The sequence below is a fragment of the Pungitius pungitius genome, chromosome 15 (assembly GCF_949316345.1).
Source record: "Pungitius pungitius chromosome 15, fPunPun2.1, whole genome shotgun sequence".
NCBI lineage: Eukaryota > Metazoa > Chordata > Actinopteri > Perciformes > Gasterosteidae > Pungitius > Pungitius pungitius.
In genome coordinates, this window is record NC_084914.1 from 14,512,389 (window position 1) to 14,632,666 (window position 120,278).

A 120,278-nucleotide genomic window follows, 5' to 3' on the forward strand; every position below is an offset into this window, starting at 1 on the left:
ACACAAAGGATCGCATGAGAACATCAGCATGGGGAAACGACTTCTCCCCAATTGGAGTCCATCAGCTCGGCTTAATTTCATAATGTAAAGGGCATAACATCCTTCTGCTGTCTTTGACAAGTCGGCCGAGGACGAGTAATTGCATTTGGGGTTTTCGAGCTATTCATATTGAGATGTGTGAAGCACTCATCTTCATTTATTGTCAAGTTGAGCTCATTTTAGCTGAAGATCAAAGATGCAAATTGATTGATTTTTAAAATCGTAAACACACCCATTTAAAGCCAACGCGCTTCTTAACTTCTTACTGAGAGTTAGACGGTCAACATTTACTCTCAAGTCTTCCAAATATGAGGCTACGGCCAGCCGACTGTTGCGCTTGCTGTTTTTCTGCTAAGCTCAGCTAACTTTCAGTTCACTAATGAACTTGTTATATATTGTTTAATGAAATGTTTTAAATCCTAAAAAGAAAAGCTACAAATGTTCAAACAATAAATTGCTGTTTCATGGCCTGTTTGCCAGACTTTTTCTTGGCACTGTCCTCCAGTCTTCATTTTCATTAAAGTACTTGTACTTGAAATGTGCAATAAATTGATGTCTAAGACCACCACACATGCACCACGGTAAAAAAATAGTCATCCTTCATTCGTTCATTTAATTGGATAAAACATCCAATTCACTTGAAGTGAATGGGGGTCATGTTACCATGATAAATACATGAGGCACTCTCTGACCTTGGCGTGGTCATCTTATTGACGGCTATAAATTGCACCTCGTGACATCCCCCAGACGGCACCGCGGCACTTCCTGGTGACAGAGTTTCCTTTGGGGAGGAGCAGGCAGCTTTGGCGTCGATACCGTCTTGGTGGCTAATGAGAGCACTTATCTTCGTCATCGGTCTGCGCTGTGATCCTCTCGCACAGTGCAAGGCACCGGGGCGCTCTGATGTCCTGATGAGTGTTAATTACGTCTGCAGATTAGTGAAAGCTAAGAATATAAGTCACGCGCGGCGGGCCCATCGAGAGAATCCTTCACGTTCACTGAGCCCCTCGCTTGTCCGCGGGCTCCTTTTGAAGAGACACAATGAGATCAGCCAGCGAAGAAGAGCGGAGAGCGGAATGGGCTGTAAGTGAGAGGGCAAACTAATATGCAAGGGCATTCGGGGGATGGTCATTGGACGGAGTGGACTTCTCGCCATCTAGATGAGAATTTTGGAGCGGTATTGATTGTTTGAGTGTGACAGCAAGAGCAAATCCTCATCCCTTAATGGCTCACAGGGGATGTCGGGTCATTTACTGTCATTGAACACGTTTTGAATCCCACATGGAGGGTCTGTTTAATAAAAAGTAATATGAATACTGTTAAAACAAGCACTAGTTGATTAGCAGTCATTAAATGAGCCTCTGACCATGCAGCATGACGGATTCTCTGTTCCCCTCAGCAACCTGGGCCACTCTTCAGAACAGAAGGATTTTTTCACCGTCAATTGCACGTAGGTGTGGTGGTTAGCACTGTTGCCTTACAGCACGAAGGTCCTAGGTTCAACTCCACCCAGCGGCCTCTCTGTGTGGAGTCTGCGTGTTCTCATTGTGTCTGCGTGGGTTCTCTCTGGTTCTCCGGTTTCCTCCCACAGTCCAAAGACCTGCTCTGGGGATTAGGTTGATTGGGAACTCTAAATTACCCGTGGATGTGAGTGTGAATTGTTGTTGATTGGCTGGTGACCGATCCAGGGTGTACCCTGTCTCTCGCCCGAAGTTGGCTGGGATGGACTCTGTGTGCGACCATGTGTGCAGGATAAGCGGCTTGAAGATGGATGGAATTGCACGTAGTTTATTGGTGTCCGATTGGACCAAAGAAGCTAGTCTAGGACAAAATGGGATTTCACGTGTTATGGGAAGCTGATTTTATTTCTCACATATTTGGATATGATCCTGTGCGCCGGTTTTATCGGTTCTCAAGAAAAATTGAACCATTGTATTTTCCACTGAGCGTGCCAGTTATTTTCAACACAGTATTAGAGGAGGGTCATCTTTGCAGCTAATGGCCACAAAACATCAGTTCCCGTCATCATTCATTGGTTTCCATTTGGCCTTTATTAGACAGACAGAAAATAAGAGGAGAGAGGGAAATTGAGATGAGCAGGGGTGTCAAACTCATTTCAGGTTCGGGCCAGATACTGCCCACTTTGACCAAACGCGGGCCACTGACGATCGGTACGGCTGACGGTTCGCTGACTGACGGTTCTCCCTCCCCCCACCACCATCCCCAGACATCCCCAGACCCCCAGACGTACGCACTCCGACGGGCAGTATGTTTGACATATGTGTACTAGAGTCAAATCAGTGAAGAGATGTTTATCTTCTGATGGATGATTATTTGAGTATTTCTATAAACCTATGGCACTGGCTCATTTGAAATTGAGGGGCGATGCACCTCAATGCCCTTTACTTCATTTAAGGGACTTACGAAAAAAGAAAGAATGGTCAAAATGTGCACATATATCTTAGGTTGACCCCCCATAATGAAACTCATTCATGTTTCTGCTCAATAAAACCCAATCTGATATAGACTGAACTGATAATATCATCAGGTTTATTTTTCTGTTGTTTCCCTGACTTCAGCTCTCCCACTAGACATTACATGACCGCTTTGTGAAAGGGATTAGAAGTCCTCTCATCACGAGTAAACTCAGTGGGCTGCTCTTTTAAATCCCAATGGAATCTCTTCCCGGTCAATTCGGGTAATGGGACCAGAATAAGAAAAATAACCAATGGTTATCCAGAAGCTACATTTCTCTGGCGCCACCTGGCGGCCGCGTCCCCCACAACGACAAAGAAAGGTGAACCTCCGGTCCAACCTGAAAACGGGAAAAGCCGTGTCCGGTGAGAGGCTTGACCCTTAGGAAGATCCCTCTCACTGAGGGAAGACCCTTCCCCCCCCATACATACAACAGATGAAGGGAGGGAGGGTGAGCGAGGGGGGGAGAGAGGGAGAGGGATGCAGGTATTAACTGGAGGTGGGGAGGGGAGCCCAGTGGCTGTTGGCACGCCGAGGTGACAGGAGGGGGAGCGCCGTGCCGCTTCACACAAGAACTCGCCTCTCATTCCGTCCGGAGACGCAGGTGTAGCCTCTTTTTCCCGCTCCTCCGGCCGCAGACTTCCACCCTCTGCTTTCCGGTCACCACGGGCGGATTTTGCACGCAAGGGAGTGGGAAGAATAACACGATGTTGAACGAGCCGTGGCGCGTCTCTCGCGTGCGCCGCCTGTCACCGCCGCTGTGAACGCGATGCCGGCTCCGCGCGCGGCGCAGACGAGCTGAGGCGGTTTTTAACGACATCACCTGTTCCACAAAGAGAAGACTTTTTGACAACCATGGCGGACCAGGTAAGGCAAAGCCTCCCTCCCCCCACCACCATCCCCAGCTCGTGCGCTCTGCACAATAGCCTAGACTGCACGCGCACGCACCAGGTGGGGGCACGGACACACGCTCTAGTGCGTCTTAGAGGATAACACGATATATACTTATTGATGATTTATCCAGCACGCTCTGTGCCGGACACAACAAGTCTGTACGTCGGAAGTCACTTTGCAATTTTTTGCATTTTTTCCTTTGCTTTACCGGCATTATTTTAGAGACTCCCGGCTTGTCTGTGCTACTCAGTAGCGACTTTAACGTTATCTTCATGGTATTTTCGCGCTCTATGTATTTTTAATAACAATGTGAATTATAACGAGCCTTACAAACATTGGCTTCTTTGGAAGAATCGAACTACACCAGAAATAACCCTGGGTTTCAGCGGGAAAACAAGAAGCAGCCGACAGCGTAATTGGGCTGTAACGACGGGAAGGATGAAAACATTGCCAGTAGTATTCCTCTAGTATCGCACTGTTGTTTGCCCCAGTTTCTCCACAGGCTGGAGAGAGAAGGAGATTAACCCCTGACACGCTGCCTTAGCCCGCAGACACAGTCCCCCGAGCCCCGCTAACCACAAAGCCCATGCTTAATTGATTGACTCGTTCAATTACCTTAATTGAGCTACGCAAGCATGCGTGCGTGTGTCTGCGTGTGTGTGTGTGTGTGTGTGTGTAAGAGCACGTGACTTTCACAGGTAGCTGCACCCCAACTGCACGTAGACACATTCATTGCTCTACTGTTCTGTAGTAAAACTACACTGAAACCATACTATTATGCAGTGGACTTTTTGTATTATCCTGTATTAAACTTAACTTCGGTATTGATTGTACACCACTATATTACATAATACATTACTGTACTACATACTTTACTATACTATTCTACACAATATCATTTCTCATACTGCACTATACTACAGCTTTTTATTCTGTACTGTAGATAAATCAAACAATACACAACACCATATTGCATATTACATTTCTACAACCCGTCAGTTGAGGGGGGACACAGTGTCAGAGACACGTCTTCAATCAGGCTAGTTATATTTGGGAGAATTTCCCTGTGGTCGTGCTGAATTGGTTTGCATTTACCCTGGTAAGCTCCTGTCACTGTGTCAATACCCTTTAATTAAGTGCCAATACTGTACTGAGCGTTGCCACAGGCAGGCAGTATTGCGTGAAAGCCCATGAGCGCTGGAGCTAGATTAATTGCTGATTAATATGGATGAGGGTTGTCTTACGGTTGACCTGCTGTTGCTGCAAACACACACTCTTATGCACATGCACGTGGACACTTTTCTCAGCCAAACTGTTGTCCCAGAGAAAAGCCCAGACACCTTCCCCTTTTTTTTTCGTGGAGACCAAAACGTTGCCGATGTGTCGGACCCATTTCTGTGTGAAGTAACGCAGGTCACTATAGGGAGGGTCACTATATACACCCTTTAGAGTCACCTTACAGCTATGGCCTCTTCCCCTCCGTCCCTGTCCCGTCCCTCTCTCTCTTTGTCCTCCTCCGCCTTCTCGCTCTCTGTGAGGGCTTTTTCAACTTGCTGTCCTTTAGGATCTTCTTATCTTCTGTCAGTCTTTCAGTAGCTCGTCCTGCCCTCCCTCTCTCCCTCCCTCTCTCCTGCCCCACCCCATCTTCCTCCTCTTCTCGTAGGTTCCCTTTACCACACTCTGCCTCTTCTTCTTCTGCCTCTCACACTGCCACTTGTCTGACTCACCTCCAGAGGTATCACCTCCCTCCTCTTTACCCACATAGGCTAAAACAGTGGCAATACCTTACCCTCGGTGAGAACATTTACCAGAAAAGTCAGCCTTACTGCAAATGTACTATTTGTAAGAAATGTCCTAAACTTACACAACTGTCTTTTGGTTTTCTGTCTCAATGTGATCCTAGTACAGTATGTTTCTCACCACGGCGCCCCCCCTGCGGCGGGGAAGCACGCCCCTGCCTCTCAAACACCAGCTGCGCAGGGAAGAGGCCGTATCAGAGGACTGTGATTGGATCCCGGGCATGCAGGAGCCGGCCACGTTGCCTATCAGTGGCACAGGTGTGTCTCGGGATGAATCCGGCGGCCAATCGGCAGCCGCCCAGTCGGCTTACCACAGCCACGGCGGAGCTTTGAAGATAGTGCTACTGGGACAGAACGGCGTGGGCAAGTCGTCGCTAGCCTTATCTCTGGCCGGGCAATCGGACAGATCCCTCTCTATAGACTCTGAGACGCAAGCATGTGGTAAAGACTTGGATGGGGATTGATGGATTTTGTTTCTGTGTGTGCACACCTAGCAAACCTATTTAAATCTATCCAAAGGATTACTTAGAAAAGCTTCACTCAGACACTGTTAGCTTAAGCAAAAACGGTGACAATTCCATGTCAAAAGTGAGGTGAACAGATTGATACCAATCTGATGACTTCAGGCTAGACATGATCAGGGCCGGGTCTAGACAGGAATGTATGAGGGGGCAGCCACAAATCTTGAGGGGGCATTGTGCTCTAGCACCTAGCTCCAGCACCTAGTTTGAGGGGGCACAACATTTATTTGAGGGGGCCAGGCCCCCTCTTGCCCCTGCCTAGACCCGGCCCTGGACATGATCCTGGAGGTAATTGGCTAGCCTAGCTTAGCATAAAGACTGGACTGGCTAATCGAACAAAAAATAGATATTCTACCGAGGGTTTATGTGATGGCTACTGGTTGCAGAGCTGGGATCAGCTGATTCCGCCCTTTTTACAGTCTTTATGCTAAGCTAATATAACAAGCTGCTAGCTGTTTCCCTTTGAGTAGTATTTACCGTTGAAGCTTCTAAAAACAGACAATGTTAGCTACGATGTCCGTCTGTTATAAATCTCAGTGCAGAGAGTAATCGTCCCTGGTCCTCAACCTGCCTAACGGTGAGTCAGTGTCACTGAGAGACAACCCCCCCTCATGCATAAACCTGACTTGGCCGTGACTCACGACATACAGTATTCATTACTACCCATGTTGTACACTTGGGCTCATTCATCATGAATGGATAGGAAAACTACTTCCTTCCAAGAAACTTGTGCATTGCAAAAAAAATTAAAAAGTGCTAAATTATTCTATAAACTACACGTCAAAATTGCAAAGTGTAAAACATGAAATTTAACTAAAAATAAACTAATCAACACGTATTTAATTACTGCTTTTATAACGGTTTTCACCAGATGCTCTAGCAGCCCCGTGAGTGGGTTAACACCTCACTAATCAATACGTGTCCTCACAAAGTAATTACTGGTAAAATATAGCGAGACCTTATTAACACCAAGGGATTTGCTGTGTTGTATCTATTTCCAGCTGTTATGGGTTTCTTTGTATTTTAGAAGCTCCACTGCAATTATAGGTAGTTTATTTTTATAGGTAGTTCATTTTACATTTATCAATTGAATCAAATGGTCAACAATCATTTTTAAGGTTTTACCTTTTCTACTTTGTAATGAGAGATTCTCTTTGCAGAAACAATACTAATGTATGCCTTTGTACGTCTAAATGGTTGCTATTGTCAACAAATCCCATGAAAAGCCACAACTAATGACCAACTGATCCTATTCACCAGCATTGTGTGTGTAATCAAAGATAAAACATCCCGAGACACGTCATTAACAGCTGTTCATTAATAAGATTGCAGATGCCATAGATGACTCTGAGAGTTAATCCCACATACACTGAAAGCACAATATTTCACTAAATGTATGTTAAAGTAGTTGAGCAGCAACTATTTACATATGCATGAGTGACCATTAAAGGTTAGGGACATCTGAAAGGGTCGACGAATAGAACCATGTTGATTTCCGTGAAACTCTAGTTTAGAAATGAATGTCCTTAATAAGATAGGGAGCAGATGTCTGAATTTGGTTGCAGTTCCACATTCCACACATGGCTGCTTAAACCCATTTAAACATTAAACTGCTTCTAGGTGTCTTAGATAGGACCCAGGTTTCAGGCAGCAGGTGAACCTTTTCTATTTAATCAATATCACAAAAGATTTAAACTCCACAATCCTTGATATCATATTTTAGAATTTTATTATATACATATATTGTACCCCCCTATTTAACGGCAGTGTTATGTTTGCCGTCACTCTCTGTGTGCTGATGTGTGTGACATGGCTATTTGCTTGCAGGTGAGGGCTATGAGTGCTCAGTGACCATCGACGACGAGGACAGCAAACTCATTATTTTTGACAACTGGAAACAGGTGAGTTACTGACCCTCAGCTTCACACCTCAGTCCCTCTGTCTTCTTATTGTAGGAAAATTTAGTCTCATTTTACACTCGGTGTACCTTCTCTGCAAGCTACCAATAACTGCTTCTGGTTCGACATTCGTTGGTCGTTGGAAAGGGCCAAGGTTCGATTTCTCTCATGGGCAAATGATTGTGTGTATTCGAGTGTAAAGTCAGCGTGCGTGTAATCTGTAGCTTTTATGTGTGTGTTTGTGCTGCAGGGAATCCTACAGTAGCAGCTGTGCCCACTGTACTTAAGTTCACCCATTTGGAAAAGTGGAAATCACTCTCACAATAACCCTGCTTGTTTCAGTTCCAAACTATGGTTAACCAGAACATGTTGGCCTGAGCTTAAATTGCTCCATCCACTGACCGTAGCCGTGTGAGTGAGTAAATACCACCCTGTGGCCCTGTGGCTTTGGAGCCACAAAGATTTGGATTTGCAGCAGGCAGAGAACATAATAATAACCAGAAAGCTCCTTGTCACACTGAGAGAAATCAAAAAGCATGCACTCATTAAAACCTATTAATAAAGTGATGATACGGTTGAGCACTAATTAGAGGGTAGGGTTGATCGTGGACTCCGCTGAAAGCCACATCATTTCTTTGCTTCCTCGCGTTTCTGTAAGCCCTCTGCACCCGTTCTCGCCCCAGTTTTGTTGCACTTCCTTCTCACAGCTGTCAACAACTGCTAATCTCACTGCCCATTCACTCTGTCCCTTTTTTATCCATTTTATTTTTTGTAGCGCTTGCTCGCCTCTCTGCACCGGCTCTTTTCTGTGCTGAATAAATCTTGAGTTAATTACGTGTAGTATTCTGAGTGTGTTAATACGAGGCAGAGCATTGAGGTTGAAGCAACAGACCCGGGCCAGGAGGAAGCTTGGAATGACTCCAAGGCCGTCAGGAATAGGGCGAGCCGGAGAGGACTGGACTGCGTCCCAAATCATTTGGCAAATCATGCCTATGTTACTCTGCTTTTTTTTGTGGCGATGCCCATTGAAAAAAGCCGCACATATACACATACCGACCTAGAGGTTTGCACCTGCAGAGTGGAATGTGCAGACAGATGTTGTCCAGCTGCCCACCACACGTTGTGGCCAGAAACTGGCACTAGCCGCTAGTCCCATGAGGCTGGGCTGCAAGTGTTCTCCATGGGGTATCACAACCTACACCCGAGTGATCCACACACACATACCACAAGCACATAGACAACTGAACTCATCCCTCATCCAAGCATAAGGCTGCTAAACGCTAGAACAGTGAGCATCTGCTGAACGCGCCTGGTCATCGCCTTGCAATACAAACTGCAAAAATAAGATGGAAAAACTTTTATTAGTACACATTGATTGCCCTTCTATTGTTCACGTGGCGTGATGCACAGCTGATTGATACGGGACGTATCAACCTGGTGGTGAAGTCTTCCTCGCTGCAGTGCACAACAGCAGCGGTCTGCAACAAATCAAAAGAAGAGCTCGCCGCGAGTACAGGAGCATATAGCACACGGACTCTGCTGACAGACACACGTGTGTTTGTGCATGGTCAAGTGTGTGAAACGCACCAGCCTGCAGACGCACAGAAGGCTGAGAGTCTGCTCAGCCAGACGCTGGGATGTTGTGAGTGTTGTCGACGTCACGTGGGGTTGGATGGTTTAAATAAGTCATCCGGGTGCCCGAAATAGAAACACTGGCATACTTGGCCTTGACCTAACCGGCGCATGCTGCCGTTCACCTTTAGACTGACGTTGGATGTGTAATGTTTTTCTCAAGCTGCCAACTGGTGTCTGTATGTCGGGGAAGCCAGTGGGATATGGAGTCCCGCTCACCCTTTTTGACTCAAATATGTGTTTATATGCCTCAGTGTCTGCATGTGTGAACAGTTATTCTGCCTAGGAATAAAAAAAAAACATATCAAAGACAAGCAGGAGGTGCAGCCTGTAGAAATGTATGTGTCTGTGTGTTTACGTCAGTGTGCAGTGAGGATAATTTGCTGCTGCCCCCTGAAGACAGAATTGTTTATTATGTTAAAGCAGGAAGTAATTTGGAAGAGGATAATTGCTGCTTGACCACATTCCTTGGCTCGATTAGGAAGGAAGAAAAACATTGTTCCACCATCTAGTTCTTGGCACACAGACAGATTTGGGTGTTGTCTCCAGGGGTTTCTCTTCAAAGCCAGTTATGAAAGTCATTCTGGACTATTCACAGTTTCTTCTTTCTTGTCCTAATCCCCATAAGCTATTATACCTTTTTTTGTTTTGGTCTCTGCTGGGAGCTACTGTGCTCCATTTGTCCGTGCGGAATACTGTGAAAAGAAATACAGACATTTAAAGGCTGTGAAACTAGTGGAAAGCTTTAATTGATTTAAGACAGACGGTACATGTTTGAGTTGACAATTCAGCTAGGTCTTAATTTAATCAATAATACCAAGGAGCTACTGAGGTCTGAATCCATCCTTTTGTGTCTACTGTAATTTTCCTAAGAAGAGTTCATTGAGATATGATGTGATGATAAACTGACCCTTTACTTGCAAGCTAGTTTACCTGCTACTTTTTGTATTTAAATTGCCCTGACGGTACCCCCAAAGTAGCCACTTTGCACTTTTCACAGACTACTAATAATTGCATGACTTCTTTCCCACAAACATTTTTGACTCAATTCTCCTCGATAAAACTGTCACTCACATGTACTGTCAAAGAGCGGCGAGCCAACAGATAAACAACAATCCTCTTTTTGGTGTTGGTTGGTAGAAAGAACCTGAGAGCAATAGGTGAATTTACTTTGTTTAAAATGATATTGGCGGTACTTGTGTCCAGGAAGGAAATCTTAGAGTCAAAGGTCAAGTACAAAACCCAGTAGGGATTTAGGGATTTGCTAATGACCACTTTAGCAGGCTGCAGGCTCCACATGCTGTCATATTAAAGCTTGAATCTGGGTCATGCAGGGACCCACACTACCCTCCTGTGTGTGTGTGTGTACGTGCGTCTGTATGTTGGGTGCTGTGTGCTCATGGCATGCCACACTCGTCACATGGTTCCCTTAATGGTCATTGGGGCTTTCCTTACGCAGTCGTCATGCACGTCTGTGTGCATGCATGTGTGTTTGGCCTCGGCAGTGCAGGCCAGATGGCTTCTGTATTAAACTCCCATAGGGACGCGTTGGCTCTATGCAGAAGAAAGTAAGCGAGAGAAAAAATAACAAACCCAATAACTTGGCATTCTATCTGCAATAAGCTTCCTCCTCCTATTGTCTGATTTTGACTTAGCGATTTGAGCGAGGTGGTCTTCCATCTCATCCTCCTCCTCCTCCTTCCTTTGCCCCGTCTCCCTTTTCCTCTGTTCATTCATCACCCCTGCCTCTTTGTTGGTCCGCCCAGCTCTTTTATTTGGGCCTGTCATGCAGTGAGACAGATGGAACACAAGCCAAAGAAACCTGTCCACACAAGTATATATTTGCTTTTGTTAAAGTAAAATGGTTGAATTAGCATCCCATATTTATCTGTGCATGTGTGTACGCTCTGTGATGTTTGCGCAAGCAGGTGGTGATGTGTTTGACCTTTTTTTCTCATGTTAAGCACCTTAAGCTGCTTTGCTCATGTATCTTGTTCTGCAAAGCAAATTGCTTGGGAGCCAATGGATTGCAAAGGTTCAGGTTCTGTGTCCCAGCCAGTGGGGGGCATGTTGTATAATGAGGGATGAACACCCACATGTGCTCGTGTACTCACTCAAAATGTGGCCAAATGGTGTGTTTTCTGCCCTGTTTCCCAGCTGATAGAAATAATAGTTAGAGTGCTGGCACAGCCACAGCGTGTTATGCAAATGACGCCTGATATGTGATTCGTTTTCCTCACTGTTACTGATGTGAGGTCCGGTTGTAGCACCGTGTGTGAGTGTGTTTATGAGTGCATGCTAATGCTGCGTGTGTAATGTGTGTTGTCTCCGTAAAAAGCTTGTGAAACATAAAAAATGACAGTTTATTGTTATGATCAAGGCTGTTTTCCCCCCACAACTCAGTTGATAGCTTCGAGAATCTCTGCTGTAGCTTCTCACTGCACACGTCATAATAGATCTCTATAAGACATGCTTTACTTATCAAAATATGTGGCAGATAGACAGAACAGGACATTGTTGAAAAAGTCCTCCTAGAAAGCTTGGTTGCGTGACCCTTTTTTGTGCTGGAACAGAGAGGCCCTTCTCTGTTAATATTGGTGTTTGAAGGCATTACTGACTGTCCTAGTGGACGGTGTTTAACAGAATGACAGCTAACAGCAGGGTCTGAATGTTATATGATCTGCCCAAAACAGAACATTGCATATAAATCTCTATTGGAGACGATCTTTCAGAGGATAAGTAACATTAAGTGCTGTATAGATGGGGCTAATATACCCACGTCGAACCAGTGACCAGAGGCAAAGCATCACAGAAAAAACTCACTTGTGTAAAATAGCCCCAAAACCATTTTGCACTGTGACTGAAAACTTGTGTTTACGTGAGATCCTGATGATTATGTTCCCAGGGCTTTTAAGATTACCTTCCCTTAATTAGAACCAAAGAGAATGTTGCCCCGATACGTGTCCACTTTATTTTGGCCTGATAGTGTAGCAAGCTGGTGATTGTAAAAGAGGATGCCAATCAAGTGACACCTCACAAAGCAGACCTATTTCAGGTGAAATGAGTCTGCCCGATGAGTTCTGTTTATACATCGATTTCAGTTAGATTTTCCTGAATGTTCTGATCTGTGTGTATTTGCATTTGAATATTACTCCATGGGCCTTGTTTTTGTCTTTGTGTGTTCGTCCATGTGTGTGTGTGCTGGGGGGGGGTAGGTATTGACAGATGGCCTGCTCTCTGTGAACACAGAGGAGCTGCTTAATCGAGAGAAAGAAAAAGGGGGAGATGGAGGGGGGGAGTTGGCACTGTCCTGAGTTGTTCTGCCTCCATTTGATAAAGAGGTGCATTTACTTGGTCTCATTTTCTCTTCTGAAGTGTTCCATCACACTCCTGGTCGATGTCCTCTCTCTGATGTACTCCTATATTTACTAGGATTAGTGTCTTTCTCTCTCTGTCTCGCTTGTTGTTTCCATTCTCCATCCTCATCCCTAAATCAGACAGTGACAGGTGGCCTTCCACGCCGATGGCTCTGTGCCCTCCTCCTTTCTCCGCTCCCTGTCTCTTCCTGTGCTCCGTCAAACAGACCGAGTGCCAAGGCGCTCCCCTTGAGTTTCCTGCTCCGGGGTCTGATCCCATACTACTTGGCCCCTTGAGGCCATGTGAATTCTTCCGGCGTTTGAAACCCTCTGGAGAGCAGGGATTTTCCTTTTTGGGCTGTGGATGTAGGGCACGGGTTCCGCACACTCGCACATACACAGACCAAGCGCAGTGCAACACCAGCGGGCCCATTGGGTTATCTACTGGAAATAACCTGTTTTCATATCGATTATGTCAGCAGCTTTAGAGGCATATTTCCAGTTGTGGTACAACTTGATTGTGTTTGCAGTTCTAAAGGTCAGCGATTTGCAGTTTTCAAAAATAACACAATTGGAAAGTTATGGATTAAAAGCTCTAATAGAATTTGAACAACCCTCTGGCTGTGTTTCAAGTTAAGTTAAGAAAAAATCTTCTGAGCTCAAGACTGTTATATAAACTTTTTTCTTTGTATTTCCCTATAAACAGTGAATAGAAATACTTTGTTGAAACATTTGCATTTTATACAGTCTGTGCTTCATTACAAAGATTGAAAGTCATTGTTTTTCAAACGGAATCAGAACTGTCACGATCGAGGTTACGTTTGTGCATAGTAATGTGGGCCATTATATGCAACGTTTTAGACACAGTGGAATCACTTGGACTCAAGCTGATGGAAATGTGATGTTCAACCGCTGTGGGAACATATTTGAGTGACTTTGAGAAGTTTTGTATATTCTTTAATCATGTGTCAATGTTGCCGATTCACACATACAGCAAACGACCGTTTATTTAAGACCATTTATTTGGGGTCATGGATTCTCCCGACCTGTTCAATGTTGGTTCAATATTCAATAAAATGGGATTGAGGGTACAATTTTCAGTGGGTTAGTCCCCTCGAGCGACGCCTTTAGTATTGACTACACATTTAACCTGTTGTTTTACTAATGGTCTTTAAGGGGAATGGGTGGGACCACAAAGTAATACTCGTTGGCCATTTTCTGAACAAAAACAGTAAATCATTTCAAATCTTTGTCATGATCTTAAATCTAAAATGGGATTGAATTATACTCAACATTTCACTGAAGCTTATAAGAGGAACCCGGACCAGGTTTTTCAAAGCTGCTGGTGCAACAGCCACTGGGACTAATTGAGCCTGTGTGGTAAAAAGCCCTGATGGGATGTCGTTACGGTCACTGTTTAGGAGATTCAAAGTGTAGCATGACTTGTGTACAGTTGGGAAAAGCAGTCTCTGCATCCTTTTATTGGACAGCGATATAAAAGCCTTCCTGGCCTTCCTGGCACAGATGAGCTTTCAGCTCCAGGAGATCAACCAAATGGGGACACATGGAGAAATCAGTTTGAACATTTAGTCAGAGGACAAACTGTTATTTATTGATGGCCTCAGAAAGGATTTTGCATAACCTGAGGTCCCACACCTGTTGAGCTGTCATCGGAGCTCTCTGTGTATCATTAATGTGTGTGTGTGTGTGTGTGTGTGTGTGTGTGTGTGTGTGTGTGTGTGTTTGTGTCCACAGGAGCTCTCCACACTACAGTGTGATGTGTGCATCCTGGTCTTCTCAGTGACTGACAGGCGAAGTTTCCACCGCACTGCCCAGCTCCGCCTCCTCCTCAGGGAGTCGCAGCCACACATGCCAATCATCCTGGTGGGCAACAAGAGCGACCTTGTCCGCTCGCGTGAAATCAGCTCAGAAGGTAAGGGAAGTGTGCATGCAACTGGCCATTTGTCTGATAAGAACAGGGATTGTCCAATCATTGCTTAGCAACCAAAGCTATGGACTCGTCCTAGCGCTGAGAGGCCCAGAATGGTGGGCGGGTTTATTACACAGCATTGCCATCATATTATATCATACTATTGATGTTTTTATAATGATTTTCAGTTTCAAAAATAATTTAATAGTAGAAAGGTTTCATGAAAGATTGTCTGAAAATAACATTGCATCATAAAATGCAAGAAGCAGATTAGCAGTTAAAAAAAAACATTTTAGAATTAACAACGAGCTTTGAAACAACGAAGAGACACATCGGTGGATTGAAAATATCAGCCGACACTACTTGACGTGAAAAAAGTAAGTAAAAAAACTCACAGTAAAAATTTTCACGAAAAATAAGTAGTTGTTTCGAAGTTAGTGATAGTGAAAAAAAGTCATAGGATGGTTTCTCCACAAAAATTATACCATAGAACGTCAGAAAATTCTATTTAAAGGTAATTGTGTTACTGAAAAGTAATGTAAATGTAGTACATTTTCAGGAAATATTTTTACTATTATGCTATACGTATGGTCAAACACATGCTGTAAGTACCGCTAGTGGCTGTAAGTCAAAAAAGTGAAATTAGATTGTAGAAAAAAGTGAAATCAAATGTATGTCAGAAGATTAACGGTATAAAGCTTACGTTACTATTTACTTTCTTTCTTTCAATTATCATTGGCACATAATAAGTCATAGTATAGTACATCATCATATAGAATTTGATTTCATTAAAAGGGATAGTATAGTACGTCGTAAAAAAGATCCAAGTTGAGTTTGCTGTAACCTTCGAATCATCACAGTTAAGTAATAATTAGGAGCCTTTGTGAGTATGGAAAAACATTTTTAATTCACATGAACGTATTCAACTTCAAACTACTTTGTTTTATGCACATCCATAAAAATCACCAAGGCTGAGCCTAACGCAGCGCCTCAATGCATGAAGGGAAATGGTTTAGTTGAAGACAATTCAATTAGACAATTTTATTCAACCATTTTCCAAAAAGTGCTAACTAGCTGCAGCTAATGCAACCTGCCAATTTACAGTGTTTAATAATATAGCCGGATGAATAATGCAAAAGAGGAAAAACACAAGAAATATTTGAAATGAATATTTAATCTTCTTCTGATAGACTTCTTTTTACGTCCTTGTCTTGCCTTGTCATGTGTATGTATGAGTGTATATCTGAGTGGCACATGAACGCATACAGACACATTCTCCTCTTTTTGTCCTGATTTCTTTCTTTTCTCTGCCTCCACTCATCTGTCTGTCTGCCCCGGTATTTTACCACAAATGATCCTCCAGGCCCACATCAATCTTCATTCAAAAGACTCATGGGGTATCTATCTTTTATCTGCAAAATCAATTTCTGCACTGTATAATATATCCACGGATGAATGCTCAGTGCTTAAACTCCTTATGGGAAGAAAGCTTTTATTTCAAAGTGGTGAAAATAAAGCCTGGCTTTTTGACAATGATGCCGCAAACCTCTACATGCGGGGCTCTTATGACGGAGCCAAATCATGCAGTAGTCCTGATGAATTAAGTTTCATCTGTAATGCAAGTGTATGAGATCATGTCAGGTTAAATACACCTGTATTTTTAAGGATAAACTGTAGATTTTTATGTAAAACTGACAGACATGAGATACGCATTACCAGCTATGTCGAGTTATGCAAAGTGGATACACAGTTACCCACATTTAGTTTACTAAAGGCTGTAACTGCTGCCAAAGTTGGCTGCTTTAAGAAGGTGATGAATAATGAATTAAGTTGACTATTTTGTTTTTACATTTTTAATTTTAGTACATTATTGTTAGTATTTTTTAAAGAAATCCTAAAACCAGCCATTCTGATTTAATGTAACAAAAAAGAAAAATTAAACTTGGCAAATTTGTTGGATGTTGCAATAAACAATGCAAACTGCAATATATATGAAAATTAGTTTGAGCAGCGAGCTCTTCGGCTTCATTTATTTTGGCATGCAACAATAAAGCCTGGTTTTGGCAAAACAGATGAACTGAAGAAGAAACAGACGGTGTTGTACTGATTCTAGTTAGTGATGCTTATGAAACGAGATCTGACTAAAGGCACGTTAGACTTTTGCGTGCTGTTCGTGTAGCAGCCCATCCTAGTTTCATTCTGCCTTTACATGCACAGTGGGATGAAACGATGACAGCACATTTTGACCTTGTTCCCAAAGTATAAGGCTTTAACAACTCAACCTCAGTCATTGCATCAGTTAGTGCATGCTTGCATTATACATTTTGTTTGCAAAAAAATATATAAAGACAAATATTTTGCTGCAGTTGCAAACATCCCCCTATCTGTCCCCATCTAATCCTCTGGAGGAGCTCCATCTGTGTCCCTTTGGTGCTTGGCACACAGCACATCCCTGCTAGGATTATCTTCCTCTTCCAGGACGCCGCTGCTCTTACTATCTTTATGTTGGTTTGTACTCGCCATCCGATCACAACCGCCTGTACACACATAGGCAGGGCGAACGCCTTGGTGTCGCTCCATCAGTCTGATGACAGCGAGGACTGTGAAAAGAGGGACGACAAGAGGAGAGACAGAGGGAAGACCTAATGTGTGAGATTGGTAAATGGGAACGGGAGTCTCGGTTCAGAAGGGATCGCGAGGTGTCGGTGTGTGTGTGTGTAGGTGTGTGTGCAAAGAATGCACTGTTTTTTCTGTCTTCACGAGTACCACTTTCAGTTTTTAGAGGATATTTTTTATAAAAGAGATGGGGTTATAGACCTATTTGCATCTTTTTGGAATATCTTTCTTTGAGTATTCAGAATTTTCTAACTTTCTAACCTCCCTAAACCACTTGTGCCCAACCTGTGGCTTTAAAGGTGTATCGTCTCATCTGTAATCTGCAGAAATGACCAGTGACCAGAAGTGAACTCAGCCTTTTGAATCATTAGATAAAATGAAAACTCCTCACAGAAAATTAATGTTAGTCTTCACTTTACTTATTTAGCATTCAAGCCTTTTGATGATACCACTAAAGTGATACCACTCAAGTGACTCCCTGCAATGCAAACCGATTTCTAGTCAATGAAACACGAAAACCCTTTCGCAGGATTATTCCCAAATAATAATTCTTACGGATGGACTGATCCGCATAATTAAGTTCACTGAATATGGCGCTAGAAACTACCCACGGTAATAGTCGGAACCTTGGCGAGGCCGCCCCAGATCTCAAAATGGCTTAGGTGTCGCTTGGAGTGTGTCCTAGCGTACCTCAGTGTACAAGTAAGTCTATATGTGCGTGTCTGTTAGTAAAACAATAAGGGATAGAGGAAAGGGGCAAAGCAAAGTAGATCTTAGCAGTTGGACACAGAAACTCTTACTCTTCCACACTGAGACATGATGGTGAATGCTGCGCTTTTAACAGATAAACTTCCAGCTAACGGAATCCCTGTGACCGCAGCAGAGTGGAACACGATTCCAATTACAGATTACGGAGATCAGTCTCCCTTTGTGCAAATCCTCAGGGGCGACCTCCTCCTTTGTCGCGACTTTTGTCCTCCGCAGGTATGAGATCTTGCAAATTTTTTCCTGCCCTCTTAGAAACAAGCGTACAAACCAAATTGCGTGTGTTGAAGAGGCGTCTTCCCCCTTTGCTGCTGGTCTGAGGGCCGGAGGAGATCAAGCTTCATGGGCCTAGTTCTTGGAAGCAGCAACGACATGGTTCCCTCTTACACCGCCGCGCTAACTCGGACATAAGACAATTTGGTGGAGGCGAGTGGGGTTTAGTGCCCTCTGCTGGCCAAACTCTCAATGAGCAGATCCCTACAGCACTTTATCCAAAAGAATACCACATGATTGGTGCTTTACGAGGTCAAGTGGCACATGGTCAACAATAACAACCTAATAATCTTATATAAATATAAATATGATAAGTACTGTAAAAAAAAATCTGAATTTGTATTGTTTTAACCTGTTGGTATTTTGTTGCAATCCGACAATCTCTTTTGGGATTGTTTGGGATTAATATCCTGCATGTTATGGCGAGGGTTGAGACTAACAGAAATCCAAAAACCGTCACCAAGATGTTCTCACATAAGAGTGTACAAGAATAGAAAAGTATCGGGAAGTCAACAGCCCTGAGGTCAATTCTTGTTTAGTTTGGCTTGGTTGTTCAAGTTAAACCGAGTGTAAAAATGCGTGCACTTTGTTGTAGACTCACGTTGGGCCCCGTCTTTCGGGGTATTTTTAATGACACGAGTGGGGGAAGAAGGAAGGTGAAGAATGAGTAATGAGGAATGCCCTTACTCAGCATATTCTCTCTTAAAAAAAATCAAAAAGCCCAGAGGCAGCAATGGGGTCAGCAATATGGAAATGCTCTGTCCCTGCTCCCAGGGCGCCTGATGGACAGGTCACATGTACTCCTTGTGATATGTGAGCCTGACGCTTTCCCTGCTCTGGGCCTGGCCGCCAAAGCCTTATTGTCTATTTATGGCCTATTGTGACACTTTTATCTGCTATCTCTCAACTGCCCCCCGCTCGCTACAAATAACCAGCCTTAATGCACACAAACACTGTCACGCTGCCAATGTATCTATCATTTGTTGAGTACGTGGTGTGTCCTTTTGCTTAATATGCACTCTGGCTTGAATTGCTTGGTTAGCATTCTTTCTGTCTTCCTCTCTCTCTCTTCCTGTCTCCTTCCTCTCCTCCTGCTGCTTGTTCATCTGCCATGTTGCCTGTCCTCCCCTTTCGGTGTCACCTTCAACAGTCATTGTGACTCACATGTTTCATTCTGTTCGCCCTCGTCTCCTTTTCTTGCCTTGTTTCCTGCCCTCTTCTCCTTGTGTCCTCTCTTCATCGCAGTAACTTTATTGCCCCTCTGGGGGGAACTTTCCCCGTTTACTTCCTGTAGGCCCTTTCTGTTGACACTTCTTTCCTCCTTTCTTGTCCTCGTGTTTCCTAGACTTCACTCTCCTTTTGTTTCTCTTTATTTCTTCTCCACTCCTCCCCTATTTTCTGTTTGTCCTCTCATTTGATCTTGTCTCCTTTCCTTTCCCAGTTTATTTTCCTTGGACTCTCTTTTCTCCTTATTTAATCTCCCCTGCTCTCTTCGTCTTCCCTCTTCCTTCTGATCTTTTCCTCTCCTTGTCTCCTCTGTTCACCTTTCCTCTCTTCGCTTAGTTCCCTCTTCTTTCCAATTCAATTTCCCAAACATTCTTTTAAGAAGTTATAAATATCTGGTGCAATTTAATCATCTGTCGTAAGTATTAGAATAAGCCCTGTTGATCTGGTTTGGGATTTGTCTTTTCCTCTTACTTACCTCACCCACTATTAGATGACATTGCTACTGGTGAACAGCTGCTCTGTGGCTGGATTGTTACACCCGGGGCACGGGCGCTTTCAATTTTTTGCTGTACCTGTGTAACACTGGAACATTTAATGCATATTTTTAGTAAATGACTTTCAGGCACAGCTTGAGCTTCTTACTGTCGTTTTGTGGGCTGCAGTGTGCTCTTCGTACCCATTCAACATATCTATCTCCACGACAACTGAGCAAACTCCATTGACAAACCAAGATTTGCAAGTGAAACGTGTCTAAAGCAAGAACATTGTGATGAACATCTTGAACATCTTGCTGCAGTCATTTTGAGTTCATGCCATATAACTTTGATCGCAAATAGAAATAATAAACCGTAAAAGCAATTTTCTGCACACAGCTGCTCAAGAGCACTCAAATACTGGATATGAGAGGGTATTGCAGAGGCAATAAAAGAAATCAGAAATATAGTTTGAAAATAATGTCATTGGAGCCGACAGTGAAGCCCATTTGCTGCAGAATGATCTGCCAGCTTTCCTTATCGCCCAAGTGCATTCGACGAGGGACGAAGAGGACTTTTTTGATGAGATACTGTGCCTTGTGAACAACATAATTACCGTATTTTCGCGACTATAAGGCGCACTGGATTATAAGACGCACCTTCAATGAATCGCCTATTTTAGAACTATTTTCCTATAAAGGGCGCACCGGATTATAAGGCGCATAGAATAGAAGATACTGCAGTAAAACGTTTGACTGGGGTTGCGTTATGCATCCACTAGATCGGGCTGTGCTAAATCAAACGTTATTAAGCGTTCACTCCCATGGTAACGTTGTTCCAACGTTAATGTGGATATTAACAATATCTCTGAACCCTTTCGTTCTTGATTAATGAAAACATTCTTGGCAAATGCTTTCGTCCATCTTGCACCGAGAGGCAGCGCTGGGACAGACGGTGGCGCCTCGCAGCGGACCGTCAGCTCGATCCATATATACAGCGCTCCGGATTATAAGGCGCACTGTCGATTCCGATAGAAACAGGATTTTTTTCTCATGAGATTTGAGTTTATGCACCTCAAGTCTCTGAATTTATTTAAGTTTATCATTTACAGCATGATGTATCTCTGGTGCCTAGGTCAGGCCTAGGTTATTAATAATCACTAAGACAATTAATAAAATAAATAAATAACAGGTGCCACCCTAAAACGACACTAATAATCAGTCAGTCATCTTCTGTACGACGTATTCTTAAAGGGTCGCGGGGGGGAGTTAATCCCATCCAACGTGGGGCGAGAGGCGGGGTTCACCCTGGATTCGCAGATACACACAACCATTAACACTCACACCCACACACCTACCAATCAGTCTAATCCCCAGAGCATGTCTTTGGACTGCGGCAGCCGGAGAGAACCCACGCAGACACGGGGAGAACCTGCAGCCTCAACGCGGAGAGGCAACAGTACGAACCACCACACCCCCGTGCCGTGGAGGGGGACGAGTGGGTGTGGGTCTGTGTCTGTGTTTTTCCTCGAGTCTACGTTAACTCGACGTCCACGCCGTCCTTTAATACAGGGATTCATCTGGGATCTTTCAAACTGTTGGGTTTCTTGGGGACGCAACAGTTTTTCATCCTCTAACATGCAAGCCGGATCAAGAGGGTTTTGCTTTTGCTTTTGTTTTTTGTTGAGCTGCTCAGACCGAGCAGCTAGAAGGTGGACCTCCCAGACGAGAGCTGGTTTGGAAAGTGTGGGGGTGGAGAGGCCTTAACAGCTGGAAGCTGGAGAGCCTGAATCCTTAATCTTATCCTGATAGATTTTTGTATTAACTGAACATTGACGTAGCAGTGCTCTTTGCTGAGGGACCTTTCAACTACAGTGGTCATTGTCCGAAAACAGGCCATCTGGATTACAACAATCCCAACCTCAAGGTTAATTTACTAGCTTTTTTGTGGGCAACAAAAAACGTTAATTGCATCATTTGACTGGAGACGTTTCGATAGCTTACTGGTTACTTGGTTATTTTGCTCTATACCTTGAAAGGTATCCAATACTGTTCCCTACCCCTACATTATTATTTATAGGATCATAGTGCGCAAATGATAACAAGCAAGAGCATGAAATATGAACCTCTCTCTCTCTCTCTCTCTCACCAGAGGCCCAATCCAGCAGCATGATGTTCGACTGCGTCTACATGGAGCTCTCAGCCTCACTGGACCATGGTACCAACGAGTTGTTGGAGGCTGCAGTTCGAACTGCAAGGGGTGACTGCGTGGGCCCCGGCTGGGCCGACGGAGAGTCCGGGGCTGGCCGCAGGGAGAGCCTAACCAGCCGGGCCAAGCGCTTCCTGTCGGGCTTGGTACCGCGCTCGTACGGTAGAGACCGGGACCGGGATCGAGGCCGCTACAGGGAGATGAGCCGCCACCGGGGCAGCAAGATCCTCCGCCAGAAGTCCCGCTCCTGCCACGACCTCAGTGCACTGTGATAAACACACACACACACACACACACACACACACACACATACACATAGGGCATAGGCATACACACACCAGATTGAGACGGGAGACGTTTAACCAGAAAGATCTTAAAATGGAAGATGGTAGGGCCTGTAGAGGATTAGGCGTAGCAACGAGGAAGGGAATGGAGGAGACTTCGAGGGGTGGAAGGACAGAAGGGAGTGGCAGTAAAGGTGGATGGATCAGCCAGGATCACAGCGCCGAACCTTTGGGTTCTCCCTATCAGTGAAACAAATGTTAAGAGAGAAAGAGACCGGGTTTGTTGCTTCCAGCTCGGGTGAATCAGCAAGCCTTCATCAACTGATGAGCACAGGAGGGAAAATTAGAGAGTGTCACATCAAAATGCTGATTGAATGCTAACTGTGGCGAAATGGCAGCGTGGAGGAGTCACAAATTAACACACATCCAAGTAGCACGCACTGAATATGTAGAGACTGATAGCAATCTAATGTGTACCTATTGTGAACCCTGTTTTATAGCATGCAGAGTAGACGATCTAAGACGAGACCCCGTAGGTTTACAGTTACATGATACTGGGTTGACTGCACCTCAGTGGCCAATAGCTAATGCACAATCCAGCTAGTGTCTTTAGCAATGCCATCTTAAAGGCAAGACCCTTTATTTACTTAAACTCAAATGCCCCTTTGGGCATTGTTTCTTTTGGACCCATTCACACTGCATCCCCTGATTATGTTCCGTGCTGGTTTTGAAGTGTTTGATGACACCACCAATGGCACATGTTCATGTTCATCTGTGATTTTTTTTACACGGCTAAAACCCATCAGCTCCCAAGCCATATTTCCGCTGAATGCACCGTGAGCGCTCAGCATGAGGAACCCTTTATGTGGAGCGAAAGCAAAAAGGTCAAAGTGGCTCAGAGGAATTGACCGGACTGAACTTTTCGTCAACAGAAACTGAGTCACAGAACACCGGCATGTTTGGAGGCAAGAAAAAAAAAACCTAATCTACCTGTGGCTGTTTGATGTTTTTTCTTTCTCTTTTTACCCTCTGCCATCATCATGTGTTGAGAAGGAATTCTGTGGCTGACCACAAAAGGGACCCAGGGGAGAACATTCTGGAAAACGTTGGATACCTCGTCAAGCTTTACTGATAAATGCTCCCTCTTTGGTCACGGTCTACCAAGCACTCTCATCTTTCCACTGAGAATAAATTCTTTTGTTTGACATCCTGAATGAGTGTTTTGTCTTTTTGTATATATATATATAAATATACAAAACAATGTTATGAACTCAATGCCTCGGTGCAGCCGTTATCAGTTGCAGGGACGGCCTGATGGGTCATCACATGACTCTCGGGTCCTTGAGGCCAGATGTTCTATTTGGGGCCGGGCGGTAAAACGATGCAATGTCAGCGCGGTGCGGCTGTAACAGGATCTCGGGTTGAAAATAGATTGTATCATTGGAGAACATGAAGATATACTGTGCACATATTCCTTCGTCGGAGATCTGTCACCTGTGTAAAGATGAGAATGTAAAAAAACGGCAGGCTCTCTTCTAAGGTCCTCCGAGGCAGTGATTCCCAACTCATTCTGTCTGGCAAACCCTCACACCCCCTTAAAGATGAACCGACAGAAATGATGAGAAAAGATCTAGTGGCAGTCGCAGGACTGTAATAAGCCCTTCCAATTGTATTCATCCCAAGACAATGATTGGACGCGCTACCTTCGTCTATCCATCTGCCTGTGCACTCATTGTTCGTCAGACTAAAAGCTTGGCGTATTAACAATAGCCTTGTTTGCTCTTCACGTTCATTATGATATTTCTAGGGGAGGCTTGAAAGGACAGGCTGTCGGTGTTGTCAAATAGGTAAAGATTTAGCAACTTTCTTGTGCTGCTCACACACGCTATCTGGCAATTCTATCAATCCTGAGCTGCTCAGTTTAATCTACTCTTAATACTTTTCTCCAGATGACTAACCTTTTACATTTAAATAAATGTCTGATGTCACTATCTATTGCCTCATGACGTTACACAAAGGAGATTGAAGTGATGAAAGCGCTTGCATTTGTGGTATTATGAATCGAGTGTTGTCAAAATTACCGGCAATGTTTGTTTCCCTCAGAAGCTGATAGAAAACCAAACTTAAAGAGAGTCAATATTGGGTTTCCATTCAACTGCTGGCTATGAACACAACTCCAAATGAGGGATAGTTTTGCTTTCTGCATCGACAAAAAACCCTTTTAAATGAAGTGGATAAAGAAATTGGATACAGATACAGTACTGTGTTGTGTAAGTCAAAGTGGTGTATAATATGTGAGTGATGAATACAACTGGTGATGATCTATTAGGAATTTGGGTTCCAAATGGGTAGCAGTTGATTGGCCTTTTCTTCTTTACACAATGAACCAAATAAGCATTTCTAAAAAAAAAAAGACGTGGCGCAAATGAACAGACCTCTGTCAGCTTGCCCTCCGTCTGCTCCACCCTAGTTCTAGCAGGTGTGAATATGTGCCTCGGGAGAAGAAGCAGGAACACGGTTCCCTGCAGGCAATCACATGTGATCGCATCAGAAGGCTGTGGCTTTCAGCTTGTGCTGCTGGTACAGTAACTATCTGGAGTGGATAAATGGGAGGTTTCTTGAGAGGACGGCAAAGAGGCAGAGGGGTTGAGGAGAGAGACAGAGGGAGAAAGAGATGGGTTGGAGAAATGCTTTGAGGAGCAATGGTTGCTGGGAGACTGTTGTCAAGGATACGAGGAGTCCTAGAGTCCTTTGGCATCTCAAATGTCCTACATTTATGTTGGTTTTCCAACATAATGTTTTTACTCCCCCCCCCCCCCCCCCCCCCCTGCAGTTGAATGAGAGATAAGGATGACAATAAACTGAACAGTTCAGACTAGCTCGGTTTTACGCAGGATTGCAGGACAGAAAATGACCCATGAAGGATTTCACCACCCTTAAACAGATGATAGCATACATTTGACGGCTGGAATCAGAGACGGGAACGGGGACAATATGATACCATTTCTTTTTGTGACACCCTATTAGTACCTCAAATCGTGACAAGAAATCCTCCCTCTCCCACTGTCTCTCCGCGGCTGACTCACTCCGTCTGCATTTACTGGGGGGTTTCGAGCTAAAGAATACTTGTTGTGAGCAGCGAAGACAGAGGGAGCTCAAGTGACAGTGAAAGCCTGTCGAACTTACGAAGAAATACTATTTTCAGAGAGCACTGTGCATTACTAATGAGATGCAAATTTCCCCGAGGTGTGGGTGTAGGCACGTTCTTAGCTTATATTGGAAATGGTCTGTATATGTGGGGAGAAAGCAGGCAGGATAGAGAGGGGAGGCCAGACGTTAGGCGGCAATTAAGGCTGAATTCCCTGGGGATTTTACGTGATTTGTTTTCTAGGGCCGATGGTCTCATTGAAACCCAGAGGTCATTGTTCTTGGGCTTTGTCTCCCGAGAGCGCAGACTTACCATGCACGGAGCTATAATAACCCAACAACAAAAGGGAGCGGGAGTGAGGGAAAGATAAGGCCAAGTGGTTGCTATAGCAGGTGGGGATAAGGGCACAAATCTAGCTTATTATGGGCTGCTGAACGCCTCATGCAATGTGCCCCTTGTCTCCGGTAATGTAGATTAATAGCAGGTCAAAAGGAGAGAGCAAACCGTGTCTTTGCAAAATATGGCAAAGTATAACCAGATGCGGCACGAGATTAGTAGGGAAAGAAAAGGGAGGGAGGGAAAACAGCGAGTCTAGCTCTGTACGAAGGTTAACAAAATCTCTTAATCTCAATAATTAATAACGACAGATAAAGATGATTATTATTATCATATAGTGTCACATATAGGGGCCTGAGGTTTGGCAGCCAACATGTACACCACTTTCTGCCAACGATCCCAACATGACTCATGGTAAATCCTAGATATGTAACAATGCAACATGCCTCATGGTAAATCCTAGATATGTAACAATGCAACATGCCTCATGGTAAATCCTAGATGTGTAACAATGCAACATGCCTCATGGTAAATCCTAGATATGTGTAACAATGCAACATGCCTCATGGTAAATCCTAGATGTGTAACAATGCAACATGCCTCATGGTAAATCCTAGATATGTGTAACAATGCAACATGCCTCATGGTAAATCCTAGATATGTAACAATGCAACATGCCTCATGGTAAATCCTAGATGTGTAACAATGCAACATGCCTCATGGTAAATCCTAGATGTGTAACAATGCAACATGCCTCATGGTAAATCCTAGATGTGTAACAATGCAACATGCCTCATGGTAAATCCTAGATGTGTAACAATGCAACATGCCTCATGGTAAATCCTAGATATGTGTAACAATGCAACATGCCTCATGGTAAATCCTAGATGTGTAACAATGCAACATGCCTCATGGTAAATCCTAGAGATGTGTAACAATGCAACATGCCTCATGGTAAATCCTAGAGATGTGTAACAATGCAACATGCCTCATGGTAAATCCTAGATATGCGTAACAATGCAACATGCCTCATGGTAAATCCTAGATATGTAACAATGCAACATGCCTCATGGTAAATCCTAGAGATGTGTAACAATGCAACATGCCTCATGGTAAATCCTAGATGTGTAACAATGCAACATGCCTCATGGTAAATCCTAGAGATGTGTAACAATGCAACATGCCTCATGGTAAATCCTAGATATGTGTAACAATGCAACATGCCTCATGGTAAATCCTAGATATGTGTAACAATGCAACATGCCTCATGGTAAATCCTAGATGTGTAACAATGCAACATGCCTCATGGTAAATCCTAGATATGTGTAACAATGCAACATGCCTCATGGTAAATCCTAGATGTGTAACAATGCAACATGCCTCATGGTAAATCCTAGATGTGTAACAATGCAACATGCCTCATGGTAAATCCTAGATATGTGTAACAATGCAACATGCCTCATGGTAAATCCTAGATGTGTAACAATGCAACATGCCTCATGGTAAATCCTAGATATGTGTAACAATGCAACATGCCTCATGGTAAATCCTAGAGATATGTAACAATGCAACATGCCTCACGGTAAATCCTAGATGTGTAACAATGCAACATGCCTCATGGTAAATCCTAGATATGTGTAACAATGCAACATACCTCATGGTAAATTCTAGATATGTAACAATGCAACATGCCTCATGGTAAATCCTAGATGTGTAACAATGCAACATACCTCATGGTAAATCCTAGATATGTAACAATGCAACATGCCTCATGGTAAATCCTAGATATGTGTAACAATGCAACATGCCTCATGGTAAATCCTAGAGATATGTAACAATGCAACATGCCTCATGGTAAATCCTAGATATGTAACAATGCAACATGCCTCATGGTAAATCCTAGATATGTGTAACAATGCAACATGCCTCATGGTAAATCCTAGATATGTAACAATGCAACATGCCTCATGGTAAATCCTAGATGTGTAACAATGCAACATGCCTCATGGTAAATCCTAGAGATGTGTAACAATGCAACATACCTCATGGTAAATCCTAGATATGTAACAATGCAACATGCCTCATGGTAAATCCTAGAGATATGTAACAATGCAACATGCCTCATGGTAAATCCTAGATGTGTAACAATGCAACATGCCTCATGGTAAATCCTAGATATGTGTAACAATGCAACATGCCTCATGGTAAATCCTAGATGTGTAACAATGCAACATGCCTCATGGTAAATCCTAGATGTGTAACAATGCAACATGCCTCATGGTAAATCCTAGATATGTGTAACAATGCAACATGCCTCATGGTAAATCCTAGATGTGTAACAATGCAACATACCTCATGGTAAATCCTAGATATGTAACAATGCAACATGCCTCATGGTAAATCCTAGATATGTGTAACAATGCAACATGCCTCATGGTAAATCCTAGAGATATGTAACAATGCAACATGCCTCATGGTAAATCCTAGATATGTAACAATGCAACATGCCTCATGGTAAATCCTAGATATGTGTAACAATGCAACATGCCTCATGGTAAATCCTAGATATGTAACAATGCAACATGCCTCATGGTAAATCCTAGATGTGTAACAATGCAACATGCCTCATGGTAAATCCTAGAGATGTGTAACAATGCAACATACCTCATGGTAAATCCTAGATATGTAACAATGCAACATGCCTCATGGTAAATCCTAGAGATATGTAACAATGCAACATGCCTCATGGTAAATCCTAGATGTGTAACAATGCAACATGCCTCATGGTAAATCCTAGATATGTGTAACAATGCAACATGCCTCATGGTAAATCCTAGATGTGTAACAATGCAACATGCCTCATGGTAAATCCTAGATGTGTAACAATGCAACATGCCTCATGGTAAATCCTAGATATGTGTAACAATGCAACATGCCTCATGGTAAATCCTAGATATGTGTAACAATCCAATGAAGCATCAAGAGAATGAAAATGTTGACACGCCTTTTGAAAACCACTGAGTGTCTGTTACATTAGAGTAGAAGTGATTGAGTGACCACTGGATGAACTTAGGTTAAAGATCATGGTGACCAGCTGAAATTGAATCTGGCTTATATCCCATGGTGCATCACTCAAGATGATTTAATGCATTATGTATCGTACATTCTCCTAATAAGTCTAGATGAGTTCATGTGATTAAAGCATCCCCAAATTAAACACATCTAGCAGATGCCAGCTGAACAGATGAGGGGGAACACGGACTGAGGTGTTTATGGATACATCAACCATTTACATTGTGATGATGTGTGAGAGAAAAGAAATGTTGATTAACGCTCTGCCAGAAATTTGATCGTGACTTTAAAAGCCTTCATGTTTATGAGAAGGGCCACTTTTCACTGTTAATATAATTAAAAATATAATTAAAGCTCTAATTACATAAACTCAGATTTTCTGGAGCGTTTGTTAATGGTGATTGACAGGAGGCCTTATTAATGCATTAATAAGCACGTTATTTGAATCCATCACCAACACTATTCGTCAATGGTGGGCAGGAAACAATTTATTTTCTATTTAAGGAAAGTCATCTTTACAATTTTAAGGCAAATCCTAAGTCAATGGCTCTCCGGCTTCTGTCGTGCTTGTGCAGTGAGCTTGTATATTACTATTCATTCTGACTAGACTGACGGGAGCATTTTGTGATCCAATCCAGAGCCTCCGATTAACATGGTAACTTTCCTTTGCCAAAATGTCTCCTTTCATTCAAAAGGAAAAATTCATCAGTACTCATTGTCGGACTACTGTGCTGGATTTAAGTACAATAGAATGGATTCGACTTTGCTTACAATCTTACAAAGGGAGTAAATATTGATGTTTATTTCTTAAAATAGATCTAAATAATGTAAAGAAACCCCTCTACAATTGGACCACTGGTTGTGTTCTATAACGTTGTTATTAGTACGAGCAGTATGGAGCACTGCACGCCGTGTGCATGGTCAGAACTGAATAAATGAGTATTTATTACCCTGGGGAATGTTGGGTTTGTGGATAAAACCGCCTGACAGCGCAGTTTGTTGCGCCTCGTGCTTCTTCTCCACTGAGAAGCATCAGCCAAGACGAGATGCCTTCCCTTTTCTAATCAATATACACTCAATGTCACCCTCTGTGACTAAGCTAATGCTTCTCACACAGGCCTGCAGATAAAGGCTCATGCTTTATCTTTAAGATCCTAAGAACCACAATGAATTTGTGTCATGGAATTATGAGGTAGCTCAAGGCTCAGGGGAACGGAAGATTTTTTACAAATGTTTAGTATTTGCATGTACTAAAAAACAAATAGATTCTTAAAAGGATACTGTATCAGCTTTGTTATTGTCAGTAATGTCCAGCGGCTTTGCTTTTGGGTCAGTGTTTTCTGAAGTGACTTTGGGTTCACATATTTGAGCTGGTGTTGCTCTAGTTGTTTTAAAGTAGGGCAAACTAGACTCAGTGGATAAATATTACAATGGCACCCCCTAGTGGCCATGCTGTTCCTTACCCCAACAGAACAACTACATCCTTGTACCAAAGAACATATACAGTACATATCATCTAATGATATCTGAAAGCTGCGTGATAAATATCACTACAATTCTGATTCCTATAATTGCAAATATTTAAACCCCCATTTACAACTCTTTATCAATTAGTAAAATAATTATCTTGACATATTTGAAATGCTAAAGTTAAAATACTAAAATAATGATATTCTTAATAATAACGAGGATCCGTGCTCTCTGAGAAAGTAAAAATTTGACACAATTATATATATTTCTTTCAAATCCATGCCGTTTTTATTTTTATCCGATTACATAGCAAAATAATATAAAATATCATAAAAGATTACGCAAGAATGTCACTAAAGAGCTTCCGCTTTTTGGACTCGCCGGCTTGTATTTCCTGCCAGTGGGCTCTTCGGTGGGTGAAGTGGGAGAGGGCAAATTTGGACCACACATGGCGAGCAAACTGATGTGACCTCAGCTGGCTTTCACTCAGCACTGGAAAGGGAGACGGGAAGGGAAGTCATTGACAGCGATGTGAACAATGCAAGAACCGGCTTATTCATCCATACTGTACACGCATGTGGGACGGCTTGTATTACCTAGTTCCTGTGCGATGCCTTGCCTGTGACTGACTGAAGCACTGTTCCATATGGCTTCCAACACACGACTCCCCAACCTGGAGCAGGCCATGGCAGCATACTGGCCCTGAGAGGAGAGAGAGTGATGATCTGTGTCTGATGTTCCACTTCAAACTGTTGAGTTCACAAAAATGTTTTACTTTGACACCAAGATGTCAGCCCCAAAAATATGAAATAATGTAGTTTTGGAAACACCACCAGCCCAAACTGATGATTCAAGGCCAGATGCATCAATGATTCCTTGCTGCAAACCGAACATTTTGCCCCTACATCTCAATGCTTTCTTCATTTTGGAGACCATTGAAAGCTTCCAATTGATATTGTGTGCTGAGAGGAGGGCTGTGTTATCTTCTGCACGTTGTTTAGAAATGTTCTTTTGCGTTGCTTGGTCATAACTAGGGTTGGGTACCAAAAACCGGTTTCCCTACCAGTATATTAGGGCAGCAGATCAGAGCATCAGAGATATTGATGACAAGAAGAAACTGCGGATGCCCGATAGACAAAACCTTTCATCCTCGGGCTGCGAGACTTCTAAATCCATCCTCAAAAAGCGGTTCCAGGTCCACCATGCACCAAATAGATTTGCTTTGTTCTTCTTCATGTGCAGTACAATTGGACAACAAAAGTGCAACCCCCCGTTGGGCTGCACAATGATAATAAACTGAGCATGTAACCCGTCTGGCAGTTCTCTCTCGTCAACCTGTGCCAACATCTGGGCATTATCGTCCCAATGGACAGCTGCTCTGGAGTTTCCAACATACTCGAGTCCGTCTGGCATTAACAAGCAGGCTATTTTCAAAGTCACTAATATGCTTAGGAAGTCATGTCTATTGAGTTTAATTTAATGTTGTAGCTGTTAAATAAACCAAACCCCAAAAGGCAGCCGTGAGGCCTACCACATATTAATGCATTTTCTTGATTGTTTTTTTGTTATTTTCCCATATAAAAAAAGAAATAGAAACAGCTGTACTACACTAAACCTCAGTAGCAGTACATAACAAAGCAACAGGCACTGCCAATAGCTATGATGCTAAATGAATAACATTCTTATAATGCAGTAGTACCTCCAGTCTCTTGAGGATCTTCCCCCTCCCTTTGTCACTCGACGTGGTGATTAGTGCCTGCAGAACATGGCTGCCCGACGGGTCCGAAGCCAGCGTCAGAAGGTCAGCAGGGGTCAGAGTGCGCAGGCTGCTGAGGAGGAGCGAGCGCTCCTTGAACTTGGCGAGTGCCTGGACCAGCCGGGAGCCGTGGTAACAGATGGAGGACAGCGGCACCTACAAATGATCAAGAACACCAGAGCTGTTATGTATCTATTCAACTACATCAATATGCTGCCGGGTGCACTCCGGTTTTAAAGTTTGCTGCAGTTCTGCGCTGAATTTTAAATGATTTGATTCCTCTCTGCGGTTTACCTCCGTCTGTGTGTCCCCCTCCGCTGTGTCAGAGTGGTAGTACACCTCGAAGGTGAGCAGGGACATGAAGAGAGGGAGGCAGCTGACATGTCGCGAGCCGGGCTCAGCACAGTGGAACGCCTGCGAGGAAATACATCAACAAGTTTATCGCCACCCACAAATCAGATGAGAGATAAAGTTAACAAGGGTATTGTCATATTGATTGATTGATTTAGGACCCATGTGGGCCGTAACGCCTCAATTACTGACACTTACACGGAGGAGGCACTGCATCAGGTCTGTCTGTTTCTCTCCGCTTTCTGCACAGCTCTCGGCCAGTTGGACAATCACACCCATGTGACCTGCGGCCAAGATGGATTCAATACCTTGGATCAGCTCATCAAACAACGTCAGGAACTGCAGCGAAAGAGGGAGAGAAAGAAAATGCTCATTGCTTTTGTAAAATCCTGACTTAATCCCAGCAGCGCGTGAAACGGTGACATCATAACCAACCATTTTGTGTTTGGCCGAGGCCGCCGTTAGCCTCTGTATGGGGAAGTTGGCGATGGAATGGAGAGCTAAGTCCACCATCTGACCCTTGAGGTGGTTCTTGTAGAGGTCCCGGAGAAGCGACTTGTCGGATAGCTGTATGATCGTCTCAACGAGGCGACTGGAGGCCGGGTCTTTGAGAAAGACCAGAAGGGGACTGAATGGACCGAAAAGACCAAACCAGCAGTTACATAAGGTGTCAGGGCCAGCCGTCACAGGACGAAAGGGAAAGTGCAGGTGTCTGACCTCACTCCCGGGGCGGCGCTGCGACTCGTCAGGTACTCCGTGGTGCGCCTGAGGAGCTGCTTGCAGAGTTTAGGCCGCTTTCTGTGACACACGGTCAACATGGTCTGGAACACGGCACTGGCCACAGAATCCACCACACTTACTACGGAGGAAAGAGACAAATGGTTAGTTGTTGTTGGCTTTAGTTATTTTATATATTTTATTCGTATGGGTATCCTTCTCTCTAAAAAGAAAAACATTTGCAATTTCACTTTTTGAATGTTTTAAATTCATGGTCACAGCTAAGAGGGAGAATGTGTATATGTGTAATGTATAATGTATAATGTAAACATAAGTAACACTATTTCAGTGTTATGGTAATGCGCCACTAATTTATGTTTTATTTATGTACTGTTATGGAGAGTTCCAGATAATACAATTGAGTATGTAGTAAGAATGGATGCAGATAGTATCTGACTCACAATTAACGTTATCCATCAAAGCCTCGGTCAGGCTTTTCAGCTCGTACCAGAATGACGTGGGAACCTCAAAGTCTGTCAGCTGAGGAACAATGTTGTGTACCTTAGGACCTGCGAATAAAGAATAACACAAGACCACATGATTGCAAATGACAGGCAACAAGCCCCTGAGTGGAAAACAACTCTAAACATCTCGCACAGGGATTATCTCTCAAATAGAGGTAAGGCAAACAATAATTAAGATGGGAGTGGTACAACATCTGGGATGTGGCCCATTGAATTTGTGCATGTGTACCTGGACGAGACTCAGTGCGAGGGGGTCCGATGCAGCCAGCCAACACATGTAAAAGTGTGCGGACCACGTGTGAGCCATGGACATGTTTGATGAACTCTGCAATGTTGTCTCTCACCACCCGACTTAAAGACAACACCTGGGCCTCCAATGCATCACAACCGTCCTTTTCGTCGTCGTCTTCCGTTGTCCCGGGCGTCTCCTTTTGTGACGATTCTAAAACAAATGAAGACAAACTGTCTTTTTAGTCATTCACTCCAAATCATTTTGTTCAACGATGAGCGGTCTACCACTAAGGAATGGCGCATGCAAAACTTACCACTCCACCTGGATATCTGTCTGATGGCACTCTCCACCACGTGGCCGCCGCATTTATCGCATGAAACATTCTTCAATTCGGACCCCGCTGGATCGCCAAGCTCAGCCAGCACCTCCGCCACCTGCTCAGGGCTGCACAGCGGGAGCAGCCGCTGCAGGGTGATACTTCCCGTCTGGTCCTTTGCCACAACCACTGCTTTGCCTTTAACCTCTGTGAGGACATTCGCTACGAACATCTCTACGGAGCAAACAGAAAAAGAGTCATATACATATAAATGTTTGGGTGAAATTATGGAATAAACAGAATGTGACAGTATTGTCACTTATATGAAACAGTGTGTTTATATATATATCTAAGTAAACAGTATAAAGCCACTTCAGATGAATGTCCCATGCTTGTTACTGTATTAGTAACAGAAATGAAAAGGTTGTGTTCATTATTGATTACTCTGCCAGTTCCACTACCAATTTATTTGTTCACATTAGAATATACTGAATGTTAAAACTTGTTGTTTTGTCTTACCGATGAATCAAATATGTTGTTTTGTCTTACCGATGAATCAAATATGTCTAAATAGCGTGATAATACAGATCTGAGTTTCAGGGTTATAAGGGTTACAAACCTCAACAATACACGTTGGTAGAGGATTTTCTTCTACACTCGATGATTGTGTGATGCACATTCACAGCTTTAGTCAGCTTCCAGGGGTGTAGAAAAATCATTCTCACCTCTCTCCTCCTTTTCGTCAAAGCCTTCGCCGAGTCTCTCCCCGACTCGGCGGAAATAGCCCACACTCAGGGCGTCCAGGCGCTTCCTGGCCCCGTCTCCCTGAGAGCCTTCGCCTTCTTCCCCTGCCCTCTTCTTCCTGTCTCCTCCTTCTCCATCGTCACCAGGGTGTCTCCTCTTCTTTCCTTCGCCTTTCTGTCGCTTCCTTTCCTCCGTTTTGGCCAACATGGCATGGACGTAGTGGAAGGCAAAGTGGACCGGATCTTGTCAGAGGATGCTGAATTTGTTCAAACAAAGTCGAAGGATTTTCTGATCAAGTCCACATTCTTCAGATTCACCTAATAGTGTTCACCACTATTACAAATACAAGTATTTTTGGCAACTAGTGCAGTACCCGAACATGCCTGTTCAGAACAAGCCGAACTTCACTGCACCCCTGGTTTCTGACCCGTTTTGCTCTCAATGTTGTTTTCTATATTTCACGGTCTACTGGTGTAACGGAAGTCTAAAAATTAGAAATCATATACAAATACAAAGCGAAATATTTGTGTAACAGCGAGGTGTTCATAACTAACCAATCACGTGTGATTCTTAAGCCAGTGGCTTACCTCGAACATGTTTTGAGCCATGGCATTAACAAGCAGGCTAGGAGGTCATATATTTTGTGAAATATTGTTTATTACCGAAATATTGTATAATTTATAAGACAGTAGCCGCGGAGTCTTGCGAAAGAGATGAACTCGCTCTATATTTTTCGAGTGGACATCTTTGGCAAATTGTTGATTAAAAATATGAATTCATTTTAATTCGTGAAAAATATCAAACGATGAAAACTGAATTTGTGGATCACAACACAATGTATTTTCACTCACGTGTGGGATGTCTGGACCTGCCAGAGACTGCGAGCAAAGGCGCGTATTGATGACGTAGAGTCGCGACTCTTTTTCTTCTTCGACTTGTTTAAAGGGGGTGGACGACTACGGTTAGAGGTGTATTAACGCCCCCTAACATACTGGAGTCTAAGCCAACATTCCCTTTTTATTTAGAAACTAAGAGATAAAATGATCTCGGTGTATTTTTTTCTACATTAATGAGGAATTGAAATGCAATATTCCAACCGACAGTTATTTCTGTGGCTTTACTCTATGAACTTGTGTAACATGGATATACGATATAGAAATGTGCGGATGTTCACTGGACCGGTGCACAGTTCTGAGCTACCTCCAGTAGAACAGGTTAGGGCTAGGCTAGTTAGTTTTAATAGTCCAACCAGTATATTAGGATTTAATTGTTCTGCAGGCCAACACTTCAAATGAAGTATTAGAGACCCTGTTGCTTACAGAGGAGCAAGAGGAGGACCCTCATTCCTGTCTGTCTCATCCCTGGTCCTGTCTGGCAGGATTCTTCCTGGGTCTTTGTCCTTCCTCGAGCCTCTGAGAGTGGATGACAACCAGAGCTCACAAAGCTAGCATCACACAACCGATGAGGTGTGAGGAGGCCCCAGCAATCCACTCAACACACCGAATCGCCTTCAGCTCCAAAATCTCTACACGGGGCCGCTTTCATGTTGTCTTCAGTTATATAATTAAAAAAAAGAATCTATGTGTAAAAGGCTCCTGTGCTATGCCCCACACTTTATCCTCTCTGATGTTGGTTTAACATGCATCTTCAGTAGTTAATTTGCTAAAGGCCAAATAAGCGGATAAACTCCTTCCAGCAAGCAGGTGTGCATTTGTTTAACACTTTTTATTGTAGGACATGCAAACTCCACACACAAACGCCGCTGGGTGGTTTTGAACCTATTTGCTGTGAGTTGACTGGCTACCTAGTGGAAATAGGAAGACTTGGGTTGTGTACTCTTACATCTATCTCACAGATTAATATGATCAATTTTACATTACAAAAAGCCTTAAGATACTGATAAGTCTTCACTGCAAAGATTGTCAGAATTCTTCAAAGTGGAAGTGAAGTGGCTTGGTGTATTTGGATGGTAAAAAAAGTTACTGTCCCTATACTTTAAATTTACATTAAATCACTTCAGTGATCTAAAATCCGACCAGCAGAGGGCAGCATGGTGTCTTTTCTGGTAAAAGGGTCCAATGGCAACCCTCACCCCAAAACCACTTGAGGTCAAACGTGTGGACTTGAGCGAAGGGCTGCCTGAGACTCAATCAAAAAGGAGCAGCGTTGGACGGGTCCTCGCTACTCCTTGCACCTCGGGGCACTGGTTGGCCGTCGGACTAAGTGTTCGCAAGTCGGTGGTTGTTAACCGTATGGAGCACTGCCATCAATGCCGCTTTGCAAACTTTATCTTTGACATTATCATGGTCTTAGGCCTTTTATGTCAACATATGACCAGGAGCTTCTGATGTACCATTAAAAATTAAAGCCTTTCAGAATAGCATACAAGAGCCAATTTCCTTCAATATTTCAATCAGCAGACTACATTTTGTCATTTTCAGATTAGGTTTAAAAGGAAACAATCAATACTTTCATGACCATTCCACTTCAGGTTGATAGTACACATCCCCAAGGTGACACACATGGATAACCAGGACTGATGTTCCATCCCAAAATATCGAAATCTTTTAAAAGGTGTTTTTTTTTAATTGCTCCCTACGCACATAGTTTAATATTTCTTCCGGCAAAATGCAATTTTTAGAGCGCACACTGCGTGGATTTGAAAAGAATCAGGTTTAATCCCTGGGAGGAGTTTGGTCTTTTACAACTCTAATTGAAAATGGCGGAAAATCTAGTTAGGCGCATTTGTATACCATACTTTACCTTTTTGTAGAGCATGTCCAAGAGCACCTGTGTGCCAAATTTCAAGTTGATCAGACATCAGGGGGGGAAACTGGCCTAGTGTGGTCTTTTTTAAATTTCTACTGGGCGCTATAGAGACATTTCTTCATACACAAATGTGAGACCCAACAATTATCACATTTTTTAACAGTCCAGATATCCATGCCAAATTTACCAACTTTTTGAATATGATAAAGGCCCCAGAAAGGCCCTTAGTTTGTGAGAATAATAATAATAATTCCTTGAAATACAATAGGTTCCTCTACGACTAGTCGTAGCGAGGACCCTAATGATGGTCCGTTGCTATTTAAATCCTAAAACCTTAGATTAGGTCAAGAGGGCAAAAAAATCTTAGGTTCCATGACTTCATTTGAGTTGTGAAATAATGACACGTCAGCCCTTTCTGTGGAAGTAACAGGCATTACCCTTCCGCTGGAAAGTGACACACCTTTTCCAACAGTCTATTATTGTGCGTGAAGTTAAAACAATCACAAGTTGATGGAAAGTATTTTATAGTTTAATATTTAACAATTTTCACAAATAAGACTAAACTGTGACTATAACCATTCACTGAGACTACCATTTTATACCATTGCCATTGAATTTACTAGAGATATTCGCATTCCGTCTGGATGAATAACTTGAATTGATACCCTAAACCAAAAACAGATAAAAAAAATTTAAAAAATCAGAAATCCTTTTTTTTCTGACTAAATTTATGAGATTGCATCAGCATTGCCTGTACTTTTGGGTTAGCGACTTACAAATTCAAGTTTAAATCTTTTTAAGACTGTGCAAGTATGAAAATGATGAGGCTTCGCGACGACAATGCATATTGAGGGGGCAAAAGGCTGGTGGGATTAGAAAAACTCTACAACGCCATCATGAATGATTGGATTTGGGTCTGCTCTGTGTAAATTATTCAACGCATTTCACAAGGAAACAAATTTCCTGTCCAAAATGTGAACTTTAATAGGTCACACAGAGGAGGAAGTGAGCACCAGATGCTCAGAGGTTTCGTTTCAAACGGCGAGAGCAGTGCGCTCCACAGAGGGGGGCCACAGATGAGAAATCGCCTTTTTTCAAAAGCGGAGCTTCTGTCAGCTTTGTCTGTTTGAGGGCATCTCCAGAAATACTGCAGCCCCCTGCCCAGCAAGCTTTGAATGAACACGGCAACCGCATTTCATCACACCACCCTGACACACATGGAAAGGGTTGACGTCACAGGGCATGAGCGGTGCTGAATCACAGCACTCAGAGCCCCGGCAGCTGGTCCCGTTGGGAAATATTCCACTCGTGGTTATTGTAGGAGAAAGCGAAAGGTCAAACCATTCCTTGAATTCAATATGAACATTCAATATGTCTTCATTCAACGTATGCTTATGGATCTATTTCTCTTATGTTTGTTGGGGTCTCGTTGAGTGATTGTTTTGCCTGAGCCTTCTTGATCCGCCTAAGTTCAGAAAAGGTCAGAGGAAATTGGGCATTATTTAACAGAGACGCGTCGATACAGCACATGGCGAAAATATTCTGACTGGCACTCCTTAACTGAGGAGCAAAGCTGGTGTACTCTATGTTTGTAGAACAGGGTGCTCAGACATTGTCCACACTGTAATGGTCCGGACATTGTCACATTAAGTAACAGCCATTTATTTTCAGAAAGAATTTACCAAGCATAAAAACAATTTCTCCCACAAGCTTCCTGTGGTCTGCTGCGTTCCCACGTACAGTTATAGAGCCAGGACCCGATCCCATCTGTTATGCTCAGACACTCAGGGAACCCGGGTCACTTTTGTTTCCTCTCACGCCCACTACTCTGCAAACCCCACTAATGTTGTCCATGTCATTTATCACACCCCGGTCAAGCCAACAAGATGAACAATGAGACTGGAAGATGGTCTGCATTTTTCAAAATAAAAATTCCCATAGCAAAATGTAATGCATGCGAAATGCTACAATTCAGCTTTATTATAAGATTGTAAGAAATCTATGAAAAAATCCTTAAGGCTATCACATGAATTATTTTTCTTCTTCGTAAAGGTTTTCTTTTAAATTTAATTGCAGACACTATAGCAGAAAACGTTTTGTGTACTAACAATAAAGCTAAACAATATAAACAACACACCTATCTATTAACAAACCTGAAAACTGCTCTTTGGATATGACTCATCAGCCGACAATTTCAAATGAAAGGACTATTAGGAAACATAATTATATGTGTCTGAGCTTAAATGTTAACAGTAAAACTCCTCTGTAATACATTACAAGTCCATGCAATTCATGCATTACCGACCAATGATGACAGGAGCCACACGTGGAGGGCCAGATGCCCACCAGTGACTAACACCCACACCACGCACGCTCTTTGGTCACAGCTACAGCACCAATGTTACGGAACGAGTGTGTATACAGTAGTAATAGTCAAAGGTTTGGACGCACCTTTTTACTGGTAACCATCACCGCGTACTGTATGACGTCATTGTGGTCTCATGCCAAACTGCAAAGCTCTGCAGTCATTGGTTGTTGGGACTACAACGTGGAATTAATATTTCATCACGATTCTTAAGATAATGAAACAAAATAAAGTAGGTAGTAACACATATTTAATTATGTTCTTATGATATTGAATCGGACTTTTTGAGTTTGAGTTGAAATGCTGGGAATTTAGGATTTGCGGGATTTCTCTGCAAACAGAACCGCGAAGGACCTCCTAAAGAGGGTCTTCAACCTGAACTGAAGAGCCGTGGCAGAACTACCGCTTGATTTGGCAACTCACCACCCACATGAAGACATTATTCCGTCGAATAAGACTTCTCTTTGCGTCACACACTTTCTTTCTCTCGTGTGTGTCACCCTGCACAACGGGACCTCCTGGGAACTTCAGTCCGTGCGGGGCGGGGCGGGGCGGGGGGCGTGTCCGCGTGTCACTTTAAAAAGTCTCTACATTTCGGGACAGACATTATTAAGGTTTCGGATTAAAGAAACGTGTCCAAAAGTTCTTCCGCTGAGACGATCCGTGTAATCGGGACGAAGAGGAGGATTCACCGCGGATCCGCAGCAGAACACGAAAGATCAAGTAAGATTTCCCCCAAGGGGCAGGGGGGGGGGATTTCTCACGCGCACGACGTAACGGATTCCTATTTTAGACAGATAGCGTTTCTATTACACTGGAGCCTTTGAGGATGATCCTGTAGGCAGAAGGAGGAACGTTCCTCCCATGCAGGCAATCAGGGAAATTTAAGCAACAAGGGAAAAAAAATCTGGTTTTCTCAGTTTATAATTACGACCTGTTTCTCTTGAACATTCTTGGTATTTCTCATATTTCAACTCTAAATGTGATGTTTAGTCATGAACTTGGTGAACTTCAGTTGCCACAAAACTCACGCCATCATACCCCTGATCGGTTTCCAGCTGTTTATGAGAAGACCACTTTCCATCCTCCCGATCTCCAGGAAGTTGCTTTGCTGTCATCCTTAGATCAACACAAAGGAAGCACTATGACAGTCAATTAGTGAAGGTATTTTAATGCCCTAAAGGCTGTTGGCTGCTGTCAACCAGCTACAGCTTTGTGTTTTTTGTCTTAGAGACTTGCAGGCCGTGCCCTGCATGGAAGTTAGACCATTTCTTCTTCATTTTTCTGCATACGATGACTTTTAGTATTCCGCAACATCTAAAGACTTTTAAAAAAACTCAATTTGTTAATTTCATACATCACCAGACAAATTCTTGCCCAGCCAAATGCAGCGTTGTTATTTGGAAACAGTGTCTGTAATTCAAAGTGCTTATCTCTGGGGGCCAGTCAGCATACCAGAGGGGCCAGCATGCCAACACAAACCGACTGAGGAGAAGTGCAGAGCTGCAGAGACAGAGGGCACGGCATAATAGAGCAGGAAGTGGTACGTGATAGGCAGGGGACAAAAGATGAAGAAGAAACACTTGTTTTTTAAGCTTGGCTGGCGGCTGTATTATGAATCCATGTAAATTGTGTGCATTAAAGTGTGAGGGGAGCGTAGCCAGAAATTAGGCTGGTGGAATGGCTGTTTGGGGTTTTAGGGGGTTGAGTGGATGGTTCTAATTGGGCCATTATAAACCCTCCTAACCTGCAGTTGTGAGATAACTTGTCTTTATTAAAGTGTGCAGAGACACATCAAACCAGTCTGAAGAAGCTTTTGTTTAGTTGTTTCATTTGAAAATAACCCAAAACTGCAGTACTATTTGGCCAATTACATTTGTAGCAACTCAAACAGTTCACCAAAGTGCCTGAGTGTGTAGGGAGAATCGTTGGGAACCAAACTGTTCAGAATTCTGGCAAACATTTCACTTCATTTCAATGCATGAGGGTCTCTTTTCTCTCACACTTGAGACGCAGCGAAGGCAGCCCAGAATGGTTCAGTGAGCGAGACTTCAGCTTTGTGTGGAGGTCATGTGTCGCAATACATACAGCTGACCCAACCCATTGTTTATGCCACAATTATGATGATGTTTTTTGACAAATATTTTGAGGATGTTGAAACAGCTGAAGGGAGGGGGATGTTGACAGGCAGATGAACTCTGGGAGGTCAAAGAGTTGAAAAATCAGAGGCGGCCCCAATATCACGCAAAGATCAACACACCCACAACCATTCACACACATTCTACACTTTCACTCTGAGGATCCGATACTTTGAGGCATCCATCCTCTCAGCTGTTTAGGCTTTAAACTGCATCACATAATTTAACAGCATTGTCCCCCCCCCCCCCAAACCAGTTGTCGGAACCTGTTTGATCTGCCTGTCCCTTACCAGTATTTAACTATGCGATCAATAGACAACAGAGCTTTAACAAAGAATGTGCTTCTTATCTTATCAAACAGCCTAGCGTAACCTAGGTCACATGACACTTTGTCACCCTTCAGAATGCTAAACACAGAGCTGTGGATGTACAATTGACCATTTGGTAAAACCTCCACGCCAACTGTAGGAGCCACGAAGGTGATTATTATATATGTTCTGTCTAATATAAAATGATAGTGGATATGAGTTTAATGGTGTATATTTGGGACACTTGGGTTGTTATATTTGTTGGGTTTGTTAATTGCATATGACCGTAATTGGGGGCGGTAACTTTTGGACTGATTATAATAGCAGGCACAGACGGAAGTAGCGAGGGAGGAAAGAGAGGGTGAGTGACGGGGACGCCGTATTTTTGTTGATCGCTATCGCTATCGCTAACGCTTGTTGAACGCTATTGACATTGTTGCTTGCTGCTGCTGCGCCGCTGTTTGCTACGCTGCTACAGTTGTGATTTTTCTTTTACGTTGAGCACGTTATGCATATGTTGGACTAATACTTCAATAAACCTGTCAAAACGCATCATTGGATCGGAGCGGAATTTTTCTTTGGTACAGCGCGTCACAATCCGCTACACCCATCACTTAGCCTCTCAGCGACTGTTTATTTGAAGACAGGTCGCTACATTTTGTCAACAAAAATACGGCGTCCCCGTCACTCACCCTCTCTTTCCTCCCTCGCTACTTCCGTCTGTGCCTGCTATTATAATCAGTCCAAAAGTTACCGCCCCCAATTACGGTCATATGCAATTAACAAACCCAACAGATATAACAACCCAAGTGTCCCAAATATACACCATTAAACTCATATCCACTATCATTTTATATTAGACAGAACATATATAATAATCACCTTCGTGGCTCCTACACACCAGCCCCTAATTATTAAACTACTATTTAATAATTACACACAATAGGAGTCATGAAATAATTAAAATAAACAGAATACATAGCTCCATTACATTCTTCTTCTTTTTCTTCTTCCGGTCTTCCTTATTTTGTGAGAGGTCAGTCATTAGGGCCAGAGGTTGCCAGCACATAGCCCTGTGATCTGTGTTCACCACAGTCACTATTAGTCAAACGTCAAAGTAAAGTCATAGGTCTATTCAGAAGTCTAGGCCTTGTCATCTGCCTCACCTCGAGGATCGGCCTCCTGCAGCAGGCATACCTTGGTTATAGGCCGGATCAGGCTGCTACTCTTAGTCTTGACACGCACCTGACGCACAAAGCCCCTTCGGTCCGGAAAGGTTTGTAGGACTCGTCCTACAACCCAGGAGTTACGAGGTACTGCACTGTCCACTACAAGCACCAGATCCCCAGGAACAAGGTTTCGCTTCGCTCCTGACCATCTCTGCCGCTCCTGCAACTGAGGTAAGTACTCCTTAACCCATCTCTTCCAGAACAAGTCTGACATGTACTGGACCTGCTTCCACCTCCTGCGTGCATACATGTCTGCTTCCTGGAAGATTCCTGGTGGCAAAGATGGTAATGCCTTCAAAAGCAGCAGGTGATTAGGTGTCAACGCTTCCAGGTCATGAGGATCCATGGAAGCTTTCGTTATCGGTCGACCATTGATAATAGCTTCCGCCTCACAGAGAACTGTGTGAAGTCCTTCTTCATCCAAATTTTGCACATTCAAGGTGGAGTTGAGGACTTTACGCACTGAGCGAATCAACCTCTTGAATATTTCCATATCCCTCTCTGATGAGCGTCGTTGCTGTTCTTCATCCAATCCTGAGTTTGCAAGAACCACATTCAACTGTTTCCTCTTCTGACAGAAAGATAAGAGCAAAGTTTTGAATCTCAAGATCCAGGCTACAGACTTTCTCAGACGGATCCATGAGCTGGAGTGGTGGATCATGCAAGACACTGCATCATAGTCAAAACCAATCCTGATCTTCCTTTTCGTAGGATGGTAAACCCTGTGATGCGGGATGTACCAAACCCTTCCATTACGTTCCAAATCCTCTTCAAGCACGCTTTCTGCATAACCTTTGACGAGCAGATCTTCCATGCGGGTTTTATAGTCCGCATGAAATGAGGAATCCTTCTGAAGCCTCTTCTTCAGATATAAGGCACGCTGTTCAATGATCGTTCTATTCTTTGGCATACCAACGTCCTTATTCCTCAATGGCAGGTTGATCTGATAATGGCCCTTGACCGGTTTTGCTGAACTTGTAATAAGCTCCATGAACTTTTGTGCCTCTCTCGACATGGCAGGCTGTTCCTCCACGCTGCACTCAGGGAAGTCTGTCTTAAACTGCTGCTGTTCATCTAAAGTCACAACTGACACTCTGTTCACGGTAAACTCTGGCTGCTCACTGCCACAGTCTTCATCCAGAGGCCCATTCACTGTCCAGCCCAGCATTGTCCTGATTGCATAGGGTCCATCTCCTACACTGCCAATCACTTCCAAGGGTTCCAAGGCTTTGGAGACATTTGTCCCAATCAACAGCTCAATTCCAGCATTAATTTCAGGCAAGTGAACAGGTTTCAAATAAGACCATTTCTGGATGTCACTTTGTTTTGGTATGTTTCTTTTGTGAACAGGCAGGTGTGTTTGAGTGTAAGCCTTGGGCAGCTCACAGAAATGCTCCCCAGTCAAGCCGGCAACTTCAAGTCCTGGCACAATGTAACTGCTCACCACTTTCTCTTGGCCCATCGTCCGTAGGAGAATACGGACCCTCTTTCCTGGAACATTAAGTTTTTCCCTTAGTGCTTCTGTGCAGAACACGGCCGTACTTCCTGGGTCCAAGAAAGCATAGGTGGTGACAATCGTATTGCCCTTCTTGGACTTAACTTGCACTGGAACTATTGGAAGTTTGCAATCGTGATCACCAGCCCCTGTAAGCCCACTTGACATCAGGGCGCTGTCGACGGACACCTCTGCTTTTCTCTCAGCTTCGTCCGGATCCTTGTCTTTTTGTGGAATGTGAAGAACAGTTGGGTGTTTAAGACCACATCTTCCACAGGAAATCCGCTTTCTGCAAACTCTGCTCATGTGTCCAACGCACAAACAGCCAAAACAGACACCCTTCTCTCTTAAGAAGCCTATCTTCTCTTTGTGTGCCTTCTTCCCCAACTGCGGACACAAATCCAAAGCATGTCCTTTTCCACAGCAGATGCATGTGCTCCTCGCAAACTCCACACACTCCTTTCGGCTAGTTTCTGGCTGAGTCTTGGCTATCACAGGAGCTACAGTGGTGGCAAAGCTGGTTCCCTTTATTCCAGAACGAGTTTGTGAATTTAGCTTGTTCACTCCTCTATTAGTTGTCAGTGATGGAGCGTCCTGTATGCTTCCAAACACTGGGTCAGTTAGAATCCGCACTTGTTTCTCTATGAAAATGGTGAGGTCAATGAATGTGGCTCTCTGGCTGCGTCTATCCTGTAGTTCACAGGCTGTAGAACGCCATTTGTCTCGAAATTTGTAAGGCAACTTTTTTATGATGGTTAGCATGTTAGCAGGTATGTCCAGTTCATGCATATATTGCACCTCTTCCATAACGTTACAGCAACCTCTGAGAAAAAGGCTATAATCGCAAAGAGCCTTTGCATCTTCATTCTTGATTGGCGGCCATGAAAGAGCCTTTTCCATGTATGCGTATGAAATTCTCTGCTCATTTCCAAACTGCTTCTTTAACAATGCTTTTGCTTTAGCATATCCTCTCTCCGGCTCCATATGCTGGCAACTCCTGATCAGTTCTCTAGGGTGACCCCTTGTGTGCTGTTCCAAGAAATACAGTCTGTCACTGTGATTTGTAGTGTTCCTCTCAACACTGTTCTCGAAAGCCTTCACAAATGCATGATATTTTAATGGATCACCATCAAAGATTGGTATCTCCCTCTTAGGCATAGATGAAAGGCACTGCTGTTGCACCAACAGTGATGTTATTTCATTTTGTTTCCTCATAATGTCAAACATATTGTTTTGATCTTCATTTGGACCAGTGTTTAAAGCATTTCCATCTTGCATCCCTTCTAGAGTACTGTGATTCACTGCATGTAGATTGGGTCCATGTGAATTAATTACCTGAGATGGATTTCTCTCATTAGGTCTTGTTCTTGCATCCAGGTAAGCATAGTTGATTTCATCTGACCTTTGTGGTACAAATGGCGTTGCTTTAGCATTGAGGATCAGTTTTTGTTCTCTTACCAGATAGGAGTTCATTCCATCAGAGCGCTTCGATATTGAGGTTCTCTCACTCAAGATGCTCCCAGACTTTAGCACATCCAGTCTTGCCATGTTTGCTGCAATTTCTTCATCCAACTTAAGTTGTTCCTTCCTTTTACGTAGCCGCTCCTCCTCCTCTTCCAATTCATGTTTATTTTTTAATAATCTTTGTCTTGTCCTTAAAGCTGCCAAATCAGCCTCTGTTTTGAGACGTGCAGAAGAAATCCTGGAATCAACAGACTCTCTTCCTGTGGCAGAACTTTGTGATTTGGACACTCTGCTTCCCACATTTGACACACTGTCATTTGGTTTTACATAATCTTGCAGCTCGTCTGCATCAACAATCAAGGCAGCCAGTTGCTGAGTTTCATCAGGTTTTGGAGGCAACTCCTGTTCCTTCATTTCACCATAATCAGTTTGCTCATGTAACTCAAGCAATTCATCTGGCTCAATCAACCATTGGTTAACACGTTTTTGAAATGTGTTGTTATAGGTCACGATGTCCGAAAACCATTCACTTTGGATCTTCTGTTGCTCTTCAGGGAGTAAAGGAATCAGCAGGTCATGTGACTTGGTGGCCTTTCCACACTGATCAATTACACTCTCCAACAGAGATTGTACTTGTGAAACATTTTCCTTATTTTTCAGGAATGTTTTAATTTGTTGTATGAACCCTTTAATTTTATCCACACTCTTTCTCCTTTCATTTTGAAGCGTTTCGATTTTGTTTGCCAAAGCCTTTGCTGTGGGCTTAGATTGCCTTTTCTCCTTCTCCATTTCAGAACTAGAACCAACCTTTTGACTCATTTTATTTTTCAGTTACTTCTCAATAAATGTGCATCCACTTCAACATTCAAACATGTACAAACACGTCATGTACAATAGCAGAGCAACAGCAATCTCAAAGAGCCAAAGCGGGGTTTCAGTGTAGCATTGAGGTCGGCTACAGTGCATCCAAACACTTCCACAGATCCGGAAACGTCACGCACATTAGCATAGCAGCGGCAATTTCCAAAGAGATGAAGCGGAGATTCATCATCTGACCGTATGGAGATATACAGCACCGAATCCGCACAATCAATGCCAGCAATCGGTACGACCAACTCAAACGGTGTTCAATCCAATAACGTCCCCAATAGACGAACAACAGCATATGCGCCGCATACCTTCCAATATATACAGCTTAACGCACATGAACACACATGAGTGCTTCCTCCGGATTGAAAGTTAGTGCCGTCCTTTATCTCCGATGGTCCTTTCAACGTCCGCAATTGCTTCCTAATGCCGTGTAGTTTTTGTTGACAAAATGTAGCGACCTGTCTTCAAATAAACAGTCGCTGAGAGGCTAAGTGATGGGTGTAGCGGATTGTGACGCGCTGTACCAAAGAAAAATTCCGCTCCGATCCAATGATGCGTTTTGACAGGTTTATTGAAGTATTAGTCCAACATATGCATAACGTGCTCAACGTAAAAGAAAAATCACAACTGTAGCAGCGTAGCAAACAGCGGCGCAGCAGCAGCAAGCAACAATGTCAATAGCGTTCAACAAGCGTTAGCGATAGCGATAGCGATCAACAAAAATACGGCGTCCCCGTCACTCACCCTCTCTTTCCTCCCTCGCTACTTCCGTCTGTGCCTGCTATTATAATCAGTCCAAAAGTTACCGCCCCCAATTACGGTCATATGCAATTAACAAACCCAACAAATATAACAACCCAAGTGTCCCAAATATACACCATTAAACTCATATCCACTATCATTTTATATTAGACAGAACATATATAATAATCACCTTCGTGGCTCCTACACCAACTGTGATTGTCTAGTTATATCCGTACGCATGTTTGCCTGCCCAGCTCTAATTGCACTCAATAGTAGCCCAGTCTTACTTCTAAAGCCAAGAGGCTTCCTACTTTGCTATTCACGGTTACACTTTGTTTTAAAGAATCATTGTACGGGACTGGAACTGAACAGAATGTCCCACGTTGGTTCGATTAAGCTGCAGTCTCTTAGCGTGATGTCATGCGAGTAGCCATCAAGCATGTATTTAAGACACTTTTGGACAAGTCTCATTTTTAAATTAGCCGCAAACCTTAAAGAAGTCAACCAAAGTTAGCTTTGATTTGCTATCTGGCTAGCTAGTGGGCCGGGTGAGTCCAATCCATTATTTCATTTGGTTGGATGGTAAAAGTGATTATGGCTAAAGACAGAGATCCTGTTACTGTTTGTGCCACTCGTGAAAATGCACACTCTTTTTCCTAACCAACCCAGGAGCAAGGGTACTTACAAATAAGGGGCATTATAGGGTTGGTCATGACCTCGTCCTACTAGGATTAAATAATGGGACTGGGAAAGGGGGCTATAAACCCAACATCTTTAATTCACGTCTACATAGGACTATGTACATTACTGCAAATCATTGCAGTTTATGAGTGTTTCACAAGAGCTCATAAAACGCCTAAGATGCTCTAATGTTACTGCAGCGCCTCAGCTCTGTGTGGCTATTATGTTACGGTGGGGAAGTTACAGATGAAGAGAAAATGGAAGGAAATTATGGTATAAGATGGAAAGTCCACTGTCCCCTCCTCCTTTTGTTCGCGTGAACACATTTCGTTTTCACTTTCGTGATGTTGACATTAGGTGAATGTGCAGCCGTACACCCAAAGTCTGAGGATGTGCAGGAAGGACCGACTTATCGTCAATGTAACAAATGATCTAATTCCGTTGCGATTATTGGTGCGCCGTATAAGGGTGGGGATGTGACAGTGTGATAAATGTTCATATAATGCACAGTGCTGGACATCTGCAGTGCATGTGCAAACACAGAGATACACACACAAACTACATTATTTCGTAAAACAGCTGAGGTGCGGTTGATGGAATCCAGCTGCTTACAGGAGGTCTGTTTGTTGAGAGCGTAGCTGACAAGGACGAAAGACCCGACGGCCCCCGAGTTGCTTTGAAAAAGCTTGACGGTCGCGGAGAGTGCAAGACCGGAATGTGGTAATTGTGGGGAAAAAGTAAGAGCAGAGAGTGCATTTGCTGTTTTTGTGATGGGGAAATAAAAGCAGAACAAAACCTTGGTGGAATGAAAAGTTCTGCAGCACACTGCCAATGACCTCTACAGTACCAACCATATGTCTTTCAGTCTGGGGTCTAATGCTGTTGAGCTTGGGGGCTCTGGGGATTTGGATTTGACAATCCTTGAGATACATGTGAGATATTTGCTTTCAACACAATGCAATCAAATCAACGTAATTTGGCTTATAACGCTGACAATTTATAGCTTGGTCTTGAAATAATTCAGAGGCAAACATTCCAAAACGTGGTCAAATAAAACCCAAAGTATCTGCATTGATGGAAATCACTAGTGCAGGCCCAATCGATCCCAAAGGAGATCTGGCTATACAAAAATTACTCTCACAAAATGTCCATTTAGATGTTCTAAATTTTACTTTAACGCTTCACTTCAGGAGGTCTTTTCATTTGTGTACCCTAACAATGTGTTGACTTTTTATTATTATAACAATCTGCAATTTTATTCCTGAAGTTGAAATCGTTTTTCTTTTCTGAAATGTCCCCCAGAATGCCAGGAGAGCGGTTGTCCGTAAGAAGCACTCGGGAGGTTGGGCGTTTCCCCGGAGCAGCCCCACCCGTCAGGGTGGAGCTCACCATTCAGAAACAGGAGGAGAAGAAACAGGAGGGCGGCTGTCGCCAGTGGTTCAGGAAGACGTGTTTGTGTTGCTGTAAGCGCCAGAACAGCAACACCTATGATCTTACAGATAAGGTGGAATTTGTCAAACCACCGGCCCCGGAGCCCACGAAGCCGAAGCCTGAAAATGGAGATGCAAAGGAAATGGGAGGTAATGCCACAGACATTAAGTGTACGTTGTGGTAATAAAGCTGAAGGGCTCGGTTAAGTTAAACGTGACTATTTTTGAATGTTGCACAAATCATTTTGACGCTTCAGTCGTAGTCACTTTAGTTTCATGTTTAACCTTCCTCTCTCAGGAAAAAAACTTTTGGTGAGTTCGGTGGACCTGTTGAGCTCAAAGACGGGCCTGAACAGACAGGAGCACCACACCGACTTGTATCAGGGGGACGAGCTGATCATCCGCAGAGGACAGACATTCCAGATAGAGATGGAGCTCGACAGGCCCTTCAACGCTGAAGATGACAATTTGCATCTGGAGCTCAAAACAGGTATGTAAGGGGCGGTGTCTCTGTGTTTGTCATCATACCTTTTAACAGAAGCTGTGATTTATATGCTTAAGAATTATAATCAACATGATGATAAGCAATAGCAGTCTAGTTTGAGAGTTGGGTACAATATTTAGGTGAGCAGCAGCAGGGGGGGCAGTGGAGGGTTGAAGAGTTAAAAAGCACAGCCACCCAATTTACAATTGCAATTTAGCATTGTACTGTCATTACTTTGTGGGAATCCGAACAGACAGATTTCCAGAGGATGAACACAATTTAAGAAGCTATGGTCAAGTGATCCTGACTGTAGTTTCTAGTAGAAAGCTTCAAAGATTTGATCCTGCAATTCCCATGATGTAACACAAGCATTTAGTACGATCCTCCAAGCCTGGTAAATCCCCCCTTTTTTCAAACTCAAACCCCAACTGTCTGTTTAAAAGCCCAATCCATGATACATAAATTAAAGAAGATCCTCTGGACCAGTCGACTTTTACTCCGAGGTGTATTTCAGATTGAACCTCAATGAAAAAAATAGAAAAATAATAATCTCCATCGTGAGTCAGTCAGTTAGATTAGAAATTTAAACAGAGTGTTGGAAATAACAAATAAACAGTTGAAATACATGGTTTATATCAAACCAAAATATAAAATAAATAGCTAAATTGATCAGATAAATAGTTGAAATAGAACACTGAAGAGGATTGTCTATGCCAATGATATTGCATGTCACAGAAGACATTATACTGTTTTGAGTGGTACTCTTATTGAGTAGGGCTAGCGAGTGCCCCTTTAACCAGTAGTTGCTACAAGCCCGTGTGAAGTGCATACCAATGAGTGGATTGGCTCAAAACAAAGCGTGGGAAATGTGGTCCAAATGCACCGCACTTAAATCGAGCAGCAATTCAACTGTAGCTCACAGTGTTTACAGCTTCTGGAGCGCAGGACACCGGACACGTCGCCCTGGTATTTACAGGCCTCACACTACCACAACCCACTGCGCGCTCACCACAGAGCGGTGATTTGCCATCACATGCTGCTTAGTTACGTACATGGAGGAGAAACAGAAGCAGCACACATAACTATCCAAGCCTCCACATTCAACAGGCCCTCTTCACCTTCGCTTTCAGCGTCACATTTGCTGTGAAAAGACTCATTTTGTTCAATTAGGAAGCTGAATGAAGTCAATTTTCAAAAAAAGGTGAGGTCGATCCAGCCGAGTGTTTTTCATTGATTTCCTTTTAAACATGTCCTGAGAGATGAGAAAGGAAGTCCTGGCTGAATGGGGAACAATGGCTTCTCGATAAACTTCATATTTGCTTAAGCAAATGGCAGCTAAAGCTCAACAGGGGGCCACCAAGCAAGTAGTTCAGAGGAAAGCACTCAATTCAATTCACTCACTTCATTTCAAATGTATAGAAATGCGATTTCCCAAATGCACTCATTTGTTCCCTCTGGCATATTCAAAATTCAAAATAATAGTTCATATGAAATGTTATCTATAAATATTTAATCCATCTTGTAGTTGACAGCAAATCTGTTGCATGCAGATCACTTCAATCTGAACATTTTGGGAAACACACTTTTTCGGGTTCTTACCAAGGGTTGGATAAGAAGATTCACCCCACTTGCACATTTCTCTGTTACACGCAAAGCTCCCACAGGACCTTTAGTTTAGCTACGCATAAACCCTAAAAGAAGAAGGCAAACCGGCTGGCCCGGCCTTTCCCAGATAAGTTATTCTAACACTTTTATATCACCTAAAGAAGTGAGCTCTGACATGTTATGTCCAACAACCATATTGTACAGCACCACAGGCCTTTGTTCATGGAAATTCAATTCAAGTGTTTCCTTTTTCTATTCAAATCTAAATGTCTGTTGCAGGTCCCCTGCCCTTGGTGTCCAAAGGCACCCATGTCATCATCCGGCTGGTGGATCACCTGGAGGACGAGCGATGGGAGGCCAAGATTGTAGAGCAGAGCGGCAACAAGATCAAGCTGTCCGTCAACTCGCCGGCCACCGCCGTGATCGGCCTGTACGGGCTCACGGTGACAACCAGCACGTCGAAGGACGAGGCGGCGACTATCCACGACCCCAACAAGAACATCACTTTGCTCTTCAACCCTTGGTGTGAGGGTAAGATTGGCAGCGGGCGTGAGCGAGGGAGCAGATCGAGGGAAGGAATGTGACAGGGGAGCGAAAGGAGAGGAGTCGTAGTTGATAAGAGGAGAATATGTAGAAAGAAAACACAGATGGTGTTGCGTAGCACAATGTCAGGAGTTAAATATCATTCCGGCTTACTATTGGGATTGAGGCAGTGCAGCTTCGAAAAGTCTGTTTTACTTTCAATTTCCAGGAAAAGGGCCTCAAAACACAACTTCTATGTTACAGATAGTACTGGCCCACTCTGTTTTTAATCTGGCAGAAGGGTCCTCATATAATGTAGCAATAAGGAGGGCCAAACCAACCCATGAGTGTGTTGCTGTCCATCAAAAAGATACGGCTTGACCTAGTGTAAGTTACACAACTCACTGGCTAGCATTTAAGGCACCACGTTGGGAACGTGGGTTAGTGGTAAAAAGGCCTGTCGATGGCCCCATCGGTGATGGAATTTTTAACCTCAGCTCATGTATAACACTTGTTGAGATTTTTTTGATTTATCAATAAATGCACATAGATAAAAGACGTACTTACATGTTAAAATCTAAACCTTGTTTACACGCTGCAAACACGGCTGACATATTCCAAGTTAATTGGTCCTGTGCACCTTCGGAATGGTTCCATTACATCGTTCCCTGTGTTGTATCTTACTGCTTACTCCTAGGATGGGGGCGGGCGGGGGGACAGATGACAGAGTGCTGTGTATATTAAAAGTTTATTAATGCTGAACGTGTTGCGTATGCAAGTGAACTAAATGTGACACAGTGGTCCATAAGGCACTCGGCTGTTCCAAAGAAGTGAAGGAGATCAGATGAGTGGTTCTCAGAATATACAAAGAACGCAGACAGATTCCTGAGTGAGATTCGGCCAACGTGTGAGCAAACTGTTGCCTGCAGAGCCACAGCAGCGCTTGGAGGAGGGTCTCCAGAGCCCCTGTGTTTTATTCGCAGTCCTCTTTGCACCGGGGCCTTTTTTTTAAACAATATTAACAATATATATTTTTTTAGAATATTTTTTTAACAATATTTACATATGGAAGTAATAGTCCGACTCCAAATAAATGTTTCAATGAATCTGTCTGTCTCATTTACCTTATTACGCATGTTTATTATCCTCTGATTCAGTTAGTAAAGCCTTTGGTGAACTAGGTCCATTGTTTATTTAGCTGACCTCAGCTTGCTGTGTTTCCCTTCACAAAGTATTTGACAAAGAGGGGAAATATTTGCAGACCTGGATTTGATGAAAAATGACGCTGTGTGTGCTTTGGGCAGCGAGCCCAATCTCTTCCCTCTTTCAATCTGTTCTTCCCGAGACCAATCTCTACCTCACGCTCATAAAATCCAAAATCCTACAATTACTGTAAAAAAAAAGGCCATGGGGGGAGCTCGCAGTAATCCTGCAGCTGCTGACAACCTTTCCTCTCCCTGGCTTTAACTGCCTCCATGTGTATCACATAGCTTTATGTGCCTCTCCCACCCAGTCCCACACCCCGTCTGCTCTCTGTCATCCAAATCCTCACTCCATTGCAACATTGCTCTGTTGTCGGTCTGCTCCTCCTCCTTAACATTCTTGTGTGTGTGTGTTTGTGTGTCTGTGTCTCTAAGTGTGCCTGTTTCACCTTATATTGTAGAAATAATCAGTAAAAAGAAACGAAAAGCAAAGTGATCACAGCTGCCAGATGCTGTCCGCCCCCACCTCTCTTTTCACCTTAAACTCCCAAGAGAGACGGTTACGCTCCACTGCCCCCCCCCCCTCTGCCTCCCGAGCATAGCTCCCCCCCCTGGTTTGTCCCTCATGACTTTGTTTAACATCTTCCTTCCATTTGATTTTACTCATGTCCATCTTGAATACGCTTTTTATTCTTTTACTGCTTTCCCTTTCCTTTAGTTTGTATGTCTTTCCCACCCAGTGGTAATCACGGCGAGAGATAAAAAGCTTTGGAAAAACAAAGAGACTGTTTTGTGAAGTCGTGCACGCCCAAGTCGGTCGACCTGATGTCACTCAAAACAGACCGTTTCCCACAAATGAGCCTGGGCCCCACTGCAAGGTCCGTGGGCTCATTGTGTTTCCTGACCACTTCCTGGCCTCTGGGATTCTCTCACAGAATTTGTGAAAAAAGAAATCACATTCTTGAGGGGTTTGGTCACTGAAGAGGTGATTAAAGCGTGGACCTTTGCAGGCGGGGAGGAGGCCACTATCTTGGCTGGAACATGTCCTTAGATAAAAACCCTAGATAAAACTTGTTTACTGTTTTTTTCCGATTAAAGGTTAAGGATCAACTAAAGTTGTGTGTCAAAGTGTACACAATGTAGAATGACAGTCGATAGTATAACGGCAAATTGTCATCATGTCTCTCCAGAGGATGCAGTGTTCTTGGATAATGAGGAGGAGTTAAAGGAGTATGTGCTGAATGACACCGGGAGGATTTACTACGGCACAGAGAAACAAATAGGCGCCCGCACATGGAACTTTGGCCAGGTAGGCGCAGTCAAGAAAAGTTTGTGACTCAAAAGTAATTAAAAAAGGATCTTAAATGCACATGACATCATTGTCTTTGGCACCGCAGAGGTTAATTCATTTGCACATTTTTGTTATGATTAGTATGTGTTCAAACATCTACCATCTCTGTCAAATTGTCATTTTCCTGGTCGTGTTAGTCATGGGGGCTGTTAGAAGCTGCAGATCTTCTCTGGAACTTATATTATTTCTCAATTATTCTAGCTAGCTAATTCCTTTTTTAATAAGACATCTAATTAAATTGTTTCCCATACTATGATCAAAATTCCCATTTGAATGAACTAATTCTCTTTTATAATTTGATTTATAAGTCTTTTTTTGCCTTAAGTTTAATGAGGGAATCCTGGAAGCATGTCTGTTTATCCTGGAGAAGAGTGACATGCCGCCGTCTGGCCGAGGGGATCCGGTCAATGTGGTTAGAGTCATCTCTGCGATGGTGAGTTTCGATTTACATACCACACTATGACTGCAGAAATACTGAGTCCAAGTCCCCCAAGACTCACATTTTTTCTATTCAGTCTCCTTGCCAATTGTATTTCTGTGAATTTAGTTTCCAAACATAAAAACACTGCCACAAATAAATGGTAAATTTAAATGGTAGGTAAAACAAAACAAATACTTTTAAGTATTAAATACTACCCATTTGTTTGAATTATAAATTGCAGCTAACCTTAGCTTACACATTTCCAGGTGTAATGCCCATGGACATGACCTTGGTGTCTTTATTAGTAACTATGAATCCCCCAATGAATTGTTGTTTAAATTTACTAATGTAAATGAGAGCAGCCATTTGTTGACTTCTGTGTCAACATCATCTTTTCAGATAAACGCTCAGGACGACTTTGGGGTTCTGGTGGGGAACTGGTCTGGGAATTACTCTGATGGGGTCCCTCCTTCGGCGTGGAGCAGCAGCGTGGAAATCCTGAGGAAGTACCACTCATCCAATGGAACCCCTGTGTCATATGGACAGTGCTGGGTCTTCTCTGGGATCACCACAACGGGTGAGCATGAGGGAAAATGAAACAGAGAGCATGTGTGATGTCATGTGTGAGAGTTCAAGTTTCCCAGTAGACACGTGAATTCTATTAATCAGTTCCTTCTACTCTCTAAGAGAATACTTCCTTTATTTCATGTGCGGGCGTGGTCCCTCCCATGGTAGTTACAGCTGAACATAGCCCATCAACACTCTAAAAATCATGCCTTTGCATTCCTGTCATACCTCCTAATTTTGTCACCGATGGGCCACATGTGTTACTTTCAGTCAGCCAGGATAATAAAGTCCCTTGCAACCAAGCAAATGCCATCATAGTGTAGATGTCTGAATTGATGACCCTTGACCCTAGTATCTGCAAACACAATTCAATCGTCAAATGACCTGGTAAGTTGAGTTGTAATGAATTTGCTTCTGTCTTTGTTACCAGTGCTGCGGTGTCTGGGCATACCCTCCCGCAGTGTGACCAACTTCCAGTCCGCTCATGATACTGACGTATCCCTCACCACAGATGTGTATTTTGACGAGAATATGGAGCCGATCCACTACCTCAACAGTGACTCTGTCTGGTAAGATGTGTAACTTTAAGACACCATGCTTGAGAAAAATTTCCCCGGATAAATGCATAGCATGGGCCATATGTGCCATATATTTAGATCTGCTCCATAAGCAGCCCTCTCTGACTGACCTCAGAGGTCATGCTTGTCCAATTATTTGTATCACCCTTCAGACTGCTGTGCCTAAAATATGCAATGCACAGGATCCTGAGCATTAACATAGCATGTCGAATTTAGAAAATAGCATTTTGGAGAAATATTTGTGTTTGTTTCATGCTGAAAGTTGGATGAGATTGATGCCACTCTTATGTTTAGATTTTTTCAGACTAGCTTTTACTAGTCATGAAGCTATGCCAGGAGACAGTTATCTTAGCTAACCCGATCACTTGGCCACCATCATCTCTACAGCCAACCAAATTTGCATCTAACACAAAACTGAAGAGTAAAAGAATGGACAGAAGCCTTCAGTTAGTCCCTATTTACGTCCACCGTTATGCTAAGCTATCCACCTCTTGCCAACAGGAAGCGTGTTTTTCAGAAATTCAAGTTATTCGTTTCAATGACGCCTCAAACAAACACAATTTAATCCCATCTAGGAACTTCCACGTGTGGAATGACTGCTGGATGGCGAGAGCAGACCTGCCCCCTGGTTTTGGAGGATGGCAGGCAGTCGACTCTACTCCCCAGGAAACCAGCCAGGGCACCTTCTGCTGCGGCCCTGCCTCCCTCAACGCCATCCGCTCTGGCCAGGTCTACCTCAAAAACGACACGCCATTTGTGTTTGCTGAGGTGAGTGGCGTGTGGGCGTTCTCTGTAGGGTGATAATGATTACCAAAGTAAAGGGACTGTGGTTGAAATACATTGCAGGCATGGATAATCTCAAATAGTGGACTTTAGTTATGTATCAGGCTATAATTCTGTCCCTTGGATTATAACCCAGCAGACATCTTCTCCAGCAGCTTCGAATAGATTTATAGATTTAGAATTATTTAATTATTATAGTTATTCACAGCAAAGTAAACACGAAGGAATTTTTCCCCAAGCCACATATTCAAAGCAAATAATAATATTGAATAAGAGTGATGTGCACTTTGGATCAACTTCATCATCGGTATGAAAGGCAAACTGCTCTTACTACTTGTTGTTACTTACAACAGGTCAACAGCGATAAGATCTTCTGGCAGAGGAACCTGGACGGCACTTTCAGCCAGATCCACAGTGAGAAGAAAGCTGTGGGCCACTGCATCAGCACTAAAGCCGTGGGCTCCGAGAAGCGGGCCGACATCACACACCTGTACAAACACAAAGAAGGTACTAGCCAGCATACCCTACTTTGCTAATCGCATTTGGACCCAATATTAATGTTTCAGAACCGTTATTTCCACACAACTTGGATCACTCTTCAAATGCACTGATGTAATACTGGCTGCATAGCTCATTTCACTGCACATTCCTCTCAACCGTTGACCTGCACTACAAGTTATTAAAAGATGTGTGTCTTGTTTGCTTAGTTTGAAGGTCTGTGTGTCATCTCTCTTGTATGCGTCAGTAAATCACAGAATGAGGTCCACTCACATTCTCCTCCTACTCTACCAGATTCGGAAGAGGAACGCATCGCCGTGGAGACTGCCAGTCGCTATGGCAGCAAGCCTGAGGTCTACGGCGCGGCAAAAGCGGAGGATGTGAGCGTCGAGGTGAGGATGGAAGGCGAGGGGCCCACGATGGGCGCCGACGCCCACCTGAGCATCGTGGTGAAGAACCTGAGTTCGCAGCCTCGTCGGACCACTCTGCACAGCCAGGTGGCTGTCATGTACTACACCGGTGTGCTGAAGGACACTATCAGGAAGGAGCAGACACCTGTGGACCTCTTGCCCAATGAAGGTAAGCTTTCCACTCCAAGCTGCTGCCTTTTATTTTTATTTCCCTGCGTCCCGAGCTCTCATCACGCCTCATAGGGGCACTTAAAGCTCATAGTGCTCGAGCACCGCCATTTAGCTTCTGATCTGGGACTCTGTAACTATATTATTCTGAAGCAGCTATTCTCCAACTTTGCCATAAGAGTTAATTTATGTTTACACGCTTTTGACATCAACATTACAACATTGTTGTATAATGATATCCTAGTGTCTGTGTCGGTTTTTGTTAATATTAGCCCAATAATGAATATGAATGTTTTACTCATTTGTTAGGGAACCATGCTCTTATTTCAGAAACAGAATGCAGTATTCCCGCTTTGCTAATAAGCAGCTGTACATCTAAAAAAAATAGTAAGATAAGATGATCATGTAAGAATGAAAGGTGCCGGTAGGGTTGTTTTTTTAGGAATCCCTTTACAGAGCCAAGCAAGCAGGTCCTCTGTTTATAGTCTTTATCCTTAGCTAAACTTACCTATTCCCCCTTTCTGTTCCTTAACATACAGAGAAGACCATTGAGTGGATGCTGCCCTACCAACAGTACCAAAACCAGCTGGTGGATCAGGCGGCTCTGATGCTGACCCTGTCTGGGAGAGTCAATGAGACCCAGCAAGTATTAGCCCACCAGACCACCTTCCGCCTCCGTACGCCCGACCTCAACGTCACGGTACGTGTTTGTTGTACGCTGTGTATCTTCAGGACTATCGCTACAACGAGAAATATGACAGGAAAAGGTTTTGTTCACCACTGACTAATCTTGAATTGCCCTCCGACAGCCTTTGGGAGATGCTTTTGTTGGCAAGGAGATGGCAGCCAAGATCACTTTTACCAACCCTCTGCCACGTACTCTGATGGGAGTGATTTTCAGAGTGGAGGGCCTGGGTCTGCAGGAGGGCCACGAAGTGCCTGTCGGGTAAGAACGTGCAACATCTCTCTCCCTTTTTAATGTCCTTTTTTTCTTTCAAACACACACACATGACTAATATGCCACTCGTCTTTTTCCCCTTCTCAGCGATGTGGGCGGCCACTCGACAGTGACACTGACTGAGCACTTCACCCCCACCTTGTCTGGACCCAGGAAGCTGGTGGCGTCCCTCGACTGCAAGCAGCTCACACAGGTGCACGGGGTGGCCGACATCGTTGTTCTTGAGCAATGAGAAGCACGATCACTTCCTGTCCTCTCGTTTGTTCCACGATATGAACAGAGCCTCTAATTACATGAAAAGTGTGCCAAGTTCTTGTATATTAAACAATGTTTTTGGTTTGTACTACAGAACTTAGCAACTGTTTTATTACCAGTACTTTTTTAACCTGAATATAACTCCACTCTGCCTTGCTCTAAACTGTGGTGAAGTCTGCTGCGAGGTTTAAAACCATGTGTATCGAAGTCAGAAAAGCTGATTTAAAGACTAAAGAATGTGAAGGTGCAGAGACAGGTCATGATGATGTAAATACCGTAGGTCATATGAAGAAACATGTCTCCAGACAGTACATGAAGGTCGGGTACTGGGGGACGTTTTCAAAGGGTGTTGGACTTTACATTGACATTCTTCGTAGGAGACAGCTTTACAATTTCCTTCTTTTTTTACCCCACCCCATTCGACTGATTAAATGATTAATGATAATTGTTTTTTTTCCGTACCAATTAACGATGCTGGCTTTCCAAACATTTCTATCTAGAAGGACAAAGCTAAAAGGGGTGTTTTAATCACCAGATGAATTGGAGAAGTTTTACCGCCTCCTTTATTTGGACAAGTCAGCACAAAATTCCACCAGATGTGTGTTTCTCCATCATAAGGTATATACAATAACACTGGAGTCAGCTTTGAAGTATATCGCAACTGCACCTGCAAAAATGGCTGTGAATTCCAGCAAACCATATCAGACCACAGTGGCCTTAATTCAACCGAGCTTTACTTGGTCGCCCGGCTGTTAACTCAAAGTATAATGTGAAGAAATGTATTTTAATAACATTTCACTATTTATCTACCATATCTACCTGTGAATTTATGTTTTTTTCTGTACTGTGTGTGTTGTTATGGTAATAAACATAACACTGAAACGACAGCCTGACTCATTTATCATTGGACATGTCTTTATTGGGAAGAAGGTTACATTTTGCTGTAATGTTAAGATCAAAGGAGGAAGCCAGTAACTACCTGTGTTTGTCTATTCAAGCAAACCCTTTTTCCTACAAGGAAACGGGAAAAAGTGTTGCATGAGGCGTGATTGGCTTTATAGTGATTCATTTCAACAGTGTAACTTGAGGCAGGTGAGCTGACACATCCTTCAATGTCTGGCACATTCACAGTCAATTGAACACATGTGATTTTTTTACAGTTGGTTTTTGTCCTACACTTACTTTCCCTCGCTGACTGTCCTCTGGCAAACAATGCTGAGCAGGTGAGGCTAAGTTATGCAGGTTAGGAAAGGCTTGGCTTCCCTGATTCATCCCTCTTCTCTTGTTCTCTGCCCTTCCTTTGTCATATGTTGCATAATGCAGCGCAGTAATCACTCTTTTGACTGTGCATTAGTCTGGGGTGAGGTGCTTGGTGTAGCGGAGCAGTAGTGGTTGAAGTAGGTTTCGGTCTGGTTTACATGTTCCTGCTTGCTGAACTTGAAGCTAATAGGTTTGGCACGGTACTTTCAGATGCAGTAAAGAGCGCAGTTAACATGGCCTAAAAGTATTGGTACCAATCTCAAGATCTCAAGACCAATGCTAGGTTTTTTTAATGCAAACGGCTTCTGCTTCTGGGCTCTGACAGAAAGGTGGCACACCTGGGCAGACTGCAGAGGAGGAGGACATTTTAAACTTTAGATTGAAGTGGCCTTTTCTAAACAATATTTAATTGCCATTAGAAATTAATTAAGAATTGTTACGCATGTCATTCTGGCAATTGGTCACATTAAATGTTACACACTGTTCATGAAAGATATGCATGGTATGCAGTGTAATGATCAACTCCTATAATACAGCAGTTAAATGTGGTGCATGTAGTTATGCGTGGGAGAAATACATTTTCACCGCACTGCATTTACTTAACAGTTCTATTTACCAGCTACTTTTCATTAAACTGAAAAACTATACATTCAAAAAGCTCTATGTATAACACTGAAAAATGAAATGTACTTTACATTCCAATGTTAATTTAGTAGAAAACACAGCTGAGCTGTTACTTTTTTACCTTAAGGTAATTGTTATGGAGCAATGACTATAACACTGCCACCTTTACGAAAATACAAAAACAGAATATTTTGTCCACCACTAGTGGAAATAAGGGAAAGAAAACAGACCACTGTGTATGACATCCTGTGGTTTGAGCTCATTGTGATTAAATGTGCTCCATTAGAGTACTGATCATGATCCCTGCTTTTTATACCTTTTATTGCATTAAATTAACTGGTGGCTGTAGCGTAATGTAGTTACATAATGTAATTCTTAATGAGCTGCTCCACGCTGAAGGTTTGGAGCGTGACCCGAGGCCATAATAAATAGTTAAAGTAAAGACAAAGAGACAAAATTAAAAAAACGAATGGACTCCGTCGGCCATCTACTTTCCTTCCAACAACCACTGAATGAATGATTTATTATCTTCTATAATTCTGGGGTTTCTGGGACAGAGGATGTTGAATGTGTTCAGATTGCAAAGATCATTTAGGATTTTGGCCTGTGAAAAAAAAATGGAGTTACATTTTTACTCCATTAATCAAAATATTTTCTTTATTTCCATATAGTTTTTACTCATGTAGTTCTTAAACTGTATGCCATTTATTTACATGTCTATATTTATTTTTTTCTCCTTTCCCCTCCATTGTGTTTAGAGCTATCCATATATGCATATATAGTACACAGCACTCTCTCATACATGCACCCATACACTCACTGTACTAAATATTCAAAACGTTACGACCCCCCCCCCGTTCATGCCCCCCTGTGTTAATGTCTAACCGCTTCATATCTGCATGTCAAATAAGGCCTAAAGAATGGAGGGTGGGGGAATTTACAATGGTGTGTGTGCACAGAGTATGTGTGTATGTGTGACATATGCAAGGTGTACCTGGAGATACAACGTTAGAGGGTTCCAGCAGGCCTGACTGCCACAAAACACAAACATGTTTCCAGATAGAAAGCATTGGTTTATGGTCTTATAACCAAATTGATTTATTGGGTAATTGTATTACCCAATAATCACCGAAGTAGTAAGCTACAGTGACCCCCCCTTCCTGCAGAGGAATTAGTGAAACAAATCCAAATCCTCATGTCAAGTGATTGCGCGCCAGTTAGTGAGCACCGCGACATGCAACTCGCCCTCAATCATTTAAACAAATCAATTTGCTTGTCACTATATCTCACATTTGTACAAATATTGATGTTTGTTGCATTACACTGACAAAATATATACAGAAAATTAAACATTGCTTTAGATCAAAGTCATTGTAACGTATAAAACGTTTACTTTTAACCAGCTGCGACATTAAAATGCTTTTGCTATTTCTAACGCTTAACGTGTATAACAAAGATACGGGGCAAATCTAACCGGCACTTTTAGTCTGATAATAATTGTGTGCTTTTACAAGCCTTTAAATGAAGGACTTTCCTTAGCTAGTTCAACTGGTGGCTGGCACAAACACAAAGCGCACCAAAGAACTTACTGATATGTAATGTAACTTGATTGGACTTGTTACTGATCTCTACTGGTTGGACCACATAGTGCTTCACATGTGGATTTGCACAGCAGCAGTTTGTGAAATAAGCTTTTATTGTTTCAAGATATAAAATCCAATGAGCGGCTTGATTCGGTGGGAAATATATAGGAAGAAAGCAGGGATTAAAACCAAAATATCTGATAGAGTACTGACTGTTAGGCACATAAAAAAAGCGTGTCGGCAGCAATGTTGCTGCTCTGTCACACATAAACCCAGTGCATCCAGAGTAGGGTGTGTGTGAAAAATATAACAATGGACAACATAACAGCGCTCAAGTACAATTGTTACTCTGTATAACAACATTAACAAACCAAATCAATCATGTTATAAATAAACAATTTCCTTACAATATGTAAAACTTGGCAACAATAAGATCAACAACTTGTTCCTATGGTAACATGACTGGGAAGAAGAAACATTCAAAATCATGTTGGGCTACTGGCTGTCTTGATATGCCCCAATAGTCTCACCACACACTGGTTGTAGTGGTTACACCATCATGAATTGTCTTTTCATACACGTTCAAGACACACACACACACACACACACACGCACAAACACACTCTCAGTTAACAGAGTTGCATATATTTTCCACCACTTTGTTGAACTCCTCTGGCTGATCAGCATACACGTGGTGGGATGCGTCGTCTATCAGCTGCAGTGAAATAGATGAGAAAATAAAAAATAGACAACCAGTCAGTGTCATGCGCTACCACAAAGAAGACAAGTCACCGCCTCACGGTAGTGTGCCTCCGCAATTGAGACCATTCCAAAGCAGAACTGCATATTTCAGACTCGTAATCCTCATGACTACACTCTACGTTTCCACTCACGATGACTTTGGTGAGGGACTGGCTCCTAATCTGGACCACGCTCTGCCCAGACGAGCTGTCCACCCAGGATCGAGCTCCGTACAGCATGGTGAGGGGCATGGAGGGGGGCAGCTGGTGAACCCGCTGCAGCATAGGCCTCTTGGCCCAGCCCAGAGACTCCGCCATGGCCCGGAAACCCACCTCGCCGCTGTGAGGAGGAGAGGGAACGGACAGGAGGGCGGGACATCGGTCGGCTTTTTGCAGGTATCACGTTCCGCTATCCAAACATTTTGTCTTGCTTACCTCGGGGTTTGTGCATTACAGTGGTAGATGTACTGCGTCATGGTGTCATCCTCAAACAGATCTTCAAACTTCCTTTTGAAATCGGGCCGGAATCTGTTCACCAAGCCCGGACCTGAATCGACGACACGAGGTGAGCGGACGTCGCATACCGGGGCACAGGGGGCCGTTCTATGAACAGAGTTATCTCACCCCACGGCCCCGCGGCCCTGATGACGGCCAGCGGGTTGAAGAGGGAAACCACCGCGGCAATCGCCTTCACCCAGCGTGGCAGAGGCGGCCGCTTAAACACCTCCGTCCCCTGATCTTGGGTCTCTAGGGTCTGTGCCTGGGGTTGCTCAGGAAAACCCCATGGATCCACCAGGACAAGGTGTGACACTCTGCAGGAGGAAAGCAGGGAACAGCGCAACTCTCAATCAACTGCCACTTATTTGTCGTCAGCTTACACACGGTGGTGTCTTTTTAAACACCACCACTAGGGTCTAGTTTTTCAACCACTCTTTCTGAATTTTATTTTCAGTAAACCTGAAAATACAACTATTGAACTAGCTTGCAGAGAATGAAGGCCTTTGCATACAAAGTTCTTTTCATTCTCAGAAATTGTCTCTGATGATTTGCGCACGCTCACATTGTGTTTTCATACAGACTCCAAAAATGTGCCCATCAGACGTTAACGTTTTTGGGGAGAGTTGTTTGATTTCCTGCATTGATTCGGTATCTGTTGAAAGCCTCAAGAGAGAAAGTTGTTCAACCACTCATATCTACCTTACATGCAAAGGTCTGGGCAACTAAATATTAGCGGCCATTGTGTATAGCCTTCTTTCTTATATTTGATTAAATAAAGGGTCTTTAAGTACTGCAAAAAGCATGTGAGAAATAAAATATGTTTTTTATTTTTTATTTGTCGCGTTTTGGACTAAGAATCCATATTTTTTCATAGCTGCTTTAAACTATTTGTTATTGGATGACAGAAAAGAAGGACTTGGTGTGCAGTAGTTATTTTAACTTAGCCCAATTAATGGAAACGAGAGGCAAACGCTAGCCAGGCTCATCTAAAAGGTTTAACAAGTATAAAAGCTCCAAGCTGTGTTGCATTCACTTCATGCTGTATGTAGTCAGCGTGAGGTTGCCAGGCAACCAGAAGAGACCTCCAGCTGTAACTGCACACTCACAAAATAAAAATCTTAAATCCTGTTTTCTTAATTTTAGGAAAGAGATGGTAATGTTCAACATTCAACGTTCTCTGGCATCAACAATGTGTTTTGGACATGACTCGAGAGTCCTCATAAAAACCAAACACAGAATCACTGCCAGCTGCAAGTAATCTGTCCTGCAGATGCTTCTCATTATCTGATGTTTTAGCCTGCATCACATTAGCATTATTACCTAGAAGGGTGTTGGATGGCATAGGAGGCAGCCAGGTACCCGCCAAGACTGTGTCCCAGCAGAATCATGTTCTCCAGGCCTACGGACTGTCTCCACTGCTCAATGGAGTCGACAAACTGCTCCTCTGCCTTGGCGGCGTCTGAGGGGAAGGGAGGCCTTGAGCTCCTGCCGAAACCCAGGAGGTCAAAGGCGTAGACCGGCCGCGACCGACTCAGCGTGTCCATGTTCCGGATCCACAGGCCTACCCCTCCTCCAAAGCCGTGGACCATCACCAGTGGGGTCTTTGGGGCTGGGGGTAAAGGGCACACAGGAGTTATGTCGTGGGTTATGCAATGCCTACACTAGGACTGCGGAATTCCAGCAGTTGCCTCCCGCTTAACAAACAAAGAGTATGAGGAGGGTGGTACCTGGTTGTGCCTTCTTGGTAAGAGTCAGAGTCCATATTCGATCCTGGTTTGGAAGGGTGACAAACCTCGCCCATAGCTCATTCTGAATACCTGTGACCCCACAGGAAAGATCACTTTAACCTCACTTAGGATTGTTTGATGTTGACAGAATGGCGTACTGTTACACTTACAATAGCGTATGGGTCATTAATAAAGAGTTGGTAGCTTTCTATTTATCATTACTGCATTACTGCTGATTAGCACCAGTAGTGGTTGAATACTCTGCCGGCAAAAGTCAAAACAGCCTTACAAGCAAGAATCTTTGACTCTGTTGTCTTTAAAAGAGACATCGAGGTCGGACGCCAGGAAGGCCACCAGCTCCAGATTGAACTTGACCTACGAGAGAGAGAGACAAACAAAGAATCAGAGGTGGTTGATCATTTGTACAAAACAAAGAAATGCTTCTGGATTCTGTGGTGAATTTCACTGTGAGAAATAAAACCTGATGAAAAATCTCTTCAAGTACTTTATTGAACTGAGGAGCAAGAAGAGGAGTACATATGCTTCACACAGGCAGACAGTGGTGATGGCCTGGGCTTGATTCATCATAGTTAGTAAGAGGCCAGAGGTACACACACTTTGACCTCCACTGCCAACAGGTGCACCACCGGCCCTTCTACCTGTTCTGTAATTGAAAAATGTGTCGAGTCATCCAACTGGCTCACCAGGTGTCACTCACTGCTGCGCCTCCCTCCAGTGGGTACAAACACTTACAACACGAGTAGTAAGCGATTAGCAACTTTGAGATCGACCTGCACTTTTTTCACTCCGTATTCTCATCATTTCACATAAAGCGCTTTAGTAGAACATAGTGACGTAGCAACATGTATACAATGTTTTCAGTGAAATGGTTCTTGGGTATAAAACACTATTAACTAACGTTCGCACTGTTCGGGAAAGTATCAAAAACTATTAGCACAAGTGTTTGATGCCAAATGAATCGTTGCCGAGGTTACCATGACAGAGCACTTCCGTACAGTCCCTTGCACACTTGTTATTGCGGAGATGCGAAACAATAACGACATTACGTCTGTACACGTTTAGCTGTGTTAATCAGGCTAGCAGTGAGTTAGAGGAGGTCGTCCGGCTGTTTATCCATCGAAGTTAAACGAGACTTACTCTGGTTCACACTCGTTCTGCATCTGCTCCGTGGTTGCTGTAGAGGGGTCCATTGGTTGACATATTCCGGTGACTGCATTCAAATAAATGACATTATGAGGTTGACAATACGCAGCTTTATATTTCCTGCGAAGTTAACGTTACACAAACTCGTTTCTTTCCTGGGTCAGCTGAGTGAGAACGAAGTTATTCGATTACGAAGATGGGCCAATAGTACGGAAGAAAAAAGACGTTACGTAAGTCTGATGAACTGTTACAGATGTGGTTTTTAGGTCAAAACGGTTTGTTACCCGAACGTGGAGTGCAAGTACGCGTATGCACACATATGTTTCATAAGCGTGTGTGTGGATTCATTATTTGTGACATTGTGTGAGGGTTGGTGACAACGGAGACAGCAGATGACACAGCCGTTTCTGTAAATAATATTAGAGTGAGTGGTCTTCCATACATAGAAGCTCTGTGCTGCACTGGGCGGCGTCAAGTCTCTCCTCCAGCAGCGGGCCTTCGGTGGTCGCTGCGCGCGACTCTGAAACTCATTCCCGGAATATATTCTTTGTAACACCGAGGTAGCTTCCGGTTGACGAGGACACGTCACTTTTTCGTTTTAAGGAAAGGGACCGGTGCAAAACTCGCTCATCGACCCCTATTTGTACAAATTAGACAAAAATCATGTCGAACTCCGTCATATCGGTCATTTCTCGGTTTCTAGAGGAGTACACCACCACGACGCCCAACAAGCTGAAGGTGGTGGATGCGTATCTGTTGTACATCTTGTTGACAGGAGCGCTGCAGTTCCTCTACTGTCTGCTCGTCGGCACCTTCCCCTTCAATAGCTTCCTGTCGGGCTTCATCTCATGTGTGGGCGCTTTCATTCTCGGAGGTAAATGCTTTCTGGGTCCCATGTTGTTGTTGTGTTGATGAGTTACACGATGCGTCCGTGTGGACGGTCCCTCCGGACTGCTAGTGGACGTGTGTGCAGACGCGAGGAGGCTAACCATGATAGCATGCTAGCATGCTATAGCTCCAGCGGTCTTTATGAGCACATTACTACATACACGAACGCCGAGTATGGCAATTTTAGAATGTATTGTTATTATATAAGTGTACACATTTAATGTATGATGCGATAACATTTCCCAGCGTCACTGACAGCCAGCACAAAGCAGAGAAATCCACTCGTCGCATGCAGGCAGGATTTATGGCTGTACTTTTCTTTTTGGCTTAGTGGCGCTTCCTAAACCGGTGTCTTGATGTACCGTGGAACTCTATGTGGATGAATTGTATTCTCTTAGGGGAGAAAGTAAAACACCTGTCGCTCAGCTTATAATGTTACTGGGAACTTCTATGAATCCTAAACCAATGGGCTCATACTATAATGATATTTGTATTGTATCATTACTGTATTTGATGGCTTGGCAGTACAAGAGGAAAAAATGCAATTCAATCCGAATGATATCCAGTTTTTTGTAAGACTGAATACAGGAAAGGGAAAACTGAAGCAAGTCTCCTTGATATGTCTTCAGTGTAATAATACTAAATCCATTGTCTTTTTTTTCTCCATTATTTTTTCTTAGTATGTCTTCGTATCCAGATCAACCCACAGAACAAAGGAGACTTCTTGTCCATCTCCCCGGAGAGAGCCTTTGCTGATTTCCTATTCGCTCACACCGTCCTCCATCTGGTTGTGATGAACTTCATTGGTTGAGAGACGTGCGACCCGGTGTCCTCCCTCTCAGGTGTTTATTTCACACCTGAATTGATCACTCCGGGGGGTTTTGAAGTTACCATTTTGGATTTGTAAAAATAATATGTCACATTCTAGTGCAAACCCTCAGGCATATCACTTGTTTTTTTTGTATTGCTGTTTTAATACATAAAGTAATTTTATTAAATTCTGTATGCTGCTCCAAAGGTATTTCTACAGCTGTCGGTTTTGACTATTTTCTTAATAATAAAAAATAATTAGGGCTGTCAACACAAACGCGTTAATCTATGCGATTAATGTGGCCGAGATTAATGCAACAAAATATTTTAACACTTTCGGTTAACCAGTAGTTGGCTGCAAAAACTAAACAGCCGCTAGCTGCAGTCAGTTACATCATAATGAAAGCGCTTTTTGTATTTGAAGTAAAACAGGCGTGAAATGGAGTAGCAAACGGAGAGTGCTAGTTCATCAATTTCCACCTCTAAGATGACACTACATGTGTGTAGTTTTGTGTTTAAAATAACATTAACAATTAAACATTGTCTAAAACACACACTTTCTAAAGTGATTACTCATTACTTTAAAGGTTTAGTCTTTAGAAGAAAAATGATTCATTAAAATCAGCAATCGCCATTAATTGAGATTAATAAATTACAAAATGTGCAATTTATTAGTTAATTTTTCTATTGACAATTGACTGCCCTAATAATAATGTATTTTATTTATAACTCACTTTTCATCAATATATCCCAGTGCCAGAGAGTCTGGTCCGAGTTGTCTCACATATCAACCAGAATTTATTGGAGCCTTGGTCGAGCCCAGTGACCATTAAAGCCTGAACATTCTTTAGTTCCAACATGGTAAATTCGGTTTTTCTGAAATGGTAAAAACCAGACTGTACAAGGTCATGGACATCATCAAACAGTGAGAAGACCTTGTGCTTTTAATGTACTGCCGGTTTCATTTTGAACAAGAAAAAATCTCGGGAACGTTATATGTTAGTGTTGAAAATGTAGTGTCTAAGATTGGAAAATAAACCGTAGAATGTATTCGGTCCAAGGATGTTTGTGCGTTTTGATAGAAATGTACACATTATGTAACCAGATCCACTTGATGCTTGTGAGTTGCTGCGTTTTTAGCCTCGGAGGGTATACTGGATTCTCTTGTTTCTCATTTGCTAATAATTAACTACTCCTTCAATGTCACTAACTCAACAACCTCTTCAATTTTTTATAGATCATGACAAGAGAACTCATCAAAACTCCCCTTCAGGACACAACGCTACATCTGCTTTTGTGCCACAATCGCATCAGACCGAATGCAGTACAATTTTCTTACAAATATGGATTGATTGATTGATCGCATTCTTTTTTTTTTTTACATTACAATTTGTAAAGCGTTCCTTTACGACAAGAAATAAAAACAAATATTGATTTCTGAGAATAAAGTTCTTGAAAGAAAGCATTTTGGTCAATACTCGTTTGAAATCTAAATCTTTTGAGTGCATGACATCCTCTAATAAAGTATGATACAGTCTTCCAGTAAAAACAATTTGTAAAATAAGTGACCATTCCATAAATTCATATTCTTCAAATACAACGTTTTTTACATGAAACGATGTACCCCTTTATCCCCACCCTCATTGATGAGGGTGGATGGCAATGGGGTCATAGTAAAGCCTTAAGTATAAAACTTTTTACATCAGGATTTGGGCAGGCTACATTCAGCGTTAACTGCAGAAAAACATGAAAATGTGGGGAAAATATATAACTTAGTGAAAATTGCTACCAAAGGTCCCTCGCAGAACATTTGTTTCGGATTGCAATTTTGTTTTATTTTTTTCCCCAAGTTTAACCGACACCCCAGTATATTCCTGAGCGAGTGCGGAGGGCAGAGGCCTTCTGCCCATCATGCTGAGTGAGGGGGGAGCGCAAGAACACTGCAGCCCAAAGCAATGAGAGCGAGTTTTCTTCCATTACCTGCTATGGAGCACCTGATGGAAACACATTCCAGCTCAGTTGATTGTGACTGTGCGGAGCCACTTAACATTTGTCAAAGACCGCACTGACCCGAGGGGTTCGTTTGGTCTTTGGGTGTGTGGGCCAGTTTGTACTGGAAATGGAACTGTCTCACACACACAGATGAAAAACATACTGAGTCAAGTTGTTATCCCATGTGTCTTCTGTAAAGGTCGTCTACATCTCGTCCTATGTAGCTTTAATAGCGGTAGCCAACTCGAAACATTAGCGGGATAGCATCTCCTGTGCCAGAGTGTTGCAGCCTTTCACAATGCTGATAGAGGGATACGGCAGCGAGCTTGAAATGGTGTGAATAGTTCTCAAATCCGCCAAGACTATGGCCGGAATGTGTTTAGTTTCAATTCTGGGTTCTGCCTACATTTATCCAGGAAACGGGGGACCATAAAAGGCTTTGATGCCAAGGCAGAAGGGGACTTTCCATGATACCCTTCACAGCAAATTGTGAGCCTTGGAAAAATGGTTTGTTAAGTCGGTGGCTGGCGGTGGGTGCCGGGGAGGGTTTGGGGGGGTTTAGGAGCTTAATCTGACGAATGAAGACTGGACGAAATCCAAAATGTTCAGGCCTCAAAATCAAATGATTTCATTGTCACCCCCCGAATCAATGGATGCATGGTGAGAAGGTTCTGTGTTTGGGTCCTCTGCGGGAAGGGTATATATTTTTAAAAAAAAAGGCTAATTAAATATGTTGCCCTGTCCTGACCCCCTCATGTTGGCACAGGAAATAAAGAAGAAACCTTAGGGAGAACGGCAGGGGAGGATGCAGAGGATGTGTACAGAATGAACAATGTGAAAGATATAGTACATATAGTACATTCAAGGCATATGACAGAAATGATTCAAACGACATGTTAATCTGATGTTTGAGGAGCGTGGCGAAGGAAAAAAAAGAGTTAGCAAATGGGTCTCTTAAAATAAACACAATTTTTTAACATATTCTTATAACATTTTAAAAATCTACATTTACACCAAAAAAAGACAAATTGTTATGTTATAGTAAAGTACAACAGCAAGTATTACTTAGTATTAAAAATATTTGGCACCTACATGGTTAATATCTGGAACATCTGGATCCAACTTGTGGTCACATGACCAGGGGTTATTGGCTAGTGGAATCGGGAGTCTGTGTTTAGACAGAGCTCCTCCAACTGACGAAACATGCGGAAACTCTTTACACTCGCCTTAACCCTGTTTCCATGGATCTCAGGTAATAACAGAGCATTTGGCTATTCTAGCTTTTATTTTATGTCTGTTTATGCAGATAACTGATGAAATGTTATTTGGATGATTAATGTCTATGATGCAGCCGCTTCACTTTAGCAGTGGGCTTTTGGTGAAAACTACTATGCTTCAGATCTCTTGTCTATTTTATCACCTCCAATCAATTATTATTATTATCATTATCTATTTTCCCGGACTCTTAAAGCTCTTAATGTTGTTTTGGTCCTGGAGTAAGTTTTTTATGTGTTGCTGCTGTTTTTCAAATCTTCCAAACGTCTGTGCCGTTGGCCTGTGGCAACATTATGTTTGATGTTTATTTTGCGTGGTCTACAAAAGCCTTTTGTATTTGTCCCCCAAAATCTCTATGTAAGAAGGACAATCCAATTCCAAAAAAAGAGAGAAGTTAAAAAAGGAAACACTGTTTCGTTAGAACAGAAACCGAAACCATAATGGCTCAAGGCCACTTTCCCCGCTCAGACGAGATAAGTAATGTCCACTGTGAGCATGGAGGAGGGTCAGCCCAAAGTTTGGTGGTCACCAATCAATCACCTCCACTTTCCATCAGGGTTCCTCTGCCAGCCGGCGTTCACTGGGGGAGAGCTATCCGTCATGGAGGGTCAATCCCTCACGGTGCCGTGTCATTACGAGTCTCAGTACGCCGGCCACGTGAAGTACTGGTGCCGGGGGAAGGTGAGAGGGTTCTGCACCAGTTTGGCTCGAACAGATCCGGCCATTGCAGCCGCGGGGAAAGTGAGCATCTCTGACGACCGTGTCCAGCTGGTGTTCACGGTAACCATGAGCGATCTGAAGGAGGGCGACTCCGGCTGGTACCTGTGTGGCGTGGAGATTGGCGGCGCATGGACCGCCGACGTTGTCACTCAAACGTACATCAATGTCATTCATGGTGAGTAATGGAGGGGTTTGGCAACTGATGAGCGTGTATGGATTGCTTGAAAATAACATTTGTACGCATTTTTAATGATAAATGAAAACCCTAAACGAAGAAAAGGTACACAGCGTCGGTTTTGGTGGCCAACTGAAGGCCCCTCCGCTCACCCCCTGCACGGCCCCATCCATTCTGTAATAACACGGCTACATGAGCAATGCAAGTCAGACGACGTGTTCACCATCCATGGCTCACTTTACTGCACTTTTACAAATGGTGTCAGGGAACCACGGCGGCCTTACATAAAAAATGTGTTGAGTGTGACAGCCAGGCTTTGGTTTGTCCATTCTGGGCCATTTGTAGACACACGAGAGAATCCCTGAAACGGACCTGCCATGTCAATATGAAGCATTCTAGATATTATTAGCGCACATAAAATGTTACACTTTGGCTCTTTAAGTTTGCTTCCTTGCCTGCAGGTATGTCAGTGGTGAACAGCCGATTGAGTGGAGAAGAAGGCAGTAGTGTCACAGTTGAATGCCACTACAGCGAGAAATACAGGTACTTTATTGCAGGATTCAGCATATTATGATTACCAGTTGTTCCATCAGATATCCTGCACTTTTAAAAACAACATTTCTAAAGCATCCTCCAACCTGAGAAACCTCGTTGTTTCTTTGAAAATCTCCAATTCAAGCCAACCTGTGATGGACAGTGAGCCCTCACTGGCTCCCCCCTGTGACCTCTTGCCCTACAGAGACAGCGAGAAGAAGTGGTGCCGAATTGGAGACTGGAGCTCGTGTCTGCTGACCGGGTCGGAGGGGAGCTACGACGATACCTCAGTGGCCATCAGAGATGACAGAACTAGGACTTTCACTGTAACCTTGAAGAAGCTGCAGATGAAAGACACCGGCTGGTACTGGTGCTGTGCAGGACAGCATCAGATGCACGTGCATGTGATCGTCACACCGAGACTCTGGACTAGTAGGTTGACAAGTTGGCTTTTTCCTTCTATCATCCTTCAATACCTTGAATTAAATGAATGTGTTTTTTGTTAGTTGATTCCTTTTTTGCAACAGTGAAATTTAATGCAGATTGGCAAAGCGAACAATTAAACACTTAAATATTGTAAATATTTTTGCTGTAAAAAGTTCAAAAGGGAATTATTTGTACTCTTTAAAAGTATTCTGCAATAATCCAACATCCTATAAGAGAAATATCCTTGGCTTTCTATTAAGGGAACCAGTGTAATTCTAACTTCTCAGTTGTTATACAAAAACCCTGCAGCACTCTATCGAGGTGTGAGTCACTCCAGAGCTGAGTGATAATTCCACTAGCAGCGCTTCCACATGAAGCATAATCATCAGCTTGAAAGTATACTTTTTTTGTCATCCTTAACCATGAGCCTCGCAAGGTCATCTTATTCTCACAAGCTGAGGTTTCAGTCAGGGAAATTTCTATTGAAAATCTGTTGAGCTTAGCGGGAGAAGAGCAGACGCATCAGTGTACTCCGGGAGATGTTCAGATGGTCTGTAAGTGATCAGACTCACCGATTCAAACTTGAATGTTATTAAAAGCTATTCAGACCAGTATTCATGAAAAAGGCACAATGCTGCCGCGTGGCTTTTTCTGCCACGTTCATCCCTCTGCAGCGGCTGAATGAGAAGTAGCCCTGAACATCAATATGTGTTTGTGACAGATGGCAGAAGTCTCCAGCTCTGCAAAAAAAGCATTGATTACCAAGAATTAATTATCAAGGAATATTGATGTCATTAACGGTTGTCCTGCTACAAATACTCTTTTGCTTGTATTAATGCATGTATCATTTTTTAAAACCGTATTGGGTTTATCTTCAGCTGCAGTGACTGCGACATCCCCACCTACACAGAGTCAGGCCCTCGCACACCTGCCTCCATCCGAGCCCATCACAAAGGACTCCTGGAGAAGTCACAGGCAAGAGTGGATCTCTGCATTGTGCTTTAAACCTGCTTTTCATGAGAATTCTGAATTCTTCATTTCGGCTGTTATGTCAAAGAAACAGATGCAGCTTGGCCTGAGCGGCCACTGAGTGCTTGTGTCTGTGTTTTAGGCACATCATGGAGTCCTTTCTGGTGTGTGCCTCATTTCTGTTTCTCGTTGGCTTGGCCATATTGGTTAGAAAGTTGTGGAAACGGCACAGTAAGGAAACTTCTCTTTCCTCCTTTTATGAAGCCTGTGCAGAATCATACCACTAACCTCCACTACAGGTCTATGAAATATTTCCCATGCATAAATATGTACAAGTAATATATTTGCAGTGCTATTTGTGGCTTAAATGTCCTCAATATTCACTAATAGGGCAGGATCCTTTGCTGAGACAAGTACAAATGATAAAAGCTAGGCACAATGTAAGTCTCTGCTCCATTTCACAATCTATAACGATCATTGTTACCACATATATGCTTTGGAGTTTATTGTTCTACTCATTTTTCTGTCTCCCCCAGGAGTACTCTGGGGATGTGGGTGACCCGCAAAGCGCTGCTGTCGTTTTTCTTAACAGGGATTGCGAGGACGCACATATGCACTGAGACAGTGCAGGGTTTGTTGTTTCTCTGTACCTGAGTGTTGTTTATGTCTGTTCGGTTCACTGCACACTGTTGTATCTTACATCCTGGCACATTCAATGAGGTTTTTCTTCCTGCTGCTTTTTTATGTAACTGGCTGGAGATGCTAAAAGTATACTTGTCCTGTAAGAATTGATCAAATTATTCCATTTGAGTTTTTGTCAGAAGCACTGTGACTACCACTAATTACACAGAGGTCATGTATTGTCATATTCATTGTGAGAATAGTACGATATTGTTGGAGTTTACATGCTAACTGATATTTATTTTCATAAATACAATAGATTAATAAAAACAATGAATTGGTTATTTCACCACTAGTTTCAGTTCCATGATTGCCTGATCCGTTTGTGGATAGTTAGCCATTTAGTTCTATTTAAGAAAACAAAAATAGGCACAGTGTAACCTTTTGCACACACACTGTTTATGAGAACACAAATGTCCAAATCAGTTAATAATAATGATTCATGCTGATGACGTTTCTATCGTCCAATTGACGCAGCAGGAGTACAAACATCCACCGGGGAAGGAGCAGGGTCATTAATGCAGACGAATGGCACCAATGAGAAGGAGACGTTGATGGACAAAACTGGCAGAAGAATTAATAAAAATGTGTTTGGTTATGACCATACGAGCTGGCCATGTGGCAGCAGTGTAATCCGAGCCAGGGAGTAGATGATACATTATGAAAAGAAGATCTCGCTAGTGCTTTCTTGACAATTGGCAGTGGTAGAAATAATTACTTGACAGATTTTTTTGTAGAAATACAAATGGAAAGTGGGAGCAGGGGAAAGGGGATGCAATGGATTAAGAGCCCCCTGAGGCTGAAAGGACTGGCCCTTGACACATGACTTTTCATGACAAGGTTGAGGAATAGTGGTTAGGACACAAGGAATTAGGAGGTAATTCAGTCACTATGCGACCACCGCCATGGCGCGCATGCTTGACCAGATGAGCTTCTGGGGACTCCCTGCTGGCGTGATCATATACCAGAGGTCAAGTTAACAGAACACATTTTCAGTCATTGGCAGTAGTGGAAATATCTGAGGGCCGTCCATCATTTTGACAGACTGGAGACCTTGGATTCCGTCTGTTAGTACGGGTCACCGAGAGCTGCACTCGCAGCTGCAGAAGGAGCGTGATTTTCCCAGTAGAAGCGCTTGCAGGACCCCAACTTCCAATAAATCCAGTTGCCAGTGTGGCAGCAAAGCACGGCTCCCCCTTCAGAACTAAAAACTAAAATAAAACATTGTTGTGAATTGGATTAGAACGACAGACTCCACATTTAAATAATTCTTTAGCCAATGTCTTACCATGATGAAACTATTTTAAAGGACGGAAAACTAAAAAGGACTGGCCAACAGAAAGTCTAAAGCAACACTGCATTGCACCCAGTTCTCTCTGCTGCATGCGCTGTAATGTTCCTCTACGTTTTGGGTATGTCTGTATTTATGCACACATGCTGTACCATTTGCAACGTAATAAACTATGCTGCTCCCAATGTGAATGAATAATAAGTGCAAGTTGGTATTCTTGTCTGCACAGAAAACCCCATGAGACAGCATATTTTCAGCTTCGGTTGCTATTTAAGCAACGTTCAGTGCATAACAAGATAATGTAATGGCCAATTAACACATTTAGGTACGAAAACATGGTCGGTTATGACAGAAAACTTGTGAAAACAGAATTAGATAACGTGAAAATTGTTATCAGACTTATTAAAAGAAAGACGTTAGCAAATGAAGACAGAAACCATCTGAAATAGTTGCTAAAGGAACTGGGCTCTACATGCTTGAACTGTCTGTTCTCATATTGAACATCAAACAAAGTGTTGGAATTGTAAATTAAAAAAGCTAATGAGCGAAACTGCTGTGGCGCCAACTAGAGTATCCAAACCTTTTCTGTCAGGGCCCACACGTCTATCTCTTTCTCTCCCACTCCCCCTCTCTCTCTCTAGATCTCTCTTTCTCTCCCACTCCCCTTCTCTCTCTCTAGATCTCTCTTTCTCTTCCTCTTTGCTGCACTCGTCTGACTGTAACCCGAGCCGCTTGGGGGGGGGGGCGTGGTTTGAACACAACGCACGGTCGGTTTTGTTTTTTTTACCTAGCAGGGTTTGTGATAAGGCAGAAAATGCCCCTTTCGGCCTCTCCCCAGTTTGGGAACCACTGAACTACAGCTAAGAACTTTTAGCAATAACTGTCTTCTTTTCAACGCAACAAAAGCCATTCTGTTCTCTTTGATATGGGTAAATTGATAATTGTATTTACATTCCGTGTTCCTTTATGCGGCCATGTAGGCTTTGCCGACGTGCCTTCACAAGTTTCTCATCTTTCAAGACTTTTTATCCATCATGGTTTGTCCAGCTGCAGGAAACTCACCAGCTTTTACTGTAATTGATGTAGGTTTTATATCACAAGAAATAATTGTTTTAACCCTGCGTTTCAACCACAGTTAATTCTGTCTTCAATGCGGCTTACTTATAATTGATGAATTGCTTGAGTCCACTGCATACCAGGAGGCATCCAGATCAGATCAGGGCCTGCTGGCCACGCTTTAGGGCAGCGAATCCACTTCGAGCTCACTATGTGTGGCCGAGACACTGGCCGCATAATACACAGTTTTCTGAACCAGAAAAGCCAGAACCATGGCCTCAGACTTGGAGGTACTGGGTCTCATCCCGACAGCAAACTGGCCCAGTGTGTGCTGAATGGTACGGCCTGTAGATGCAGGGCCGGCTCTAGCCCATTGATGCCCTAGGCGATACTCGAATTTGTCTCCGAATTCGAACACTGTCTCCTGTCCAACCCACAGGTTAACCACAAATCATTCCTCACCCAGTCACAAAACGCTGAGTCATAATATAGAAATGCAGGTTTCCCTGGAGCTTTGAGAGTGAAACAGCATTTGAAATGAAAATGAGGAGTTTTATGCATTTTGTTGCTTCTTCACAATTTTTGTGTCCCTTGGCCATAGCCCCTCCAAAGACTATCTATTGTCTACTGTCTATTGACGACCCCATGCATCACACCCGGACTACTCTCTTTTTTTGTGAAAGTAGACTCCACTCTATTCACAATATGTCCCCTTGAAGACAGTGTTACTTATAGTTCCTGCTACTTTATACCTCTACTACAATCCAAAGGAATATGTTGTAATTCTTACTCCACTCTATTTAATAGTTATTCAATTCATAATACAAATGACTTTTACTTAATTTTGTAGGCACTATTTCTACATGTAGTATTTCTTCACTGTAGTATTACTACTACTTAAATAATCTCAGCTTGTTCCACTACTGGTCCTCTTTTGAGTGATCATGCAGGGTGTTGCTTTCACTGGACTAAAAGGAAACAGTAAGCAGCTACTACTCTTTGTATCTTTGATGAATAAAATATTTGTCATCCACAGATAATATAATGGTGTACAACAACTTGATAAACATGAACCCAATTCCATCTGGGAAATTGCGCCCCAGGAAATAGGGGCTTTAGGATCTTGAGTTACTGTTTTGAGTATTTTTAAGGCACAGATTTTATCCATAGAAGGGAGATGTGGTTTTAAGAAAATAAGAAATGATTCCCAATCCAAGATAATTCTAGCTATCCATCCGTCAATAGAAAGAATAAATTCAGACTTTTGAATATACTTATATGTTTAATAATTAACATTTATTTAGCATCTTATAGATATAACAAACTAAACATTCAATGACTGTATGACAACAAACCCAGATTTAATCTGTATAGGCCTTTTGAGGAAGAGGTAGAACAGTAATACACAGCTGTAGCTTCTTGACCATCAACAACGTGTGCGACTGGGTGGACATCTTATCTGGTCCAAAGGCACCAGTGCAGACATTAAGGCTCTACTTAATAAAAACCTAATTTGAGCTCCTTCACCACAGCTTCCTGGAACATAACTGACCTCGGACAGGACCCAGACGCAGACCAGATCAGTTGGGGTGAAACAAAAAGGTTTATTTTGGTGAGTCAGATAACAAACACCACAAAACGTAAAAACACCAGTAGTCCACGACTTTCTGGTTCCAGGATTGGGCCCTTCACAGAATCCTTGGTGGTGGTGGTGAGGCGAAGTCCAGCAGGTTGACCGACGGTCGTAGAAGGGATGATCTCTTGGCGGTGGGTTTCAGGTCAACGGCACGGACCAGAGATGGCGGTTCAGGAAGACTGCAGACTGCTTGATGACTGAAGGATGGAGGTGTCGGGTGAAGGCTCAGGCCAGGAGCTGGAACAAGAAGAAGGGTTGAGAAGGTTTCAGAAGCTGTCTTCCAGGATGACAGGTGCAGGCCAGGGATGGAGGTGGCGTTGGACGGCTGACGGCTGGAGGATTTTAGTTGCTAAAAGAGGCTGTATGTAGAGGTCTAAACTGCAGCTGCCCACCACACACTCGAGGTGGAGGGGGCACCTGCAGTCTACTGCCAGAGACTATGGGTAGAGGTTTGGCCTATAGGTGTCTGCCAGAGAAAGGCAGGCAGAGGAGGCTCCTGTGGTTCACTGCCAGAACCTAGAGGTGGACCTTAGGACTGAAGCCGTCTGCAAGTAAAATACAGATGGAGGAGGCACCTGCAGCTTACCGGAAGAGGTGGATTGTAGATGTTACTGTAAGCCGAGTGGAGGTGAGTTCCAGGTCAACGGCACGGACCAGAGATGGCGGTTCAGGAAGCCTGCAGACTGCTTGAAGACTAAAGGATGGAGGTGTCAGGCCTGGATCTGGACCAAGCTGGAGGTTGAGCAGGTTTCTGGAGCTGTCTTCCAGGATTGAAGGTGTGTTAATACTGAAATACTATCAAATAAAAACATACAACTAAATACAACTTAATACAAAAAATACAGCATGATGAAACTTAAAAATTAATAACATGTAAATCATTTTACTCCAGGTAAGTAATTTTAAACTCAGATAAATTCTTTTCAAATGAATAAACATTCTTTTTTGGATTATGCTTCCTAATATTACCTGGAGCATCAGTGCGTCTATTGCACCACCAGCTGTCAAACTGGTCTCTCCACTCTAGATAAACCCTCATATCTACCACCCAATCTGGCTCAGGCTGGTCCCATAACGGCCGATACTCACCAGGACTTACCTGCGATGGTTCCCCGGGTCCCTGAGGAGGCTCAGGGGGACTTACCTGTGATGGTTCCCACCCTACTCTAGCACAGCTCCTTTTCAATAATGGCTCATGCACACTTACCCTTAAAGACTTACCTGGTCCCTGAGGTGGTTCTGGGGGACTTACCTTTAAAGACTTACCTGGTCCCTGAGGTGGTTCTGGGGGACTTACCTTTAAAGACTTACCTGGTCCCTGTGGTGGTTCTGGGGGACTTACCTTTAAAGACTTACCTGAAGATCCAGAGGAGCAGTCAGGCAGTCCTCTGAGCCTGAGGATGGTCCGCAGGATCCCGGGCCGATTAGGGTCCGGGATCTGGACGCTGGTGTAGCTGCACCGTTGGGCCATCTAAGGGTAAATAAACAGCAACACAACCCTCAGATCACCGATGCACATCGTGGTCATTTCTCACATTACATATTGCATTAAAAGTGGATTCAAAGTAGATGTCATGCAATAAATAATACACTAACAAAAGAAAACGCAGGATAATAAAACTGTTTGCATTTGGGTCAGTGTTGTTACTGAAAGAGGGCTAACACATGCTGCTGGTATCAAACCCACAGACACCAAGTTACCAATGAAACAGTCATATTTTAAAATTGACCCCTGACCTGGTCTGATATTGCAACACCATTTTCTTTTCATAATTCATGAGAAAATTAAAGATTTGGCGGTGTAAATATGAAAGAGCCACGTTGTGGATAACAAATATCCTGCTTGTTGTTCTCTGCTGCTCATCATGCTCATTAAAGTGACACGTTTCTGAACAAGCTTTGGTGTAAACGAGCCTCCCAACAAATGACAAACATCATACACACAACATTCCAGTTCTAAAACGATACTTTTAAAACATACCGCTGGCTTAAAGAGTTCCTCAACCAATACTTGACGCTCTTTGTGTGTCTAGATGTATCGGCGTCATGATTGTAAAAAGCTTTCAATCAGCCAGTTAGCGGGTCAACTAAGCCACTGTTCACGTTCATTCTGCATGTGTGCGCACGGGACGTCATTGACTTGCAATAAACAGCGTGGACGTGTTTTATATGCAGTGCGCCAGTGATCCAACATGACCACAGGAACTCCTTTAATGTATCACTCTTTATTCTATGAGTTGTACGTCGCAGCGCGTGGAGGAGGTGAATGGTGAAATATGAGAGAAATAGTGTATGGAGCAAGTAACAATGCATTCATAAGTACGTTTCAACCACGTGTGTCGTGTGTTGACTACGCCTGCACGTCGTGACGTCACAACCACACCGTCTCTATGGACCCGGTTGTTTCCAAATAAAAACATTTATTTGAACGTTCCATGGCGTTCTCAGCGCCATCTTTTTTCACAAATTCTAATGTTAATCTTCGACAATTTGATACCCTCAAACCAAAATAACAGTGTTTTAAAACATCTACACTAATTGTTGACACATCCCAGAGATGTCCCGCGAGATGTAACACATCCCGCCCCTCCAATAATCATTTTACAGGAGAAATCAGCTACTGAGTGTCTTTGTCCATCAAATCTTATTTCTTTCACCTTTAAACTCAATGTGTCGTACTCATTTGTAACCTGGGGACCCTTCTAAGGATGTAAGGGGATGAAAACGATGTCTTACTTGAACACCGAAGGTTCCAATCACAGCCAACTTCCTTCAGCAGGTGGTCGTCCTCGATGCTCCGCCGCCGGAGGGCCTTTTTCAGCCTCGTCTGTGCTCCACTAAAGATGTTATGTAGTAGTTCACTTCTCCAACAATATTCCTATCCAGTAGATCTCGTCCAGCAGTCAAAAACTCAACGATTCAGTTCTCAGCAGTTTGATTTCACAAGAGGTTTAAATTTCGTGTTCAAGTCAAAGTGCAAAAGGAACGTTCAGAAAGTGCGCTGACCTTAAATACCCTCGGTCGGGTCATCGTTCGGTTGCCATGGCATTTTAGGGCGCGCGTGCGTGCGTGTTTGTACGTGCTCACGTTTTTATTATATATATATATATATATATATATATATATATATATATATATATATATATATATTTATTTATTCCGGTATTATCCACGTTCTTTCGTTATGGCCATTCAATACAGTTTAATGAACATCTGTTTCTGCAACTTTCCAATAAACAGCGGAACCAGCGACAGCGTTTTTACCTGTTTTATAATAGGACAGGTCTGCTGAACACAGAGAGAGATTTTAGTTTTTTATCATGCTATGTTGTGAACACAGCTTAAATAGTTGTTTTTAACACTGCAGCAGACCATAAATATCATTAAATAAATTGCATTAAGGACCAAGTGAAAAATGTCCTTCCTATAGGCGACCAAGGCGACCGCCTAGAGCGCCAAATTCGTGGGTGGCGCCCTCTGGCATAACACATCTTTCTCCCAACAACTTTGATTAACAAAATAAAACCCAGGTGAAATAAAACCATGATTAAAACCAATAAACCTGGCGCCCCGCCACATGCTTAAATCTTATGTGTTTGGAGGGGGGGGGGGGCGACGGTCACGCGCAGCGGAGCTTATGGTTGCGTGGTTTGCAAGGCAATGGGCACACTCGGATCAAGCTAACGTAAAATCAGTCCAAACTCTGGTGCAAAGGGACGAAAACGAAGAAAAGCAGCAGGAGGAGAAGAAAGCCCTGTAAAGAGGTAACGTTATGTATTTCCACCTCAGACAAGTCATTTCATGTCTGCTTTAAGACTTAAGGAGCCTTCCAGCTAGCATAGTGATGGTGAATTATTCCAATCACTAATCAAAATACACCTCTTCACGGCTCCACATTGAGACTTGTCCGGGACACTCATTACCTCTATTATATCAATTTTATTTTACCAATTTGAAACAAATACATTTTTCATAAGTGACGGTAGCTAACGTCAGCTAGCGTTTTTCATAAGTGACGTTAGCTAACGTTAGCTAGCGTTTTTCATAAGTGGCGTTAGCTAACGTTAGCTTGCGTTTTTCATAAGTGACCTTAGTTAGCGTCAGCAGCTTCGTTCCTAGCAAGCAAGCCATTATTTGCATAATTTATAACGGTTTAATTTAACGTTAGGTACTTAAATATCAGAAACGTCTAAATGTTTTAAATGTCTACATTTTTACAAACACCTTAATTGTTACCTATATTATTTGCAAAACATTTACAACTCATCTTTGTTGTCAAAGGGGAACGTGCCTAAATAGACGAAAATGATTAAGCTGTACCCGGACTTTAGTTCATAGACAGGTGAATCGTAGACAGGTTAACTTAACGTTACTTGTCCAAATGGCAAAGGCCTCAAATCGTTAATGTTCTCTTTAGTTTTTTATTGTTTTTAATTGCATTTTATTATGCCTGGTTTGTTTGTTGGTTTTATTGTTTGTGCTCTATCTGTACTGGTTTTACTTTAAAGTGTCTTTGAGTACCATGTAAAGCGCTATTTAAATAAAATGTATTAATATCATTACTGAAGGATTTTGCTGACCAATGGTATTCTATCTTAATGTACAATCTGGTATATATATGCATTCCACACAGTATGTTGTCTGGATTGTATTTATAGTAATGTAAATAGTAGATACATGTGAATAAATGTGTAATGCGGTGTCATGGAATGATTATATTGTTTTATATTTTCATATGTCCAGATGCCCTCCAGAAACATTTGCAGAGACACTCACCTCCTGAAGAAAGCTCAGCTGATCCCCAGGTTCACCTTTCTCTGAACCTTGTGAGTTTTTATGTATTATAGTTATTGGTGATAGTAATAGTTTTAGTAGAAGTATCAGTATATAAATGCATATTAATAAAGCTATAATCATCTGTAATAGTTCAATTCACTCAAAATATGACCTCACACTTACATTCGTTGTGAACGACTTTCAACCCCATTCTTGATCGTTTCATCATTTTAAAGAACTTCACTGTGTTTTTTTTCCGTGCTTAAATACAGCTGCAGGTGAAGAGACATGTAGGATCACACCTGGCACAGCAGCCACAGAGCGTGAGCAGGTAAATCTACTAAATAAACTTTATTTTACTTTAGACTTACAAAACAATCATTTATTTACACCTAATTCAAATGTTTGAATAATTGTTTACTCTATTAAACACCAATGATCTTGTTAACAGAAGAAAAAAATGATTTAGATGCATTTACTGCCTGTCGTATTATGACTTACAAGATCAGTAATAAATCTCAACATATGACCAAGAGAAATAATCAGTCATCGTATTGCCTATTGTCATAATGTATCTGTATTAATAGATGAACATCATTGTATGTATTTGCCTTCAGGTGGAGGAGCAACAGACACAAGCCGCCCTGATTCTACACTACAGCCTACTATCTGTTACTGCCCTGTGTAGATGATTAGCTCAGTTGGCTTCATCAAAGAGCCATGGTATCACAGTGACAACTGCCCAGAGCCTTCAGCATCTAAAAGCAAAATCTCCTCCTCCTCAAGCACCAAGGAGCTTTTCGACTCCCTCAGTGGCCTTAGATATCAATGGGTTCCCCCAAGTCTTGAAACGCTGCCTCCTCCACAGAGGAATTGTTGGCTGGGTTCAGGACTTCCACAAAGGGCCCTTTTCTCCGCTCAACAACATCTTCAGTCTGAGACTGCAGTTCTCCTCCCCTGCTGAACACAGCATTAGTAAAGCCCTGAGATTTGCTTTATCGAATTGGGAGTTCAGGTCATTTCGGACGAGGGCTTCTGCTCCCATTCACCTTCTCTACCTCCTTTGGTTCACTCTGGCAGCCTCCCCCTCCGTCTGGTCCAACTCAACAGCAGGTGGCTATCAGTCAAGACATTCACAACAACAACATCCCACTGCACAACTCAGCCTGCACAAAGAGTGTTTTGTACAATTTGCCCTCGGTTCAGCAGAGATAGGAGGTGAGAAGAGAGACAAGCCAAACAGGCGGTATATGACAGCAAAACACAGTTAAAACCTTGCATCGATGCAGAGTTGTTCACACGCACACGGCACGACACCTTTAAGCAGCTTCCACACCTCTACTTAACAGGTCAGAGGAGCCTCGCAGGCCGTGGCAGCGTTGTGGATGAACTGCTGCGGCACCTCGCATTGTGCTGTGCACACGGAGACCTGCCCGACCATAACAGATCATTTTTACGTTCTATTTTTCTTAGGTCATTCGTCCAATCTTAATGCAGATTAACATGCAAGTAAAGTTAATTACATTAAAACAGTCATTTGGATTCTAACCATTATCATGCAACATTTTTATGGCTGACATAAAACAACATGGTACTTGTGAGGGAATCATTTCTCTCTTATCTTTTAATGCTGTATTGTATTCCATGTTCTTTTATTCCATTCATGTTACTATATTATATTTATTTTTGATCTGTTACATTTTATGCCATTCTGCTCTTTTCTAGTGTATTCTATTATGCCCTATTTCCTTCTTGGTTTTATTTTTTTGTGTACTATATAATTGCATTATATACAATCATTTATTATTACATTTCTCTTCATTCCATTTTATTTTATTGTATTATTATTATTATTGTATTCATTTTGTCTTGATCCATTCACTTAAGTTCAACTCTTTTTAATTTGTTATGTCTATGTGTTTGCGCCTGCTCCTGGTACCCTACTCTACCAAAGTGTTGATGTTGGAGGGTCATTAATCTAAATGCATTTCAAGAGGAATCTGTTATGCCACTAGGTGGAGGTCAACCTTGTATGAAATACTTTTTTGGTCTATACATTGCTCTGTGTGTGGGACTTTTTATGCACAAAGAAATGTTCCCTTGACAGATGCTGTTGCTGGTCTCCACCTATACATACAGGCTCTAAAACATCTTAACACTCATGCATTTTTGATTGAGTATGAAAACATCCAACAACTTCTTGCTCATGTGTTAGGAGTTACATTTCTGTTAAGGACCCCTTGAGTATCGCCATTTAATGGTATCAATAATCAATACATTCGTACTCTCCTTATTCACCGTAGCTGTAGATAATAAAGCATCCGTAGGAACCGTGAAGGACCAGCATGAGCCATAAGGGACTTGCATGAACATTAACTACATTAACCACTGCATTATTCTTGTTAGTCCAAACATTTATGACTTTAAGTTAGAGGTACTGAGTTACAAGTTGGTACAAGTTGCTGGACCCTGTTCAAACATAAGATTCACCGTGACCAACCAGAGTGCCTCTCACCAGCTGGGAGAGCCCTACGAGGCTGGAAATGAAGAGCAGAGGGCAGAATGGGTCTCCAGAGTACTGCCCTCTTTATGTTACTGCTGTAGTAGCTGTAATTAACAGTCATAATATTCATATAGCAGCGATAAAGTATTTAAAGTTAGATATAGTGGCTTATTGTGTACCCCGGCAGATAATGATGTCTGTCATAAACTAGTGGTTTATGTGGAGGCCTCCAGTGAAGACAAACATGCCTTTTGTTCTGTAAAGAAAATATGCAGTTCAGCTTTATTTCAGCTAAGACAGTGAATCATAATGATGACAATGAGATGAGCGGCTTTATAAAAGGACCAAACATATACACAGCCAATATAGAGTTATATTCGGTATGTGTTAAATATTTCAGTCTGAAAAAGACAATGTTCACCTGAAATACAGTATGTTAAAGAAGAATGTTATTCTATACATTACATACAGTATATACATTCTATATCCGTCATCTTCTGATTCCTCATGAGCCTGATCCTGCCTGAGTTCTGTGGGCCCAATATGTCTAAACGTAAGATTCTAGGCTGATTGTGTTGAGTTTTATTAATGGTTTGTTAAGAGACTAATACTCACAGAGGACCCACAATTGATCCCTGACGATCACCACAATGTGCCTTGACCATGCTAACAGAATGCACAATATAATATGTGGTCATACAGAGACAAGTAATGATTACCAAAGACATTTTCTTGAAAGCAAAGAGGATAACAAGATTAGAATGGCATTTTATTCTAAACACTGCATCTTCATTTTAGCTTGATTTCAGAGTCAGTGCTTTGAATCCAGGTCATCAAGAAAAAAATAAAGATATACTGTTTGGGTAAAGTGCAACATTTTCTCCACAGACCGTTATAAGTGACTCAAAACGAGTATTAATTAAAATGTCACAGATTTGAGAGTCTACATTTGCATGACAACTGAGCAAACTCATTGATGATGATGAGGATGAAGGCTAAGAGGTGTAAATTGGCAAGAGGTGCTTTATTTAGTGCTGTAAATAGTGTCTCGTGGTCTTTTACAGCCAGCTTCGATACAGGGTAGTTTGTTGACAAAAGACATATTTAAATATGTTCAATATTAATAAACATTGAATAAGCATGCGACCCGCTCTGTTCAGCAGCAGGGACAAGCTCCAAGGCTCTGAATATGTGGCATGTGGTCTGGATGCTGCATGAATTTGAGTCATAACTGAACTGTGTGTGTTCATGAGTCCTCATCATCTCAGATGTTACATTTTCATATTAGCATACCTCTAGTCTCATGGTCCATTTTTTTAATTGTGAATCATTGCAACTACAAGAGGTCCTTGAGCTTAGAGTCAGACAAAAAACAGGCTAGATAATGTCAGGCAGATGCAGAGACATAAATGATTGTTGATTCATACCCCCGCAGATACATCTATCTGGACATTGCAAACCCTCCAAAGGTTAATGTCTTCCATCACTGAGGTAATTAAGGCACGCCAACGACTGAATTTTAGTTTAGGATGCACAAGATTCATTTGACATTTCTTAGTATCAGTGTCAGATTATTAAAAAAATGTTAAGAATATTCTTTACCACATTTTCTAAAATGTAATGCGTTATAAATATGATTGTAATAATAGGTTATAGACAATCATATTAGGGTTTTCTGACATTTAGTTGTGGCTGGGTCGCATCCCTTTGATGGTAACAGGATAGCTGCTTCCTATTGAACGAGTCATGGAAAATGCCAGAAGAAATTAGACTCTTTTGACCATTTACTGATGGGGCTATGCAGGGTTCAGCTCCTTCAACAATGGAGATTGTGATTTTAAATGTCATTGCCAGCGTGAAGCAGCAAAGCGGTCGAAGTGGGTCAAGAAGCATTGTGTTCTCATCATCTGCAGTCAAAGCAGAGCAATAACAAAGGACTGGGGGTGAAGGCTGGGGAGAAGCATATCGTGCATATGACATTGACTTTCTCTCCAAACAACTAAAAGATACAGACTCATCTACTCAACCTCTCATCCTTTAGAACTTGTTCCCTTACACACCAGCGTGTCTGAACTTGAAAACATTTATCGGGCTGACTTCTCATCTTTACCACACACACAATGCATAAAATTGAATTTTTCATATGGCTGCCGCCTCTTGCAATGTTCTCAAAAGAAGGCAACTGCTGAATTACTTTCCCAATGGAAAATGGAAAACATTGCCTTTCATATTCAGAGATAGAAAAACACGTAGAGCACGTAGATTTCAAGTGCAGTTAATATCCATTTGCTTGACTGTGCAGTGCCCTTGAATAACATACACCTGTGAACTGTCTATTGAAGATCACTGTTATCCAGCCTTTGGCTTTGAAGTGTGCTGCAAGTCCAAACTTTTGAATATTAGAATCCTATCATATATATATGAACCCCTGACCGTGGGTTATTTGGATTTAAAAAACCTTTCTAACACCTAAAACAGTGGGGGGCGTAAATTATTTTAATTATATTGAAAAGAGTTCATTATTTAGGTTTCATGGTTTGCACAATGAACAATAGGCTATTCAATTTAGCCTAACATGGGAAAGTCACATTTTAACATAAACTGCAATTTTCATCAAATGAAAGAGAAGAGTGGAGTCTTGTGAGGTTAATTACCCGTGGTAGTATATGCGTGACATCCAAAACCCTTTCGAGAGATGAAGTGCTGAAGAAAATGGAGGCACACAATGGGATCAATATCTATTTCATGCTTCTAAGCCACCATCGGCACTGAACAATTTATTGGTGCAACAGCTCAATTTCGACCTTCTCTGTTTATATACATGTAGATATTTAGGGGAATTTGGTAATTTAGGAGCTGATTATGTCCTAGATATTCATTTTTGCAGCTGAGGACATAATAGGGATTTGATCACAAGTACAGCTCGAGCTCAGCAGGCACCCAATGTTTTCTAGGACGATCCACTAAGACCCAATTGTTTTAGAATCTCATCACAGAGCTACAGTGTAGCACACTTTGAAACGTTTTGTATAATTGTAATAATTAACAATGAATTATAGAACACTGCTTTGCATATGGTTTTTAAATATGCATCAAGTGTGCCCTTACAACAGTGAAATAATCACTGCTTCACCCCCCCATTCCCTCCACCTGAGGGATGCTAGCACTTTGTGTCACAGACTGCTGAATGATGAACATGTAACACATGCATTCCTTGCAACAACACAAACAAACCCTGAGTTATAATTAATACAGGTGCAATGCATGAAGGAGATAAATTGGGTTTTTGGGATACTGGGCTAAGCTCAAAAACACCATATTACTTTATAAAGTTGATACGGTGAATGTTTTAGCAGCAATTTAAATATCCAGCAGAAATGGATGAAAAGAATGAGTCATCTGAGACTTTTGGGGATTTAGAAAATGTCAGTTCAACATATCTTCCTTTAGCTTTGTTTAGGTCTCCAGCATGTCCTCGTGGAAATATCCATCCCTTTAGCCACTAAGTGCTCTGTGTACTGACATCAGCTGCTGGGCAGGTAGTATTGCAATGCGGGTCTTCAGAGATTTTCTGCTTAAGACAGCTGCGTTCAGCTGCTGGAAACAAGGAACTGAACTAAGACAAGAAAGATCAAGGCTATTAAACTACAATAATTAGCATAAAGCAGAACTGGAAATAGGTCCAAAATTATTTTACTCAGGTATTAAAAAAGTAAAAGGTATAACTGCAGTTAAAAAGGGGCAATCCTTATGTTATCAATCATGTTCATATTAAATGTATACAATACCAATCAAACGTTTGGACACACCTTCTCATTCAATTGAACAAGAAAGTGTGTCCAGAATTTTTCTAAATGTCACCACATGCCAGTTTGTAATCCTGCAAATATATGAGCTCAGGGCTGAATCCCCATTGTGTATCCTCCTTCGGCAAAGGATAATAACTTACAAAACATTTGTTTCAATAAAATAAATAGAACTCAATATTGCCACTTTATCAGTAATATCATTCAGCATTTCGAAGAGTACCCTAAAAAAAGATTGCATCCAATGTCAGCTTACAAGCATACTTGTAAAGGCTGAGTAGGGGAGCTTATCCTGCACACACGCTTCCTTCAATAAAGCCAAGGATCCAGGGACTGTGATTTGTTGGTTATTGTGAGAAACAGACATAACGTGCTGGGTGACCAAAAAATATTCTTGTATGTGTGTGACAACATCAGAAACAGAACAATGTGCAAACCAACAGATGGGCCCTCTGCGGTCCGTCTTGCACCTGCTTATCAATTATGATCATACTAATGATTGTACATTATAAATATACAACTGCATTCCTTGGAAAAGCAGCACAAGAATCAACAAGAAAAGAGACCACTCAGCAAATTTATCCCAGAATTGACCGTGGAATAAAACACTACCAAAGTAGAACAAGTGGACATGCACCAACAATGTAAACTTCACCACTGCAGCCACAAACGCACGTATCGCATCAAGGGATTGCACGTTTTTTGGTTCTCCATCACTAATCTGCCAAAACAATGGTTGTTGTTGACGTTGTGGTTGTTGATCCACAGCAGTTACAAGCTGCTCTGGTGGCTTCAAGTTTCGCCTTTTCTACTGGTTGTTTTCCCCCAACAATAGCTCCAGTCCGCCCACCACCTCTGTCCAATCGGGACCAGTCCATGCGGCTTCCCTGTGTGCTCCTGAATTTGGGGGAACCATTTCTGGATTTACAGGGCGTGTCCTGTGAGGGGTTCCGCCCTCCTGCTGTTGCAGACAAACCTGCAGCAGCTCGTTGGTGTCCTTTCTTCAGGTTAATTCTTACACAGATGTTATTTCCTGCTACTCTGGCTCAATGCTGTCCCTCAACCCGTCGCCCAAGCGTTCCAGCGGGGAAATATGGTGTGCAGTCCAATAATGTAATAAATCCTTCAATACGTTATGTCCAAGGATTTTACGCAGAGTGGGTGTTGAAGGGTTAAAGACATGGACAGCATGACATTTCCCATTCATATTCAAGGGATTTGTTGTTTTTGTCCTGTCGATTCCCCTGTTTGTTATTTTAATGGCAATGATTTTATTGAAAGTGCACTTTGCAAAATGAGATAAAATGGTCTTCTTGGTTTTATGAACCATTTTCCAATCTCATTAGAATTAGCTCAGACTAGAACCTGTCAAAGGCTGTTATTCTTTCAAACATATTGAAGATATTCTGCACAACAATGTCAGTAGCACATTCTTGATACATGACTAAACATTCCCATCTTGCAGTGGCAGAGTAGTTGACCTTCTTGTTGACCTCCTAATAAATGGGTCGTGTTCATGCCTTGTTGCGGTCGGAGGGTCTGCATTAAACCGAGAACCGCTCAGGGGCTTGATATTTAGAGGCCATCAGGAGCGCTTTCAAGGTTTGCGATCCGGCCCGGCTGTTCACATTTCACCGTGTGACACGTGCCTTGCCGAGGGGTGATGGGAAGGATGCAGCCACCATGACGGTGAGGGATGAAGGACACACCTCGGTGCTAGAATATCACGGCCAGTATCACAGAGACAACCACAGGTTTCTCCTACATTTCACTTTCTGTTTTGTAATCTTTAGCACCAGCTGCAGCACACTGCCTTCGCCTCACAGCGATCGCCGCCTCACGTCACTCAGTAGGTGAGGCTTGACCTCCAGCAACAGGCAAGTGCTCGGACTCCATTATTTTGACCTCTAACTTCTTGTCCACACTGCAATCTAACAAAATTAATTTTATTTTGCTGTAATGAGTATTAGAATTCTGTAGACCACTAAAGTATGTTTTATTGTCTGTAATGATAGAACAGACATGTAATAGGATTATTACACAACAACCAAATAATCTATTATCGAGATACATGTACATTTACATTTCCTAGACATATATATATATATATATATATATATATATATATATATATATATATATATATATATTACACAACTGGGTGAGAATATGTTTTAATCCAATGCCAAAGAAATGGTTCAGGAGTGGTGAAAAGCGCAGATAATGTATTGTATGAGTAGAGAGAAAAAATACACCTTTAGTCATATCTACTTACTCTTAAAGACGCTTGATGCATGCTAACCAGATGCTTGAAGCGTGGTGTCCTTTGGGATTAAAAATGACTATTATGATTGGGAGTAAGTGGCGAAACACCTTCCCAAACTCTCTCTTCCATAGGTGACCAATTGCTGCGATGATGGGGTTCTCACAGATAGAACGCACAACTGAAAGGACATTGGTTTGCAGATATAAAAAAACATTGAAGTGCAGCGTGATTTATTGACTTTCTCTCTGCAGGACTCTCCCTGCCTTGCAGGCTTTCTTTGATGTTCATATCTGCTGTCTGTTTGACAGGCCAATTGTTGGTTTAAAAAAATATTTTTTTCAATCCTGCAATCCTTAGAGGGAAATAGAACTCTGTACAGACATGCCCTGCAAAACGAAACTTTCCACTGGGATTTGTAATCAAACATCGCCTCTTGTTATTGTGGGACTGAAATCAACACACAGGAGGGTTGATTGCTGTTTTTTTTCGCTCTGATTTTGTCAAACTTTCTCTGCGGGTGGACACAGATACTCAATCCTTAGGTTCCAGCTCTGATACATATTTAATAGTAATGAAACTGTTCAATATGAATAGTTTCCACTGACCTTGCGTCGGCCCGCGTTCAACACAAAATTCAAGCTGCATTAATCTAAAACAAAACAAAGGCAATACAGGGAGGACGACATCTTACATCAGAAACACAGTTACACAAAACAAAAAGCCATCGTAGAGGCCGGGGAGAATTGCATCAGTGATTCAGCCGCACATATCTCATTTTTGACCCTCACGGCAAAAAAACTCGTTCCCTTATGCTAAACTGCGTTGGAGGAGAGATGAGAACAATACATGAAAGGAGGTGGACGGGCAAAGAAAAAGTACAGCATCAGTATGAGAAGCATAAGGTATCGTCCTTCGCAGATGCGTCCTCACTCCGCTGGTTGATTGATGGATCACAGGCAACTGGGAAAGCGAAAAATTTGATTGGTGTCAGAATCCTAGAAGTAACCGTTGGCGCGTACGCATCCATGATGTGAGACTGTGTATTACAGGTGTTACTGAGTTTGTGTTGCTGTTACTTTTTTAATTTAAAAATAATTGGAACTGTTGACTGCAGTTGTCCTTTAATCTGATTGATGTAAAATCAAGAACAGTGAAAAAAACCCAATAAGATCATGCAACAAATTCCGATTTTAGAAGCATCGCCTAAACAAGCTCTCCAGATTCTTGAAAACAAAAAGTTTAAGCCGTTGCCTCTTGCTGCATTACAAACAGTTGGATAATCCACTTACATGCACTACGTACAATGACCTATGTGGCATTACAAAGTGCTGGTGCGTATTTGAAACAGGTGAGGCTTCTTAGTGGATTGCTTCTGGCAGCAGCAGTGCATTACAACCTTGATGTTACACACCACACCATTAGTATTATTTCTGCATAATTTTCTGGCTGTTAAATCAATTATGGAGGCCTCTAATCAGCAGCACGCGCCTGCAGGTACCCTGGTGGGGATCTTTGAAAATAATATGCAGTGATTAGAGGAACAGAGTGCCGTATACAGCCAACAGAACCACTGTTTAGCACGCTGGGCGGGTATTCAAACAACTCTTCAAAGCGCCTGTCACTTAGGACATTTTTAGTTTTTTTGTCTCCATGACAACCATTGTAAGCATGGGCTTTGTTGGACATGTAATGACACAGTCTGTGAATTGTATCACATCAGGCACAAAAGAAAAATGTTTTTACCGGACAACTGCAATAAGAGCATTACACAAGCCGCAAAGCACATCTTCAGCTTTGTTGTGCTGAAGCTCAGGTCAGGTCAGGTCAAGTTTGTTTGGTGTTGCTGTGTTTTTCAGTCTTTAGGAAATGTTCTACTTTCGTCTCTGGTATTAGCTCAGCTACCTGCGGTGAAGGTGCTTTTCTTGTAGCGCTTCACATACTGCAGTCGGCCATACTTTGTTTGTTGTTGTAGAAATGGCAGTGAAAGACACCTTTTTCTGTAATCTGTCCATCAAGCTGAATTCTGGCCCGCGCTACAGGAAGTGTCTGGCTACAGAGAACACCAGCTAGGAGTCAGTTATTTCCTGGGAAATACACTGCAGTATTTGTACTCCACTTGTCAAAGCAGTGGCTCAACAGTTTAGGAAATTAACTTATTTCCCGTCTCTCCGAGTAACAAGACAATTCATGTTCCCTTTCTGTCTTTCAAACAAACACAGGATTTCCAACCATGTCCCGGGAGAACCCGAATGCTGAGTGATTTTTCATTGGATGTTACATTTGTAGCTTGTTAATGGCAGAAGCTTACTTAAGTCAAACCATGATGTACTTTTATAAGTAAATAAGTATTATGTCTTGTGAGTAAATGGTTTTGTCGGTTTCCTGTTTCTGTGTCGTGTGGAATATATCACATCCTTTGAGAGACTAGAGGCCGGTATCTCAGTCTAATATCTCAGATGGGACAATTCAACGTCAATGCACGTTATGACCAATTATTTTGCTGTTGCACAGTCATCAGTCAATATTGGACTCATTTGTTCTTTGTGTGATTGGTGCCAGTACTGGCTAACTAGCAAAACAGTTTTATAATTAGCAATGCACATATCAATATGCAATGTAATTCATAAATTCACCCAACACAGCACCACAGAGTGCCTCCAGGTAAAGGCTGGTTGCCTGGCAACTCTACAGTGATTTAGAGTCTGTAAATTCAATGCACGAGGATGTTGTTCACCTATGTAGTTAATTAATATATATCCCTTTGAGCTCGCAATTTCTAGTATTTACAATACTGTGCGTGCACAGATGAAACAAAGGAGATACCAAATGCTCAGTCAGTCAGGTGTAAGTGAGTGTATTTTTTCCCCAGGTTCCAGTCTAATTACAAAGATCTAATCAATCTTCTCATTTAACTCTCCCATGTAAAGGGAATGAGCTAATTTGTCAAGTTTGTATAACACATCGCCTCACAGTGTCTAAATGGCTTCTCTCTGGATATTGTGGCTTCCTCCCACAGTCCATAGACATGTTTTAGACATGATCTAGGGGTTGGGTTAATATGAAATGTGACAGACAGCGAGTTATATAACGCGTAAGTATATCCAAACCAGTAATCAGATTAAAGTTACTTGTCCAAGTCACTGTGCGTATCTATTTTGTCATTAATAGTCAAATATATATTTGATTTCTTGCGTCTCTGGGGGTGAAACCACGGTCGGCTGACACTTGGTTACTTTTAAAATCAAGTAATCTGTAAAGTAACTAAGTTACTTTTTAAAGGAGTCATCAGTAGTCCGATTATTTTTTCAAAGTAACTGTGGCAACACTGGTGACAGTGAATGATTGTCTGTCTCGGTCAGCCCTGCCATTGACTGGCAACCAGTTGATGGTGTACACGCCTGGTGTCATTTAGGATTTACTCTACCTCTACATCCATCTTCTGTACCCCCTGTGACCCCTGTGAGAAGCTGGATAAACCAGTCAGCCTTCTTAATATGCAGGTTAAAACTATTCATTTCAATAAGATTCTTCTGTGCTGAATTCAAAAGCACATTATTGCAATATATTACCTCTGTATTAATATATATGAAATAGGTCTGTCAAATTGAAAGCAATTTCAAATGTAATGTTTGTACCTATCAAAACAGGTTAAGGATGCTCTATCAAAGTAAGCCCCTTAACATGCTCGCATCACGGTGATGCTGTGCAGTGCCTATGACAGTCAGTGTTATTATTGAAATACAATTTTATTTAATTTCATGAATGAATGTGCCCTTCAGTTTTCCTGCTTCTTATTGAGTTCTTATAAGCAAATGTTGCCTCTATTGTAGTTAAGTTACTACAGTGCAAATATAAAGTAGTCATTTTAATAGAGTTCTGGCATGTGTTATTGAATGAAAATCAATATGGGTCTAAAGGTCTATGCATAAAAGATTTCCAAAAGCATCCTCCTTTCTATTCCAGGAGTAGCTCTGACGGTACAACTGATGCTATTGTTATTGGCAGCATATTAACCATGGACCTCGACACAGAGGGTTAAAGCAACTGCAAAGAAACATATTTCACTCTCATCTGCTTCATGTCATGTGTTGAGGGGAAGAGTAAGAAGACTTAAAAAAGCACTAAGCTTTTATATAGTTTTGGGAATAGAACTAACAGAACCAGCCGACTTGTTAAGAAACAGAGCCCCAATTTTTTTAAAATACATTTTAATATGTAGAAACTGAACACACAATGTAAAGAATTCTCAATATATGCTGTTGTACTGAAGTTAATTCCACCAAAGATTCCATTTCAAACAATAGAAATGTCAATTCCTTTGTTCTGGTGTAGCAACAAATAGGTAGAAAAAAATATGTTTTTCTGCATTCAAAATGAACCTCTTTAAACAAATCCACCCACTGACGCCCACTCACACATATGGATAATAACTATGTAGTTGCAGTAAGAGGATTGGTTTTGGTCTAATTCTAATGGGATCTGCAACAGGGTCCACAAAACACGAGTACTTCACAGTGAAAATTAGCTTCATTATATTTACACAAAACACTAACAGACAGACACACAAAACAAGAAGAATACAAAATATAATCACTTTTTTAATCCACATTGTTTGTTGACGAGACGTGCTTCACAGTCTCAGTGTCTGTTGTGATGATTTACTTAAACTGTCATACAAACCATTTCTGATTAGGTCAGCCCCTCGAAATATTTTTAAAGGGTAAATGTGGAAACAGATAGGTATGGTTCATCTGTTAACTTCCTAATTATCACCTGTTTTAGTCTGACCCGTCTTAATCAATCAGACAAAGATCTCAGAGAGGTGGATCGAGATCCAGGTATCCCCCAGCAACCACCAACCTTTCTAGTAAAGACACCATAATAATCTAATAATCCTTAAATCGTTGCACCAAGGTGATTTTCTCTACTGTCTCTAATGAAGTCCATGATTTGTTGAACCTTTTAACAGTGGATCTCGTAGGCAACCTGCGATCCAAAAAGTAGACTCTGACTGAGAAAGAGCTCCTCTGGATCGGTTGTTAGGGGTCCCTCGCCTCCATCTGCCGGGTTTCTGCGAAGCCCCAGGCCCCCTGATCTGGTAAGTGTCTGCACCATTTCGTGGTCCAGGAGTGCCTCCGTCATACCCTTCTGCTGGATAAACTCGCTCATCATGGGACACCTTGACGAAGCGGAGGCCAGGACGGGATTGGTCCTGTTGAGCACGTACATTTCGTGGCCGTGGTCGTCGCGGTACTCCTCTAGCTGCGCAAAGGTGGTGGGTCCGTCCGAGTAGTCGTTCACATAGAGGATGCTCTCTTCTTTGCTGGTGCAGTAAGAGCCGCCTTCCTCCTTGCGGTATTGCTGGTGACGAGTGTAGATCATGATCAAGAGGAGGACGGCAGTGAGAGCCAGCAGGGAGATGCCAACAGCAATGGCCGTCTGCGTGGCGGGCCCGAGAGCATAGAAGTCCATGCTGTCCTGTTCATAGATCAGCTCCTGACTTACATCCAGAACCTCTGGCTGATGGAAGGAGTTGGACGAAGAGGGAGCAAAGGCGTGCATGTTCAGACGGGGCCAGAACTGAGATGAGTATGAAGAAGAAGACATGTTTACGGCCAGGTGAAAGGTAACTCTGGCCACGCCGCCGGGGTTCCAGGCTTCGCACTCGTAGCGACCAGCGTGCGCTACAGTCACGTTGCTAAGGAACAGCATGCCGCTGCCCATATCCGGATCAAAACTGTCCCTCTCACCGCCCTCCTCGGCCCCACGCACGAGCCCCTGTGTTCCTTCAACGCCACCAACCTTGATCCCTCCGCTGCTGGGCAGGACCGTCACCACACCTCCGGCAACGGGCCTGAAGAGTTCGCCATTTGGTCCCAACTCTTGAACCAGGCCTCGAGGCGACAACTGGGCCTTGCCATGAGAGGCTTTCTTCCAAGTCACCTGAGGCTGAGGGTACCCCGACGCCTGGCAGGAGACACGGAGGCTTTCCCCTAGTCGCACGGTCAGGTGGCTGGGCTCCAGTTGCACCACGGGGGGGATGCAGACAAGGCTGTTGGGAGCCACCTCCACCAGGCTGAGGTGGGAGAGGCGTGGTGGCTCGGAGCACATCAGCCGACGCTGTTCGGCCGAGCTCAACAGACGCTGTCCGTCCTCGCTGATCCAAGTCCTTAGCCAACCTAGGGCACAATCACAGCGCCACGGGTTCTCTGGAGGGGAGAAATGGAAAAATACAATGTAAACCGTATATGGTTTGGTAAACTGCTGCTTCCGATGACAATAATGAACCTTGAGTTTGATTTGTTTTCCAAGTGTAATGATAATTTTAAATCCCAATCTTTAAGTAAACATGGATGAGAATACAAACAGCTGAGCAAACTCCTAATGAAGACCGTGTGATAGGATTAGAAGCTTCCGAACTGCTGCTAAGTCAGCCTTAAGGGGATATTGTTTGGTAAACAAAATGTATTTTGCTTAAACTTGGTGAATATTGAGGGACTAATTGCCTCAGATAAGAGATCTCTATAAATTTTTAAATTGTGCCTGTGAGAGAGATTTTTCATATTACTAGGATGAAACACTTTGATATGGAAACATATTTAAAGGCCCTTCATTTTCCATTGACATGAGAATGCAGGTTGCGAATATGGCGGTGCATTCAGAAATTTCAAGGCACATTAAATTACAGGGAATTTAATTATGGAGGATCATGTCATCTTACAGCAAGACCTTGCTCTGCCTACCTGTGACACGGAGCACCTGCAAGCTCACGAGCGGTGTGAGGGAAGAGGCTCCCAGAGTGCGGAGGTGATTCCTGCTGAGGTCCAATAGGGCCAGAGAGGACAAACCTGACAGAGCATGCTCTGTCAGCAGCTCTATGCTGTTCTCCTGCAGGTGGAGTTCCTGCAGACGCTGCAGATGACAAAAAGACATAAAGCAGAGGAAGGGAAATGTTAAAGGAGGAGGAAAAGAAATGTCAAAGACAGAATTAGTCCATTTCCTCCTGACTCAGTCTGTATGGAAGAGCTTAGTCCGACGTGATGTTACGAATTGGATTTACAGTTGCACACTCGTTCTATATATAATCCATAGAAATACATCTCATTTTGGAAAAGCTTTAACTTTGCTTGCAAAAGCCAAGTATGTCTTGCACCTTACTAAAAAAAGATTGGGGTGGATGGATTTCTTTGGATTAAAACAAAATGACCATTAAATAATGCTGCCTAGCCATGCATGATACATCAATTCAAGGCTTGACAAATGCAGACCACTTGCCAACTTGGCTGGTGGACAGAAAGCTAACTAACATTAACTCAGCTCTCCAACCTGCAGTCCCCTAAAAGTGTGGTCTTGCACTCGAGTGATCTGGTTCCCTGCCAGGTAAAGGATCCTGAGGTGCTCCAGACCCCGAAACATGTCCGCATTGACCAGGTGGATGAGGTTGCCATTGAGGGCCAGCTCCAGCAGCTGCCCCTGGCTGAGAAACGCCCCGGGCTCCAGAGCCGAGATGCTGTTATTCTGAAGGTAGAGGTAATGGAGGTTGCCAAGGCGAGTCAGGTCCTGATGACGGATCTGCACCACGCCATTGTCCTGGAGGAAGAAGGTCTGTAGCAGAGGCACCGGATGATTCAAATCAGCAGAGTGATCGCACATTGATTACATTAGAGACACATGACGAGGGGATGTGATGTTTGAATTGCCATTTTGATTTGTACAAGGAAGCGAGTGTGACCTGTTGCCCGCACTGTGCTCACCAAGCAGGAAAATGTATTAACCATGAGGAGAGATTGCGTTAACAACGGGGCCACCGTCTGAGCTATCTGCACTCAGCGGGCTGTGGAGAGCTTCGGAGATATGCTAATGTGGGCAACACAAACAATGTGGTAGGAGCTGGCTCAAGGTGCCGATAATAAGAACTCAATGTGGGTGTGCTGCACTTCTCCTCTCATTTTGCTGCTCTGTTATTTTGCCAAAATGCCGGACCTTGTCAGGAAACAAAAGCTGTTCAAGTGGCTGGCGCTTTGCGCGTGCGGGAGGGGGGGGGGTTCGCTCGACCCCTCAGAGCACGGCCGCTCTCATCAGTGGAATGAGGGGAAGTATGATTGACGAGACGGACCCGCTGATTGAGGTTAATGGTAAAATATATGTGGGACATGCCTTTCATTAAAATGCATGAGCTGCAGTAATGGTGGTGGGGGGGGGGGGGGGGGGGGCTGAACCCAAGAGGAATAGACCTTGTAATGTTAAACATCTCCTGAACAGATGATCAGAGGGTATGCAAGAGTCGCTGTCTGAGCAAGAGTGAATAATTACACAGCCAACAGCTTTGCTCCTCCCTCGGGCTTCCATCAAAGAGGGTCACAGTGAATTGATTAACCACAATCATTTCAGGGTAATAAGAATGGATGACAGAGGAAGTCAACTGGTACAAAAAGCGCTGATGTGGGAGGGGGCGGATGTCGGCAGCATGCCCCGCTCCCCTCACCCCCCCTGGACTTGTACCCCGGTTGTGCGGACTGACCTCTGTGACGGAGGGGATGTCCCGCGGGATTTCTTTGACCCCAACAGACCCGCACTCCACCGTGAGGCTGTAGCAGCGGCAGCCGGCGGGACATCCTGCGGACGGCCGAGGGAGGAGGGCGACGACCACGAGGACGAGCCTCGAGAGCCGCAAGAGGGCCATGGAGGTTCTTAAACAGTAGACCTGCTGTGTCAAAATACCTGGAAAGAGAGAAGGCGAGAGAGGGAGGCATGACAGACATGATCCAAGAGCATAGAAGTCCATGCTGTCCTTTTCGTAGATCAGCTCCTGACTTACATCCAGAACCTTTGGCTGGAGCAAAGGCGAGGGTCAAGCTACAACAACAAAACCTCTTTATTTTCTTTTTTTCAAGGTGATTTCCATCCTCAAACCAAAGATTGACAGCCTTCTGTGGCTATGGAATGGCAAGGGAGGATTAATTGAAAAATGTTTTTTAAAAGGCACTGGAACATCTCCATATCTCAGCCAGCCTTCCATTCAACTAGGTCTATTCAGAGGAATTGCAGCAGTTTCTATTATGGGCTTCAATTAATTAAAGATGTGATAAAAAAGATGTGCAGGTTGCCTCAAGGACCTCTTTGTTGTCTCGTTAATGCATGCACAAACACACTCACACCAACTTTCTATTCACGTCGCTCTGTTTGTCTCACAAACACCGCAGCAGCAGCGGATGTACAGCAGAGGAGGAGACCACGATTTGACCGCCCCCCCCCCACCCTAATCGCAGAAAGCACATTTACTTTCTCAAAAGAAAATCCCGTGAGGCAACCAGCTCTAATCAACTGATCAAAAAACATCAGCCTGGAAGGGATTTTATTGTTGCGCTCCACAGTTCACGCCGGACAGACAATATCATGCAGCCCAGCAGTGTTCATGATAGTTCATCGGTAGCAGATTGCATCAAGGGCTGCAGGGCTGAATGGAGATAAAAATACATGTGGAAATGTCACACTGAGCCCCGTCAGTCCGCTGCTGTGACAGCAGGTAGATTTATTGTGCTCTGCTGAGCGGCTTCATCCAGGGGAGAAGCAGACTTCTCAATGATCCAATCTCATGTCTCATATTTTTATAAAACATTCATGTGCAGCCCGGCCGGGTTTCCATATCCTGTTAAGTCTGTCTCACAAAAAAAATCAGTTTGTTTAAGATTGCAGAATCCCCCAGAGAGATAATTGATAGCATTTACATCACGCTTGGATTGATTTTAGAGATTGTCTGGTTTATTAATTATTAGAATGCACACAGATCTCATTACAGATGAGTGATGAAAAGGCTACTGAAATACACTGCGACTGTTAAATATTCAGCGCACAGGGTGTTTGAGCTGCTCAGTCAGATTGATATCAAACGTGTCATTTGTAGCGTTGTAATCCCAAACCAGTAATTTACTGCGTAAGTGCAAAAGCACCAGGATCACTACTTCAGTGGCTGATAAGTCATCCTCGCTGCCGCCATACTGCATTATTAAGCAATCAAGCAATGAACTGGATTTTAATGTTGCAGTTTTGAGCGCATTTACCAGGATAGCCAGCCAGATTAATACAATGTGACCTATATAAACTGCTCAATCTTCTTCTCGCAGCAGAAAAGACAGAGACACTTATTAACCAAAGCATGCCATTTCCTCTCTGGAGCTCTCCAAACCAAACAAGCGTGGAGAGAAATTATGTACTTCTATTATATGGAGAAAGCGCAAAAAATTGAATTTGGAAAAAGGCCTTGGTCTGTCATTGAGCTTTTGTTACGTCTCAAAGTGGGATGACTTTTAAATAGCTTTGACTCGCTTGGGAGTTATCAGAAGGAAAGCCGAAAGAAAGACACTTTGCCCTCGGCTAAGAATACACGCGCAAAAGGATGCGCGCTGTGATGTTTGTTGTTAGACAATGGTCCTGTCATCAATGCCCCCCCCCCCACCCCGCCAGGTGGACAAAGCAGCTCGTCCATGTCTCCTCTCGTTTCAGTCTCTCTCTTTAAAAACCCTGAGCGGCAACTGGGCCACGAGGCCGATGAGACATAGAGAGACAAAGATCAATGGCGTCATCAAGGTTTGCAAACAGGAACGAGGTGATGGCGGGAAAAAAAACAATCCGGGGAGAAGGATTTCTGCTGCTATCTGTACATGTCTTACAGTAAATGCTCCACGATAACATATTCCGGTTCAACCCCCCCATTGTGCTCCAACTCTCTTCTTTTGTCAGGCTGATGGGGGAATTTAACAGGAAGAGGTCAATTTGTTCATTTTGGTCCCAGTAATCCTCTGCGGAACACGCGTAATCTGCACTATCAGATGCTCGTTAGCTAAGCCGCTCTCGGCACTGTTGACTTGTTCATCGAGGCGGCTGCTTTGTTAAAAGAACGAGGTCAGCAAAATATCTCTATTGACCGCGTAAAGACGTGCAAAGAGGATGATTTAAATGTGGTGGAAATAGATCTGAGGGGTTGGCAGGACCTGACAGGTCAGATGACAGTCAACAAATGCCAGAAGAAAAATAGAGAGGCATCTAATAAAATGCATGTCACACAAAGCCTGCTCAACATTCTGTATCAGCTTTTACCAACATGCACCAACACGCTGCGGCTCTGCAAGCACAATTCTGCACTCTGGAGCAACTAGTTTGTTGTTCCAGGCATTTTCTGAAAGGACAAATGTCTCTTTCTTCTTGACGCAGTGCTTTATTTTTTTTGTGCACGCCAAACAAATAATTCCTCCGCGGAACAAACCCAGCTAAGCCAAACATTAGCCCCACAACAAGATTCCCTGCACTGCGTGGCGATGATTGTCTCATTTCATTTTCTTTTCTCCCTTTCCCGAAGGGGCAGCAGCAGCCAGTCAGAGTGCTGGAGGGCACCAACAAAGTTCACCTCCCTGCGCTGCCGTCGATGCAGGTCGGCCTCATCCCGTTGTTATGGTAACCCCTGTGATGAGGGAAGGTCTGCTCGCGGGGGCCCACTTCCTATGACTTGCCTATAGGCCAACAACTCCACAGTAATAGAGGCTGTCATTTCCCAGGGTGAATTGCTCACAGGAACTTGAGCTATGGGATGACCCCCCAGCTCAATGGTAAATTATCTTTTTCTTCCATGTGAACTTCTTCCCTCTCCCATCTCCTCTTTGCCTTTATTGCTCTCTCGTGGCTTGTCTAAAAAAGCCCCCCTATTTCCCCCACTGCGCCACCTCTGACCTCTTCCTTTTTCTCATCTCTTGTCCTTCTGCGCTGACTGACAGGTGCTAAATCATTTGTCTCAGGGCATCCTTTTGTCAACAAATAGACCAAGGCGAAGGCACGGCGAGAACACTGTGGCACTAAACCAAGAGTAACACACGCACACAAACGCGCAGCGCACGCCTACGTACACCAGTCACCAACATGCAAGGACACACACACACACACCTGCTCATGCACTCACAGATCCGCAGAGCCATCATTACTCACAGATCCCATTCACACACTCTCACAAACACTTGCTCTTATTATTTGTGTCAGCGGTACAGGAAGCTCTGCTCAGTTAATAAGCCTGCATTGATTTCTTTATTTTGTCTGTCTGGCTGGGATCCGAAGCCATTGATTTTTACCACGAAAGCAGCGAGGGGGGGGTGGATTTGGGATTGATTTACGAATGTCTGTTTTGAAGAAAAAACACACAGTGAATGAGTATAGCCTGCATGTGTGTGTGTGTGTGCACGGGTGCCTGTACCTCACGCTGAATCTCTGAGCTGAAGCAGCCACTTCTCCCGGCGGAGCCTAAAAACTCTCACTTTATGTCTCCTTTCATCCAGAAACTCCATTAATCTTTGCTTTTTAGGAGTTCACATGATGTGATGATGTCAGCGTTTGCGAGAGGTCAGCCTGCGATGTAGAAACTGCTACTGATGACAAAGGTCGAAGGCTATTGATGAGAAACGGGGTCGCTGGGGTCAACGCGATGCTTCACGGGCATCAGTCACACCCCATACGCAGTGAACGCACTGCTGTTACTGCGACCACAAGCCGAGTCATCACAAACAAATGACATTGTGTATCAAGGATTGCAGTCCAATTTGATTTGTGACTGATAACTGTGGGAACTTTATGAATATAAATATCCATTTTCCTCACAAGATTAACTTTTATGCACTCACTATGCAGATGTGGTGGTAACGTCACCACGTCATCATTGCTCAGTGATTAAGGAGAGATTGTAAACTCTCTTTTAACCTTGTAACTTTGTTTCCTTTTTTGTTATTCTGGGATTTCTTTCCTCTGAAATCCAGTTATTTCTCTGCAAGATTAAACAGATGCAACCTTGCAAATCAACGCAAGAATACAGAAATGAGGATTTTGAGAGTGGAAAACAATCTATTATGTTGTCAGGTATGAGAAGGCATTGTATTAGAGGCTAATAGTTTTGTCTGTATGAATACAAACATCTATATAATTATCTCTGCATAATACTGTTGTTTTCTCATACAACCCCCTTGCTCTATTAAAAAATGTGAAAGGATGCGGTGCCAGTTTTAATTTGCAACAGTCACAGCCACATCACTGCTTACCAGGGGGAATTTAAATTCACTCAGAGCATTTTACTAAGAGGCAACTCAACAAAAATAGCGTACAATATGTGTAGATATATATATATACATATAAATACTTGATAGCATTTTGGTATTATGGATGTTCCACCAGAGAGGGTAAAGTACAGTGCCTTATATTAGCGCTGAGCAGACAGCTAAATGCACAAAAACGTTTATTTCTTCACTCCAAGGTTGCCTCTCGCCTACGACTGGCCAGACCAGCAGACTATCCTGACCCCAAATATTTCATTTGAAGGTGTAACTTCAAGCAGCGATGGGGACCTTTGTCGTTCTTTATGCTACGTTACCTTATTTCCTTCATTGCTCATAACATGATTACTACGACCAATGGAGGTCACAGTAGTTTGTAATACACTATTGATTTTGTATTAATGGAATTCTTCTGATTAAAAAAGGATTAGTAAAATATGTATTAACATTATAAACAATAATGGGAGAATGTTTTTCTCTTTGTACCTCTTGAACTATGATAACCCCAACTATCAAAGAATAGTTTGACATTTTGACGTTTATTCACTTTCTTTCGAGAATCCAGTATCACCATTATGTCAGCAACACCCAGGAGCCGGTTCAATTTGTATATCAGGCCAGAAATTAAAAAAAACATCTGGCTTGTTAACACCTTTTTCCATAAAAAAACAAAGTGTAAAAATATCATGCTGTGGTTTTCACGCTGTGTTTTGAACCTGCCACAGTGACTTCTTGGAGCCTTGTTGTCTCCATGGGGTTGCCAGGCAACCAGTGTAGACTCCAACATTTGACTCGCTGGACAGAGCGAGTCAAAATCTTTGGACAGAGCAAGGCAACGCGTTTGGCCCCGTTTCCAGTTATTATGCTAAGCTCAACTGCTGCTCCAAATTGAATGTACAGATACAAAAGGAAATGAGCATGTTTGCTCTGTAAAACTTTCACCATTGTGGTGATGGTTTTATTTGAAAACCAACAAAAGTGTATGAGACATCATACTATTTTATAGCAAGGCACCAGGCACCTTTTGAAATATACTATATAGCAGTCAGTCAGTGTATCCACATTTCCACTGAATCTCAGCTGTCTGACAGTAACTCCTGCGTTTTCTGCCGATTTCATGCGTCTCCCTCTTTCAAATAACAATTTCCTGCAGTCTCTCTGTCTCTCTCGCACACGCACATTGTCCATTCTAATTGACCAGGTCGGTTGATGCAATCGATCAGAGCAATTTCACCCTCAGTCGCTTCATCTATCATACTTTCGTTTACGAGTCAGCCAATTATCCCGGAGCAGAGTAAATGCTTTGATTTTTACATTTGTTAAGCTCCATTCTCATCACCCTGTTTGTGGCTCTTTTTTCTGTTCACCCAATCTTCTCTGAGAGTGTGCAATAATGAGACGAAGGGAAACACCCACCAATCACATTGGACTACTGGTCAGTAGCTTGACATGGTGATGGATGGATGTGATCAAGCAGGTTGGAAGACGGCTGAAGGGGAGTCACATTGTCCTCCACTGATGAGCAAAATTATCTCTTCTATTGTTATAATACACCGGATTTTAATAGAGGTGTTCACATTGAGGATTTTTTTTAAATTTTCTTTTAAGCTGTTGCATTATTGTTTTCCTCTCTTGGTGTTTCACATGGGTGAATTTGATTATACATGTTATTCATTTTAATGGCAGTTGAGTCGCAGGTATTCCTCAAGCAGCAATAAAACTAGTCGCACCGGTTTGTCCAAAAAGGAAATGAGTGCTCTGCAACGCTTCGATAACATCCCCCTTTATTGAATTTCATTAATATTGCTGGTGCAGCAATGTTTGCAGAGTGACTCATTGAATCCTTATAAATTGTGTTTCTTTGCTGCCATGAAAGTGACAGCATCTGCTGAGTGTGAGTGATGGACGTCAGACGTTTGTCGAATGACCCTCTGGCATGCAGCCCAAATTGTGTCTGGCATATAGAGGAAAATAATGAAACTGTAAAAGTAATCAGTTTTTTTTGCCCATGGATTTCGTATTTTAGCTGATCTTTGACATCTGCCCATATCCTTCTCAACGCAGGCCAGAATCAGGGTGCAATACAATTACAGCCAAGTAAGATTTCACTTATCATTGTCTGGCAGACAGTAGTCAATGAAAAATTAAAGCTCTCTGCAGGCATAAGGAGTCAACTTGTCCGTACTGTTCTGTGCACATGAGACAGACTCCCCAACCTCGGAGTTGCACAAACAAGGTTCTATCTAGTGGGCCGCTGTTTGGCTCCACGCCGCCTTGTGTGCGGAATAGCAATTAACCAGAGGGACATGCATTATCACTGGGAAAAAAACATGACAAAAGTAATACTAAGAAAACATGATAGCCTTTCTGTACATACCGAGAGTCTGTACCATGAGGTCAGTGACAACATAACGCTGTATTATTCCTGGCATCTTCCATAGTGCCACTGTAATATTCCTGCCAGATTCCTAGAGGGTGTTTGCTGTGCTCAGCACTGATCTTATTATGTTTCATTTCGTCCCATCAGGACAGTATCACTTTAATATTGATGTGAATGTACTATGCATCTACAGCAAAATTGGATGGAAGGTGGAGTATACCACCTTTTAATATAAAACTCAATAATAAAAATACACAATAACTATTGGATTATGTTAAATGATGTGCTTTATAAATTAGATTCTATGACAGTGCTGTTCCATTGGACTGCTTGAGATTGTAATAGACTTTTGGTTGAAAGAAAGGGTTAATAACATCAAGGGAGTTTGATGGTCTGCAACAGTGATCCTAAATATAGGGTCTGTAGTTCAGCTCTATTGTTTTGCTTTCTCTCTGTGTATCACGAGGTTAGTCTGAATTGTATCCTCACAACAACTGACCTATATTGAATATGTATGAAGTCTTAATCTCTTATTACTTACTCTTATTATTTTTTCATTTATACACATATTAACATTAAAATAAAAAGGGATATGATATTGTGGCATTGATGTGTCAATTTGGGGTTCCCTTCAGGGTTCAGAAATTGCGTTTTATTATCAACATAATATAATGATGACACAATAGACTAAAATCTCCCAAAGTAGACAGCAGATCTAATTCTAAAATTCAAAATATGAAAAAACATTGTCCCTTTATGTAATGTGAAGTGAATCAGATGTGAATCAGATAACTGAAAAACAGCATTTGAAAAACCTTCATCCCAAGCGCGCACAGTCTGAAATATCCCAAACAGCCAACTGCGACCTACCGTTTCCCCGCGTGCGTGGACTTGATCTTGGGAGGAGTCTCCCCACTTTGCTCCTTGGACTTGAGAGACAACAAAAAAAAGAAAGAAAAATAACACAACAAACAGAAAAGATGAATCCCACTTGAAATGACTGCGGACGTAGCGCGTTGCTCGCTCCTCGCTGGGCAGCGGTGTAGAGCCCACGCAGCCTCAGCATCCACCAGCTCCTTTGTAACTGCTGAGAGCCGGAAAGCCGGACGTCAGCGCCGACGGTGGTCGGTTTAGACTCTTTATCGTCCTCCTCTAGATATTGTTATGCGGCTTTCATTCGTTTCCTTCTTTTCTTTGTGTTGCTGCCTTCTTCCTCGGCGCGTTTGTTTCTAGCAGTGACCCACTCCTCTCATCATCCCTGCTTGACTTGACTCCCTCCCCCTCTCCTTTTCTCTCGGTGCGTGAGAGAGAGAGAGAGAGAGAGGGGGGGGGGGGGGGGGGGTGGGGGTTGGGTTAGCGTGAGAAGGGGGGGGGGGTGTATTCTCGTGTTCACTTCCAAAACAGAAATTAGGCGGCCGCCTGGCACCGATTGTTTCAGTCAACTTTAAGTGGCATTTCCGTCTCTGTGTGAACCGTGATCGAACAGCGACACTGTTGCTGCCGGGCTTTCAGCACCTCGGACAGCGGCCCCGTCTTTTATTGTGAAAGGTCACGGGCTGCCGCTGATGGGGTGACGCGTGTCTTCCCTGCAGTGTCACGCGGAACACGCAAGCGGGCGAAAGCTCTAGGGCCGGAGTTGAAAAAGTGCCATTTCTGTCCCGTCAAGGGCGTGTGGTTTGAAGCCCAAACGCGCGGCCCTTCCGTATCCTGCAAAGCCACATTGCTCAGTCATGGCAGGCAGCGACAGTGCGTTACTGCCCTTCGGGGGGAAGACGAATATATGAGCAGAAGGTTTTCTTTTCTTTTTCCCAGCAATTTTAATCATCTTGATTTTTCAGCTGCAGCAAATTGAAAATCAAAATGCTTTGCTAACTTTTATGTTGGAGCCTCATCCAATTTTGTCTAGAGATGTAGGTGAATCGACAATGATTATGTTCATTTTAGCTTGATAGTCACATCTTCAAAAAGTAGGCTAAGGCTAATGGTGATTTAACTGATATAAACCATTCATCCATTAGTTCTCTGAGCCCTCCCCTGAAACCATTTATCCACTACTTTAGCTAAATATTTATCTGTTAGGCTACTTAAAGATACATTAACTATTTGAAGCGTCAATTACTGTAGTGTTGGAACTGTTCATTCGTTGCTCCCTAGCTATGATCCCATTAGTTTTAACTCTCAGACATTTACACTCATTTAGTTCAGGTGATGGAGATGACCAAGCAAGTGAACTTTTTAAAGTTTCTTTCTTTTTCAAATAAGTTTAGCGGTATCACACAGGCAGCAGTCAGCCATCAACTTGTGGCCTTCATCCTGGTCAGGAATCAAAGACGTTACTTGTTCATGCCTCTGATGATCACTTGATCGCACAATAATCACACCCACTGTGGTTAAAACCGCGCTGACCCACATTCAACATCTCTTGATTGTGTGTATATGTGCGTGTGTGTGTACGTATGTGAGTGTGCTGAGAGGCAGCTGTGTGTGTGTGAAGCTTCCCGTGCCTGAGCAGGTACATTAGTTTGTGTCTAATTGCGTGTCTTTGTGATGCTGAGAGCGCAACAGTGCGTGTGTGTGCGCGAGCTAGGATTTTAATGATCTCCTCCTACCCCCTCTGGGCAAGCATGAGCCTATTCCGACCCACATCAGGATAATTAACATCACACTCTTTCTACAATGTCTGTGAGAGCAGAGGGCTCCACTCACCATCCTTCTCCATCCTGCTGTTAATTCTCCCTCTTTGGCTCCCAGGAATAGCACCCAATGTGGAAATACAACCCACGGGCTATTTGTATGCACACAAAGTACCAACCAGTTTATTTGCACATAAATTGGTCCATAAACTTTGCTAACAAGTTGTGTTTTTCAGCCATGAAACACAAAAGCACCCTATTAAAAACCGCCTTAGAGTTTGAATGTTGGGCTTAGCTCAACAAAATTACCAATTTGAATCTCCGGATCTGCAGGGAAATCCGCCCTAAACCCCTGCTCCACACTGTCCATACATGTGTACCTGGATAAGTCACAGTTCTGCTCTGTGGTCCATCTTAGAAGACCAAGGTTTTCTGGGCTGTATCCAGGTGATCGTGTGTAATTGGGAACTTGTAGAAGAAAACATCTCTATATCAAAGAGGGAACACATTGGAGGCAGCCCTGCTATGGAGGATTTGTTCACTTCTAACATTGAAATTCAGAAATATTCCAATGAGTAATAATGCATTTATAAGCATTTGTTAATGAACCAATCATCATGGTTTTATCAATGTAAAGTATGTAAATGGTGGATATATGCTACGTTACCACACCGCAAATGTGTTGTTAGTCATTAATAAACCCATAATAAATCCTCAAATAATCAATGATGGACGTATGAAGTTGACTTATCATGAATGACTGGCATGTGGAATAACATTACACTCAGTTTGTCAAGATCAAAGGAGCCCGCCTGTTGTCTCACTCATACCTTGATCTGGAGTTATCTGCTTCATCCCAGTCCACACCTCCCTTACGTTGTTCTGCTGGAGTCCGGTCTCCAGCTTCCTCAACTCCATGAGCTTCACCCTCAGGTCACCCTTCACCCTCGCTGGACTCTGCTGAGCTCCTCCCTGTCTCCAGACCTGAAAGCTGCCTTCTTCTCATTAAGAAGAGCTTTCAAGTCACTGGTAAATCCATGGCTTGTTATTTGGGAAGCAGTGCAAAGTCTTGGGTGGTATGGTGATTTGTTCACAGAATTTCATATATTCAGATGCAGTTCGTCGTGCAGTATCCTCCCTGTGTGGTGCCTTGTAGAAGTATTTTAAAATCTATGCACAGTCCAGTTGTTTGTTGATGGTCTGTTCATTATAAACTACAAGCTAAATAAATGACCTATGACTGATTGTAAAGTGTTGTCTGATAGATCTCTGTTTCCCTGATGTGCCTTTATTTACCAGGTACCTCAAGTAGAAAACCAGAATCTATTTTTGCTGAATAAAAGCATGTAGAAACTTGACTCAATAGCACAAAGTGACAGAGCAGACAGAGGTTGCGATGACATATGCTGCTTGTCGACGCAAGGAAGAAAACTTTGGCTGAATGACCCATCTCTTCCCAACAAAAGACAGGGCTGGTTTGAGCTTGTGACGAGCGAAGATACACTCCAACAACATCCTTCAGAGCCACACAGACGGAGATGGAGCGATATAGAGTAAATCAACCAACCAACTCGAGCACTACAATTATCATTGACATGCTTAAAGGAGCAAAGTGATAAAACATTTCCATACTAATCAACAACCTTAAGGAAAAGGTAAGGAAATCATCTTTTCTGTTTGCAATCTGGTCCACACAGGTGAGAACCAATACATGGACTGACAGTTGCTGGGTAGATAACAGTGATTTAAAGACAACACACACACACACACACTGTACTCACAGCTTGAAATAATCTCCCAATGAAAAGCATGCAGAAGACATGGGGGCTTTACAAATGGCCGCCACCACAACAGCTGTAATGCGACAGGCACACATTTGTTCCACTAATCACGGAGGGGATTGTCGAAGCCGAATGGAGGCTCAGAGAGTCTTACGCCATGAGGCCGTGCTACTGTGACTCCACAGCAGATGCACACACACACACACACACACACACACACACACACACACACACACACACATACAGTGGACGAGTGTTGTCCATCATCCCTTGCCTTGGCCTTCACACTTTGACAGCTGTCAGTGATTTTGACGTGCCAGATCACAGAATAAAGGGATTAAACTGATCTGGGGAGAAAAGGCACGTTTGCACGTTCCTGCCAGACATTTCCGAGGGTGTTCACATCAAGTAAACAACCGTGGGTTACATAAGAACAGTTGCAGATTAGCTTTGTTTATTAACTTTATTCAAATGTACACTTTACATATAGGGGTTTGTAACTATGCAGATAGTTTGGGGTTGATAGCAGCATGTGTTTAGCAAAGAGTTGCTTATTTACACCTCCAGCCGTTAACATTATTATCCATTAGAAGGTGTGTATCACAAGTATTGGTGCCGGGTGTTGTTAATGGCTAGCTTTAAGATATCAAACAAAACAACCAAGCAAAAGCAGTGTTAAGACTTCGCATGTCAAACAACACCTGCATTCAATACTAGAAAGAAAAAAGAAGACTCACAGCCAGTCACTTCGTCCTTTGCTGTTAAAACTTGGTCTGTGCACCCTTTAGGGTTATTTAAAGGCCACGGCTAAACCACACCAACACACCAAGTAATTCCCAATTACAGTATGACTTTCATTAAATAACCATGAGGTTATTGGTGCCACGTAATAAATACTTAGCAAAAACAAGTTTAAGATATTTTCTACCACAGTTTCCAGTTGGCCGGTTTGGGAGTTGTCTTTGTTTGTTACAACAACTGTATCTCTCCAGTTAATGCAGCATTATGGAGGCCTAACAACATCCGATTCGGCGTACTTCGCCCCGCTCTCACTACTGGTTCAAATAAAAACAAAAGGGCGAAGGGAAAAGGCTGAACTCAAGTCTTCAAAACTATATTCCACCAACTTGTTGGTGATGATGTTGAGATTGTTCAACATGGAGGTCACTTTAAGGAAATTGGGCACTGTGAGTTATCAAGTCATGTTTGCATCTCAACAAACGGGCCGTTTGACGTCGTTATTTCGTTTTCTGGCCGGCAGGAAAAGTCAGAATCTGAATCAGAACCGTAAAAGGTTAACTAGATATGAACTTATGGTAAAAAAACGTTGAACAAAATGCATTAATGTAAAGCAGAACAGATATTGATCTGTAAAGCCAGAAGATATTCATTTTGGATGAGGGGGAAGTGATTTCTTCAAAGTGTGCTTGTGCTTTGACTTCTCTATCCGCACACATTGATAGATTAATGGAGCAGGCAAGGCACAGCCAAACAGATAACAAGGTGCCAACAATCAGGGCTGAGGTGTCTCCCTCTTCCTCAATACCCCCGGATGCCTTTTCATCAGTGATTTCTCGGGAACTCCATTACTATTGCAGACGGGTATCGTGCTTCTGCAGCACAATCAATACTCTTCCATTAAGGTGATGAACGGTCCGTTTTCCCAACCCTCTGCAGTCGAGACAAATCCTCGGGACGCACTGATCCCAATCCGTCAGCCGTGGGCATATGACGGCACCGGAGCCAGGCAACGTGAAGGGGAGTATCGGCCAGCTCCTCCATCCTCGCTGGAGGCCTTCTCCCGTGTGTACATGCTGTCATTTACCCTAACAACAGCTCATCCCTCAAATGAAGAGCGAGGGATGCATTTTATGAGTCAACGCTCTGATCATTGCAGCCTAAATTTGAAATGAGAAGTCTTGCAATGGGGATTGGTAATCGTTGCCCCGTGCTGACGGTTTCATCATAATAGTCTTTGCACTTTGGGGAGGTAAAAGCAAGTTAAGTGAGTTAAGAGAACACATGTCCGTCACAGATTTCTCAGTTAACATCAGCATCGTTGTTTACCAACCCACAAAACAAATGCACAGCGAGTCTTGAGGAAACAGGAATTAGTTTCTGAAATCGACATGTTGCAACAAACGCTGGCACAGGCGCCAGTTTCATTTAATAAAGGCAGACTTGCTACCTCCCTCCAGAAACTATTTTCTTTCAATTTAACAGCTGACATCTACTATCCTTTGGTAATCTTAAGAGAAATGCAGCGTGGCAAAGCAATTACTGGGTGACTGACGGGCTCGCAGCCGAACGTTTAACTAAACCCACAAAGCAAATTATGCATGTTGAAACAAAGTTCATGATTTGCGGTGAAACAGAGAGTGAGTGGGGAACAGTAGTGTTGTCTGCTCAAAAGAACTATTCTGAATAGATGAATGCCCACAACTTTGGTTTTTCCTCATTATAAATGATGAGGTCCCGGCTGGAACACAACACAACAAATAACACAGGAAGGTAAATAACTCTCTTGAGTGTCATTAAAGTAGTGTCCATTTTTTTCAGACAAAGTCATTTGATTAGCCAGTTACTCAAAATATGCCTCATTGCCGTGCTTATCTCACTTTGGATTTGGTACAATTTGGGAGAAGTCTGCAACACGAACCGTCAAGTGGAGGTATGGGAGATGTGGCACCGAGGGTTGTGGCTAACTGTTGTTTTATTTACAGGTGAACGGTTGAGCCGATCAGAGGTCAAATAACACAGCCCAGTTACAGCCAGGCTCAGTGAGGATGTACTCGGGTTGAGCTCAATGTTTGCAAGCTCACAATAAAACATTTGTATAGTGTGGAAAATCCAACTAGAGAGGATACGAGGAGATATATCCCGCTCTCTCTCTCTCAAAAACAACAACAGAAAAAAAAGAAAATTATAGTGAGATTGATTGAATAATACCAGTAGAAATGGAAAATAGCATCAGTATTATACGCTATTATTCATATTGCATGTCACTGTAGACCCTAACAAAACGTACTCCGTGTAAAAACAAATAATTGTTCTCCCCAATGCAGCACTCAGGACTAAAAGCATTAATCAAACGTGTTGTCAATTAATCATCAATCAATCATCAGTCAGCAAAACGTTTCAGCGCCCGACCTTCTTTTTTTTTTTATAGCCTGGCTCCAGTTCAAGCAGAACTTAATGGAAGTACAATACTACTTCTTCTCCTTCCAATAACTCTCCATGATCTGACAAAACCTTTGTGCTCTGACACATAGTAATTTGTCCAAAGCACTAATTACCACTTTGCATTTAGAAAGACCACACGGAACATTGTAAAACCAATTCATCAATCTCAGGCTAATGTCAAATCATTTTAATAACAATTAAAGGCGCTCTCTCCAACCCTAATAATGGAAGCATAATGCCGTGGCGTCACACAGGAGTCACGTCGTGTATCACAGGCGGCAGCAGCGGCAGCCGGCTCGCTGGGAGGCCTGAGCGCCTGCGCTGGCAACGAGAAATGGGTTCACAACTGGAGTCACATCTCAGACGAAATGCAACAACGGTCCCCCAAGCGGGGAAAATTGCTTCCTCTCGGGTAAAAGAAAAGAAATGTCTTTCAACCACCCCGAAGCCCCGGGGCTGGACCACTGCACCGCCGTGTTGCTCTGTGGACGCCGAGGGCCGCATACAATCGACCTCGCTCTGACATCATTTTGGATCAGGACTCATAATTCCACTCCTCTATTCTAAAGTGGTGCTTCTCTGAGTCTGGTTGGTGCACTTATTCCCCAAACAGCTTATGTGATTATGTCACAGGGCGGAGAGAAAACAACAGCAAGCCAGCCACAACCAGTGTGGTGTTGACACTTAACGAGCCACTGACATATCGCCGGGTTCATTACCGAAGCTTAATCTTGTAACCTGCCGGCCCGGTGATGGATGTTATGGCCCATTAATAACGTGGCTTGGCTGAGTATAAATACTAGTGCTGCCCGGTTCAAATTCCACCTGATGGAGGAGCACACTGTCAATACACAACCAATTCAATTCCACATGCTTCAATGTAAGACAATGTCACCAAGTGAGTGTCAAGTAAAATGAGAAGAGAGATATCTTTAATTCTAAAAAGTGATTAATTGGCTATTACAACTAAACCAAGTGTTTTCCCACATACTGTGTACAGTAGGTCACATCCATCACATCCTCCTGCATCCAGGGCTTTATGCATAGCTTTGTTGAATGTCATCTGGTGGATTCTTTTCCCTTAACAGTCATTTCTAAAAACAATTAGAATGTAGCTCTTTGTCCTGTGAGGACAGAGTGTGATGGTGAATCTCAAAGACAAAAGTGATGAAACGAGTTTACATTCACAGCCATGCTGCCCTCTTCTGACTCCACGTGGTAATGCGATCACCCCATTGGTGATTCCACTGATTTCATCAGTTGCCAGGACAACGCAGCCATGTCCAATTATTATTTTGACTTTTTATGTTTGTTTAGCGGCTTGCTTGAATAGTCAAATAAGTCTGATGTACCGACACAAAAAAGTTAACTAAATTAACTAATTAACTAAATGATCTCTCTATACCTTGTTAAATTTCAATGGATTTCTGGTTATGCAATGCAGTGCTGCGCCATGAAGGAGTTCTTTGTTGGGATCATCTTGTTGTATTATTATTGTTGTTGTTGTTGTAAACTCTTTCCACAGAAGCCTTATTTGTTCGATGTACAGTAGGTAACCAAGGCCACATAGTTTTGATCACGTGATCTAAATGCTGTTTCAGCAACACCCTACGGATTGAATTACCTCCCGAGCGCCACCTAGTGGGAAAGATGTACAGCATAGTTACAGGCTGTGCAGTTCACTGCCTCGCACGTGTAATGTCAGACTGTGCTGATGAGCTTTGTGTTGGATTCAGGTGCAACGGGGTTTTTTGTTGCTATTTTTTTTCCACCGTGGAAGATATGCTGTATTTTGCGTCTACAATATATATTTAAAGAAAGGGCCGTGGGTAACACCCCTAGTGGTTCACAAGCTGCAAAAAACAAACAAAAAAAAATCTGTATTGTTGTTCTGCTGACTTTATTTTCCAAGAGACTCTTAGGTGTGGGGAGTGCAGCACGTATGTGTGATGAAAGTAATTTCTCTTATCTGCTTAGTCTTGGTGTGACAATAGCTGAAGTAGTAAAGAAAACATTGAAAATGTACTGCAACTAGTCATACCTAAGCAGGTATGGGCTGTGGACTGAAATGAGAAGCGCTCCATTTCTGTAGTAACTTTTAATTTCTTCTACTTCGGTGAAAGACAACAGTGTTTTTTTTGTGAAAGAAAATACATATTCAAACTTTAAGGTGGCGAAAACCCAAAAGGTCTGCAATAACTGGTAGATTTATTACTTTATATTTGTAAATGTTGTATGAAAGCTTTTCTTTTCATGTATATACAAACACTAACATTTCCTTATTGTGCAATATGAATATTTGAAACACTTAGTGCTCACTAAGTGTTTTTTAAATAGCAACTCCCACGACGTATCAAAATGTATTACAAGCATCTTGAAAGGAATCAAGAGATTAAAAAAAACACTATGACATGACACAAGAAGACTGCAGCGCAGAGATCTTTAAAATAGATTTTATTTACCATTTTGTAATTCAACAGTTTACGATATACAGCCGACAGGACTAAGACATTTCAATGGATTTTGGCCCTAAGGGTTGAAGAACAAGAAGAACAGACAGGGTTAGATAGATAGACAGATAGATATGATAGAGGATACCACAAGAACTGTGTTCTCTTTTTCTCACTTGTGCTTTTCCTCTCCTCCCATGAAACTATTTAAATTGGCATAGCAACAACACAGCATTTTTACCACTGACTCCTAGACAGTTTATCTCAGCTAGTCCGCTGAAAATTAGACTAAAATAACCAGCCGTCCTTTTTTTCTTTTTCCCAAAATGGAAGTGTGAATTATTACTCTAATGATAATGTTTTTTTCCTCCCCCTATTGCTTCTACAAAAAAAAAGGTTCCCTAAAGTGCTGAAACAGAGTGTGCTTATATGAGCAGTAGTAAGAAATTCAAGAGGTAATGTTCTGTAATTCACAGAGAACTACAGACACAAGGTAAAAATCACAGTTTTGTTTTTGAGTTCAGTAGAATTTGAGTAGAAAAAAACGGTTCACGTTCTTCCACATCAGTGGCTTCCTGCACAGTGTAAGATGACGGTAGGCAATAACATCTGAAGACTCAAAATATTCTCACTCACTTATTTTTGAAGGTTTCTTGGAGGACTAAACGGTCTTTGTCTGTTGGTAGCCAGATAACTGAAGGTTCACTTGACTAAAAATAGAAATCAATCGAAATATGAAGGGAACTGGACCCCGATCTGATACATTTATGTCAGAATTGCCTAAAATGTCCACATGAAACAATATCATATTGTGATAATGCATTAGAGCTGCACATGAATGAAAATGGGTGTTAATGGGTCCTGGTGCTAATTCGGTCATTTTGGTGTTTTGATTTTTGCTACTTTAACACTTTGTAACAACTAGACTACTAGAAAAAAACATTTGGGTTAAGGGCCACAGGATATTAATGGTGAACAGTGTTCTACCACCGTTGGCACTGCACATTGTAAGATA

General features: G+C 42.8%; 7 protein-coding genes and 2 long non-coding RNA genes across 10 annotated transcripts; 5 read left to right on the forward strand and 4 right to left on the reverse strand.

Moving 5' to 3' along the window:
- Window positions 1-2,802: 2,802 nt before the first annotated feature.
- On the forward strand, window positions 2,803-23,604 carry rem2 (RAS (RAD and GEM)-like GTP binding 2). Its single transcript, XM_037459017.2, has 5 exons — window positions 2,803-3,381; window positions 5,312-5,648; window positions 7,556-7,629; window positions 14,370-14,547; window positions 22,050-23,604. The coding sequence occupies exons 1-5, from the start codon at window positions 3,370-3,372 to the stop codon at window positions 22,376-22,378; spliced, it is 930 nt and encodes a 309-aa protein (XP_037314914.1). The 5' UTR covers window positions 2,803-3,369; the 3' UTR covers window positions 22,379-23,604.
- A 7,084-nt stretch (window positions 23,605-30,688) lies between these two features.
- On the reverse strand, window positions 30,689-36,024 carry LOC119209875 (nucleolar protein 9). Its single transcript, XM_037459489.2, has 12 exons — window positions 35,908-36,024; window positions 35,038-35,312; window positions 34,310-34,546; window positions 33,994-34,206; window positions 33,702-33,809; window positions 33,241-33,382; window positions 32,959-33,151; window positions 32,722-32,862; window positions 32,467-32,586; window positions 32,116-32,328; window positions 31,013-31,118; window positions 30,689-30,908 (listed from the first exon to the last, which is right to left on the reverse strand). Exons 2-12 carry the CDS (start codon window positions 35,261-35,263, stop codon window positions 30,754-30,756), a joined length of 1,854 nt encoding a protein of 617 aa, XP_037315386.1. The 5' UTR covers window positions 35,264-35,312; window positions 35,908-36,024; the 3' UTR covers window positions 30,689-30,753.
- Window positions 36,025-40,763: 4,739 nt separating this feature from the next.
- Window positions 40,764-61,555, forward strand: tgm1l1 (transglutaminase 1 like 1). The gene is made up of 14 exons (XM_037458613.2): window positions 40,764-40,913; window positions 50,422-50,699; window positions 50,848-51,039; window positions 52,918-53,169; window positions 55,553-55,671; window positions 56,039-56,146; window positions 56,534-56,711; window positions 57,132-57,270; window positions 57,855-58,047; window positions 58,416-58,569; window positions 58,855-59,139; window positions 59,678-59,838; window positions 59,948-60,084; window positions 60,184-61,555. Exons 2-14 carry the CDS (start codon window positions 50,423-50,425, stop codon window positions 60,326-60,328), a joined length of 2,340 nt encoding a protein of 779 aa, XP_037314510.2. The 5' UTR covers window positions 40,764-40,913; window position 50,422; the 3' UTR covers window positions 60,329-61,555.
- Window positions 61,556-63,836: 2,281 nt separating this feature from the next.
- On the reverse strand, window positions 63,837-68,152 carry abhd4 (abhydrolase domain containing 4, N-acyl phospholipase B). Its single transcript, XM_037458614.2, has 8 exons — window positions 67,942-68,152; window positions 67,073-67,158; window positions 66,784-66,873; window positions 66,377-66,665; window positions 65,183-65,370; window positions 64,994-65,105; window positions 64,712-64,898; window positions 63,837-64,533 (listed from the first exon to the last, which is right to left on the reverse strand). Exons 1-8 carry the CDS (start codon window positions 67,992-67,994, stop codon window positions 64,444-64,446), a joined length of 1,095 nt encoding a protein of 364 aa, XP_037314511.1. The 5' UTR covers window positions 67,995-68,152; the 3' UTR covers window positions 63,837-64,443.
- Window positions 68,153-68,504: 352 nt separating this feature from the next.
- Window positions 68,505-71,110, forward strand: dad1 (defender against cell death 1). The gene is made up of 3 exons (XM_037459481.2): window positions 68,505-68,821; window positions 69,516-69,677; window positions 70,883-71,110. The coding sequence occupies exons 1-2, from the start codon at window positions 68,611-68,613 to the stop codon at window positions 69,644-69,646; spliced, it is 342 nt and encodes a 113-aa protein (XP_037315378.1). The 5' UTR covers window positions 68,505-68,610; the 3' UTR covers window positions 69,647-69,677; window positions 70,883-71,110.
- Window positions 71,111-72,782: 1,672 nt separating this feature from the next.
- On the forward strand, window positions 72,783-76,706 carry pigr (polymeric immunoglobulin receptor). Its single transcript, XM_037459474.2, has 8 exons — window positions 72,783-72,889; window positions 73,469-73,807; window positions 74,269-74,350; window positions 74,547-74,773; window positions 75,646-75,742; window positions 75,879-75,967; window positions 76,127-76,176; window positions 76,273-76,706. The coding sequence occupies exons 1-8, from the start codon at window positions 72,841-72,843 to the stop codon at window positions 76,354-76,356; spliced, it is 1,017 nt and encodes a 338-aa protein (XP_037315371.1). The 5' UTR covers window positions 72,783-72,840; the 3' UTR covers window positions 76,357-76,706.
- Window positions 76,707-80,481: 3,775 nt separating this feature from the next.
- Window positions 80,482-83,429, reverse strand: LOC134105247 (uncharacterized). Its single transcript, XR_009942477.1, has 3 exons — window positions 83,137-83,429; window positions 80,987-81,871; window positions 80,482-80,637 (listed from the first exon to the last, which is right to left on the reverse strand). It is a non-coding gene; the product is annotated as an uncharacterized LOC134105247 (long non-coding RNA).
- Window positions 83,430-84,069: 640 nt separating this feature from the next.
- LOC119209730 (uncharacterized) lies at window positions 84,070-85,493 on the forward strand. Its single transcript, XR_009942470.1, has 3 exons — window positions 84,070-84,164; window positions 85,144-85,226; window positions 85,449-85,493. It is a non-coding gene; the product is annotated as an uncharacterized LOC119209730 (long non-coding RNA).
- Window positions 85,494-97,946: 12,453 nt separating this feature from the next.
- On the reverse strand, window positions 97,947-110,502 carry LOC119209690 (leucine-rich repeat-containing protein 24). 2 transcript variants are annotated; one of them, XM_037459177.2, is made up of 5 exons: window positions 110,087-110,502; window positions 102,273-102,472; window positions 101,078-101,356; window positions 100,495-100,663; window positions 97,947-99,960 (listed from the first exon to the last, which is right to left on the reverse strand). In XM_037459177.2, exons 1-5 carry the CDS (start codon window positions 110,280-110,282, stop codon window positions 98,714-98,716), a joined length of 2,091 nt encoding a protein of 696 aa, XP_037315074.2. In that variant the 5' UTR covers window positions 110,283-110,502; the 3' UTR covers window positions 97,947-98,713. The 2 variants fall into 2 exon arrangements, with proteins under 2 accessions (XP_037315074.2, XP_037315075.2); XM_037459178.2 differs by lacking the exon at window positions 110,087-110,502 and having other exon boundaries at window positions 102,273-104,185.
- Between the last annotated feature and the right edge of the window lie 9,776 nt (window positions 110,503-120,278).

Excerpts from the sequence above, each read along its gene's own strand:
- pigr (XM_037459474.2), top strand. The coding sequence starts at position 72,841 with ATGCGGAAACTCTTTACACTCGCCTTAACCCTGTTTCCATGGATCTCA. Across the intron at positions 75,743-75,878 it reads GACTCCTGGAGAAGTCACAG|GCACATCATGGAGTCCTTTC; the intron begins GCAAGAGTGGAT and ends TCTGTGTTTTAG. Across the intron at positions 76,177-76,272 it reads TGATAAAAGCTAGGCACAAT|GAGTACTCTGGGGATGTGGG; the intron begins GTAAGTCTCTGC and ends TGTCTCCCCCAG.
- LOC119209690 (XM_037459177.2), bottom strand. The coding sequence starts at position 110,282 with ATGCTGAGGCTGCGTGGGCTCTACACCGCTGCCCAGCGAGGAGCGAGC. Across the intron at positions 102,473-110,086 it reads TCCACGCACGCGGGGAAACG|GTATTTTGACACAGCAGGTC; the intron begins GTAGGTCGCAGT and ends CTCTCTTTCCAG. Across the intron at positions 99,961-100,494 it reads GCAGGTGCTCCGTGTCACAG|AGAACCCGTGGCGCTGTGAT; the intron begins GTAGGCAGAGCA and ends TCTCCCCTCCAG.
- abhd4 (XM_037458614.2), bottom strand. The coding sequence starts at position 67,994 with ATGGACCCCTCTACAGCAACCACGGAGCAGATGCAGAACGAGTGTGAA. Across the intron at positions 65,371-66,376 it reads GCCATCCAACACCCTTCTAG|AGTGTCACACCTTGTCCTGG; the intron begins GTAATAATGCTA and ends TTCCTCCTGCAG. Across the intron at positions 64,534-64,711 it reads AGTCCCTCACCAAAGTCATC|CTGATAGACGACGCATCCCA; the intron begins GTGAGTGGAAAC and ends ATTTCACTGCAG.
- rem2 (XM_037459017.2), top strand. Across the intron at positions 7,630-14,369 it reads TTTTTGACAACTGGAAACAG|GAGCTCTCCACACTACAGTG; the intron begins GTGAGTTACTGA and ends TTGTGTCCACAG. Across the intron at positions 14,548-22,049 it reads GCGTGAAATCAGCTCAGAAG|AGGCCCAATCCAGCAGCATG; the intron begins GTAAGGGAAGTG and ends CTCTCTCACCAG.
- dad1 (XM_037459481.2), top strand. The coding sequence starts at position 68,611 with ATGTCGAACTCCGTCATATCGGTCATTTCTCGGTTTCTAGAGGAGTAC. Across the intron at positions 68,822-69,515 it reads GGGCGCTTTCATTCTCGGAG|TATGTCTTCGTATCCAGATC; the intron begins GTAAATGCTTTC and ends ATTTTTTCTTAG.
- tgm1l1 (XM_037458613.2), top strand. The coding sequence starts at position 50,423 with ATGCCAGGAGAGCGGTTGTCCGTAAGAAGCACTCGGGAGGTTGGGCGT. Across the intron at positions 53,170-55,552 it reads CTTCAACCCTTGGTGTGAGG|AGGATGCAGTGTTCTTGGAT; the intron begins GTAAGATTGGCA and ends ATGTCTCTCCAG. Across the intron at positions 55,672-56,038 it reads GCACATGGAACTTTGGCCAG|TTTAATGAGGGAATCCTGGA; the intron begins GTAGGCGCAGTC and ends TTTTGCCTTAAG.
- LOC119209875 (XM_037459489.2), bottom strand. The coding sequence starts at position 35,263 with ATGTTGGCCAAAACGGAGGAAAGGAAGCGACAGAAAGGCGAAGGAAAG. Across the intron at positions 34,207-34,309 it reads ACAGATATCCAGGTGGAGTG|AATCGTCACAAAAGGAGACG; the intron begins GTAAGTTTTGCA and ends CATTTGTTTTAG. Across the intron at positions 32,863-32,958 it reads CCTCGGCCAAACACAAAATG|TTCCTGACGTTGTTTGATGA; the intron begins GTTGGTTATGAT and ends CTTTCGCTGCAG.